This window comes from Gadus macrocephalus, chromosome 8 (genome assembly GCF_031168955.1).
Source record: "Gadus macrocephalus chromosome 8, ASM3116895v1".
Taxonomy (NCBI): Eukaryota; Metazoa; Chordata; class Actinopteri; order Gadiformes; family Gadidae; genus Gadus; species Gadus macrocephalus.
Window position 1 is genome coordinate 5,565,742 of NC_082389.1, and position 139,663 is coordinate 5,705,404.

Sequence of the window (139,663 nt, forward strand, 5' to 3'; positions counted from 1 at the left end):
CAATGCACTTCTTTTTAATTTCGCCTCTTCTGGTTGTGTTTTATATCTCCACCAACAGGGGGCAGTGGAGAGCCCGCTAACCTCCTCCTGTGTTCCTCGAAGCAGCCCGAGTCTGAGCACAGTGCTGTGGGCGTACAGCCGCCTGATCACCGGCAAACTGGAGTGGCTGGTGGTGACTCTGGAGGACAGGTGCACCCCTTCGGTATGAAAGAAGACCACCTTGGAAGTGTGAATTATACGAACCAATTAGCATAAGGAACAACGTTTTCATAGGCTACTGCTAGACATGCACAGTATACACAGACTGCGTGCAATTTTAAAGCACATAAAAGCTATTCTGAAGGGCAGATTTGGGCATCTTTGTCAAGCGTCGAAGTATGTTCCTCCCCCCTGCTAGTATAGCAAACTGCAGCTTCCCTCGTGTCAAGGTGTCACATCAGTTGGTTGACGTCGACCTAAGTATTTCCGTTGTGAAAGGAAATATGTCCCAGTTGTAGGCCTCTTTATCAGACACTTAAATCCATACACTGTATGGAAGGGTTACATAGGTTTAGAAACATGCTTAAATCACCAATAACTGTATTAGCCATGACTAGATTAGACCTAAGACCGTATTGATTGTGAGAACTCCCATTAAGTCACCCTGTCCCCTTAAAAAGCAAGGTTTGGGGCGTTTATTCATTTTGCACAATTTTTTGTATCTGTTTACATTTATATATAATATTACTCGCCCGAATGGTTGTTAAACAAGGGCATTCTTGTTTGCTGTGTGAGGTATCATTATTATATTATTTTATATTATTATATGTTATTTACTTATATAACACTTTGCTTGTGCCTAGAGGCAACCAAATCCTTCTAACTTTTTGTATTAAGGTCCCTTCTGCAAATTATAATAAACATGTCAAAAGCATGCAATAAGATTGAACTATATTTCTCATGTTTTTTCTGACACCTAATAATATTTTGGTCAAAATCGTCTATTTATTTGGCATAACCACAATTACATTGCAATTTTATTATATCCAATTTCCTCCGACTGACTACATTATTCATTTTTGCTTGTCAGGAGAAACAGGAATCAAACAGACAGTCACGTAATAGTTTTTCCAAAAGGTTGTACGTTCTTAATAAGGCCTATAGAGGGCGACATAGGCTAAATTACTTAGTGCCCATTGAAAAAAGAACCGTAGTTGTTAATTGATGGAACAGCAATAGGACTACATACAGGACTACAATATAAAGACATGTAAATATAAATTATCTAAAGCTCCATGGTTAGCTGTACAAGCCCAAGTAACCAAATTGATAATCACACAATAAAGGTCTATGACACCTCGGACCTTAACCCCTTTAAGGTCCGAGGTGTCATAGACCTTTATTGTGTGATGCTTTTTGGACTTTTATGACCTATAAACGTTGTTATAATGATTGATAGTCATGTTTAACCATGCACAAAAAGCGATGTAGATTTTCGGGAAACTCTTCCTCTCATCTGGGCGCTTTCAGCATTCTGTCATTCTCGGTTTCGTCCTTCTCCGCCCCCTCGCCCCCCTCCTGCAAACCCAACTCCGTTGTGATTGGTTACCTTCCTTGATGCGCGCGCGCGGGCAGATTTGACCAGGCATATGGGGGCGCGGCAGGAGTGCCTCTGTCTACGTAGATGATTTCCCGGAAATGTGAACAAGTGAATCGCAAACGTTGTCCCGTGTGTTTAGCGCTCTGCACAGCCACCCTAGACTGTCAGCAGGGAATACGTCGAAATGCATGTAGGCCTACGTCATTATTTGACACTTTAGTATGGTTAAACATGACTATCAATCATTATAACAACGTTTATAGGTCATAAAAGTCGAAAAAGCATAATAGGTCCCCTTTAATTCTTACCTCCATTTACAAGAAACGTTCACACGCCTTTTCATGAAGGATAGGCTACTGTATGACAAGGCTTTCTGAAATAAATAGAGAAAAGAACAGAAAACTGTGGTCTAAATAAACAAATGTATGAATGATTGACCATTTTTCTACATTTTAGATATATAGCGGATCAGTTCAGACGCTCATAACTACAACCAGACGATGTGGTCAAGAGATAACGTCACCGCGGAGAAGAAACGCAATATGCGACCATGCAATATGCGTCAGACTGCTTTAACTCATGGCGATGAATATTGGAGTGATATCACAGCTACCTCGACGTCACTGGCGACTACCGTTCTGTGAGTAGCGTTGGTCACAGGGACTTCAACAAGGGATCCCACGTACTGAGCTGTGTCTGAACAACACCAGGAATAGAAACGAGGAACAGTTGCCTCAGTTCTAAGATAAGATACAGGATTTCACCCCCCTTCTGTAAAGTCAATAATGATCCCTCCTAAAGCTGCCAACACATAGACGGAGGGTCTGAATCACTTCCGATCCACACTACACTGACTACCACTGATAGAGCCATGAGAAGGAGCCCAGGTGATTGAAACATGCAGAGCTAGGCCTATGTGGTCGAGCCATGCAATAGAGCCCGGCCACATTCCCATCATCTGTGATATTAGTAGGCAAAAAATATATTTAATGTTAGGACTTACGCTAAACCTTATTTATTGATGTGCAATTAATTAAGCATCTATTTCACCGCGTCTATTTTAGTTGATGAAGAAATGTCTAGTAACTCCTATCATTTCTAAATGCAGTGAAAGATAATCGGAATCACAAAAATCAGCACATTCATCTGTTTGTTCTGAGGGGTGGCTGCTAGGAAACTGGATGGAATGGAAATTGTAACCTGGCAGTAAAACGACATCCCATAATTGAATGCACTCCACTGTCCTCGTTTCCGGTCTGTGAGAGTGTGTTAACCTACGCTGTTTTATCAGCTGCCACTGTGGAGCAGGTAAACGGACATGGTCCAAAATCATACAACTGTGGAAAATGACAATGCCCTAAAAACTAGGCCACTATGAATCATTTCTGTCCTTCCCCGTAACCCAGTTTGTAAGTAGGCTGGAATTATATAACTAAGCAAAGTGCAGCCTTTCCGTGATGTCCCCCCTGCTGGGTACACACTACAGGAGAGAGAGCCCTATTGTGCAGCATTTTCCCCTTCCAGTTCCGGTCAGCAAAGCCAAGATGTGATGGTTCTATCGGGAGTGGTTTTGCAAGGTGATCCTGTTTTTTGGTGTACCTACGTTAAGAAGGTTTTGGTAAGATCGGGCCGTCACCGATTCGAAATCGCAAATATTAAACATGTTCATTATTTACGATCATAAATTGTAAACATGTACAATATAAACAATCTATTTATTTATTTCCCACCTGCAGGGTGGGAGAACCGCAAAGACAACCGAGAACGCAGTGATTGTCACATGGGTACGAGGATGGCCTTTTGAAATCGTAATTAATACCAACAATTTGCTGAGTTCTTCAAGGGAAGTGATCGAATCCAAAGGAATAGCTTTAAAGAGACTTTATTTGTATAAAGTATTTTCGGTATGGTAAACTGATACTCTGAAGCAAAGAGAGATTGAAGATGTATTCTAAACACGTGCTGAGCGACTCCTAGCTGATCAAAAACATAAACCCATCTATGTCTATAGCTGCCGAGAAGTTTCTGAAGACAATACTCGATCTGTAGGCTGTTATGGTCTGAACAGCGCGGTCCGGAAGTAGTGGGGGGAGCCGATGTGGGGTAATCCTCGGTTTTCTCGCCTGGTCTGTGGTGCTGCCTTCTGTGGCTAAAGTATTTATTGCAGCCTTCAGTATAAGGTCTTGCTCCCCTTGTGGCTATGTATGGTATTTACGGCTTATATGTTTGGTCCTACTTCATTGGGTCTATGTGTGGGTAGCTTAGATTCTTAAAATACGTAAAAAATTCATAATAATAATAATAATAATAGAAGCCATGATGGCAAAAACAAAAGAGTTTAAAATGATCAGATACAACTTAACAAACGCTAGCTTAGCTAGTTCTTCCTGATCGTTGTCCGCCGTGTTTGTTAACACTAAAGTCACAATGTTGATCGCGAGAGATTGGCGAAATTTTCAGTGATGAAAATCGGAACTGGTTTTCTGTGAAATCGGAATCGGTAGTGTGTGTGCTGTGCTCTTTTGGCAAAATCGTTTCCTTCAGCACACAAAACCAACATGTATATTAACTATCATTAGGTAGGCCTATGTGGTCTCCCACGTTTTCTAAATTTGAAAAATCATCTCGATGTGTACCCAGCATAAACAACAGAATACGTAGTTTTTCAATGACTCGAAACAACCTATTTGACCGTTCGCTGGTCCAGCGTCCCCAAAGAAACAGCAAAACGTCTAGTATGCGGACAATGGCTGTCTGCCAAAACGAAGATGGATGACATTTGTTTCTCATTCATATTCCCTTTTAATATTTTAAGATAGTTTCGACATTCAAATGCGCTTTCTTATAATTTCTAGTGATAAATGTGAATTTTATTTCAGTAAAATACAATCCATGAATGTATTTGAGGTTTAGTGTGTTAGTTAATCAGCAACGTTTCTCTGGTTGCCGCGGTGATTCGTATGATATGGATGCTGGCATTCCTGAAACTACGCAGCTTGCATGTTGTTTTACTGTATTGTGTGTAGTCAACTGAGCTGTGATATAAAGTCACTTTATACAACAGATATAACATAGTAACAAAAATAACACTTAATTAAAGTTTTATTTTATGTAACTGAGGATATTCTTGACAAAATGAATAATTGGCTTGAGTTTTCCCACAAGGGCGGCCGACAGAAAGGGGAGACACTTTCAAAAAGGGCAGGCCTATTTATCAAGATGACAAAGCTCGCATTGTAAAGTACGACTAACGCACAAATATTTGATCAATGTTCTGGAACTACTTTCAAGAGACTGTAAGCCAGTGTGAGGCACAGATACTCTAAAACTCTAAATCTTGCTTTTTTCTTCCACTATTTTCAGATTCTTCCATTAGTTATGGGGTTCCGCACCTCAATAAGATGTGAAAAGTGCAGTACAATGATGTAGGCCTGCACATTTGAAACACATGCAAACATAACGTTTCACTTTAAATGTGGCTCAATGCTTTTAAAAACAACGTGACAACGTGGGTGCATGGCGTGTTCAGGCATGTGCAGAGCATAACGCCCATCACATTGCACACATGCTTGGCATGGGACAGACCTTCCCTTTCACCTTGCTTCATCACATTGGCATAGGTGCTCTTCCATCTGCTCACCCACAGCGACTGGGAAAATGTGGGTTTATCTGGAAGTCAGCCGACCACACCGCCCAGACCTGACCCTCGCCCATCTGTGGTTTCACACCATAGGAAATTATTTGAAAAGCCATTATCTCACCTCATCTCATCTTCAAACCGCTTAGGTAATGCAGGGTCGCGGGGGCAGCTCCAGCAGCTGCTCTTATACTAATAAATATAAAATAATAATAATTATTACTATTATCGTTAATTGTCATTTGCCACAAGGGGTAACAAATACAATACTTACTTTGCACACACACACACACACACACACACACACACACACACACACACACACACACACACACACACACACACACACACACACACACACACACACACACACACACACACACACACACACAAATACATACACACACACACTCACCACACGCAAACATGCACACAGTCCCACAATTTCCCACAGACCCGTACAATTTACACAGACACAGACACAAACACACAATTATTGTGTGTTTTTGGTATGTTGTGTTGTTGTATGTTAAAGCAAAACAGTCCAACTCTTAATAATGATTAATAATGATAGTGAAATAAAGTGTAAAATAATGCAATGATTTCCCTATACACTGTTTTATCCTTGAAGACTGCAGCAGATAAGTTAGGTGTGTCACAGGTGTTTGTGTGAATGGATACACACGCACACACACTTGTGTAACCGTTTAGGTAACGCTCGTCGTATTCGGGCTGAGAGCCGACCACCAACCACCAACCACCAGCATGGCTGTATTCACTTCCAGCTGTCTTGTGGATTAGTTCTCTGAACCATTCCCCGCTCTGAATGGCTTACGTAACCAATGAATGTCAGCTTAAGGCGGGGCTAAAGGAGGAGATATAAGTGAGGTCATTGTCGGGGCTATAATTCAGAAACTAGGGAGAACGAAGGGGTTTCAAACCCTTAACGCAGTCCAGCCAACCAAAGCAATTGGTTGCCATTAAACAGCCACGAAGACTCTGAAGACTCGAAAGAAACACATTTTCATAAACTTTCAAAAACCCGCTGGGAATTTTCTTTTTGACGGGTGAGTGAAACGTCTTCTTTTAGTTCGATTTTATTGTGTGATGCGTCAATCTGATGAGTTATTTCATTGCTGTATTAATGCATACATTTTTAAAACAAAGACTTAAGAATGTACTTAAATGATTTTGATGAATATTGATGAATGATGAATGTCCTTGTATGTTGTTGTACGCAGTATGCGCTTCTCTACGTGAACTGTGTCAGTGTGCGGGTCATACGCGGTCAGTGAAGTAGACAGTAGTAGCGCGTCCAACCCCCGTGCTGCTGCAGTCGGTGCATGCTCGATTAACACCGCTTCATATGATCCATCCAGTTCCATTGTAATTAGCCTATAGTTGTGTTATTATAAATTATTATCTAATATTATTCCAATTAGGCTGCTACTGAAATACCTACTTTGGGTTCACGTAAGGTCGATTGGAGCCCTTTAACAACATCTGGTTTTATTTGATATTATATTGGTTTTATTGCATACACATAACATAAAGAAGGCTGCGAACCTGCATACCCTTATAAATGGATGGGGGCTTTACCGTTGTCATTAACTCATATGTGAATCAACAGGTAAAGTTAAATGACTTGGGGCTTCCCCTTTTTCTTTGTTAGGCAGTGTTTATCACGTCCCTAAAATATTTCCAAATCATTCAAATAATCGTAGGGAATTTGTATGCATTACCCATACATTTCCAATAGATACACTTTGTTCCAAATGTATTTATCGTGAGGAACTTCTAATCTGTAGGCCCGCTCTTGTACTCAGTAAAGGTCTCTGGCGTGACCTCTTCTTTAGCTCCATTATGAAGGTGAAGGATGCAGATTCATCTTCATCGAAGCACATTTGTATTGGACTTTACAGGCTCCACTGCAAACTGCTTTATCCTTAATCAGAGTAGGTGATTTGCAAAAAACGAAAGAAGTATGCAGATATTTTATGCAGGGCTCTATTATGTGTGTTTGATTCATTTGCCTGTGTCCTTGCGTTCCTCAACACGTTGAATAATGCAGTGGGGCCTGGGGACTCGCGTATAGTGCCTGGAGGTAGCACATGCTTGCGTACTGCATACTGTTACGCCTGACAGCCCACATGGCGGTGTGTGAATGTGATGCAGGTCTACAGGGAGAGCAGGTTGCCTCCCGCGTGCTGTTTTCAACAAACACTGTGAGGAGGGGCAGGGAGCGTTTAGGAGTGTTGTTCGGAAAAGCACATCCCTCATCTCTTTTTTTTTTTTTTTTTTTTTTTTGTGTGTTTCTGGGATTTAGCTTTCCCTCATGTCGTCTTACAGACTTCACTCAGCGGCCCGGTGAAGTCCTTGAAGTCCTGAAGAGAATTGTCAGGGAAAGTTTGTTTAGGTCAGCGTGGAGTCTTGCCATGTTGTATCCAGGGAGAGGACACAAATGGTGTGCCTGGCATGGGATCACGTAGTGCTTTCTGAGAGCTGGGAATTAACGTGGGATTTTCTATTAGGATCAAATTGATGTTGAACTTGAGCTACATCAATCTGAAACCTTCAGACCATTATTTCTGATTCCAGTCTCTCATCAGTGACAGATGATGCCACCAACCCCTAGATGTCAGTGGTTATGTAAATTGAGCCGGTTGCACAAGACTGTAAGGCAATGCTACGAGGAGATGCTGGGTTATAGAACGCTAGCACCTGCATGTTTATGTAAGGTGGTCTGTGGTGGCACAGTAGAAGATGTAACAGCTGAGCTGGGGAAGTGCTTGGTGAGGGGAGGAGGGGGGGTTGGGCCAATTGGATGCCATGACGATGATGCAACCTTTTCCTTCTAGAGCAGAGCCTCTATGTACATAACTAAGGCTGGGAGACACTGTCAATGTATTGTGTTTACAGTGTGACAGCCCTGCCTTGATGGGCCATATAAAAAATAAAAAATAAATAAAAGTGAACATGTTTGATTGGCCATGTTGTGTTCACAGGGGCAGGAATAAAGGACCAGCCTACTTAATTATTGTAATATCCCCTCTATAACCCATAGGCATTGTATTATATAAAAAATATATAATCATTACATTGTATATACAATATATAATCATTTCATTATATGTACAATACATAATCATTGCATTATAAGTACAATATAGAACCATAAAATAACATAGATAATACACAATCATTAAATTACATATACAATATATAAAATCTGTATATTATCATTACATGAAGATATACATAATACATAATCATTACATTGAAATACATCATCAATATATAATCATTACATAAAAATATATATAATCAATATCATTATTTTCAATATTCAATATTAAATATGCCATCAATATCAGTGGCTGTTCATACTGTTGCACTTGAAATGCCATTGGAGCATAGCTTACTCTGGTAATATGACATATATCCAAATGAAAAGAGTATTGGTGCGGGACATATTGCAGGAGGAATGTTATGAGGTCCTTGATCTGATTGATTTGACGTGACACTAGCCAGCTTTGGCTGGCACTGGAGCCAAACATAACATAAGTGGTTAAAATGCCTGCCAGCACAGACTTGCCTCATCACTTTTACTCGTTGAACAAACGTCTTTGTTGTGAGCGAATACACATTTTAAACGGCGGCAATACTAATGGTGGCGTCAAATCCAAATGCATCGTTTTCCAAGCGTGTGTTTGATTTGAATCCTTCCCATACAGCATCCTTCTATCTCATAGTCCACTCCATGTCACGATCCAAAAGGTGGACGTGTCTGACATGGTTCTGTGTGTCCTCCTCCCTCGACAGGTCCCCCACCTCAGCCGCCCCTTCCTCCCGGCAAACACCTGGAAATGGAGTAACTGTGTGCTCCAGCTCCACCAGCACCACCAGCACACTCCGACCCAAACAGCCTCCACCCGCACCGCCCTCTCAGAATCATGTCTCAGGACTCGGACCCCAAGCTGTACCACTTCCCCGGTCTGGAGGACCAGGACGGGGCCCGTGGCTGCAGAAGGGCCTCCCTGTGTGTCCCCACACCCCGAGGGCCCACCCGGCGAGGCTCCAACGCCCAGCTCCGCCGCATGGGGAGCTACGGCCAGACGGGCCCCGACCTGGGGCGGGCCTCCGAGGGCAGCGACAGCAGCGGGTCCCTTCGGGGACCCCCGGCGGCGGCCCCCCCCTCCCCCCCGCGGGGACACCGCTCCCGCCAGCTGCCCGAGGAAGACGTGGAGATGAAGAGCAGCGGGTCGAGCGGGAGCGGGACGGAGTCCCATGGAGACGAGAGCCGTGGCAACCAGAGCCACGGCAACGGGTCGACAGGCAGCTCCAACGGCAACAGCAAGGACTCTGCTCTGTTGACGTCTTCCGGGAGCAACAAGAGGTCAGTGGCCCCTGTGGGAGGGGAGGGTTTAGCCTGTTCGTTCTTAGGCCTGTTAGAATCCAGCATGAGCTGAGCTTAAGTTTTTTTTTATTGTTCTATCAAAATGTATATTGAGCCATTGATCCATGTAGGTATTTATCAACTCAATTAAGTTTCACCCCTTTTTTCAAATAAGGGGGCTTTGATTAAGTTGAACAGCAATGACTGTTTAACATTGTTTTGACCCTAACCAGGGGTTCATCGACGCAAGTCACTCACACTCTTTGTAACATTTGAGAAGCCTGCCGTTATGTAAACTCTGATAATCTCATAAGATTATAATTCATAAAAAAAACAATTGACATCTACATCCAGCTCTTATTCTGCTCTTATCTGTGCTGTTCATATAGGAGTCTAGGTTAGAACGTGTGGTGTTGTTGGGGGCACTATATCTGGATCTGAGAGTGTACCGTGAAATCAGTTAGAAGTTTTAATCATGCCCGTCAGAGCAGACAACTCGACGAGAGGAAGCAACGGCAAACAAAGCGCTGATTCCTGCTCTGAGAAGTCGTAGGCACGCTGATGTCTGACCGGCAGGGATGCATTTAGCAGGCTTGTACAGCAGAAGGGACGTGTTTCACACTCTCTTCCTCCTCCGTTCCTGTTCCTATGACGACACAGCGTTGCGGCCTCCTCCGTTGGGCAGACTCATCATTCCGCCTCCCCCCCCCCCTCTCCCCCCCACTTCCCTGCCCCCCCAAAAATTCAGAAGTAGTTCCAAACTGCTATATATGGTCCTTGGCCACAATGTTTGAAGATAATTAGCTAATCATTCTTATAGTGTGGTTTCATGAATGCCAAATCGGAACCATTGACTGAAATAGTTTAAGCAAGAGTAAATTATCAACGCCTTCGTTTTCTTTCATATAATTCTCCATACGCCTACTAAATATATGATAGTGAAAATCTGTAAAATTCTTTGAACATTAACCCTCAAAACTATTTCTCAATTCGCCTCTCTTTTGAATGAGTATAGAGTATATAACAGAGTATGTAGCATAGGCTGAAAGTTGGCACCCTAGATGCCCTGCACCACTGACTGTGATGTCAAATGCACCTCATGGAAGCTCCCTCTCTGTCTCTCTCTCTCTCTCTCTCTCTCTCTCTCTCTCTCTCTCTCTCTCTCTCTCTCTCTCTCTCTCTCTCTCTGTGACTCTGTCTCTCTGTCTCTCTGTCTCTCTGTCTCTCTGTCTCTCTCTCTCTCTCTCTCTCTCTCTCTCTCTCTCTCTCTCTGTGACTCTGTCTCTCTGTCTCTTTCTCTCTGTCTCTCTCTGTCTCTCTGTGACTCTGACTCTCTCTCTCTCTCTCTCTCTCTCTCTCTCTCTCTCTCTCTGTCTCTCTGTGACTCTGACTCTCTCTCTCTCTCTCTCTCTCTCTCTCTCTCTCTCTCTCTCTCTCTCTCTCTCTCTCTCTCTCTCTCTCTCTCTCTCTCTCTCTGTCTCTCTCTCTCTCTGTCTCTCTGTGACTCTGACTCTGTCTCTCTGTCTCTCTGTGACTCTGACTCTGTCTCTCTGTCTCTCTCACTCTCTCTCCCTCCCTTTCTCTCTATATATAATATTCTTTTAATTCATTCATCCATGATCTTGAATCAAGAGGATGTGTGAATCTCCTGTGTATCCTCTCTTTGCCTTTCCTTCTCTTTTTCTCTCTGTTTTTAATGAGCTATTTATTGTGAGAGGAGAGAAGAGATGAGTGGGCTGAAAACAACCAGTAGTACTCAGTTCTGCTTCCTTCTACAGAGCCCACTCACTAAACGTGGCGGACACAAAATATATTTTTAGCATGGACTGATGGCAGGGAGTGATTGGTTGTTTCTAGTATGTGTCACTCTGGCTCAGTTTCTACTTTATTCGATGCTCGGTCATTTATTTTTGTCTGTTATGTGACAAAGAAATATCCCCAATGTCAGTTGGCTGTGGAAAATGCATCGACTGCCATTCAATTAAAGTGTTCGACTTGAGGTGCTCCTGACCAATGGGAAGACTCTAAATCTGACTCTTTCTTCCTGGTGTATCCCTCCTCAGTCGCTTTCTCATATCAATAATCACGTATCTAGCACGATTCTGTTTGGGGTTATAATGTAGTTCTGTGGATCCATATTTTCATTTACTAACACAGTAATCCTCTCTCCTCCTCCCCCAGCTCTACCTCTCACAGCCCGTCCATTCCCAGCAGCTCCAACGCCTTCAGCCTGCTCAGCTCTGAGCAGGACAACCCCTCCACCAGTGGCTGCAGGTCAGTACACACACACACACACACACACACACACACACACACACACACACACACACACACACACACACACACACACACACACACACACACACACACACACACACACACACACACACACACACACACACATACATACAAATACATATACACATACACAGCGGCACCACAACCACCGACACCACAAGGCCTGCACTGGATTTAGATAGAGCATGATACATGCACTGGTTGCCTTCCATTGTGTTGTTGTTATTAACATAAATTATTCTGCTGTAATGGTAACAGCTTTAAAAATATGTTTTTGTTCAATGTTATCTACCAGAAACTGACATGCTTTTTGTTTTTGTGTGTGCACGTATGTGTGTTCGTGCTTGTGTGTGTGTGTGTGTGTGTGTGTGTGTGTGTGTGTGTGTGTGTGTGTGTGTGTGTGTGTGTGATGTGTTCACCACCACAGCAGTGAGGAGTCTGCCAAGGCCAAGACCCAGAAGGAGCTGCTGAAGACGCTGAAGGAGCTGAAGCTCCTGCTGCCGGCGGAGAAGAGGAGCAAGGGCAGCACCTCGTCCACCCTCAACACGCTCAAGTACGCCCTCCGCTGCGTCAAGCAGGTGGAAGGTGAGCGCTCTCTCCGTCGATGATGTCCGTCTGTCTGGGGCTTCAAAGCATAACAGAATACAGCAGACTAACATCATGGCGGATGACGTGCTGAGCGTGTCGCGTTCTCCCTCTGGTCCGCAGCCAACGAGGAGTACTACCAGCTGCTGAGGACCAACGACGGCCAGCCCTCGGGTGTGGACGTGCCCTCCTACACCATCGAGGAGATCGACAGCATCACATCCGAGTACACTCTCAAGAACAACGTGAGTCCCCCCCCCCTCGGGCTGCTTATGTATATAGTGCTTTTTTTTTTTATAACATTAAGGGCTTTACGATATTGCCTACCATTCACACCCAAACAAACATTCCTACACCGGCATACATAACAATCTTCTTAAAGACACACACGATGCAGACGAGTACCTTGCATTTTGTGTGGTTGTCAGCTCTCAAAGTAGATCCGCCACTCTTAATTTCATTGCATCCTCTTCTTCCCCCCCCCCCCCCCCCCCCCCGCTGTGCCCAACAGGACATCTTTGCGGCGGCGGTGTCTCTGAACACGGGCCGCATCGTCTACATCTCGGACCAGGCGGCCTCCATCCTCAACTGCAAGCGGGAGGTGTTCCAGAACGCCAAGTTTGTGGAGTTCCTGTCGCCGCAGGACGTCAGCGTGTTCCACAGCTTCACCACGCCCTACCGCCTGCCCTCCTGGAGCATGTGCACTGGAGCAGGTAGACACACACACACACACGCACACACATACGTACGTGCGTGCACGCACGGGCGCACACATACGCACACACGTGCACTTCATCGCTCACACACACGTTCACATGTACACATGCAAACAAACGCCCAAATGCATACGCAATCACACACACGCACACGTACACGTGCACAAACAATACATGCGCTCGCACACATACACATACATACACACACACGCGCGCACACACATACACATACACATACACATACCCATAAGACACACCACCAAACATCAACAGATTAGTTTTCATAGTCTTTATAATGTGCACCAATTCGTTTTGATATTTCTAAAGCGGTACCCATTGCATTAGCAAAATAATGAATCACCTGGATCCTGGTGCTAAGAGAAAGAAGGAGCAATAAAATCAATGGTCTATGGAAACTAAATAATAGAGTCCAGCTTGCCAGCAACCACAATGCTTAGACATGGAGTCCAAACATTGTGGTTGCTGGCAAGCTGTGCCTCTCTTGTGTTGCTCTTACCAAGGTCGACTCGCAGACGTCTCATCTATATTTAAACATGGATAGAATATACTGGGGTCAGCCCCGCTGAGGCCAAACACACACCTGGTGTGATTTCCCATGTCAGCTCTTCACCCTGTTTCACTGAATTGTTTTCATGAGCAGCGCCTTGCCTTTAGATGATTTGTTTGTGTTTCGATCCGTGAAAATACGCGTCAGTGGCTGATGAGGTGGTGGTGAGGTCAGGTGTCCATGTTGTTGTTGCTCATGTGAATTAAACCAAGGCGCTCTGCCCTTTCAGAGTCCTCGCCTCCCGACTGCATGCAGGAGAAGTCCTTCTTCTGCCGTATCAGGTGGGTGGCCAGCTGCTTCCTGGCTCTATTGCTACATTATTTATGCATGGTTTCCTCTGGGTGGACGGAATCAGAACCCATCTCCCTCATACACACACACGCACCCAAACGCACACACACAAACCACAAACACAAACAGGCACACTCATCCACCTAGACACCTAAACACTTGCATGCATGAACTCATTTATGCAAATGCAGTGGGTCTAAATTGGCCCCTAGTTTAACATATAGACGCTGCCCAATGTCGTATACACTCCTAAACACCCACTGCTTTCCTCGTGTCCTTTTGCATCATAAGCTGTTGGTACACGACCACCGGGCTTTCACTGAAGCCGTGTTGTACCGGGGAATGACCGTGTGCCCCCTCTCTCTCTCTCTCTCTCTCTCCGTAGCGGGGGTAAGGAGCGTGCGGGGGACCTCCAGTACCTGCCCTTCCGCATGACGCCGTACCTGATGAAGGTCCAGGACAGCGGGCACCCGGAGGACCACCTCTGCTGCCTCCTGCTGGCCGAGCGCGTCCACTCCGGCTACGACGGTATTTATCCAAAGCGACTCACGCAGAAGTGCATTGGTCAGAAGAAGTTGAAACAATGTATCACTGTCAGAACAGTTAAGATATTGCTAGTGTAACCCATTCCCAGTATACAACAAAGATGGCTAGGATAAGATGCTACACGTTGCTAAGTTCTATTTTTCAAAGTGCCAGGATGTACAACATACAAGAAGTGAATACATTAAATAATCGTACATGCATACATACATGCATACATATGTACATGCATTCAATGAGTGGTCCTAATTATTGCCTCACAGCCTGCTTGTGTGTGTGTCTCCGTCCCGGGACTACAGGGCTGGCTCCAAGAGGAGGACAATAGTTTCCAACAGTGAGGCCGAGTTCTGTTGCAGATAAGGGTGTCAATGAATAACAAAGGCCGCTGCTTTGTGTTTTCTCTGCAGCTCCCAGAATCCCCACAGACAAGCGCGTGTTCACCACCACACACACTCCGACCTGCGTGTTCCAGGACGTGGACGAGAGGTCAGTTGTCCTCCGTAAAACGTTAATTTATATATTGCATTAGCCCGAATGTGTGCTGACGCGCGAACGCTTCCGCTGTGTGTTATCCAGGGCAGTGCCTCTCCTGGGGTACCTCCCCCAGGACCTCATCGGCACCGCGGTCCTGCTGCACCTCCACCCCGACGACCGGCAGGTCATGCTGGGCATCCACAGGAAAAGTGAGCCTGCGTCCTACGTGTGTGTCTATGTAGGAGGTTTCGAGTCTGAGCAGGGAAAAAGGTGTTTATTCCCCCTGCAGTTTACTGATGTCTGGTCTCTCTCTCTCTCTCTCTCTCTCTCTCTCTCTCTCTCTCTCTCTCTCTCTCTCTCTCTCTCTCTCTCTCTCTCTCTCTCTCTCTCTCTCTCTCTCTCTCTCTCTCTCTGTAGTCCTGCAGTTTGGGGGCCAGCCCTTTGACCACTCTTCCATCCGGTTCTGCGCCCATAACGGGGAGTACATCATCCTGGACACCAGCTGGTCCAGCTTCGTCAACCCCTGGAGCCGCAAAGTGTCCTTCGTTATCGGGAGGCACAAGGTCCGCATGTGAGTGGACAACAAAGTCGTTTTGGAATGATCCCATGGGCACGAGATTATCCCGCCGCCCTAGGGTCTTCACTCTCCCCCTCTTACGTGTTGTTAAATTGCACACTTATTTTTGCAACCTTCAGTATTAATCATATGAATCCATACACCTTCTGTTATATATATATATATATATATATATATATATATATATATATATATGTGTGTTAATGTGTGTGTGTCTGTGTGCATTCTCAGTGGCCCTGTCAATGAAGATGTCTTCGTGGCTCCAGCCCCCAAGCCTGGAGAGACCAAGGCCATAGACCCGGACGTCCCGGAGATCACAGAGCAGATCCATCGGCTCCTCTTGCAGGTGAGGGACGAACCAGACGCTCTGGCAGAAAATAGAAATATTCGGTTTTGTTTGGGATGTTAATTATTCCCCTTTTGCTTTGTACGTCTGCCCTCCCCCAGCCGGTTCACAACACTGGCACTACGGGCTACAGTAGCGTGAGCAGCGACGACCTCCACATCAGCATGTCCTCCCCAGGAGAGAGCGTGGGCCACAAGGTCCAGCCCGAGGCAGAGAGGGAGAGCAGCATGGCCAAACCGGTGAGTTGGCCGCGGTCTCTGTAGCCTGGGGGGTTGGAATACACCTCCCGTCCTACCTGCATTGGTCCGAAACACAATCACACACACACACACACACACTGTCGTCGGCTGACTCTTGACAAATACGCCAACCGGGGCGATTGCCTCTCCACAGCGTACCTTCCAGGAGATCTGCAAGGGGCTTCACCGCAGGAAGAGCCAGGAGCAGCAGCTCTGCCTGGCTACCTCCACCGAGCCAGACGCCAGGAGACCCACCCCCACCGCCGCCACAGGCAGCAGCCGTAAGTCCACCCCAAACCCTGAGAGACACACAGAGAGATTGATACAGCATCTGTGCACCGGCTCTCTGTCTTTGGATGTACCCTGTGTTGGTGTAATTCACTGTGTTTTTGTGAGTTTGGACGTTTTTGTGTCCGAAGGTGTGTGGCCATCAATGTGTGCACATGTTTGCGTGTGCATGTTTGTGTGTGTGTGTGTGTGTGTGTGTGTGTTTGTATGTGTGTGTGGATAATTATCTGTGTGTCTGTGTGCGGATCTCTGTGTTTGGGTTCACACTGTATTGGTATACATCCATGAGCTATTCCTGAGTCTCTCTCTCTCTCTCTCTCTCTCTCTCTCTCTCTCTCTCTCCCTCCCCAGTAGATGGGCTCCAGAAGGCCGTGGCTGTGGTGCAGCCGAAGGACTCCACAGCCCCCCTCAGTTGGAGGGATGCGGGTGCCGTCATGGAGGTGAACCGGGCCTCCATCCAGGAGGTGCCGGCCGTCAACGACCAGACTGTGTACTCCTACCAGCAGATCAACTGTCTGGACAGCGTCATCAGGTACACATGCGTGGAGTTTTTTTTTGCTGAGACATTCACTTTGGATGCCTAGGCTCGGACCGGTTGAAACCACGCTGAGACAATAATGTTGTCTATTTGGCTGGTCCCTAAGGCGATAGTTTGTGTTTCAATTTTCCGCCACCTAGTGGTTCAAATCATCCTAGGCCTGCCTGCCCTAAACCTGCCTGTTCTTACGACTCAAAGCAGAGCGATGCTCATAAAATAACGACAAAAAGGCGACGTTTTCGACCAGTCTGTGGTAACTTCTTTAAGACACCCTTCATGGCGCCAGTACCGGTTGTCTGTTACCAGTGGCCATGCAGAGCTGGCGCTCAATGTGTCGTGGTGTTTCAGGTACTTGGACAGCTGCACCAGCCCCGTCACCATGAAGAGGAAGTGTGAGTCCACCTCCCTCACCCTGTCCTCCAACTCAGAGGAGGACGATCAGCAGAAGGACCACGTCTCCTGCCGGGCGTCTGGAGGTACGCATCTCCTCCTCTGCTCACACGCTACCAGTCGGGAGTCGCAAGCAGCCCTCGGGCTCTCCGTCTCCTGTTGTTCCTTTTGCCATCTGACTCTGTAAAAAGTCAATGTCTCTGGTTGTCTGTTCTCTTTGCCAGAACCGGCCGTGTTAAAGGATCAGCCTGTTCATCGTCCCTTGGGCGATGCAGACAAAAAACCCAGTGAATCGGCCCCAACCGTAGTGGGTGCCCCCCTCCCTTTGCCTGTGCCTGATAAACCCGAGAGTGTGGTGTCCCTGACCAGCCAGTGTAGCTACAGTAGCACCATTGTACATGTAGGGGACAAGAAGCCCCAGCCAGAGTCGGGTAAGCACACATAAAACGGGATCCTTTATCTTCCTGTGTGTGTGTGTCTGTGTCTGTCTGTGTGCGCATGTGTTTTACTATGCTTTGCTATGTTTTTTTTGTGGTCATGCACTGCTGCTGGTGTCGTACTTGTGTGTCTGTCTTTGGTGCGCTTGTGGGTTTCCTGTTGAAGGTTTTCGTTGTAGGTTTGTTGTGTGTGAAAACGTTGGCAGGAGTTTGTTTTACTTAACGCCGCGTAGAGTGATAAATCGATCAGGTGCAAATGACCCTGAAAGATAGGGAGGGAAACATGAAGAGGTGCTGTTTCTCTGTCCGATACAGAGATATCCTCCAACGAATACTGCTTCATTTTATTAAACATCCCCCACACTCGCACTCTTTCTTTGACACAGACATGAAGCATCGCGGAAACTTGCTATTCGTGTAAGACAAGGCACGCGCTATAAGCTCATTAAATCAGCTGGATGTGTCTGTCTTAAGCTAGTGCTGTGGATGTTTCCTGGGCCTTGGAGCTAAGGAGGGGTTGACACAGGCCCAGGAACGATGCAATGTTGTTCCCTCCTCTGTAGTGCCGGAGGCCGCTGCCATCTTGATTTTCGTTTACAGGGTGTTCAGCATTCTGAACACCCTGGCTTGGAAAAGAGGGTCTCACTCCTCCTGATTCCCAATTCTAGGTCCACCAGTATCATCATTCTTCCAAGGGCAGCACCAGTTTCATAACCATAACCATTATCATAATCACAGGGAATGTTTAGGTCTAGGCTGTTGGCAAATGCTTAATCTTGGTTACGACACGCATCATATCCAAGCTGTTGGACGGCCTACGTTAAAAGTGTTCCTAGTTGAGCTTGCTGTTACCTCAGTGTTTGCTAAGTGCTTTGTCTCGTGTTACGACTCCATGCGCAATAATGTCAATGTTAGTCGTTACTACAAATACGTATTAACTTTGCTTTTGTGTGAACGTCTCAGTGTCCTACTGTGTGTGTGGTGTGACGTACACAACAAACATTACTGTCCCGCTGTGCATCCCCTGAGTGCTAAGTAGTGCTCCCCCTGGTGTCCCTGCAGAGATCATAGAGGAGATGACCGACGGGCCCCAGACCCCGGGGCCACACACCAGCGCCGTGGGCGCCCCTCTCCAGGAGAGGGAGTCTTCCTACAAGAAGCTGGGGCTGACCAAGCAGGTGCTGGCGGCCCACACGCAGAAGGAGGAGCAGGCCTTCCTCTGCCGCATCCGGGAGCTCCGCGGGGTCACCTCCTTCAAGGCCGACTGCTCGCACTACCTGGAGCGCCAGCGGGGGCACGTCGTCAGTGATGGTACTGAGAGGCACACACACGCACGTGCCCGCGCACGCACGCACACACACACAGACATGCATTCACACATGTGACATACACGCACGTAAACACACACGCATGCATTCACACATGTGACATACATTCACACACAGACACACGCTCCCAAACAAACACACGGGCACGCGCACACACACGCATGCATATACACACGTGCATATCAGTGTTTCCCCCAGCACTGTATGGTTAAGGGGCCGCCTAAACAACAATAGGGCCCCGCCTTGACTACCAATGTTTAAAAATATATATATTATTAGAAAAAAATAATGTTTTTTTTTGTTTTTTTTATAAATATTTTTTAATAATTATGCATTAACAAAGTATAAAACTCTCGTAGGGAAAGAAAACATACTTCCATCAGGTATAAAAAATAAAGATGCAATGGTCGTGCACCCCCCCCCCCCTGTATATACACACATACACACTCACGCAAATATCATATTATATTCAACTACAAAACGGTGCCCAACCCCTGATACTGTATCTAACCCCCCTGTGCCCCCCCGTGTCTCCCCCCGCCGCCCTCAGCTGCGCCCGCCGCCCGGACCTCCCAGCAGCCCGGGGCCGCGCCGGGGGCCCGCCGCTACAAGAAGACCAAGTCCAAGCGCGTGAAGCAGAACGCGTCGTCGGACAGCACCGTGTCCCGCCACCGCCGGCAGCCGCGACGCGGCCCCCTGCTGCTCCCCCAGGGCCTGAACCAGACGTCCTGGTCGGCCTCCGAGACCTCCTTCTCCACGGCGTACCCGGCCGTGATGCCCGGCGGCTACCCCGTGCAGGTCGGCCCCGGCGTGGACCCCTCGCTGGCGGGCTACGCCCTGGCCCCGTCCTACGCGCCCGCCCTCCGCCCCGCCCCGTACGAGGACCCCGTGGTGGCGCCCGTCCTGGCGCTCATCCTCCCCAACTACCTCTTCCCTCAGATGGGCGCGGCGGGCCCGCCCCCTCAGCAGCAGGCCTACTACCCGACGGGCCCCGCCGTCTACCCCCCCCCCCACCAGCCCCCCTTCCACCCCGGGGCCTTCGGGGAGCCGCGCCCCTACGGCGGGCCGCCCCCCTACGCGGTGCAGCCTCAGTACCCCCCGGGTCGCCCCTTCGCCCCGCGCGCGCCGGTGCACCAGCCCACCGCGTTCCCCTTCCCCCCGCCCGCCGCGCCGGACGCCTCCAGGGGCTCCTCCACGCCGGGGTCCCCCGGTTGGGGCCAGGAGCCGCCGCCGTCGCCGCTGATCCAGTCCAGCTGCAGCTCCCCCCTGCAGCTCAACCTGCTGCAGCTGGAGGAGTGGCACCGGCCGCTGGAGTGGCAGGACGGAGCGGCGCTGCCCCCCTGTGGCCTGGGGGGCAACGGCAGCGAGCGGGAGAAAGGAAGGGGGGCAGAGAGGAAGGAGGAGCTTCAGCAGGTAAGGCCGGCCTCTTCGAGACGACTGTCCTGCACCGGTTTTTGCACAATGTCGAAAGCTATTTTTTGAATAGCTGAGCAGAGGGATTTTAGGAGGTGAGGGCTGAGTTCTGTTCATGGCTCGAAGGGAACCTGAAAACAGGGTGATTCACTTTCCCGCAGTGACAGCTGTCCAGCTATTTTGAATCCCCGGTAGATAGAGAGAGAGTAAGAAAAGAGTCTCTCTCTCTCTCTCTCTCTCTCTCTCTTCAATCGCTCTCTTTTCTTTTCCTCTTTTCTGTCGGTTAGCTTTGGTTGCGTGTATCAGTGGTTCCAGTGTCCATGGCACCACCAGATAGGCCTTTAGGGTCACAACAAATTAACAAATATTTCCCAATATCTTAGTCAGACAACACATGTATAAAATACATGGAAAGATTGGTTTACTAAAGAACGATCAACGTTTGATGTCAGAGTTCATTGTGCTTAAAGTCAAGTGACGGGTTAAAGCTTGCTGCGCTACTTCTTCGCCTTCTTACACCTTCTTTCCGCTCTCTCCGTCCCGTTTGTCCCAAGGCGAGTTCCCCTGGCGACGGTAACAACAGCGACGCCACCTCCTCGTCCAGCGACATGATGGACATCTTCCTCCAGGAGGACTCCTGCTCGGCCACCTCGGGGTCCATGGGCTCCGGCTCCAACGGCTGTGACACGTCCAACAGCGGAACGTCCAAGAGCCGGACCTCCATGAGCAGGACGTCCCGGAGCCAGACGTCCGCCAGCGGGACCTCCGGCAGCGGCATAGGTAGAGTAACGTGAGCTCTACATGTCCATGTTGTAGAGGGCTGCAGTGAAGGATGCATGATGCGTTGGGATCGTTTTAACTAGAACAACATATCGTTTTAAATACTGTAATTCTTTCTATAAGGCATCTGCATCATGATATTTATTGGACAGCCGGGGGTTAGGATGTAAGGCATCTATCATGGTGTGTTTCGGTTCTTGATTTGATCTTTTTACGTTTTGTGGATAGTTTTCATGGTCACTTTTCTTTCCATTGGATGTGGATAGGGTTTTTACTGTACTTTAATGTTGTAAGATCCATCATTCATTCATGCCGTCATGATATTGAATACTTTTTTTATAATATATCACCATATTTATTTATTAGTCGGGGATAGGATGCGTCAAATGCATCCTGAATCAGGATTTGATTCTCAATGAAATTCAAACGCTTTCTAACCTTTGGAAGTATCTATCTGCATCTTGTGTGTAGATACATAAACATACAAATGTCTTTAACTATTACTGATTATGTTTTCTGTTGTGTTCCTGCAGGGAGCAACGACAGCAGCCAATACTTTGGCAGCGTGGACTCGTCTCAGACCAGCCAGAAAGCCAACGGCCAATCAAACGACGGCGAGACCAGGGCCATGGAGGGGGTACAGAGTGAGCACTTCAACAAGTACGTACCTCACAGAGTCTTTACACACAGTGCTATAATCCTAAACCTCGTGTGTCTGCTGCCCTCATCGTCGCTGGGTAGAGAGAGAAGGGAATACCAGTATTTATTTAATCCATGCTAGATAAAAAAGACGTTAGATTAAATGCCCATTAACATTGCCATACGTGTCGAGTGGAGTTGTGAAAGCAATAGTTGTTGTGCTGTAGTGTGTATGGGGCCCCCTTGCGTAATCCAAAGCACCAGCCCTGCAGTGACTCGGTTTAACCACTAGATGGTGCTCGTGGATATCACGTCCCAAAGTCAATCACAAAGCACAGCGCAGAGCCTGAAAGGGAGCGTAAAGAAAGATGAACGAGACCACACAAACAGCATTCTAAACGGGAGTTTGTTGTGCTGTGTCTCCAGCGATGTGCAGCGTGTGCTGAGGCAGGACCGGGACAAGCTCCGCCAGCTGCAGAAGAGCCAGCCCCACTTCAGTCAGGAGCAGCGGAGAGAGCTGATGGAGGTCCACCCCTGGTTGAGAAGAGGCTGTCTGCCCAAGGCCGTAGACATCAAGGTAGACCTCTCTTCTCTGCCTGTCACTCTCTCTCCCTTACTTTTTCTCTTACTCTCTCTTTTTCGTACTCTCTCCCCCTTACTCTATCTCCCTTCTATCGCTCTTCTTTCTTTTCTTTTCCTCTATTCTGTCGATTTTTTTGTTTGGTTGTATGTATCAGGGGTTCCCAACAGCTGGCTCGGGGAGGGGAGTCAGGGGACCTGCCCTTGCACCACCATGTTTGCTTTTAAGGCCACGAGACGATGATTCGGGAAATTAACAAATATTAGCCAATATTCAATATGGCGAGAACAAATGGATAAATACATGGAAAGTTGTTGGTTTATTAAGAATAAGAAACATTGGATGTCCGAGTTCATTGTGCTTCACCCGCACTCTGAGGGCTGTGGGGTGTAACTCCCAGTGGTACGTTTCATCGGTTGCTAAACACACACAGTAAGTGTGTGGCTACATGTGCTCATGTGATGATGAAGTCGTTTCTCTCCCCCCCCCCCCCCCCCCCCCCAGCTGTGCTCCTGCTGTAAGGACCCAGAGGAGGCCTCGACCCCCGCAGGACCGCCGTGCTCCGACGGCGTCAACACCCAGACCGAGATAAGGGAGCTCAGCTACGTGAGGAAGCCCAGTGAGGGGTCCCAGTGCTCCGCGGGGCCTTCCTGCTCCCGCCTCTCTCCCGGCCCCCTGGCTCCTCCCACTGCCAGCTAGCCCCTCCCCACAGACCCTGAGACTCCGCCTTTTGGCTTTTGCCGCATTCCGATAACCCCGTTCCGATTCCGAAGTTCGAAGGCTTACACAGCAGCACATTGCATCCTCAGACCAGGAAGTGCTTTAGAAGAAATGTTTTTATATTTTCTTCACCATGGACTGTCACTGTTGCGTCAGTGTTATTTGAGCATGTACACTGACACACTTTACTTATTTGACGTCTCTGAATATGTCAATCTATATTTTTATACCGAAACGACTTCCTGCCTCAAAAGTAGATTTATATCTGCCAACAGATAGCACAAGAGGGACCAGTGTATGATGTTTTTATAGAGCTGTATATGCCTCAGCACTGCTGCTGGCCTTCACACTGGACGACATACTAAAGAGTATTTAGTCCAGAGTGGGAATGGCCTCGGATGAGATGCATACAAAATGCCTTCATAGAAAACAGCTTGAATTAAAAGAATAATAAATAATGGAACGCAGCAGCCATTATAAGCTAAGTGGTTTCCTTTGAGGTCCAACTGTTGCAGCGGAAGCTCTTTTTACCCTCCATGTCAAGTGTGTGGCCACTTTTGAAGTGGAACTTTTAGGGTTATTGCATGGCATAAAGCAATTTAACCAGTTATCAAAGGTCTTTTTTTTCTAGGCATTGGCGACTGTGAATCTTTGCACTGCCCATTAGCCTGCACACATGAGCCACAATATGCTGCTATATTGCAAATTGTTCTGGTTTCTCTATCTTTTTTTATATTTAATAAATTGCTGTTGTCGGAGAGGCACTTTAAATAGCTAGTCTGTTTTTGTCGTTTCTTTCTACTGCAAAGAGCTAGGCCACAAAAGATTTATCAGTACGGCTGACTTATTGGGAGCTCTCATTAGTTCTCATTAAAAATGTATCAGGAAACTCTTTACATGGGCTACAAATCGACTTGATCATCTATTTACTTTCTCCTCTAAAGACCCATTAGGCCTATCATTTGGCAGTTGACAATGCTCCCACTGTTTAACTGCGAACTGGTTTGATAGGGGATGTTAGTCCAATGAACTCCAACCGTCCCAATATTATAAGTGGATCATTCTTTCAGAGCCATGAGCATTTAATGGGTGTTAACGACTTTAACGCTGCTGCCAAACACATAATGCCCCTGCCTGGTCGCCTATTTCATCAACAAACGGTACTAATAGTTAGATTAATGATTCCAAGTAAGTAATAATACAATTTCATGATTTATTCTCCGATACGAACCCCCAGATAGGTTATTTCTAAAATATGTTGGCTAGTCCTTAGATCTCCTATCGAGCCCAGCAGTCTGCAGACAGTGGAGCAGCGTGTCTGGGCCCTATAGACTAGCCCACGTCTAGTCAGATCAAAGAGGCCACGGTCACAATCCGGTTGACGCCTCGGCTTCTTGAAGGCGAGGTGTGAAATGCTCATATCGCACCCTCAACGGGAACCATTCACACCTTTGGGGGTGGGGGCAAGCAGGGTCCCCCCACAAATCCGGTCCCTCTGCTTGACATGAAATCATAAATTGACCACGATATCCTGGATGGATGATCTTGAGTTTAGTTTCTACATCCGCAGTATTATAGGTCTGCAGGTCTCTGCCTGGTGGAACCTTAAACGCATTAATTCCAACGTAAGGTTCAATAGCAATGATGGGTTCTTCGGGAAATGTATATAGGCTACTGGTGGGGCGGGGTGGGTGCTGGACATCTGAGAGCCTACCTGGCGATGCAGGACAAGGAGAGCGTCTGCAGCTCTTGCTGTGCCTTCATTGAGGAAGTCTGAGAACCGTGCCAGTGAATACGCTGGTCTTAAAGGGCACAAAATGCATGCTGTTCACCAAGATGCATCACTGAATATTATATATATTTAATCTAATAAAGCGATTATAAGAATGAAGTAAACTGCCTTTGCTGAGCCGTTATCAAACCAAAGCTATTCTCTGTTACCTCTTGCGGTGTTTAAATAAGTTAACACGAAGCCTAAAAGCGATTGAAACATCTTACTTATACTTTCGTAAGATGTAATTCAGCATTTAGCTTGCAAAGGACTGAAGGGTGATTACATATAGGCCTAGTTTTATATTTTAGGGCTAGGTTCTGCATGGTGGAAAGAATGTTTGAAACGGTGGGCAAGATCGGCTGTTAAAATCAAATCAAAACCAATAATAAATAATAGTAAGATACACAAGGCTGGTAACAAATCATGAATAAGAGAAAGAGATAGAAACACATGAATTTAAAAGGATTTTGTATTTATTCAAAGACAGACATCACTAAGACAACATGGGTTACTCAGCTAATTGGACCAACAGTAATTTCATGTATTCATATGAAATTAAATTCTATGGGAGGAAAGTAATTCACACATAACTAATCCTGCTTCTCTGGTGGGACAAGCAAGCTCGCCATGCTATAAACACAACATGTAAATATGTACATTTCCCCCTTTCAAAAGGCCCGGCCAACAACTATCTTCACCGATGAAAAATAAACAGGTCAGCATTGACCAAATCAACCACTTTAAATAGCCAAACATTTAAATACGTTTACAAATTAAATTCAAAATTAGTTTCTTTTTTTTTCTTTTAAATCACACAAAGAGCTTATCAGATGGCACTCAGAAACATGTCAAAGTTATCCTAGCTGTCTTCATCCTAGTGGTCCGCGAAAGTTATCACCAAATCTAATTAAAGCGTGCAGGAAGATGATCTACCAAGGTCTCCACATAGATTTTGGATACGATAAATATTGCAGACAGGACACATCCTGGATTTCCCCTTCGTGTATAGATAAGTTGCTTTGCTCGGAGTCCGTCTCCTCTAGATCTGAGCAGAGGTCGTCGGTAGAGGAGGACGGGTCCAGTGACAGGGCGGGGGAGCCCGGGCTGCAGGGGCTGGACCGGCCGCTCTCGGACCAAGTGCTGCTGCTACTGTTGCTGCTGTTGTTGTGGTGAGGGGGGCAGTCGGAGAATATGTCCGACATCCTCACTTGGCGTCGATCCTCGTCGTTCAACGGCATGCTCTCCAGGAGATGGTTGAGTAGATCTGCGGCGATTGCGGGGTCGATGCCCGGACAGTTGGACACGAAGCTGTGCACTTCGTGCATGCACTGGATGTAGCCCGCAGCGAACCTCTCTCGCGCCTCTCGGTTCACCACGTCCAGTTCTGAGGAGGATTGGAGAGAGACTTTAAGTTATTTCAAACCCCCCAAAACAAACAGGGACGGTTGTGACATTATGATAGCAGTAGCCTATAATAACATTGAAACACGAGTCGTACCCTGGGCTTGACTCTGCAGAATATTCTCCACCCGTCTCACTGTCAGCTCCAACACCTCGGCGTTCTCCATCTTCGACTGCAACTGGGATGAATGAATGAATGAATTAATAAAAAACCAAACAAGGGAAATAATTAAAACCGATGAGGTTATGGTTACAACCCAACGTTTTGACTCCACGTTCATTCGTTTTGATGGTGAAATAAAGGTCTATAACTATTTTGCCGGTTCTTACATCCGAGTCTGCCAGAGCTCTGAGTTCCTGCAAACTTTCATTGATGCGGGCCCGCCTCTGCCTCTCCACCAGAGGCTTCCGGATCTGGAACACAGGAAAAGTCAGCACACAAGCATAACGTTGTAGCACTGGTAACAAGTTCTGTGCAGGGCTACCACTGAATACACACACAAAGACAGACCCACAGACCCCCCCCCACACACACACACACAGCGACATACCTTCCGGTCCACTTTGAACTCTTTGGGCTTCTCGTCGCTCTCCGCTCCGTGTGCGTGTTGGGGAAAGGGGGCCATGTTGTCGCGAACACCCCGGCAAGGAACAACCACTGAACGGATCGTAAGGACACACAACCGTTAAAGTGTGTCAGTGGGGGCCGAGCAGATGGCCGGGGGTCCCAGCTGCCAGAGAAAAACGGTTTGCAGAGGAGGGAGGGTGGGTGGATGAGGGGGGGGGGGGGGGCTGCTCGCCTTATCTCTCAGCTGAGAGCCGGGGTCGACAACACGCAGGCTAGCTGGTAGCCTATATATATGTATGGCCCCTGATTTACATATGAATGGAGGAGCAAGGCTCCAGGGGAAGAGCGATGGCGCGGACTGGTCACAGAGCTTCCAGCCAATCACAGGTTGATACTTTTGTCTCGAGTGGAGCGCTGCTCCGCGGTTTGAAATGCAGAGAAGAGAGCTGAACGTTCATCAGGACGTGTAAAGAGAAAGCTTTGCATATTTTATGTGTGTCTGATACCCCCCAAAAGAGAATTTGAAAAGATAAAGGGGAATATTTAAGGGGGGGGGGGGGGGGGGGTATTTTTACTTTATATCATTAGTTATACACCAGTTTGTGAACTGTTTCAAACCAACCATAATCTCGAATGAAATCAATGATTAAATAATGTAATAATCAATGTGGACGACTGGACTTTCATCAGGTGAATTAGTAAGGATATTAAATTGCAGTTCTCACGTTGCATCATTAGTCACCTTTCTGTAAGGCCTGTTTGGAAAGCAATCACCCTTTAACAATTAGGCGATTGCTCAGCTACTTGGGTTTATATGGCTGGTGGTTTGCACATATCCTTGAGCAAATAGGATTTACCGTCCGTCTCTACAGTGATTAATGATTCATATTGTGAGTCGGCCCCATTGACAAATATCACAGCTATTTATCTCATACAAAACACTGCATGTACAAGATCGGAGTTACATAAACGAGTGAAGGGAACCCGGTCTTCCTCCTCGTTATTCTAGTAGTATTCTGAGTATTTGTCTTATAGCCCAACGCCTCCACCACATCTTTATAGTAGGCTAGATTTCTGGAGGCTCAATAAGGTCGATTATTTCGAATCATTATAACATTTCCGGATGATGGAAGTGTTAAGGAGCGAGGCAGACACATTAGGTTTCTTGATTTAAAAAAAGGCACGGAACGCACTACCATATCTGGAGATAACCTTCAAAATAAGAGACGTGATCAGCATCCATATCGATAATGCTCGTTTTTATACAGTAAGGATGAAACTTTAAAGGAATAATATAAGTTAAATAGCTCAGTGAACCAAATTATAATAAAATAGTAAGATAAAATTACATATCATTCACATTTTAATAGAAAGTAACCTGGACGCGGGATTTTATTTTGACAGGAGGATTCTCCAAGGAGCCCACACGCAGCTTGTTCGTCAGAGCGGACGCGGTGCTGAGGTCACACGGCGAGTGTAACATCGGCGGGGGCGAGATAGTGACACTGGTATATATTCATCCCGCCTGGGCCGATACGATCCACTGTACCAAACCCAGACACAATTATACAGATATCATGGTGAAGATCACGTTCCAAGCTGTGTCCGCACAGAAGCCAGAGAAGGAGAGCGATGAAGACAAGATACAGATTCCTCGGGCTCATGTGAGTTGACTAAATCTCCGTTGTTTTTATTTGTTGAAGATGTATTTTTTTGTAAATAAATATCATATTTAATTGGGGGAGAAATACATTTGTTTAGTTTAGTCTAGTGCATTAATTGATCAATTATAGGTCTAACGATAGGCTACTGCATGAGCGATTGGTTAAATGCAAAAACAGAATCCTGCAGATATTTACACAATTTTTTTATTTTTTTTCCCCTAAATCACCTTGGATTGATTTAACCTTTATTGTTTTGAATGTCAGTATTCATTAGGCTTCAGGCTGCCATTTTAAATGTAGCTGTTAGACATTCGGTAAAAGACTATTCTCAAGAAATTCTACACTGATAACCTTGCAGAGATATCATTACAAACTTGCCAGCCGACACCGCCTGGGGTTGTTGTCATTACATCACCGTGTTTGGGTTTGCAGGGAACACTGCAGATGGGACGAACGCAACGTCTTTGTCTGCTGCGGGTCAAAAATAAAACGTGAACCGTTTAAACTTTAAGAATCGAGATAACGAATGCGGACATATATAAAAATGTGTCTCCGTTGTTATTTTGGTAGGCCTATTCATTATTTTATTGTTATAGTAGGCTAATCAGGTGTTATAAAATTCCTGCTGTTGAATCCCATTGCAGGAATTGTCCAATATTATGAAGCTTAAAGCCATCGACAAGGCTAAGATTGTGTTGTAGTATATTTAAATCAATGTGTCTTGCTAATACTCTACGTATGGTTTATGGAGGTGTTCCTAATTGGATTGCGGGTTAATTAAAGACATGCAATGGGATGTGTGCAATTATCATCTCACTAAGTCCACACTGTTCCTGACACACACGCGCACACACAGTTGTCAAGCGCACACCCACGCAATAGATTTCAAGTGACGTATCCATCCGTGTGATTGGCAGGTGGTGGGCTAGGCGTCAGACACTGCTGTGAGTGTGTGTGTGTGTGTGTGTGTGTGTGTGTGAAGGTGTATTAATACACCCTCCCACGCGGCGGTGGTTCTCCTCGTACGCAATCGCTCTCATTTCTCAGCTCCCCCCCCCCCCCCCCCAAGGCGCCGGCGAGCATCGACAAATATGGAATGAGGAAGTAGGCGTCCCAGAATAGCCCGGCTGCCAGACAGACGCTCCAGCATCTTCGTCATCTTAGTCCCTGTTGTCGATTGCTTCAGAAGCTTTTAATAAAGCCGACACTCAAAACCACACAAATAAATCTGTGCGGGTTCAATCGCGTTCCTCTCCCGTCGACTTTCATTCCCGTTGTGAACCACCTTCTGATGATAGGCTGCTTGACGTTGTGACATGGGTGTGTCTAAACGGCGGTGTGTCTAAATGTCTGATGCGTCTCTTGTTCGGTCCGCAGGAGGAACTGGTCCTTGCTCTCGGAGAGAAACCCAAGAGGTCCTACCTCAACGGGCTGTGCTGCCTCACCTTCGGCCTGGTGGTCTTCATGGCCGGCCTGGTGATGGCATCCATCTACGCCTACCGCTACTACTACGTGACGCAGGTGAGCGCACCACCGTGTCCCCCCCCCCGCCCCGCCCTCAGCGTTCTGAAGGAGGGCTTGCTCTGAAACTACAAGAAATGAATGATGAGGGATGAATGAATCGCCGGCAGCAGCAGCAGCAGCAAAAAAAAAAAATCAATCAATAGAAAGCGAAAGGAGGTCAGTGTCAGGTAGTGGGCGAGGGAGATGATGACTCACGGCGGTTCTCCCGGCTGTGCCCTCTCAGCAGATGCCCGAGGACAGCCTGTTCCACTGCCGGGTGGTGTACGAGGACGCCGTGTTCTCCCCCGTGCGGGGCCGCCAGGAGCTGGAGGAGAACCTGGGCATCTACCTGGACGACAACTACGAGCAGATCAGCGTGCCCAGCCCCCGCTTCGGCGGCAGCGACCCCGCTGACATCATCCACGACTTCCACCGGGTAAGGTCCTGGACAGAACGGACGGAAGGAAGGACAGACAGATAGACGGAGAGACGGATAGATGGACAGAAGGACAGACAGCTGGATGGATAGATGATATGTAAATATAGAGACGGACCGACAGCTGGATAGATAGACATACAGACAGACGGATAGATAGATCGATTGATAAATAGATGGATGGATAGATAAATAGATAGAGATAGAGCGCTAGAAAGAGAGAAAGGGAGATACATGGATAGTTAGAAAGCAAGAGCGATAGAGGCTTTCTTCATCCCACTGAGAATAAAGGCGCCACAGCAGCTGGGATAAAAAAAGTGTTAAAAGGAAAATATTAATACAGCAAGTGACATCAGACTGAAACAACCAGTGGGACCGAGGTATCAGAACTAGGTAGAACTGCAGCAGCGCTCGCTTTCAAGACTCATGCGTGCGTGTGTGTGTGTGTGTGTGTTTCTCCTCAGGGTCTGACGGCGTACCACGACCTCGCCCTGGACAAGTGTTACATCATCGAGCTCAACACCACACTGGTCATGCCCCCTCGGAGCCTCTGGGAGCTGCTCGTCAACGTCAAGGTGAGGCCGGCCCCCGGAGAGAGAGAGGGGAGGGGAGGGGGGAGGAGAGAGGGAGAGAGCCCAGGGTAGGGTGAGAGAGGGAGGGGAGAGGGAGGGAGAGAGAGAGAGAGAGAGAGAGAGAGAGAGAGAGAGAGAGAGAGAGTCAAGGGTAGGATGAGAGAGGGAGGGAGAGAGAGAGAGGGGGGGGGGGATAGCAGTGAGGATGAGGGGAGGAGGAGGCAGATGGAGATTCAAGGGTAGGATGAGAGAGGGAGAGAGAGAGAGGAGAGAGAGAGAGAGAGAGAGAGAGAGAGAGAGAGAGAGAGAGAGAGAGAGGATGAGGACGACAGAGGGAGGACGCGGGGGAGAGGTGAAGAGAGTCCAGGGTAGGATGAGCGAGGGTGAGAAAAAGAAACAGAAAGAGAATGAGAGGGACAAAAGAGAGAGATGATGAGGATGACAGTGGGAAGAGGGGCGGGGTCGAGAAAGGGAGATGAACAGAGAGAAAGAAAGGGGGAGAGAATGTACTCCTTGCTAGAATACCTCGGGGGGGGGGGGGGGGGGGGGGGGGGGGGGGGGGGGGGGGGGGGGACCTCCTGTTTAGTAGAGCACCTTTGCCCGCGAGTCCAGTCAGTAACCCTGGACGTGTGTGTGTGTGTGTGTGTGTGTGTGTGTGTGTGTGTGTGTGTGTGTGTGTGTGTGTGTGTGTGTGTGTGTGTGTGTGTGTGTGTGTGTGTGTGTGTGTGTGTGTGTGTGTGTGTGTGCAGAGAGGGACGTACCTCCCCCAGACCTACATCATCCAGGAGGAGATGGTGGTGGCGGGGCGGGTGAGGAACATGAGGCAGCTGGGGCCCTTCATCCACCGGCTCTGCTACGGCAAAGAGACCTACCGCCTGAGACGCCGCAGCCAGCACAAACGTGAGTCAAACACACACACACGCACACACACACACACACACACACACACACACACACACACATGCACACAGGAAACCAGACACACATGAACACGCAATGCCCTCATTTTATTTGTTCGCTTGCCGACAGTTGGTCACAAATCGCTCTACGTGAGGTGGTGTCCCCTCGTTAAAATGCGGCGCCAAAGGCCACCGCATCACGCTCCCCCCCCCCCCCCCCCCCCCCACTCTCTCTCTGCTAACATTAGTCAGTCTCTCGACATCGAGTCAAACGCTGCGTGACATCCCCCCCCCCCCCCCCCCCCCCCCCCTTCTTCTGGGGGTGCCAACTTATTAGTTGAGAATCCCAGGAAGTCCGTGGGTTTGGGGGGGCATCTGCTGTGTGTGTGTGTGTGTGTGTGTGTGTGTGTGTTGGGGAGGGAGGGAGGGAGGGAGGGAGGGAGGGAGGGAGGGAGGGAGGGAGGGGAGGAGGGAGGGGAGGAGGTATGACAGTGTGCGAATAAATTATACAACCACCACCAATGAATAGGGGCTTCCTGCCTCGTGTGTGAAATGTGTGTGTGCTTGACACGTGAGCCGCCCACAGAGTAGAATCCTCTTCTAACAGCGTTAACAGTGTGTGTGTGTGTGTGTGTGTGTGTGTGTGTGTGTGTGTGTGTGTGTGTGTGTGTGTGTGTGTGTGTGTGTGTGTGTGTGTGTGTGTGTGTGTGTGTGTGTGTGTGTGTGTGCGTGTGTGCGCGTGTGTGGGCGCAAGCTGGGAGCTTCTTGCTCTGTGACACCATGATTCACTCAACACACGCAACGTGGGTCCACACAGCTTAGAGGAGGTAGTGTTGCGTAGTAGCAAGGATCTGGCAGGCTCCTTGAGTTGTGTGACGAACAAGACCCACTTCCTTGGCGGTGCATATATGGGCGTATCGCTCTAATCGTCGATAAAAGGAGGGAACGTGACAACCTAGTGCGATATCATAACTAACATGTGACACACACGTGTGTCACATGTCACACACGTATATCAACTGTTATGTATGTCATTTATTATAGAGAATGATGTATTGTTTCTTTTTTAATTCCAGGCATTGACCGGCGCGAGACTAAGCGATGCCACAGCATTCGTCACTTTGAGAACACGTTTGTGGTGGAGACGGTCATCTGCGACCGCTTTTAAACGGGAAGCCATCATGGAGTCCTCGACTGTCCAACTCTCAAGCCAATTGTTAAACCTTACCTCTTGAATTGTTTTGGCTTTCACTGCACTTTAAGGGCAACAATTTTTCCAACAGTCACAGGGTTATTACTTGTGTTTTTCTATTCTTATGATTTTTTTTCTATTTTTTGTTTCTGAAGTTGGATTTTTAATGCTCTCTCGTTGTTTGTGTTGGACGTTCATGTCTCGTGAATCCATCTGTATCTTTGAATTGTGTTAATGTATTGGGATATATCTGTAGCCTGGTCGGTCGTTCACAATGTTTTTCGTCTCCTGTTGGTGAAGTTCATTCTTTTATTTTACTAGTTATTGACTTGATTTGATTCAGAATTATTAACTAATGTCGTGAGCTCAGAGTTTGCTGCTTTGCACTGTGCACTCACGTGTGCAAACTGTATTGTTGAACAAAATAGCAAAGCATACCTCATGTCGTTGAAATGTAGTTCTCGTCCAAATGTATGTACATTTAATTGTTCCTAAGCAATATCTACTGTAAATGGAATTTCTCCCGGTTTTCATATCGTTAAAAGCTTCGATTTTTTCAGAAATCGGTTTGTTTCGTTGTGTGATCCTTTCATTACCGGCCATTTATGTTCCTTTGGTATCTTCCACTTTCGTACTCGAGATATCTCATGGCTTTAGACTGTATCTAGAAGCAGTGCTTTTATTTGACAGGGCAAAGTACCAAAGTATGCAGGCAACGATGCTATGGAAAAGACTGAGACAAGAATGCTCTGTAGCTTAGAATGCTAGGTCGGAACAAAGGGTCTTTAGCTTCCTTCATGTCTCTCTTCTCCTGCTCGTAACTCAAGTTAGTTCCTATAGCTGTGTCCAGTGTCTCCATCTTTAACTCGATCCATTCGTCCCACCTTTGAGAAGGTTTATTTCTACTGTAATATATGAGACCAGTCGTTGGTCTCTAGGGAAGAAGACCTGTGTGCTTCGTTTATTACCACAGCACACTTTCTTTGCCCTGCTGTATATCTACTTGTAATATCTCTAACCTTAAGAATAAATGATCTAACATAACCATTTTGTGTCTGTCATTTGATATATAAGTGTTTATTATCACCTCTCCTTCATAGACACATCCGATTTGATGTTTAACGGAAAGTGTTCAACCGTTATGAATAGTTGTGATGTAATCAAATGGGATGTTTAACTGAAGTGTTAAACGTATGACCAGTTCAAGTTGTGTTAAATCTGACCACGGGGTGGCACTGTTACACCAGAGAAATAAAGACTCATTAACATAATGTTTTTGTTCGGTACGTTTAATACACGCATTATATATCCGATATATTTATTTACAATTTGTCATAGTCATATTGCACAATGCTTGGTCTTCCATTCAAAATCTATCAAACCATCATTTAAATTAGTCCCCTTGGAGTTTATTCAAGGACAACCAAGCAGGATATCGGCCCATAATAAAACAAACAAATATTTCCAAGACATGTAAACTATTTTTCTTCTTCTTAAACCATACAAATGTATATTTTTAATGTAATGTTGTAGAATATTATAATATCTCGAAACTAGGTCTTCCTACTTTCAACATTAGTAGTAGTAGTCTGATTATTACACACACACCTACCATCCACTTTCAGGTCTCTTCCTCTGATCGATCGGCCCTGTCCCATCTTCTAAACGACAAGAGAAGCTTTAAGGAAGACTGTCGACGGAAATTCATGATACTCCTCACTTCTTTTGCGGCAAAGTAGTAGCAGGGGGCATCCAGACAGCAGGTGACGTTGGCCAGACACAGGGCCACCTGAAGGAACAGACTGACCTTAGTCTTGGTCCAGCAGTCCTGGATCACACCTTGATGCACCTGAAACAGCGAGTCCTGTTATCTTCAAGTGTGATGACCGTATAAACTGTCTAACCCTAACCCTTAGCCTAAAACCAAACCCGAAAATGTAACTTTAAACCCGAAAACAAACCCCGAACCATATAACCCTAACCCCAGGAAGTTACCCTACTCAAGTGGATGTGTAGCAGCAGCGAAGAACAGCTACATGCCTTCATCTTCCTAGATGTATTTTGTTCCTTTCTATATGATATAATAGTCACCTTTTCCCCCCTGCCCCTGCCAATCCTCTCTAGGCCCAATGTTTCTTCCAAAGCTATGCTTAAATTCAGTCCATCTAACAGGATTATCTTCAGAAATGGATCATTGGATCTTTGGATGTTTTATTTCCAGACCACATTGCGAATCGTGAAGTAATTGATGTGAGCGATGTGAGTGATGGGACAGATGTTTGCGTTGTGATTGACGTCAGTGATTGTGAGAGATATGAATGATACGAGCGAGGTGGGTGATGCGCCCCTCACCAGGAACTGCAGCAATATGGCAAGGTGGCTGGGGGTGAAGGGGACCAGGAAGGCCCACATGTTGCTGTAGATGACCCGAATGGAGAGCAGTTTCTTGGCACTCAGCTCGTCAGACTGCTTTCTCAGCTCGTCGGACAGCTCTCTCAGCTCGTCGGACAGCTCTCTCAGCTCGTCGTTCAGGCTCCCCGCGGACCGCACGGAGCAGAAGACGATCACCAGTGCCGGGAGGACGTAGCCGAGCACCTCCAGGCACACGATGATAGCAGGGCGCCACACCTTCGGCGAGAAACCGTGGAAGCAGTGGAAGTCTTCGTGGCCGTGATCGCGGAAGCCGTAGATCAGGGCGGGGGGGGCCAGCACGGCCAACCAGACCGCCACGCAGGCGAAGACCGCGTGACGTCTGGACTTGTCTCTAATCACGGGCGAGGGAGGCTTCCTGAATTTGAAAAGGTGGCAGATGCCAAGCCAGCGGTCCACGGCGATGCAGGCGATGGTGTATACGCTGCCGTACATCCCCATGAAATAAAGGCTCTCCAGGAAGGAGCAGAGATCCTTGCTCTGCGCGGTCCACCTGTGGTTGGTGGCGTGCATCTTGAAGGGCAACGGGACAAGCAGAATCAGGTCCATGAGGACCAGGTTGGTGAAGTAGATGGTGGACACCCTCCACTCGATTTTGAAGCAAAACACGAACAGGGCCCACCCGTTGACCGCCACCCCGCAGAGGAAGATGGGGACGTAGAAAACTAACTCCAGGGTCTTCATCAGGTGGTCCACCTCTTCGAAGGAACAGTTGGATGTTGCCATTGTGCTGTTCGACACATAACACAAAACGGGTATGAGTTGATTTGATCAGCAGAGGCATGATTTTATCTACTTTCTTTCATGGTAACCCAAACACACACACACACACACACACACACACACACACACACACACACACACACACACACACACACACACACACACACACACACACACACACACACACCCATCTTTAGTGTACCCATCCTTTAGTAGTTTATCTTTCGCTTCACCGTCACCCAGAAACTCTCTGATAGGGTACATTTGCAGTGAATTTTTTATTTGTGAGGGATGGAATGATGTTATTGTCACTCACAACTATAGAAAAACGTCTGGATTTATTGGTATTGGGTTCATTTAGCTGTCACCCCATGTGAGTCATCTCACCTCATGCAGGCAACCCGTGAGCATCAGGCTTTGTTTTGTCTGGGTGTCAAAGCCTCTCTTCTGTTTCTTTTCAACCACAACATCCTGAGCATGGCAGGCTGTCGCGCATGGCCTGCCATGCCTGCCGATTTTTTTCATTTTACTTTGAGAGTCCTGAGATAGACATTGATCAATTGTGTTGGGTGTCATTTACAACACCATGGCATATTTTAATAATGGGCTCACAGTCACATGTCACATCATTGGATGTTAGCTCAAAACAATGATATTATGACTATTATGCAAAGTCTTACGTTTGTACCATAAGTTCCTTATTTTGACCAGATGACGCAGCACAGCTTGAGTGTGCCAGATCTGCACTCAAATAATCACGCAATCAGTAGTTTTCTTGGTTGCTGTTGGCTATATCCCAGACGGCCTCAAAGCACTTGGTCAGTTTAATGAGGCCAGTGCAATGGAAAACAAAATCCTCATCATCTCCTATTGTTGCAAACGGTGTCTTAATGTTGATGGGTGATATAGAGGGCGACTAAACCGTTTCTACAAACACAATCTTGCCTGTGCTCAGGGCTCTGCACATCAAGAACATTACCCCACGCAACCTGGCAAAATATTCCAACATTATTGATTCACTTATATACATGATAGACATTTGTGTGAATAGATCTTGAAACTCTGGCATACAAACAAGCAGGAAAATAGTTTGGGGAATGATTTATTGGGATATTCCACATGGATGTTAAACAATTTAAGCAACATTGTTATCACTATGGGTGATAGTGTTGTTCAGGGCCAATGAGGAACATAGCACTATTAAAAACAGCAAACATACAGACCACAAGTAGACGGGAAGAAAATAAATCATAAAAGGTGCAGACTTATATTACTCTACCTTTCCTACCATCCCCTTTTTACATCCCATGAATAAAGAAGAGTTGTTTGTCTTATTGCGTTGAGGTTGGAGAATTGACTCCGGCTAAGTAAGAAGCAGAAACAGACTAAGAACATGGTTGATATGTCTCCACTAGGCCAACAAAGTCCCACACTTTCTATGGTGCAGCTAACTGAAACAAGCGCACAAAAACACGACACACTGCGCTATGATATAAATGTACAGCTTCTACACACATTAAAAAAACGTAAACAAAGCTAAATTCACTTTTAAGAGGCGTTGCATCACCAACAGCAACAAAAAACAACAAAGCTCAACCAAAAGAGAAAGAGAAGCAATAACATGTTGAATTACACTGGAAGACCCCGCCAGTATTTCATATGGTATCAGCATACTACCCTCTACTGATATGCCTTTACCAATACCTATTCAATGTACCATTTACATTTGACTGCCTACACACTATTCTCCCATTTGATATATGTTTATTGTACACTTAACATTAAACCTTAAATAGTTCCATTTACTAATTTAAAGCGGACAGAATTGTTATGGAGTGTGAAAAGTAGTTGATATTTTAAATCTTACTTGTTCATGGTAAAGGTGCCAGCCACTATTTAGTATTTTACATCCAGAGTGAGACAAAACAAACTTTCGGGGAAGAGAGTGAAGACCGAGAGACAGAGAGAGAGAGAGACAAAGACAGAGAGAGAGAGAGAGAGAGAGAGAGAGAGAGAGAGAGGGAATCACAGACACGCACCACCAACACAGACACACAGACAGAGAGAGAGGAAGTTGTCAAAAGAAGAAGCTAAGAGAATGTGATGGAGTCACAGCTGTACATTGGAGACACACTAACAGAAACGCATTGATGCTCTGAAACCCACAGCCACAACCAAGTTCACAGACGCGTGCGCGCACACACACACACACACACTCACACACACACACACACAAACAAACACACTATGATGCGGTGAACTTTCGGAGGGTGATGACAATGAGTGCCAGGAGGACCGAAGCTCCGAGGAAGACGGCGATCACGATGGCTGTGATGGCCCCTAGCCCGAGGACCCCTGCAGAGACACACACACAAAAGAAAGAACACACGCACGCACACAAACACACACGCAGGCAGGCAAACACACACACACACACACAGGAATGAAACGTGAGAGATATGTATACTGCAGCAAATCTTCTGCAGAACACACTGCAAATGCATTCATAGATCAACCAGATAATTTGTCTTTCATACAGCAACAGAGAGTCATCATGTTTTCTGATCAAGTAATGAAAAGAGTGATGCGTCCGTTAGAAACTAACAACAACCGTTAGAAACTAATAACAACAATCGATGAGCATGGTTCATCGTGGCTGGTGTCCACTCGCTGTTTCACCTTCCACCTGATCCACGGCCTGGGAGTGGGTGGAGTCCTCGTGGTCGTAGGTGAAGCAGCAGTCCGTCACTTCCTGGATGGGCTCCTTCGTGGTGACGTCATAGGACACGTCCCCTGACATGGTGTCCTGGTTCTCCCCCTGCAGGGTGGGCAGCGAGTCTCCGATCGTCTCTGCAGGGGGGGGGGGGGGGGGGGTTGTGTGCTCCAAATTCAGGCTATACTTCTTTAAGTCACCTAGCCTATCAGGCAAGAGAATAAGTCTATTTTGAGGCGGCACAGCTAGAGGAAAACCAAACCACATGCCTTTGCAGAACACGTGGTGAAAGGTTGAGGACGATTAATAACCAGAGGTGACTCGATGTGTTAACGCAAAAGCAGCAGTTTCTTTCTAACTGTTTTTTTTTTTTAGATCTGTGGCCATATATATATATATATATATATATATATATATATATATAAACCCAGGTACACACACACACACACACACACACACACACACACACACACACACACACACACACACACACACACACACACACACACACACACACACACACACCCAGGGCCTAGCCATCCATGTTAGACAGCCCCTCTCTGTCCGGCCGGCCTGACGGCCCAGGACGGCGTATAAGGACGTCTTTGTGGACAGATGGACATTCTGTCCTCAGATGATGTGGTCAAGGGTCCCGCGCTGCTCTCGGTTCTCTGATCGGGTTTGACTAGATCGAGGAACTATTATATCTATCGTCGTTATTATTAAGGCATATCGGGTTCAGAGTTCACAACTCTTAAACGGCAAATGTAGAATTTCTCTCTTCTCAGCAATGAACACTATTCCTATATTATCTCTATAAAGGGGTCTTTAAAAATCCAATAGGCCTACCTGTGGAAAAACCTGTCCTTCGACAAGTGTATAAATAATACTCGGCCTGGATAAATATTGAAGTACTGCACAAGTTTAGTAAGGTACAAAACAAGACCAAGGCACGTTTTGACTGCGTAAATAGACAGCTGCATCGGAAAGTCAGCAGCGAGAACACAACTTGCGTGTGTACAAGAGAACATTTAAAAGGTCACAAAGGAGGTTGAGGTTGTGAGCAGACGTGTCAGAGTCACGTAACAAATAGGACCACAGGAGTACGTTTGAAAGCGTGTGCTGCAGTTGTTGCAGTGCTTGTCCTTCCCTTGGCTGCTGGAAGCAGAGCCGTTTCAACCCTCAGCATGATAACGATATAATGGTAACCTTAAATCCTATCGCTTGTTTTAAAAAAAACATATTTTTTTGAAGACCGTCGAATGTCAATGGGTCAATGGGCTTTTTTTTTTTTTTGCGTGAAAAATGCAAAGGAAAATCTTCGTTGGGAAAAAAAGTAAATCAACAAACTATTAACTCACACATATACACAGACATACACACACAAGCCCACCCATTCACACACACTGATTCGCTCAATGGGGCTCGACCAATCCCATACCAACATACCTTACAAACATATTTACCCCTACTAATTCATACACCCCCACCCCCGCATATTTACTCACGGTGAACTCCATCACAGTCGATCTGTTTCTCTTCTCTTGAAATCCCTTTTTAAATAGTGCTAGTGATCTAATAATCATACAAACCCTTGTGTAGCACAAACAAAGATTTTTTTTAAATAATCTCATCATGGGCCTTCATAAAGTGACATTGTCGTTCTAATTTCAGAATGGGTTTCGTTAGTTTAAATTCCCCTTCAAACCACTTCTTAAGCCGATAGAAACGGCATGAAGATGATCCTAGAGATTAGCCGAAGCTCCGACATGTTGTTGCACAGCCAGTGTGACTGCCTTGTTGTATTTATTTATTGTACTTAATTGTGTAGCATCTGCAGTAGCTAGCCATCACTGATGTATACAGGGAAGTGGTTAGCCTAGTTATTGTTAGCACTGTGAACTTCTTTACTGTACCGACAGCGATATATTGTTTCACGTCTCATGAAAAATGTACTTCGGATAAAAGGGTCTGCTAAATGCCCCAAGTGTAAATGTAAATGTTGTTGTTTCAATACAGGACAACTGCAAATTTATTCTCCTTTAAACCATTTTTGGGGGGGGGTTTTAGTGGAACATGCTGATATTTGTTGTGCAGCTGTGTTGATCCTGCGCTGGGGTTTGCTGAAGGTGGGCCCTGCTCGCTGGGCCCCTGGCCAGCAGGGCCATCAATGAGGCCTTCAGCAGCGGGCACAAAAGGCAGCCTTATGTGCGTCAGCAGAGAGAGGACGTCAACACTGCTGCGACGAGCAACAACTGGCCGGGATCGAAGCAGGCCGCGAATGGAGGTAGTGGACATCCAGCGACTTTAGTTGATTAAATAGCTTTTAGTTCAAAAGCAAGCTTTCAACTACTGGCTGGGCTCGAAGCAGGCTCCAAGTGGACGTCAAGCGAACCTAGTTGATCAAATAGTATGTCGTTTAAATGCAAGGCTTCAACAACTGGCTGGGCTCGAAGCAGGCCACGAGTGGAACTAGTGGAAGCCTACCGAATTTAGTGAAATAGTTTGTAATTTAAGGGCGAGGCTTATCTCTCAACCTTGTGTCAGTGGCACCTTGTCAAAGATAGATTTCGCTTTAGAAGGGGGCTGAATATCGAAACCTTTTTCTTTCCGGGCCTTGGATGTTTCGGAGAGGAAGTTTGACTGTCGCCTCTTACATTTTCGCCAGTATGCTCACACACGAGCGGCACTTTGATCACATCACAAATAACGCGGGTATGTCAGAACCTCTCCCGGTATTGTTGTTGAGACACGGGGAAGATACCCGACAGAAAGCCCAGAGTAGGGTCTTGTTTTGAGCTGGAGCTCTCCTTACCGTTGAGGATTTCACATGGGCCCGAGATGGGAACAAGCATGCAAACAGGTGTGTGTGAACACCCCACCCCACTAAGAAGACGGCTGGCCTCTGTGGCGTCCTTGCATAACCCACCCAGACTTGGAGAATGCACTGGTTCTCCTTTTGCCTCTCGGACCTTAACCAATCACAATCTTTAAGAGAGTGGTTTTCAGTATTTCGAGTTCACCTCTTGATGAGGAGTCTCTTCAAAGTTGTGGTCATCCCCTGTGACTCGGCCAAACATTAAGGTTTCTATTTGAAGGAACGGCCCATGTTTCTAAATATAGATTTTGTGACCTTTATGCATCAATAGTTTATTAAATAACTCCAATGTGTGGCCAAATGTAACATTGGATAGGCATTTGTTCGTGTCTTTCTCAGGCATTCACAGATCGTTTTTGTTTTCACCAAGGGGGTGGAGGGTAAAAGTATTCTCCCTTCGTTGGTGAAGTATTCTCCACATTTTGACCAAAACAGATTTAGTGTGATATTATGTGGGGAATGCTCATTCAACCACTGTGTGTGCATGCCCAAACACATTGTCATTTAATGTCTGTTTAAGCGTTTCACATTCTTCCTCTTAAATGAACGTTGCTAAACAGCGGCAGTATACATTAGAGTCTCTCCCAGTTTCAGCATAGCACCTCAGTGCAAGAGACCCGCCAGGACATTGGGGCTGAGAGTCCGTTGTGCTGCAACAATAGCTCAGTGTCCAAGGGTCAAGGTGACAGCTCGACGCTACTTGCTTCATTGTGGTCCCACTTCTTCTATCTGAATACTGTGGCTCCCTTACACATCCCCCCTCTACCCAGCCCAGCCACTAGGCTGACCTCTTTGCACCTAGGATGACCTTTGACCTTTGACCTTTGAGCATGGGAGATGGTGCAGAAGACCCAAGTGGTTCCACACATTTGAATAATCCACAGTCTGGGTCTTTGTTCAAAATTAAATAAAACTTTGTACAAAGTACTCTGCTCCCAGAGTATTTTGGAGTAAAACTACTATAGGAAGAGATAGTAGAAATACAGGGAAGATCTATTATTGGAGGATATTCTGTTCTGCTTATTCTGCAGACGGAAGGCTAGTGTAGCGCATCTTCAGCAGGGCCTGGAGAACACCAAAAAACGGAAATGGCCCCATTAAGTGGCAAAAAGGAAACTGGCAGCAAATTTTGTTTAACTCATTGAGCTTAGATTTTTTTTACTTACTGCATCCGACAGTCTGTCTATTTTGGCATTTATTTGTAACTTTTTTACAAACGACCACAAATCGTATTTGTCGTGTGGGTGAAAAGGGCAAGAAGATTCCACTTTCAATTAAAAAGTGAAGAGAGACAGATACACAGGAAAGGTAGGAGTCATTGTAAAGATACATCAGGTCACCCATCAGACCAACACAACGAAGTAACTATTAAATTAAATCAAATGACGAACAATAAGCCGAAGGAGCAACCTGTGTGGTTGGTTCGCACTTGGGTAAACACAAGTCTGCAGACGAGCCCGGAACATTATGAAAGCAGTGGGGTTGACGTATGTCAAAGAGCGGTTTTCATCATCAGCTACTGGCTGCAACGTCCATGTCATTTAGTTCAGCGGATGACTGATTCAAGGCCTGCATGTGGTTGAGCAGGAAACACGTAGGCACGCCACATACGGTGTGAGGTTTAATACGTAATTATTCACTTTCTGATGTTAAGCTTCTATCAAGTTGATGAAATAATATATTAAATAAAAAAAATACATATATATATTCGAGTATGAAGAGCGACTGGTCTTGGAATGTTAACTTATTTTCCCATGGGGATAACAACTGACCGAATCTGCCGTTCGAGCAAATATCTTAGTCGAAGCCTGTACCCCATCATTCCCCCCGATCTCCAAGGATTTCACGATACAAACCAAACAGTGCTAGCCTTCTTTCCTACCTTGGTGGAGGGGAGAATCTCCCTTCCGCAACCCCAGGTCTCTGAAATGCATCCCCCACTCCCCCAGTATGTCGACCAGCACAACTCAGTACGAACCAGGGCGCCAGTAAGGCGATCGAGGGGGGCCTTACCTGCGCGTGTGGCCACCACCGAGAGGCCGAGAAGCACCAGGAGGAATCTGCAGAGGCCGCTGCCGTGAGCCATGGTGCCTGGAAGAGGAGAGCGCTAAGTGGGGCAGAAAAGGTCTCTAACTCCTGGAGCTTCAAACAGGGGTGTGGGGCTGGCAGACGGGGGAAGAGAGAGCAGTATGGAGGAGAGGGAGGGAGGGAGGAAGGCCTGCTGGGAGAGGTGTGGAGAGTGTCTGGACACTGAGGACTTTGTGAGCTCATCTCAGAGGGCGGGCCGTGCTTCACACCCGCTCAGACCACAGGTTGAGGATCTTGGAGCACTGGTTTCAAACGGGCCATGACTGAATCACTGTCCTTCACAGGACTGCAGCTGAACGCTCTTTCTCCGTTGTTCTAGCGCTCATTCGTTGACTCCTAGTTTAGTTTTGGTTTAATCTGAATAATTGTTTCCTTGTCTGACTTATGCAAAGTTCAAATTATTTTATAACAAAACTAGATACTGGCAATTCTGTAGCTATAAGCGGTAATGTTATTTTTCGATAGTTCATTGTATAGTCAAACAGTACAATTACCATTAGTTATTTGATTAACAGATTCAGCACTAGTCAGTGGAATTCACCTATAATGAAAGGGCCATACTCAAATTCATACTTCTGCACACTGAGAATGGGGAGAAGTTTAACTTCCACTGCAAATCTAATACAACCTTTTGCAAATGAACTGTGAGTGACTCAGCATCCTACACAATGAAGTTAACAAGTCCAGTACAGTAATTAGAGCCCACATTTATGTTTGCTTGTCTGTTTACAAGGCTACAACAATTTAGGTTTAGCCCATTGCCAATCTTCCTGAAAACAGAAAACAAATACCGAATGATAATCCCAGCATTGCATAGAAAACCAGAGTTGAATCCCAGCCTGCCCCCCCATCCCCAAGCACGTTAGACAAGAGGGGAGTCGACAGCCCGCATTAAGAGTCTGTTTATTTCATACCGTAATAAAAAAAATGACTCCCGCGCTCCATCCTTTCGATATATTATAATACAGATGCAGAATTGAAAGTTTATTATTTTAAACAGCCTAGTAATATACAAGAAATAGATAACTACTTGGAAACTTTCAAAGCATGTCCTTAAAACAGGACATGTCGCGGGGCCCCGCCCCTCCGGTCCTGTACTGAGGTGCCCGGCGCAGGGGGCGGGGCTTCAGCTGTACGGGACGAGGGAGGGGGTGAATGGGGAGGGGGGGTTCAATAAATAAACAAAACAAAACTGAATGGATAGAATGGGTTTAAGCAGTAGGGAACTAAACCTCGACAAAGACAAATCAGAACTTCTCCATGAATATTTGGTTGGGTTGGGTTGGGCGCCGTGAGGAGTGGGGCTGGGCAGGTGTGGGGGGGGGGGGGGGGGAGGGGGGCGTCAACAGCCGACGAAAGAAATCCCAACTCCATCGTTCTTCGGAGTTCATTTGTGGAGTCTTGTTAGCGTGGATCTTCTAGTTTGAATCTTGGGTCCTTCAGGGCACTTCCTGTGCCCCCCCGTCGGGGAACGCTGGTTTGGGAAACGCGCGGGGGGAGGAGGGGGCAGAAAATGGTTGGAGTACTTTGCGGGGGGGGGGTTGTAAAACGGTTTGCTGCTCAAAACACAAACAGTCCGGGGGGTCGGTTGGCAGCAGGACGTTACTCGTCCACAGTCTCAATCTCGCCCATGTTCAGTCTCTCTGACGCAGCGTTCACGGAGAAACCTGCGGCGGGGACACAAGAAGACGAGGATGGTGAAGTTAATGCTTCCCAGTTGGACTGGGTAGCCCCGCCCATTCTGCCGGCGATTGGAGTTCGCCCAGCACAAGGGTCTGGAGAAGAGTAATACATTTCTTTCTGCTTCCGATACGTTTTTGCGGGAGCCAATCAGCCAATTTCCCCCTTGGCGGGCTATTGGCTGGTTTAACACAATGACGACAGGGAAGTGACTGCAAGCAGAAAAATCGCGTACAGAGTCAGTTGAAATGGGCCCGTTGATCACGTCTCTTGTGCTGAAGAAAATGACAGCAGCTTCCTCAGACCACTTCTCAGTGCTACCACTCTGGGCACCACAGATTGTGTTTATAGACATAGCTCCGGTTGTCTTCATTCTTACTTTAAAAACATACCCTCTAATTTACACATTGACATTTCATCCATTTTAATCTCCTACGTGACAAAACTCAGTTCAAAATGGATAAAACAGAATATCTATTTGGTCAAGATTCGCGAGTCGATAAAGGATGTGGAAACAAGTGTCAAAGCCACAGGGACAGGATTGTACAATAAAAATAACATCTAGACACTAGACACCACGGAAGGATGTGTGGTTAAGACCCTGGTCTTCAACCCCAACTAAAAAAAAGCGGGTTTCAAGTTGAAATACCAAGGCAACAGCGTCGTGCCGAGCCTGCTTTCATGTTGCTACGAGTCTTGCAGCTTGCAAGTTAACCTGATTGGCACGGTGGTCATGTGGTCACCTGAAACCTCTTTGGGAAACAGCCCCTACGTGTAAACAGGCATGACACCTGTGCAATAAATCAATTCTTTGCATTTTGTGTATGTTTTTAAGGGGAATTGTCAATAGTTCACGGTTACAAAGTGGTTTTTTTCGGAGAGAACTTCTGAATAAATGCATCATGTTTTCAAACTCAAAATAATTGTTTGAATAATCGCGATTATGATTTTTCCGATAATCTAGCAACCCTGGCTGAATCAGAATGCTTCCGTTGTGTAACCTGCGCCACACAAACATTATCTCAAAGCATCGGTTATCACTTTGCAATGCTACACTGTGATTCCATTTCAGAGTTGCACAGCGCAGTGCTGCAAAGTGATCACTTTGAAGCACTGCGCTCCTTCGCGTCGGTGAGGGCCAACACATCGAGGCCCCTCGGCGGGTTGGCGGCCCCAGGCCAGGTGTGCGCTACGGGGGCCGGGGCCCCGGGGGAGGGCCGTCTGCGGGGGGGGGGCTCACCTAGGAGGCTGGGGTCGGCACGGACCATCTTCTGCTTTTTCTTCTTCTTCCCTGAGGTGACGGTCTCGAAGCGCGGCTGGTGGGCACCGGTGTGGTTGGACTGGTACGACGGGGAGGAGTCCGTCCCGCCCCACAGAGACTCCACCTGCTGGGGAACCAGAGCCAGGGTGAGGGGACCGACACGCATACTGGTGTCCTGACTTATGCCGGTGGTGGGCTGTCTTAACAGTGTGTTTCAGAGCGGCAAAGTGAGACAAATACATTGTGGACAATTAAAAGAAGAACGACAACATCCCTTCATGGATTAGTCTCTCGAAGAAAAAATAAATGTTACAATCGAATTAACTAAAAACCAAATTACAAAAAACATGTTTAATCCATGTCAGAACAGAGAGGTTACATTCATTCGTTCCTAGTCATTTTGTCTCATCGACGCTGAAACATCTGTATTGACCCCCAATGCATCGCACCAAGGTCATAAACACAACTAACCTACCCTAGCAACTTTAGTTAGTAAGAAAGTAAAATAAAAAAACAAATATGTTTATCAATCAAATGTTCACCTTCTTCTGCGACTCCTTGGCCTCGCGGGCCTGCTGCTGCTTGAGTGCCTGCTGCTGGTTCTGTGCTGCCTGCTTCTGCTGGTTCTGTGCTGCCTGCTTCTGCTGGTTCTGGGCCGGCTGCTGCGGCTGCTGTTGCTGTGCTTGATTGCTGTTCTGTTTGGCACGGCGCTCCAGGAACTGCCTGGCAAACTCCTTGGCCTCGGGGGTGTCGCCCAGGTAGGCCCGCACGTAGTCGTGCACCTCGTACGTGGAGTCTACCTCCTTCAGGAAGGACGCGAACGTGGGGACTGGTGGAGGGAGAGGAGGGGAGAGGTTAGCTGGGGTGTTGTTTCGGACAAAGCTAGGGTAACACCGCGCACAAGGATCCTCTTACACGTTAACTTAGCCCTGCACGCTCACTTTTCTACTGAAGCCATCAGAAGAAAATATTTGAACTAGACCTTTTCCAAAAAAGAAAAAGAAAAAAAAAGGGCCTTTTTTTTTTACATTTTTGAAGTTTTGCTCTGATCCAACACTTCGAAAATATCAGACCTTAAAATGAAACAGCTACCACTGTAGCTCCGACTTAAGCCACTAGAGGCTGCTGCTGGCAGAACACACAAAAGGCAAGTTTAACAGTAGAGGCAATTCCGCACACAACTCTCAAAACACAACCGCCATTTTGAAGTTCCTTCGCCGAGCAGGGCTGTAGCCCCACACGTTACGAAAACATCAACGCTCTCAAGTGAAACAACCCGGGTTGGGACGCCTTCCCCGCCCCCTGCCTCCCCCCCCCCCCCCCCCCCCCCCCGCACCGTGCGCTCACCGTCGAGGTTGTTGGCCGTGTTGAGCGTGTGCAGGCTCTGCTCGCACCACTGCGTGAAGCCGTCCTGCTGGCTCTTGTTGACCGTCTGGAACAGCTTCAGGAGCTTCTCCTCCTCCTCCGCCGCCTTCTTGTTGGCCCGGCTGCTGCTCACAGAGTTGCTGTGTGGGGGGGGGGGGGGGGGAGAAGAAGGGCCACGCGGGACGAGAACCTTTGGTGAATGAACCTTTTCATGTGGTCATTTTTTGTACTGAGGGTTTAGTCAAATAAGGGAAATGAGAAACGTCTAATTGCAGAAGTAGATAAATATTTTAGGGCTCGTGATTATGGTTCCGGTTTTCCCAATTACTTCCTGATGTGGACACACACACACACACACACACACACACACACACACACACACACACACACACACACACACACACACACACACACACACACACACACACACACACACACACACACACACACACACACACACACACACACACACACACACACACACACACACACAACCTGAGGTTGGCGTTGCTCTTGTTGTTCTTGGGAGTGTTGCCCTTCTTGGACTGCTGCTGGGTCTGAGGGGGCGTCGGCTGCGGCTGGGGAGGGGGCAGCGGCTGGGGAGGCTGGGGAAGCTGGGGGGCGTGCTGGACCTCCTTCACCGCCTCGTCCCAGAAGCCCATGTTGGCGTTCTGGGCGTCGCCCCAGATGCTGCTGGGGTCAGAGCCCCAGTTGGCGCCGGAGCCCGGGCTGACGGCGCCCCACACGGAGGAGCTCAGCGAGGGCTGTAGGGAGGGGGGGGAGACACCCAGCGGTCAGCTCAACCCGAGGGACGATACCACACCGTAGCAGAAGAACATGTTTTCAAGAAGCAAGAAAAAAAAAAAAAAAAAAAACATGCCCACAGAACGTTTCCTTCCACTTTCACAGAATGTTACAGAAAGAATTCGGTAACGTTCTGTTTGATCAGAAACGACACTACTTGGAACGGATGATCTGACACAGCGCATTAAAAACGGCTGTACTTTATCCATTAGGGCTTTCAGCGTTCCACAAACAAATCCCAAAGGACTCTGAGTGAGGGAGCGGCTCCACTGGGACAACGCCGGGCTAGGAGCAGCGAGCAGGGGGGATAGAGGGGAGACACGCGGGGTGGAGGTGCACGTACAGCTCTGTTCTGGGCCCGGCTGGGCTGCGTGATGGTGGGGTGAGACTGCGGCTGGTGGTCCTTGCGCTGCTTCATCTGCTGCGCCTCCTCCCGCTGGATCTCCAGCAGGGACTTGGTGCCGGTGGGCGGCTTGGACACGCTGCCCCAGCTGGAGGCCTTGGCCGTGGGCTGCTGCGCCTGCTGCAGGGCCTGCTGCTGCTGGAGCTTCTGGAGCTCCTGCTGCTGGCGCCGTTGCTGAGGGGGAGGAGGGAGAGGGAAGGGATCAAGCTCTGGTTGGAGGGGGTCGGGGGATGCTTCTGCAGGTCGTTTCATTTACATTTACATTTAGCAGACGCTTTTATCCAAAGCGACTTACAATATGTACATTTGTCATATGGAGTGCAACAATATATCGCTGTCGGTACAGAAAGGATGTTCATAGAACCAAGTGCAAGTACAACAATCGCTAGGCTAACCAATTCCTCCTGTTACAGCAATGATAGCAGTTACTGCAGTTGCTACACAGTTAAGTACTATAATACAATACAATACAGTGTACAATGGTGGCCAGAAGGGGGAGGGTGGCTATGCAGAGTCGAGGTGGACTCTGAACAGGGGAAAACTCAATGGATACGATTCGATTGAAGGATAAAAAAAAAAAAAACCTGGCTAGCTAACAGTTTGTTGACCCTGGACTTGAGGAGGCTGCGATGGAGGTTGATGATATCAGTTCACACTCATTAGTTCACATTGTTTTTTAGCTTTGTCAGAAAGTAACCTCGACTAGGCCTAAAGGAGTAATAAACTGTTTAGTGAGTAGGTGAACGACACAGCTCAGAGAAAATCCATTCGGAGCTCCCTACACTAAAATGTGCACCATCATCTCACGGGGGTGTTTTTTTTTTTCACGTCACGCATCGCAATCGTACTCCGGGGCGAATCCACCGTGTCACGCCTGATAGTACTGTGATTCAGCGGCACAAATTAGGTGACCGCCAAACGACGAGGAGTTAAGCGGCATTACTCATAACCATCTCCCGGCGAGATGGAGAAACAATGGTTGGTTAGATGGTGTCGGGTACAAACCTCCTCCCTGGACAGCTTCTCGCGCTCCTCCTCCAGCTTCTGGATCTCCGAGAGCGACTGGGCGCTCTGGCTCTGGCTGACGGCCGGGCTGGCGGTGGACTGCTGACCCCACTTTGAGGAGGAGGGAAGCTGGGGAAGGGATGCAGCACAGTGTGAGTGGGATGGGCGCGAGCGGCACACAGCGTTTCTCTCACACTCTCTGCTCTTTATCGAGGCAGATGGAGCTCGGGGGAACCTCTTCCGAAACGCGTCATCTTTTCTAAAACTTCATTCGACAAAGTTACACATTTACACCGAGGGCGTTTAGCAGACGCTTATCATCCAAAGTGACGAAAGAGAAACAACCATATATTGCTGTCGTTACATTTCGGATGTTCATAGAACCAAATGCCAAGCACTGACAATTGCTAGGTTAACCCCTTTTACAACAAAGATAGCTAGGATAAGATGTTACACAATGCCGAGCACTATCCATCAAGTGCAAGGACCTGAGTTCCTGTTGTCCGGTAATTACGGGTCTTTGACCGGAAAAGAATGAGGACCGAAAATTCTAAATGTCTCCGATCAGAATGACCGATTGGAAACAAGGCCCGTCCACACGGAGCCGAAACGAGCGAAAACGATCCGGTTTCGTTTTATGCGGAATATTGAAGGCGCTGGTTCTCCACAGAAAAAAGTGGAGTGCATCAACCCTGCACCGCTGCGCGCATACAGCATGCGCGATGTATACAAACATCGAGTCACGAGGAGATTCAACCTTTTAAATTGGGCAGGAATACTTTTGAATGTGTTCAGACATTTGAATTGTGTTTAAATATGCTACATTAGTCATTTGTTTAGCCAATTCATGTAAAACAATGAGGGTTTTGATTGTAGCGTAGCCTGTGTGATAAAATAAATAAGTTGTTACATTTCGTGCACTCGCTCAAATTGATCGCTATAGACTACCGTAGGTTTATGAACTAAACGGCGGCAAGCTAGCGAAAGCCAGCGGCAAGCTTTGTACCGGTATTTAACAACCATGGCGAATCAAAATATGATCACACACTTCTTCTTCTTTATATAGCCTGCCTATCAATTTTTTTAAGTGCAATAAACACGGACAATATCCGAAAATGAAACCTTCCCGGTCACATGACCGGCACCAATTTCTTCTAGCGGAAACACTGGTACACCATACAATAAGTGTGCACGTCAAGTGCGTACATCGACGCCTAATATGGGCAGGCGTTTTCAGTTACACTTGAAGGTGGGAGGGTCCACAACACAAGCCCAGAGGACTGGACCGTGGGCTTGGGGGTGGGGGCTCACCTTCATATGAGCCAGCTGCTGCTGTTGCTGCTGCTGCTGCAGCCGCCGCAGCGCCTCCTGCTGCTGCTGCCGCTGCCTCAGCAGCTCCTGCTGCTTCAGGGCCTCCTGCTGCTTCAGCGACTCCTGCTGCTTCAGCGACTCCTGCTGCTGCTGCTGCTGCTTCAGGGCCTCCTGCTGCCGCTGCGCCTCCTGCTCCCTCTTCTTCAGCTCCTCCTGCTGCTGCTGCTGCAGCCGCACCAGGCCGGCCGCCGCCTCTGCCTCCGCCTCGGCGCGCTTCTCCTCCTCGTGCCGGAGCAGGGCCTCAAGCTCCTCCCGTTTCCGCTTCTCCTCCTCCTGGGTCGGGTGGAGAAGATTTAAAAAAGGCATCACTTTTTGGCGTACAGGCACTTGCGACGATTCAGACACATGTCGTTAAGAGGGTGATTGGGGCTAGGCCCAGGCGCCAAGCTATTTGGACCCCCTACATCAGGGGTCCTCAACCTTTTAATTACTGAAGCCCTGTATGCATATTTGAAATGTTTGAGGTCCGGTATGTGGGGGGGAGGGTGCCCCGACCTTCCAGTAGGAGGCGCTAAAGCCGCGACCAGGACACCGTTAAAAGACCGCATCCAAATAACGGATGCGGTACTGCCCCGGTGAGACACCACTGCTGCCGAGGGACCAGAGCCCGGGCAGAGCTCTCCGGCGCTCACCTGTTTGCGGAGGAGCTCGTCCCGCTGCTTCCGCTCCTCGTCCTCCCGCCGCCTCTCCTCCCCCCTACGCAGAGCCTCCTCCTGGGCCTGCCGCTCCTCCTCCTCCCGTCTGTGCTGGGCCTCCTCCCGCTGCCTCCGTAGCGCCTCCTCCTGGAGGACCACACACTGCGCGGGTTAGCTCTCGGCCCCGCGTTCCCTCAACAGACGCCTTCGTCCGAAAGCGCCGGGGTCGGACGGGGTCGTACGTTCACACCGCGCAGGCGCCAGCGGGCGTGCCTTGCTCAGGGACACCTCAACACACGCGCTCGGAGGGGCCTGGGATTCGAACTATCAACCTCCCGGTTACAAGTAAAATCCGCTCTACCTCCTGCGGTGGAGTCAACCCCGACCCCGGGTCGGTCACTGCTAGCGCTGCGCCAGGAAGCGTCAGTCTAGCCTAGCCGCGCTACACGCTACAGGGGGGAGGAAGCGGGCTGCGGTCTCACCTGTTTGTGTCGAACCCGCTCCTCTTCCTCCAGGCGGCTGCGCTCCGCCTGCTGGCAGGCCCGCATGGCCTCTTCCAGCCGCTTCCGGTCCTCCTCCTCGCGTTTGGCCCGGAGCTCCGCCTCACGCCGCTCCAGCTCCGACTGACCGGGGGAGAAGAAGACGGGTGTCGGTATGTCTTTATAGCGTGGCTAACCATTAGGATAGAGTTCTGCATGCTAATAACAACAAAAACCACAACACTGCGTTTTTCGTGACGACAAGGTGTTTGATTGAATGAAATAACCTTATATTAACAACAGATAAAAAAAAAAAAAAAAAAGACTTCTAGAGAAGAGCCATTGAGGAACACGGGAACACACACAGCACTTACCTTTGCAGCCTTGGCCTTCTCTATCTGCTGCATCTGTTCGATGGTGGGCGCCTGAGCCATGGAGTCGATTGGCAAGTCCCATACACTGCTGCCGTCCCACGCTGCAGGGGCAACACGGAGGGTTTGATACATCAGATGGTCACCGCATCCGCCAACACTTCAATCCTGTGCCTACGACTGAGCGGAGCGAGCTTAAATAAAACCGATACGATCGCGCAGAGTCCCCTCACGTCTCCCAGGCCCCAGAGATGACATGGTGACTCACAGCACGGTACATTCTGTTGGAGGTTGGGTGTGCACGAGGCCTGAGACGAGGGGCTCTGCATCTCCCAAACGGAGCCCGGTAACGTGTCCGGTACCGACACCGGTATCGCCATAGACCGGGTGACAGGAGGTAGGAGGCTTTCAGACGCTCTGTGCAAACAAAACAACAATAAAACCAAATCAGTAACCGACAGCTGCAACAGAAAAACACAAGCAAGCATTGCCAGCGAGTAAAAGACTGCAACACACGCCGTTACACGTGTGCCTGCGTGTATGCAGTGCAGTTTATCCCACCTTAACTTGAGGGCCTGGTATTGTTGTAGCAGGACGTTGATCTGCTGCTGCTGTTGCTGCTGCTGCTGAATAGGGGCCGAGCTGAGGGCTGCAGCCTTCTGCTGGGCAAGAGCCTGGGCATACTGCTGCCTGGAGGGGCACAGCAACAGGGGACCGTCAAGGAACACCACGTCTAAAGCCCAACGACTTGACAGCGGAATAGGGGGTTCCCCTTGGCAAGCAAACGGATCACGGTGGACCAAGGCCATGAAGGGATGACGACGTTCACTGCGTCTACATTGCAAAGATTTGGCTGGCACATTACCAAGAGCGAAGCCAAATCAATTGTGTTCTTCTAAACTGTCAAATGGAAATATTGTCGAGCTATGCCAAAATGACAGGCAACGCTTAACCGCCATGAATATTACAATTGTACTTTACAGGTAGTGTGATGATTAGGGATAATGATTCAGCGGTCGAATAGGTACCTGATGATGTACTGATACTGTAGCTGTTGCAGTTGATAGAGGTTGAGCGCTGTGAGCTCCTGGTGTCTCTTTAGCCTCTCCTGGTCACCGTCTGCCTGCTTCGCAAAAGCACAAACAACACTGAGTTAACAAGCTGTACAAAAGTTCACTGGTGATGGATTTTACCTCGGTCAAGAGATGCTGACTGCTGATATTTTTACATTGTGCAGTGCAGACAAAAAAGGTTACACCACCAATATACCTTCAATACTTCCTTCTAGTTTGACCTCAACATTTCCCGTATACTTTTGAAACAGCTAATCCCTCGACAGAAACCAACTTGAATGCCTAGTCCGAACCACAGAGAAAGGGTTCCAACAGCTCCAGAACACCCAAAGTGTAACCTATGTGTAATTTAGCTAGCGCTTTACGCCCACTAGTGGCCATTGCTAGCACTGCAGCGAAGCTGGCTAACGTATCCACACCCAAAAAAAAAAGAAGGTAAAGATTGGCTCATTATGAGACAGGCAGACGATGGACGAGCTACGGCGCGGTGCGGCAGGGCCAGTCACCTGCAGAGGTGGCGGAGCTGCGCCCGAGGCGAAGGGCACCCGGCCCCACATCTTCATGATCTCCCCCAGGGGCTGGAAGACGTCATCACAGCCCCTCTTCACCAGCAGGCTCATGGTGAAGTAGCCCGCCTGGAACCACTCCGTCATCTCGTGGTTACTGAACGGACCTGGGGGAGACGGATGGACGGACGGCAGGGGGAGAGAGAGAGGAACGGGGTTACACATACGGATCGAATGCTGTGCACCGCGTTAGAAGTACAAATTATCCATGGCTGATATTGCATGGTACAAAAACAAAGCAGGTACTATTCTTTTATTGAGCCTGAACTGTTTTGATCTTGGATCGAGCCGTCTTACGGTTATAGCCAAACTTTGAACAAAGTGCTGATTTGAAACCTTTCCAGACACTTTTCTAAGAAGGTCTTCTCCAGACAGGCTGTTTTAGCTTGCATCCCAGCAGGGAAAAGTTTACAAGCGGATGTCAAGTTTGCGTTCAACGTAAGACGATTACAAGCCGACAGAGCGCAGCCTTCAGCAACATGATTGGTTGAAACAGACATGAAACAAAATAAAGTGACAGGTCCCGTCCACCCAGATTGGCCCGCCGTTTCAGACACTGGTCCCACAAACCAACCATCGAACCATTTAACCTCTAATCATCATGGGATTACGGTACCGTGGCACTGATATGGTTCAGTCCCATCATTTGCTCCCTGGCCCCCGGCCTTGGTGATGTCTCACCTTGCATCTCCCCCTGGGGGTCCTTGTAGAACCACTTTAGGGCGGCCTCGTGGGTGAGGGGGAAGCCGGGGTGCTTGGCCTTCTCCTTAGCAGCCAGCCTCTCGTCCTCCACACCTCCTTCCTGTAGATAGGCCACCATTTTTTCAGCCTCCTGGATGATGACAAATTGTGAGCAGGTCATTAAAACATTCAACTTCCGCCTCGCACAACGTGTGGTAGAAAGAACGCACGTCAGACGATTCGATTTGAATAGAATAGGCTGTTCGTGGCTAAAAGGTTTCTGGAAGTTATGTTGTGGCTGTGTGGCAGCTTTCTCAGTGGAAATACGACCCAGCGAAAGTTCCAGTGAAGGCACATGATTTAGTAGCCTACTTTAATGATCATGAAACTAAAACAGTGGTTTGTACATTGGGCAAAGTTCAGATGAAATCAGAGCACACCGTTATAGCTTGCTAACGCTGTGCAAGAGCATGCAAGAGCATAAAAAGGTTGTTTGCACATTGGGAAGAGTTTCACTTAAATCAGAGCACGCTGTTATAGCTTGATAGCGCTGGTTAAGAGCATGCAAAGAAAAAATAATGTTATGGATGACCAATCACCAGAACAAAACAAAAAAGGAAGATATGTTAAAAATTGTTTAAAAAAACACTTGATGCCTTTTTGAGGACGAGCTGCATGCATACCCAGGCCCTAAGACAACATCTTTAATTAACTATTAATGGTTTCTTTATTTTCAAGACATTACAGAGTCTATAATAGTTATTTATTCAGAGCAGCTATTGTTCAGCTATTGTAACTGAAGAAAGTGAGCATATTATGAGAAAAACTAAAACAATGTCTTGTTCTTAATTTAGTATATTTTCTTATAAAAGAACCGATAAGAGTACCATTAAACTACAGGATCGATAACCAGTAAAGTTAAGATAAGTAGCATCGTTAAAATCCTAACTGCGTTCACACCAAACGCGACAAGATCCCATACTAAGTGAACGTAGAGACGCGTATCGGGCGAATGTATCGCGAGAGAAAACCAGTGACAAGTTTTGATTTTGCCGCGCCACACTATCGCCGTGCACAGGCGAGCGCGTTCACGAGGATTTGTGGCACGACAAATTCGCTCGAATTAAAATATTTAAACTTCGGCAGATTATAATTTGTGGCGCGACAAAACTTCGGCGACAACGCAAACGGGCGACAAGTGTCGCGTTTGGTGGGAACGCACAGTAACGATGCCCATCCATACTGCAATCACAGATTGCCAGTCAGCTCACCTGCTCGAAGTGTTTGAGTCCCTCGTCTTCGTCGACGACGTGAGGCACGATGATGGGCCGGCCGATGGCCGCCATCATGCTGGCGAAGGGAAGGGGGTTGGCCATTGCCATGGGAACCTCCATGGGCTTGGGGTGCCTCCGCTGGACAGAGGGCGAGGGGATGGAGACGTCCGCTACAAAGCACAGGTCGGGGGTAACGGTTATTTATTTGGTAGGGAAATGTGACACGACCACGACAAAAGACAAAAGTCAAACAGCGGGGGTGAAGGGAACCCAAACCCACCTGCGAGGGTGGTGGCGATGTGGGACATGGGCCGGGGGTCTAGCATGCTGTTGGACAGGGGGACATGCAGGGGGGCTTTGCTGGGCTCCTGTCGCGGGCCCGGAGGAGATCGCCTCTCGCCAGCCCGTGCCGCACCCCTCTCCGTCTCCTCGGCCCGGACCGGCTGGCTGAGGGCAGGCCCCTGGGGCCGAGGGGCCGCGGGAGCGGGAACCGGAGGCTCCTCCGCCAGCCTGGCCCGCTCTGAAAGGAAAGTCACAGCCGGGAGAAGAAAAGTTGTGCTTGGTTAGAGGGCAGTTGAGTGGCAGGCGGGGGGGGGGGGGGGCACACCAAAATGAGAGTTTGAGGAAGTTTGAGGAAAGTTACAGAACAATGTGTGAGGAGGCAGAAAATGCCTGTGGGTGTGCATTGCCAAATGGGATTTGAATGCCTCCAGGGAAAGGCTTAAAAACAAATACACAAAAATGACTCCACTACAGAACCAATCTTCAACAATTGCCTCTTGATCGAAGAGGTTGGCCTGTTGGTAGTCACTTCTAAAAAGGTTATAACCGGGGGTAGAGACCAATGGATCTGACCTTCTTTCCTGTCCGCCTCTCTTTTGGCCCCGTTTTGTGTTTCTTTGGTCTCCGGCGGCTGACTGTCCTCTTCCTCCAGACCCTCGTCACACTCCTCAAGGGGCCTGAAGTCCAGCTCCGCTTCCTCCAGGATGGGCTCCTTGGAGGCTTTCTGACAACACAAGCAGACCGGAAGTAAAGCTTCTGAACCAAGAAGGCAAGTAAAGCCTCTGTGAAACCATGGATACGAATACGATCCAACATTTCTTTTAAATACCTAATCTGTTAAAATCCAGCGATTTCAAAGTTTCGTCAAGTGACAGCTATGGTTATGGGAAGCGTCAATAACTAAAACTAATGATACCAGCTTTGAAAGCATGTGGTAACGCTTAGCATGTAACAGGCTCACAGGAGTTAGTTTAAAATGCGACCAGTGACAGGAAAACTTGAAACCGCCGTTTTCATTTACTAATCCCCCTCCTGTCCACTCAGAATTCCAGCAGGCCTGGGTCGGGCCAATGACAACCGTTTATATAATATGGGGCGGGTTAAAGCTGATGACAGAGCAGAGAAGCACCCAATGGGAGAACCGGGTTAGCTTTTACATAAACAACCATGGTCCCTGCTCTATCTAATAGGGTCCAGAAGCATTTTTGTACATTTTGTCTGTTCCCGTTGACAACACCCCTCTTCTCAAATGAACAGAGCTGCCGGATAGGGTTTGAAAGTGATGTTATGTTTGAATACCAAGCAAATTTAGGATTGTCCCAAATATTCAAATATTTAGGTAAAGTCCTTGATATTTACATGTGCTGTGGCAGCAAATCAAAAACAGAAGTGAGGATCAGGGGGATAACGTTTTCTTTTTCTTTTTTTTTAACTGCCACGTGTTAATCAGTCCAAAAACATATTGCCGGTTTCTTCTTTGAGGTTACTATCTGATCTTGGCCATGATCTCATCCAGAACATGGCGCCGGTGTCGACTTCTCGACACCCTGACGCGTGGGACCGGGTTAGGGTTAGAGTCAAGCGTACCCGAGTCCCCACCTTGAGTGAGAGGAAGGCCCCCGACGAGTCGAAGGTGCCCGTCTCCTCCTCGGCGTCCTCTAGGCACCACTCGGGCAGGCTGTCCCTCTCATCCTCCAGGCTCCCGCTGCCCGACCGCGGCCGGCGGTAGCCGCGCTCGTCCTCCCTGGCGTCGAACGGGAAGCGGCGCCGCTGCTGTTGCGGAGGGGCCTGCTGCTGCTGATCCGGGTGTTCCCGCCACGCGGCCGCCCTCGCGATGTCTGGGGAGGAGGTCATGCCAAAAAGTCACGCGACGGTTCAAACAATGGCTACCTGAAAGGACTTAACCGGAATGCAAACATAACAAGCTAATTCTCATGTTTTAAACATGAGTCACTCCAATTCCTCGAACTCCAATTCCCCTTCAGTTTCTCTTTGCGGTCGCTCCCTCAACGTGTGCAACGTTAACACTAGTGCCAAGATCAGGTTCTCATAGCGATCAATCATTAAGAACCAACTATCCCATTGGACAATCCCAATCAATGTTATTTACTGGGTTCAATACCATGCATACTTGTGCTGTAGGGACCATCCTCACAAGGGCTGGGTAAAATAATCGATTTAATCGATTCATCGGGCATGAGATCGATTTTATTTATTTCTTTAGTTTTGTTACCATTATTATTATTTTTGCACTTTAATAAACTGCCTTAATGAGATATGCAGCGATGGAATATTGTAGTTCAAGTACACTTTCTCTTGCGATTTCTTTCTAATTTCAAAATTGCACTGTTGAGACTTGACAGTTTTGTTTACAGCTCAAGGACAAACTGTCAAATTTATAAGTTTGCACTTAAAACCTGTTGTTTAAGATGAAGAGAAAAAATAAAGTACGGTTGCATTTCTTAACATAGTTGAGCCCTTTTCATTCTTTAAGAGCAGATTGAATCGAATCGTGATTAATCGATTCAGAACCTTCGATTTAGGAAATTGGCCACGATACCCAGCCCTTATCCTCACCATTCTGATCATCGCGAGAGCACCGCCAGTTCTCACTCTCCGAGCGCGTGAAGTCGTGCTTCCTTGGCAGGACGGGGCCCACCTCCTCGTAGTTTGCACGGACTGCAGGGGACACAGATGAGACGTTAGAACCTCGGCGTGGCATCTCTCTGGGCCTGGTCGGCTGTGTAGTCCAACCCATGTGAAGCTTGAAAAGGGTTCCAGTTTCTATTTGAGCTACCCTTGAGTTCGAGAACTTTCTTACTACAAGGGAAATGTCTGCAAGGCCACACTTACTATGATTCATTGGAAAATGCGCTGGAGGGGCTTCTGCAAAGTCAACAAGTGAAAAACAAATACTTTCATTGTTATATATCCTGCTAATAAAACATAATAAAAATATGGTGCAACACTAAGTATACTGGTTATTCAAACAAAGTAAAAACCAACCTGGGTCTTTCCTTCCTGGCTTTTCAAACCTTCGGTCTCCCCTAAAATGGAAAATAAAAATTTATAAAAAAAAAAGGGTTTTAGGAGGTGAACTTCATTCATACCAGAGAAAATGACTATCAACGAAAGATAGAATACAAATAAAGCAACTACACATATTTCTTATAGCACCAACAAATTCTCAAGAAAAGTTATGAAGGAACCCCGCAGAGATCCAAGACTTGCCTCTCTTCCCAGCTCTGGGAACGGTGCATCTCACGGGCACCCCGGCCGAAGCCTCCCTCCACGTCGTCAAAACTTCTTTGGTAAAAGCCTCCATCGCCCCGACCCCGACCTGACAACCAAGCCCCACGTTGAACAACTCACACAAGGACTCGGGGCCGGAAAGGTACAAGATCCTAATCGCATATGGACGTTCACAGTCCAACATTAGTTCATTTATGCTTATAAATTGTGTTGTTCCAACTCCAATATCAGGTCAACGGCACGCTAACGCATGGCGTAATGCGGTTTGTCCATGTAGCACCCCAACAGGAGCTCACCTCTACCCCTCGAGGTGCTCCGACCCCGTGGTGCTCCTACTATCGGACCCCCTCCTCTCCCCGTCAGCCGGAGGACAGCCGAACTGTTTACAGACATGGAAAAATTTCTCTGCATAGGAAAAAAAAAAAAGAGAAAGCCGGGCGTCAGTGCGTACTTTAGCCACGTCGTAAACACGCGTTTACAATGTGACAGTGGGGAACCTCCTGCTGAAGGACTTCCCTAAACAAAAAACATTTTACCTGTTCTTCCTCCGTAAAGGACACGAGGGCCAGTGGGGGTAAAGGTTCCTCTTGTAAGATAGGCAAAAGCTCCTTATCATGTAGTTCTATAGGGATCTAGAAGGCAAAACAACAATAATGACATCAGTGCACTAAACCTTTTGAATGCACACACGTTTCTCTAGTTCAACTCCTATTCCTCACCTCTTTATCCTTTACATAAAGTGCTAACATTTCTTCTCTCCCGTAGCGGTAGTCTGCGAGTTTATACTTTGGCAATGCAGGCGAGAGGGGTGGGGAGGATGCAAGGATATTGCTGTTCCCACCGCCTCCACTGCCACCACCACCACCTCCGGACAGGGCACGGAGCCTGTGGAGAGGAAGGAGACGTCATATCCAGAACACAAGCAAGGTAGTAGGGAGGGACACGCCATGGTGAAGGCCTTCTGTAAGCTAACCGTTTATGAAACCGAAAGTGTAAAACATTTGTGAGCACCAGTTTTACTTGTATTAATCATTTTAGGTTTAGTTTATGTATTATAGCAAAATAAGAAATCCAAACAATAACAAAACATTTATCCAAATCTTGAAATGGTCACTTACCATTCTGGTCCAAAGTTAAGTGTCTGGGTTTCAGCCATTCTTCCCTTAAGTTCTAAAAACATGAAAGAAAAAATACATAATATAATCAATGTTTACATATATACACATTAATTCTCACTGCACATGAAATTCTAAAACTCCTGCTTACCTAGAGCAGTTTTATAGTTGTAGTGAACTTTCAAAAAACCTAGAGAGAATATCCATACAGAAAACCTATACTTCTTAATTTAATTTCAAATGTTACGATTGAATGACAAAAAAGGGAATTAGAATATTTTAGATATGGTTACAGCTAACTCCATAAGATCCCTGCCCTCTTCAATACAAAGATACAAATGCAATCCTCCGATGCTATTTTTGGATGCTTCCTACTCAAAGAGGAGGGTTTGCCGGAGACACCTGTAATTGACCACACGGGTTCCTACCAGTGTGTACTTCAGAGTATTACGTAAAAAAACGAAGCTTTAGTATTTGACGACCGAAAGATTCGGATTTGGGTAACTTACTTTAATGTAGCTCAATGTATTATTCCTACCGTCACAACGATGCAAAAGGCAAAGCCGATTGTACAGGCTGTCTACTTGTCACAAACAAAGGGCGACGGAAACATTCCTCGACACTGTTTTTGCGTGAGGGTACGTCCTGACCGTCAAGTCGGAGAGCCACGTGTAGCTCACCAATACACCCCACAGGTCATCCCACTGACTCGGTCTAAAGCACATTCTCTCTCTGAAATCCAAACTTCCACTTTGGTCTCACCAAACAAAACATCCACACCAAACTATTAGATAACTGCATACTTTCGGGTGTCAGGATCAACACTGACGACTGCGACGTCCACTTTCCTTTACTGTGCCAAATAAGGAAATACTTGCGCCAGCTTTATTTATGTTCTAGAGACAAAACGTCGGCCACTAAAGGTCAAGTCGGAACTGGCTATTCAGAAACACTAAGATAATGTCAGCTTGATGTGGGGCTACGAAGCAGACTTAGTTACTACATAAAACGCATGTCATACATTATGCCAAGAATAGCTACCTTAGCGTTAGCCCTTTGGATAACGTTGGTATACTGGAAATATAACGGATGAAAGGCTATCAACAGGACAATATTGGATAACCTGTATTCCCTAACGTTACTCCAACGCAGTAATTAATGCATTGAGATTTAATATACAGATCAGCATAGCTGGTACTCGCAGTAAACCGGTTACATAGTCTTAGGTAGCATGCAGTAACGTTACAACCATTGAATGTCAACCCACTTGGCATTAGTTCACGACAAAAGGTGATTTATCACCATTAATAGTGGTCGAGCCAAGAGGTTGTGAGGGTATTAAATGAACGGAACGATTTGATTTAAGTTACTTTGCAGCATGCTTGCGATCCAGTGCTCAGTGTGCTAGTCGAGGCAGGCTAGGCTAAAGGTTAGCTCCAATCTAGGAAAACGAGCAAGAAATGCGACGCTGAGCCCACCTAAACACCGTATGTCGTTAAACACACAGCGAAGTGTAAAGATTTGGGTGATTATAGAAATGCTATGCCGTGATTAAACATGCAAATCACGGTGACATGATGTAATCCTCCACCTCGGCACTTGTAGTCAACGAGTTACCATAACTTGCTAAAGTGTTAGCCTTCTACATGCGGCCTTCGGCCAGCCGAAGTCCGCACCCCTCTTCCTGGCCACCACACCCCGCACGCCGCACAACGCAACGCGGCCTCGGAGAAACTCGAGGCCGGTGCTTGAAGGCCAGGTTAAGCATAGTGTTATAACAACATTCGTAAACGTCCCGGATTCGTAAAGTAGTGGCTGTGCAGTAATATAGTTTACTTTATTGTACAGATAAACTCCGCACGGGCAACGGATAGTATAATTAACTTCCACTATCTTACCTCTGCTTGTTCTGACAGCACAGGGTTTGTATTCAAGCTGTGTGGCTCTCTCTCGGTTTTCCACAAGATGGCTGAGTCTAGGTCACATGACACATAAAGCCCGTATGCCATGGAAAGATTTGCTGACTGCTACCTTTCGCACGGTGTTGAAAAACTTAATTAGGTGAGTGCTGCGTGCAGCGCTCAACTATTGTTCTTCTTAGGTATTATTAGACGAGTGCTGCATGCAGCGCTCAACTATTGTTCTTCATACCTTTTATTCTTTCTTTCTTTAATATTCTCTACAAACTTTGGGACCAATCTCCTTCCTCAATTTTTCACCTAGAGACTCCATTCAAATTTTTAAATATTCAGAATAGCTTGGAATCCAGCGCTTCTTTCCAGATTTTTTAAATATTTTATAGGCTACTTTTTAAGATATTCTACTATTAGAATATTATCGGGTTTTTTTTTTTTAACATTGGAGTCAATGGGAATACGGCAGAGCCGTCCTCTAGTACTTCAACTGTTTAAGACTTAACTTAACTAAATCAATTTTCAAACGTTTATCTTCGTTCAAACCATTTAACTAATCTACATACTTGTATTTTCAATAATATCGAAACGGAATTTCGATATCATTTAAACTTTCTTCAGAATCACAGTTTTAGTTTCAAACCGTCATATTCTACAGTTGCTCCCATTGAAGCCGACGCCGTCAGCCCATTCTGACACTAAAATTACTTAATACATCGTTCGTAACTCGGTCAAATTTCCACCGTTTACCATCGTTCAAACCATTAAACAAATCTACACCCTTGTATCTTCAATAATTTCCAAACGGAATTTCGATATCATTTAAACTTTATTCAGAATAACAGTTTTAGTTTAATTGCGGCTTCGTTTTCAGTTGGTCTCAGACAGTGATTTACGTTGACGCTGGAGCGCGAGGACGTTCAGCAGTGTTGTCAGATTGGGCGTTTTTTCCCGCTGGATGGGACCTTTGGAGGACGTTCAGGCAGTGTTGCCAGATAGGGCTGTTTTTCCCGCTCTATTGGGCTTCCTTTTTTATCACACACCGGCTCTTAAGGTACGGCCACACCAAACGCGTCACCTGCGTACCACGCGTATAAAATCGGCAATTTTTCCATAGGGAAGCATTGGTGTACGCGCGTATGAGGTGCGTACAGCGTATCATGCGTACCAAGCAACATTTTACTCGCTGTAGGGGCGTATGAGGCGCGTACATATACGCGCGTGTATATACGCGCGCACATATACGCGCGTACATATACGCGCGTACATGTACGCGAGGAGTTCAAAAAATTGAACTTTTTATGCTCATACGCGCCGCAATAGCCAATCAGCGTTGAGCTTGACCCGACGTCACTGGCAGAGAGTAGTGAGCTTGGACAGAAGCATACGGCCGACATCTTTCTTTATTCTGTGTGGAAATAGTAACATAGTTACGCCATTAAATGCTTTTATGGAAACATTTTTAGCGAGAAATGTGCATTTTACTTTCATAATCTTCGCTCGGTGAATGTGAAGGATGTTTGGTTTGATAGTTATGACGAAGAGGGAACGCTCCGTTCACTTGCATGGACAGAGTCTCTGGTTACTAAAGCAACCTCAACGTCTTGGCGGACTATATATCTGCTGATCAACACTACGAATGCTGGAAACACACCAGACACACCATGTGAAGTTATTTAACCCGATTATTGTTATTTATATCCGAGATTACTTAATCTAACCCGATCTAAACTCTATCACCCAAACACGGCGACGTTTGGGTTTCCTACCTCGGACTCCAGAGCAGCCATGTCCATGGCAGCCACGGCCGGCAACTTTCTTTATTCTGAGTGGAAATAGTAACATAGTTACGCCATTAAATGCGTTTATGGAAACATTTCTAGCGAGAAATGTGCATTTTACTCTCATAATGTTCGCTCGGTGAATGTGAAGGATGTTTGGTTTGATAGTTATGACGAAGAGTGAACGCTCCGTTCACTTGCATGGACAGAGTCTCTGATTGCTAAGCAACCTCAACGTCTTGGCGGACTATTTCTCTGCTGATCAACACTACGAATGCTGGAAACACACCAGACACACCATGTGAAGTTATTTAACCCGATTATTGTTATTTATATCCGAGATTATTTAATCTAACCCGATCCAAGCTCTATCATCCATCCAAACACGGCGGCGTTTGGGTTTCCTTCCTCGGACTCCTTAATCCTCGGACTCCTTAAATGGTCAGATACGCGCGTATCTGACAATTTTTGACACAAAATGGTCAAGCAACATTTTCGCTGCGTTACGCACGTACATGGTACGCGAGGTACGCGCTTGGTGTGTTCGCACCTTTAAAGACACACGCACGCACGCACGCACACACACGCACACGCACACACACACACACACACACACACACACACACACACACACACACACACACACACCAGCAGTGCAGGGTAATACATTTGACCTTTTACATTTCTGCATTTTTAGCAATGCTTTGCGCTTTTCATTCAGCTGTCACTTTATTTGTTTCCAACCATTTACTTTTTCTTAAATGGTGTGCATGTTTACATTGTTTACTCCATTTAGACTTTTTAACTTTTGTTCAAATCCCTTCACTTGATATAAGCCATTTAATGTTTCTTTATGTCTTAATCTGGTTTCATTAAAAAATATTTTCAACCTCACTTTGTAGGCTACTACAGCACTCACCGCATTTTCTGTAGAAAATGCATTTGGGTGAGTGCTGGCATGCACCGCTCAACTATTGTTCTTCTTAGGTTATATTCTACATTTCTAAATTTCTAAATTTATTATTCTCTTCAAACTTTGGGACCTATCTCCTTCCTCATTTTTTCACCTAGAGACTCCATTCAAATTTTAAAATATTCAGAATAGCTTGGAATCGCGCGCTTCTTTTTTTTAGAAAATATTTTATGCTTTTTAAGATATTATACTTTTAAGATATTACCTTTTTTTAACATGGGAGTCAATGGGAGGAGAGCAGAGCCTTCCTCTGGTACTTCAAACTGTTTAAGCCATCCGGAGGCGCAGAGCTTTTGGCCGTGATATATATACAATTATATTATATTATCACCCACCCACACACACACACACACACACACACACACACACACACACACACACACACACACACACACACACACACACACACATGCATGCATACATGCACATAGTCATTAATTCCTGCTTTGCACCTTCATGCCATGTAATACAAAATACAGTTCATATTGGATTCTGAGCATTAGACAATGTAGTGTCATTTGTTTATTTAATATATATTTGTGTACCAAGCATGATTTACAAGGAAAGGACATATTTTAATTCCTTCTGTATTCATCATTCATATTCACATAAACTCGTACTAATACAACATTTTAATACAAACCAGTGTCGGGGATCCCCTGTCCAGCCTGGCCGTACCACCTGGTCAGGCTGCCCCTTTGTTAAGAGGGCAGGGAGGGAGGAAGGAATGGACAGATCCCCCCACACCTCTTGGTATGACAGCCGCACAAGGCAGCAAACCAAGCCTATACGTCTGACTGCAGGACGATGGGCATCAAGCTACACTGCTGCCATGGTCTCTCCTGGCTCCGGTGAACCTCACCACCACCACCACCAGCTACCAGTAAGTTGCCTTGTTTTGTATTTCTCATTTGCCAGTTGATGGGAACATATTTAAATTAGCATTACAGTTTCTACAGAAAAGCAGGCAGAATGTGCCCTCTTATATTTAGCTATTGGTAATTATCTCACAACAAAACTAACATATTGCTTGTGTCTTTCTTTGACAGATATGACACACTAACCATCCCAAAACCTCATCTGTCCTCTGAGCCAACAACATCCAACTCCTCAGTTCAATAACAAGATTCATTCCTGCACAAAGCTCCCTGCTGCTAAGCTGGCCAAGCCAAATCTATCCAGAGGGGTAACTCATGAGCCACTTCTGCAGCTGCTTCACCAGCCGTATGGAAACATGAACTGATCTTCTAAAGGTGTATGCTGAGGTGGCTTCATCAAGAACACTTGGCTCTCATATCACTAAATCCTACTGGAGGGATAAAGGCAGATGCTGTATACTGTGAGGACAGTTGCTTGGTTAAGCAGAAGACTCCACTCATTGGTACACATGTAGACAAATCTAGGAAAATAACAGAAAATTCTTCTATTTCCTCACTGCACATGGCAGCCTTTGCAACCTGTAATAGGCGAGTATTGAAGGCTGGTTAGTCAATGACGGGTAAGATCCCACCTTAAACATTGGGACAACCTAAGGCAGGCACAGTCACGATTACTCTGCTTCGCTCAAGTCACTTAAAGAATGACAAATGGTTACATGATAACGGTTGCCATGTGAAAAATATGTGCTTTTACGATATATGCCTTGTTATTAAAGAACAGCAGTATACTAAACTGTGATAAAATGGGAACCCACACTTTGTTGATCGACTTTAATGGGTTGATAGGTAGGTAGGACAAGTAAGGAGAGATTACAATGGAGAGGAAATGTCAAAAGAAGACACAATAAAATACTTTTCTTTGACCAGCTCAACAAGAGTATTTGTTTTTTTCTTAAACCAACAGTAGTGATATCTTAGTTGGGCAGTCATTGTTCAATTGTGAGTAAATGGAACATAGACAATGAGTGACCAGGGTGTTGAGGTTGATGTGCTGGTGAGTGAGCTAGTCGCTGTCCGGTGGTGTGGCCGCAGGCGTCCAGTCATGATCACAGGCTCACAGCAACTAAACCAAAGACGGCATTATGGTTAGATCGGGCTAGGATTTACACTTCAGTAGCATTTGTTTTTTTTAGTTCAGCTATTCATTTTTCTTCTTTAACTTCTTATACATCATTACACTTATTGTATCAACAGTTGTAGTTTGTATATTATATTTTATATTTTCAGTTGGTCTCATTGACTTCCATACAGGTAACAGTGTTTCTTGTTTCACTGGTGCTAAAATGATGAATCTATTGGAAATATGATTGTTATCTATCTCAAATGTATTCAAACTTGATCGCTAACTCTTCACTTTATTTGTTTACAACCATTTTATAATTTTTAAATGGTGTGCATGTTTACATTGTTTACTTCATTTAGAATCGAATTCAAAGTTAAAATCCCATCACTTGATCACTTCACTTGCCATTTAACATCTCTTTACGTCTTAAACTCTTGATTAAAACATATTTTCAACCTCACTTTGCACTACCGCACTCACCGCATTTTCTTTTTTATTATTATTATTATTATTTGTCTTACCTTACGTTACCTACACCAGAGCTGAATAAAATTATGCAAAATCAAAGTAACCTAAGGTAGATGGCTCTGATGGTGTGCGATATTTTTTTAGATCATGTCAAACAAATCAATAGTCGCATAACTTGACGGCATCACCGTTGATGGCATTAGCCGCGTTTACATGGACACATCTGATCCGCATAGATTTCTATGCGGAATAGAAAATGATCATATATACGCCTCATTCGGAATACAATTATCTGTTCGGCATAGAATTCTATGCCGAATAGAAGAGGTAGTGTAGTCCGTTTTAATCGACATGTAGGCCTATACACTTATTCCGAATAGATTGGGGTTTAATTTAGAGCAGCCGAGTGGCGAAGTCACGCCCTTTCCGGTAGGGCTCATGGGACCTATGAGATTGAAAAATATGAATGGGTGTCAATGGAGAGAAAATAATTATTTTCTGGTCCCGGTCTTTATATGCCCTGGATTACACATATGTTGTTTGTGGATTTAAATGATAATTTTTCATGCAAAGAAAACTAAAAATGTTCGTGAAGAAGTTTGATAATTTTAGGTTTTATGTGAGGCCGCTTTGTGAACTACAGCTCTTCGCTGCTCTCGACGCATATGATATACGTCACCACACCCGCCCTTGGAACTCGGCACAGAGATGGCGATCTCTCTGCCCCACTTCAATGTTTTCAGGTCAAATGTTTTCAACCAAATGTTTTCAGGTCATTTGTCGTCCTTATATCTGTATTTACGTTGTGGTGGTTAACTTTCTGATAACGGTTGTCAATCTGTTTATATGTCACGGAATTCAAATTGGATGACTTACATGATGAAGCAGGTAGGTTAAGTGACCCATCGTGGATTGCGACCTGCTGCTTGTGGACTCTGTGATGATCGCAGACATTAATAATTGTGTGCACATACAGATATGAGGACGACAAATGACCTGAAAACATTTGGTTGGGGTTTAACTAATTTTCCCCGCATTTACAGTGTGGTCGCAGATTTCGACGGTCTGCTAGTCTTGTGACCCATCGTGGATTGCGACCTGCTGCTTGTGGACTCTGTGATGATCGCAGACATTAATAATTGTGTGCACATACAGATATGAGGACGACAAATGACCTGAAAACATTTGGTTGGGGTTTAACTCATTTTCCCCGCATTTACAGTGTGGTCGCAGATTTCGACTGTCTGCTGTCATGAATTGTGACCCATCGTGGATTGCGACCTGCTGCGTGTGGACTCTGTGATGATCGCAGACATGAATAATTGTGTGCACATACAGATATGAGGACGACAATGACCTGAAAACATTTGGTTGGGGTTTGACTCATTTTCCCCGCATTTACATTGTGGTCGCAGATTTCGACGGTCTGCTGTCATGAATTGTGACCCATCGGGGATTGCGACCTGCTGCTTGTGGACTCTGTGATCGCAGACATGAATAAATGTGTGTACATACAGATATGAGGACGACAAATTACCTGAAAACATTTGGCTGGGGTTTGCGTCATTTTCCCTGCATTTACAGTGTGGGCGCAGAATTCGACGGTGCGCTAGATTGATTGTCTGTGATGATCGCAGTTCGCAGACATGAATAATTGTGGCATTAGTTCATATTTATTTCATAAACGGCAGTAAAAAAATAATAATAACGGTGGGCATATAAATAAAAACGGTGGATATTATAACAAAAACATAAATAAATAATTGCACACCGTATTAAATGTGCTTAATAAATACATTTGATTTCACTAGCATTTCACAGACCCATAGTATGGATAAGGTGTTTAGTACGATCAATCACCGTTGCTTCTTTCCCCATAAGACGCTACAGTCAGTAAGACGCTTTTAAGAAAGAAAGTATTGCCCGGTGTCACAAAACGAATGTACCCATTCCGAGTCTAGCTTCAAACTCGTGCATGTTGCAGAAAATGTGCAACAGCGCCCTCTGGGGTCACATATTTCGACGGGTCGCAGAATTCGGTGTAACACCGTCCCTCGTCTCGAGCTTCTCGCTCACAACCAATCACGTTCTTCTGGAGGTCACTAGTTCTTAATTGATTTCAGCTGCGTCTCCCCCGCCTCTCCTCATAAAGCGCCCCCACCGTGACGGCTGTTAATAATTTATTTTGTGTTGGATTGCGTGGGCTGAACAATCCGGACATCGTGGCCACCGACGTGGACCCCCGCCACCGGGACCCACGCAGTGAGTAATGCGGGGTACTTCCTTCATGAGCACTGCACATGTACACTCTCCCCATCTCTTCCTGTCGTCTGTTCTCGCCCCTCTATTGTACATGTTTTACCGCTGGAGGTTAATGTGGATTTGCTGATGGAAGTGGTAGTTTGTGTTGAGTGGTTTATCTATGGGATCGACTGACTAACTAACGCTGCGGACCGCTACAGCACCGACCACCACACTGGGGAGTGTCCTCTGCTCACTGTGGAAGCAGCATGGAAGAACTGCAGCAACTCTGATGGAAACGAGGACCTCCACGCTGTTGAACACAAACTGTTCTAGGCCTACTACAAACCGAGGCGGTCCCACTCGGTTAAAGATCTCGTGGTCAATGCGGCAGACCGCTGCACCTGGACGTCACCTTCTGCAGATACTTCACTGCCCTCAGGAATCCACGGATAACTTGAAACATGTCCGACTCCACATGTCCTAAAAATCCAGGATGGAAACTTGTGGAAGGAAGAAAGGGGTCTGTTTTTGCTCAACCCATTGCCCCACTGAGCCCTTCTGTGGAAACCTGTCTGACTGACCCTACTGACTGGGGGCCTGTTGATGTGTGTTTGGTTGGTCTGGTAGAAGGTTTGCTGCTTGTGATCTGCAAGGTGGTCCTGGGTTAGATGCGGTGTCTGACTTGCACACCACTCTCCCAATTCTATTCTTCTCTTTACTACTTTTCTACTTTCAATACACTTGCTGCTGCTGCTGTTGACCGCTGGTGGTGCAATGTGGTTTTTATTCGCGTATGTTCTGTGGACTTTGCATTTGTATTTTAATGAACATGTTTACTGCCTGTTCGACCTCGGATTGGCAAACCTAAACTCCTTCACTGGCAAAATGTAGATGCAAATTAAATGCCAAAATTAACATTTCAATATTCGTTTTGCGTATTTCACCAATGGCTTCGGAACTAGACGGACCTTGTATATAATTTGCTCTTCAAAGATGCGGTCAGGCGCCCCTCCGTTATATAACGTTTTCTGCCCGGTACGAAATAGACCGACCAATAGCAACCCTTTAGGCTATCTAATGTGAGGTTGGATATACGCAACATGTAGAGGTGTTTCAACAACAAAGATGGAAGTTAGTGAACTAAAGACTGTATATGCTCACTAAAAGAACGAACGACTACTACTCAAAGATTTTGAGGAATATGTATTTCTGCATCACCCATTCCAATGCTATGATTAGTCGAGGCCTATCCAATAGCATAGCATCGACCCATTTTAGATCGCGCCCTTTAGACACGCCCCTTGGAAATTGAACAACGCACTTCAACGCAGAGGATCCAGAAGGATTTCACGAGTCCATTGGAAGATATCGAGGAACATGAACATCACCAATGAAGGAGAGTAACGTTGCCACTTGCTATAGGAATTTAGTGAAGCACTAAATAGTTAATAATAATAATAATGATAAAATGTGGTCACCATTTATTGACTTTTTGGGTAAGACTTGCTTTACTAATATAACCACGTTAAAACCGCATTCATTTACTTGTGTAGTTTCCCACTATTCATTAAATGTTTTATAGAAGTAAAAAAGTAATCAATAGAACTATACACATTTGTACAACAATTAATCATTATACAGGATTTGAACATTTTCTATTCTAACTCATGCTTCATAATATTTCCAAGGATTGCAGAGTACCAAATGATTTATGAACAGTTGTTTTTGTTCAGGAGCGGATTGTACTCCCAGAGGCTTCAACAGAGCGGGTCTGGAGCTGGGAGCTGCAGGTGGATGTTGGCCAGGAGCCGTTCAGTCCTACAGGAACAGACGGGTGAGCCGTGGAACTGCACATCCTATAAACTCCTTGGCGTGGTCAAACGGTTCGGAATAAAACTGGAATTCAGTCATTGGTTGTGATTGGCTTGTTAGCCAAGCGTTCTCAGCCACAAGGACCTTATGAAGATTAGATGTGTGGCTGGGTTTGGGAGTTTATAGGAAATGATACTTCTCAAGAACGTACAGAATGGGAGAAGATAAGCTATTGACATCAGAGTGAGCGAGGAGAAAAATCTCCAGTGTTTAAATAGATTTTGTCTTGTTTCAGTAGAGGTGATGGAGGCGGTTGTCTGGAGGTGCTCGTCTGGAGGTCCGTGGCGGTCGTCTGGAGGTGCTCGCCGTGAGGTCCATGGCGGTCGTCTGGAGGCGCTCGCTGCAGGTGGAGGGAAGGCCGGGAGCCGTGCAGCCCAACGGATGCAGAACGGTGAGACACGGAACTGCACAGCTGCACATTTTTTCTAGGCTTGGTGAATTGTTTAGAATTAAAACTTTGACATGCAGCCACAGCAACTCTGAGGTGTTCTGAAAAATGTCAGATGCATTCTCAGCCACTAGGACCAGCTCCAGGATGTAGGCTAGGTCTGTGTGGCTGGCTGTTGGGTTAAATAATACCTCACTCAAGACTGCACAGTAGGGCATCAGTGAGATCTGTGGGAGCTAAAGCAGAGGAGGAGTTGATTATCTGCATCATGTACGGGGAGAAATGTGCAGTGTGCAAATGGAACGTGTCATTCGCCTTTCAGAAGGACTGAGGCGGAGGTCCTGGAGGCAGAGGCCAGCCTGGAGGCAGAGGCCAGCCTGGAGGCGTCCAACCTGGAAGGGGCGGCATGGAGGGCCAGGTGGCGGCTCCTCATCCAGTAAAGTTAAACTCATCTTCAGTGCATCCATGATGAAAGGGGAGAAATGTTCCAGTGTGCAACTGGAACTTGTGTCTCACATTTCAGAAGGGCCTGGAGGCGGCCAACCTGGAAGGCCTGGAGACGGCCGAGGTCCTGGAGGCAACGGCGGTCCTGGAGGCAACGGCGGGCCTGGAGGTGGAAGCCAACCTGGAGGTCCTGGAGTCGGTGGGCCTGGAGGCGGCGGTTGGGGTCCAACCTGGAAGGCCTGGAGGCGGTGGTTGGGACCAACCTGGAGGCGGTGGTTGGGACCAACCTGGAGGTCCCGGCGGTGGCGTCCACCTGGCGGCGGCGGCGTCCTGGAGGGCCCGGCGGTGGCGGCGTCCTGGAGGGCCCGGCGGTGGCGGCGTCCTGGAGGGCCCGGCGGTGGCGGCGTCCTGGAGGGCCCGGCGGCGGCGGCTTCCTGGAGAGCCCGGCGGCGGCGGCGTCCTGGAGGGCCCGGAGGCGGCGGCTCCTCATCCAGTAAAGCTAAACTCTTCTCCAGTGCATCATGAACGGGGAGGAATGTCCGGGTTGCAAATAGAACGTGTGTCACATTTCAGAAGAAATTAGGCGACGTTGCGGAGGTCCAGGCGGTTGGCCCGGTGGAGGTCCTGGAGGAGACGGTCCCGGCGGTGGAGGACGGCTGGGGGATCCGGCGGTGGAGGACGGCTGGGGGATCCGGCGGTGGAGGTCCGAAGGCGGCTCGTGATTAGACCAACCAGCTCCTCATCCATGGAAGGTAAGCTCTTTCTCCAGGTCAATCTGATCAACGAGAAAATCAAAGAGCGCAGCCATGAACTGGTGGTATCGCCATTTGGCGACTAAACTCTAATGTTTAACTCGAGTAACTGCAGTGTTTCCCCCAGCACTGTATGGTTAAGGCCGTTTTAACAGCAGGGCCCCGCCTTGACTACCAATGTAGAAAAATTATATATAAAAAATAATTATGCAATAACAAAGTGCAAAACTCGTAGGGAAAGAAAACATACTTTCCTCAAGTACAAAAAATATAGATAAATAATTCGTCGGTAATACTGTATACTGTTCAAAACAATAGTCGTGCCATAAAGCATTTTGAATGCAATTGAAAAGGCGGTTGTATGTATTATTGCGAACTGAAACCCTCACCGAAGACCCCCCCCCCCCCCCCCCCACCTTGACTAAGACATTGTCTGGGGGAAACACTGAACCGGTTTGTATCACTTGGTAGTGAGTACACTAGGGTAGCTGGGTCATCTCCAAATGGTAACTGAGTGTTTGCTCCAGCAGGATTGAAGGAGTCACTGGGGATGAAGATCACTGCTCAGGGGCTGACGACCACTCATCTTTCCGGAGAAGGTACATAAATCTACAGCTGATGTGATTAAAGTTCTGCAGTTCAGATCCGCTGATAAATGGTCCCATACCGTATCCACAGCGTCCTCATGGTGCAGGCGGTCAAACCTCCACCTCTTTGAAGAGACCAAGCAGCTTGATGACTGACTGGTTCTTTATACTCAAGACCTCGTCCCGGAGCAGAGGACGGACCTAAGGCCCGCAGCGCAGCAGACTAGAGACTCCATGTGGAACCGGTAAAATACTGGATTGACCATCTTGAAGACATTTTCATTTATTCAACAAGGTTAGTTTTGTTTGGCGGGTATGTTGCTTTGATACTCACGCCCCTTCCGGTAGGGCTCATGGGACCTATGAGATCGAAAAATATGAATGGGTGTCAATGGAGAGAAAATAATTATTTCCTGGTCCCGGTCTTTATATGCCCTGGATTACACATATGTTGTTTGTGGATTTAAAGGATAATTTTTCATGCAAAGAGTTTGACCGTTTATTGTGCAATTGTTCAGATAAAGGCTGTAGAGAAAACACAACGAGAAAGACTACACGGCTCGTATGTGACTTAACCCTCCCTGCGACTGGCGTGGAGAAGACCGACAATCTTCCCATCGGCATAACTGAAACTCTGCACATGCCCCGACTTATAATGGTTTTCACCTCTTTTCTTTTATCCTCCCCTTGGAAAAAGCGGTGAAGTGGGGCAGAGAGATCGCCATCTCTGTGCCGAGTTCCAAGGGCGGGTGTGGTGACGTGGTTGGCTTTCAATGGTTGGCTTATATTTTTATTTGGGCAGAACTTTTGATGTTTGACTATCCAGTGGCTATCCCTTTTCTATCATTAATGTGAATAAATCAAAAAAAAATCTGCATTCATTATTAATCATATGAATTACTGTTATTCGTTCAAAGGCAAACTATTCTGTCAGTTTGCATTAAAAATGTGAAAATGGTGGGGGAATTTTGCTACATCAAACTTATGGAATGATGTTACACAATTTGAAATGTAAATCAACCTAAACGTCCTAGCGTTGATGACAATATGCATACATAATATTTAAGTAAGCGATTTAGTCGTGCCTTTTTCGGTCCTTGTGCATGGCTCGTTGGTCTAGGGGTATGATTCTCGCTTAGGGTGCGAGAGGTCCCGGGTTCAAATCCCGGACGAGCCCATCTCTTTTTGTGGTCATTGGATTATCTTCATTTTTGGAAAAAAAAAGCACATTTTCCAAAAATAGGTGCCGGGGATGTGTTCTGTGTGTAGACTAGACTATGGATTACGTGTTTCCCATTGAATGAAGAACTAAAGAGTGGCGTGCACGAAAAAAACGATTGTGGTTTTCGGAAAGAAATACCAATTGGGGCCAGTGCGGGTATCAAAATATCGACCTGGCCGTTATCAGCTTTATGGACTTTTTTTATAGAAACAATTCCCATTGATAGTGAAACGGACCTCGTGGCGCAACGGTAGCGCGTCTGACTCCAGATCAGAAGGTTGCGTGTTCAAATCACGTCGGGGTCAGAATTTTGTCAAATTTTGATGAGATTTGTAGATCCTATGCGTCGTCCAAGAAATTACATTCCATGAATTAAGACCAATATGGACCAATATGACATTACTAATATTTGTTATTAGGAAAGAGATGGTTAAGCTTGATTATAATGTTAGCTATGGATCGTTTAGGTAAGAGGATAAGCAGGTTAAGGTTGGTTTTTATTGTGGTTAGAGATGGTCAAGTTAAGATATAAGGTAAGAAATTATCAAGTTTAGGTATTGGGTTGAAAATTGTTATTTTAGCTGTTATTAGAGATGGTGTAACACTATTTTAGCAGCAGTGCAGCACACAGGGATTTTCTTTATAAAACAAATAGGCCTACTGGTGTTTGGTAAGCCCTGTGTAACATATTGTCTAAGAAATGGCTATTTACATCAATATCTATTAGCTTTCTCATTAGCCATGCAATAATAGATCTTTGTTTGTATTTATGTATTCTTTTTGTGACTAAAGTATTTTGGAGAAATCACAACAATGTTATTTTTGTCCGCGGAATATACCTATTTCCGAATTCTTTTTTCTATATGTATTAGCTCTGTGCTAACTATAAAGCGTTGGTGGTATAGTGGTGAGCATAGCTGCCTTCCAAGCAGTTGACCCGGGTTCGATTCCCGGCCAACGCATTGCTTTTTTGTATTTCTCCAGTACAAAATTATTGACCTCCCATTACGCAGTGTTTTACGCAAGATAAATGATCTACTATGAACAAAATAAAAAACCCTAAGGAAGTACAGTCTATAAGGTTCATTCATATTTAGTGATATTATACAGTCACATTCTCATACCAAAATAAGAACTATTACCATTTCGAGCCACAAGAAGGCAATGTTTTTCAGATCTTTCCTTGCACTTACGGTGTGTAATATATATATTTTATATTTAAATATTTATTAAGTTTGATTCAGTCATTCAGTGTATTTACTATTGCTGTTCTGGAGCTTTTTGATCTGCGTTTTCATTTTTTGATGCCTCAACTATGTGTCTTTAAAAGGTTGAAGCAATTACAATTGTTAACCAAAAGGAAAGCAACATATTCATCGAAGCATAAAACAATATATGTATTCTAAGGTTTTAACACAAAGTTAAAATGCAGGAGTGACCTAGCAGCCTGTATCAAAATCAAAATGTTATACTATACTATCATAGGTACAATCTAACACATGGTCATTCTGAACGGTGCAATTTCTTGTGACAAGCAAGCAACAAATAAGTAGACAAATTGAGGTCACAAAAAAGAGACGAAATATGGCTAGCCTAGCAACAAATATACATAATTGAAATCAAACTCTGACCAAAATCCAGAGAATGTTAATGAGAATACAGCATATGTATCCTGGTGGTTATAGATGAAGGGAGAGTATGAAGCATGAATGAAGAATACAAATATTCAATATCATAAATATATAGTGGAGGTGGACCGATCAATATGCACTGTCAAAATAAGGGAATGTACATTGAATGTACAGGTGACACGATCAGCTGTTATATATTCATGTGATCAATATGATCAATTTGTCTTGCTGGTTTAGAAGCCTGTTTGTCGGGGAGAGACAACTGTCAGTGAGTCAGGTTGTCCCTGTTGAACGTAGGGACAACCTGACAACCGGTTTTAGGATTTTCTGTACTTGTCTCAGTCTTCGCTTGTGGAAAATTACTTCACAGAGGGTAGAGGTGATGGGATATCAACACCTGCTGTTCATGTTTGAATGGAAAAGTTTTTGCAGATAGCGAGCGAAACCAGCACACCCGCCGACATGTATTTGGAAAGATCCTCAAAAGTTCACAAGTTGAAAAGGCAACCTGTCTACAGTCGCCTACTAACTTCATATGTTCCTCTACAACCAGGAGTTAACCCCGCGTATCTCCTCTGTTGCCATGGATATGCTATTCCTAGGCAACCACAGGCCTTTGTGGATGGCCTCCAGCCCCCACCGCTGAAGACTCTGTGAACCTTTCATTACACATTCCCTTCACACAGACGCATCACACAAGTAGTGCACACTTTCTAGCTCATACACTTGCATCCTCATTTGCTCTCTCGCTCCATCTTTCTCTCTCCTTTCGCGATGTCAATCTATCCCCATCTCCCCCCTACTCCCTCACCTCTCTCTCCCTTCTCTCTCGTCTCCCTCTCTCCTCGCTCCTCATTTCTCACGTCACTCTCTATCGCTCCTCCATCTCTCTCAACCTCCCCTCTCGCTCTCTCTCTCTCTCTCTCTCTCTCTCTCTCTCTCTCTCTCTCTCTCTCTCCCCCTCTCTCTCTCCCTCTCTCTCTCTCCCCCCCCCCCTCTGTCTCCCCCCTCTCTCTCTCTCTCTCTCCCATGTGTTTTTTATTAAAGCAATTCAAACATCGTAATGTTGAGTCCATTAACAGAGAGCAGCAGGTTTCGCAGACCAGCAGGACAGCAGGGTCACAGAGCAGCGGAGCGGCAGGTTCACAGAGTACCATTCCGGCTCTATCCGTGAGCATCCATCGTTCCCCGATGCAGCCAGCGCACCTTGTTCGTGACCATGTGCGCCACCATACTGGTCGTGACCATGTAGGCCACCATACTGGTCACGACCATGTAGGGCACCCTACTCGTCGTGGCCATGTAGGCCAGGCCGCCACACCGGTCGTGGCCGGCGCGGCCATGATGCCACGTACCCCAGCGCCACAGCTCGGCCCCCTGTGTCCGGTACAGTGGGACGAGGGCCAGTCAACTGTGATCAGATTCACCACACCATGTATCGCTGTCATGAGAGTGTGGGACAGAGCGAGAGAGCAGGACAGCGGCACCAGCTTTTTAATCTCGTCGCGCGATGGAAACCAGAGCGCCGCCTTTTTAAAGATGCATGAGAAGTGTGGCGCCGCGGAGAAATGCAAAGCGCCACCGGAGAAAGTGTTCCTCCATCAGTGAGAGTCTTATGAGGAGAGAGGGAGGAGCTGGGGGGGGGGCGCCAGTCAGTCACACGAAAGCCGCCGGTGGACGCTAGCCTAGGGCCCTTCTGTAAGACAGAGTCTGTCGAGTCTCCGGTGGCGTGGTGGTGGTGGATTCTGCTTGCGTGCGTGTGTGCATGTCTCTCGTTCTTTTCCACCCGCGTGTGCCTTCTGTGCGCGTCTGAGGTGGCAGGTGGAGGCTCTCCTCCGCCTGCGTTGATGACCCCCGTCAGCGTGGGAGAGTACCACGGGCTGAGGGTGGGCTCGGCCCTTCTCTGCATCGTGGCCGGCTGCATCATCATCGGCGTGTCCCGGGAGTGTGACGCCGACGCGGTGGGAGGAATCTTCCTGGGAGCGGGGGGCCTGGGTGAGTGTCCCGGCTCGGGAGGCAGGGTGAGGGGGATGGAGGGGGTGAAACCTTAGAGCCGCCTTGGCTCCTTGGTTAGGCTGTGTGACCGACTTGATGCCTCGTCTTTCCTGGATGTATCCTCATCCCCAATTGTTGTCTACCTCGTGCGGGACAGTTGTCAGTGCTGTCTGGATGGGGAACTCTTCCTGATAATAAGAATGTTACACTTAATTTAAATTCAGCTACAAAATGCTTAACAGAAAAAGATCAAATAGTACACACAGTCAGGTTAATGTTACATATTTTAAGAACACAAGCTATATTTCCCTCACTTAACCACTAGGGAGTAGGACCATACATATAAGCCGTAAATACTATACATAGCCACAAGGGGAGCAAGACCTTACTGAAGGCTGCAATAAATACTTTAGCCACAGAAGGCAGCACCACAGACCAGGCGAGAAAGCCGAGGGTTACCTCACATCGGCTCCTCCCACTACTTCCGGACCGCGCTGTTTCAGACCATAACAGCCTACAGATCGAGCATGTCTTCAGAATCTTCTTGGCAGCTATTAGACATACATGGGTTCATGTTTTTGATCAGCTAGGAGACACTCGCACGTGCTTAGATACATCTTCAATCTCTCTTTGCTTCAGAGTATCAGTTTACCATACCGAAAATACTTTATACCAAATAAAGTCTCTTTAAAGCTATTCCTTTGGATTCGATCACTTTCCTTGAAGAACTCAGCAAAATTAATAACTAATTCAAACACAGAACATAATACCTGATATTTCTTTATGATGGCCATTGCATTGGTCACTGTTACATATATTAAATATGGACTGGTAAATATTCTCATTAACATTAAAAGGTGGCTTTACCTGTACTCATCTATGGGACCAATCAACAGATGCAATATCATGGGGGAACGATAAGCAGATCGAAATATTGGATGAGACCTAATTGAATACACACACACACTTGCACACAGACAAACACACACACACACACACACACACACACACAAATACACACACACACCTTGCGTAACCGAAGCTGATGGTTTAATGGCATGCGGAGTAGAATGTTGAGCTCGGTGCCAATAAGGATAGATTACCTTCAGCGCTGTTCCGGGCTACGGCTACGCCTCAGATTTTGTATCTTGTGAAAGAACAAAGTAGTATGACTTCATGTACCACGAGGAACGCTGCATTTGGAGTTTCGGGTTTTGTCCAGCATGTGTCGGGCATAAATGCATAATCCGACACGTCGATTGACTAATGTGCACGTGGACGGCATGTTCTCGTGAAAATATCTTCACTCAGTCTGTGGATTTGTGACATTTTAAGGCACAGACATGCGTCATAGCCGACCTCGGGACCTGACACTTTTTAATGCCAGCTCTTTTGGCTCCAAAGGGAAATCAATAACTGAATTGGAGGGAAAGCCTTACACACAAGAGTTATAGTTTAGGGGGGATTGGACTGTTCTCTTGGTATAATGAGAGTTTCAACATTTAACCCTCTAGAAATGTGTTTCATTTACTGGATGAGCACAGATGTGTATGTAAAAGCCTATTGATAGAAACACACAAGGATAAACATACATCTGTGTGTAATGAAGACCAAAAGAAACAAACTAGGAACTCTAACACACCGCTAAACACCTACAGGCGATAACTCGCCGTGTTCCTCATGAGTACTGGAGAGTTGACATCGGTATCTTTCTTCTAAGGCGCTCCAGGGAAATTAAGCGGTGGTTTATTAAGAATGGTCTAGAATCCTCCCAGCTGTTGATTCTCCCTCCTTTGAGAAGCCAGAGGACTGGCTTCCTTTTCTTTACGGGGGCAAATCTGAAACCAGCAGTACATGCCGTTGATGATCTTGTCCATCAAAAGAGACTGCCAGCAGCTATTGATAATGCATACTACCAAACAGATCTGCTTATATAAGGCCTCAATGGGATTCCTAATAGGGACATTACCTCATTTGATGAAGAGTGCCCCACAGGAATACAAAACAATATTGTTCAACAGATTGACCGCTCTTTGTGCATTCTAGGTTTGGTGATATCCATCTTTCCCTTGGTAAAGGCGTGGGTTAACATCAACCCTGTGCTCCCAACTCTTGGTGAATGTCTTCACTTACATCTTTTTCAGTTAGAGAATTCCTAATTGTATCATCTGCTGCCAAATGTCTCGTTAAACCGTTGTGTCGTTTGGCACTCATCTAGTTCCATGTGTGAGTGATTAGGAGCATTATGTTTGGACTGACTCTTAAGTACATTCATTGGTTTCTTGTTTCCCAGGCAACTTCCGAGTTCACCCTATCCCCTCAAATCCCACACCGGAGCAACCCGCAGATACAATGAGACGGGAAGGTGAGTGACACACACACACACACACACACACACACACACACACACACACACACACACACACACACACACACACACACACACACACACACACACACACACACACACACACACACACACACACACACACACACATTAATAATATGATTTATTTGAGGTTATGTGTGTGGCTGTTTGCTGTTTGTCTGCTACCTTGACCACTATGTGCTCTCACTGGAAAGGGACCCAGAGCCAGCTGAATCCGGAACCTTCCAAGAGCCGGATGGGGACCTTTGTGGAAGGTGGAGCAGCAGGAGAAAGCAACCCAGAGGAGGGGTAACATCTGAGTGACGCAGGCATGCACACACACACACACACACACATGCATGCATGCACACACACACACACACACACACACGCATGCACGTACACGTGCCCGACACACACAAATGCACACGCACACACACACACACGCATGCACGTGCACACGCACATACACAGATAGACAAACACACAGCGGTCGAGAATACATTAACCTACAAAGTCATGTGACTTCCGAGGCAGATTTTCTCCAAATAAAAGAAGCAATAAGTCTTAGTTTACTTCCTTTCCTGTCGATGCCAGCTGGTGTTTAATAGGATACCCAGTGTCACAACGCCCTGCCGCGCCAAGCACTGGATACTCAAGTGTAACTGCCTGTTAGTGTTACTGACTGCAGACTGTATCTAATGGCGTCTTGCTTGTTAAGGGGACTATGTTTGGTTTTGTAACTGTCAACAGAGATTCCTTACATTTGGGGGAGTAGATGATGAGGCAGGGACAGCTGGAAGCCACAGTTCTGGTGATGGGCAAATGAATGAACAAATAAAATAGATGATCTTAAATTAAGTTAATTGAGGCGGTTGTACTGCAATGTGCATGCATGCTAGTCAAACTTGAAAAAAGCGAGAGCCGCGACATTCTCACAGACCAAACATATGCCGCCGTCACAAAGGACAACAGTCGCCAATTCCTCTTCATAATTAAACAATCAGATCCACACAGCGATGGTGTTGCTATGGCAACCCGGATCCCAGAGCGACTTCACTCATGGGTAGTTTGATCATTTGCAGGATGATTTGGTCGGCGCACAATTAGCCCATCACATCTACACCCTTTTCGAGTATAGTAGAATAGTAGAGTAGAGTAGAGTAGGGTAGTATAATAGAGTGTAGCCCACACACTGTACACAGCATTCACCGAAAAATAAAAATGTAATGATGAAAGTAAGAGAAATATAGACACAATTATGTCCAGATGTAGGCTATATGAAAATCTAGTGCCATATGTAGCAGCATCACTGCCTCTAAATACCTGATTTTGTGAGGTGAAAGCAAAGACAAAATATTTTGTGGGTTACAGGCAGCAGAAGAAATTACATTTGTGCTTTGGCCCAGAGTCTCAGCCCTCTGGCTGGTACTTACTTTCGTGTCTGTATCCTCTGACTAGTACTTTGGTTCATGGGAGACCCAGATCGAAGCATTTGTTAACGACCTGCGGAAAAAATAATGCCTTTGTCTGGATGCTGTATGTGAACACGAACACATACAGCACCTTATTATCTGTGTTCTCCTCAGCGTGTTTTCCCTTGCCTTTGCGTGGCTGGTGTGCACAACGTGTGCTTAACTTTAAAAACATATTCAAAAGAGTCTACAGCGGCAGCATGTTCGACTTCCTTACTCTAAGTGTACAGCCTGTTCCCACAGCCTCACTTCTCCAAGAATAAAACCAAGCCGACAGGAGGCATCTAAATATACATGTATGCACGTTTCCTATAACCACCAACTGTCACTCTCACACTAATTGTAATCTTGTGCATCTGAATGTACTCTTCATGTAAATTGTACAGCAGAGTTCCGATTGCAGAGAAGAAGTGTTAATAAATACTGTATCTACCGTGTCAGGGTTTTTATAGACCTGACGACATTATTTTCTGCAGTTATCAAGCAGATATAATTAATGTAACCTTGCACTATTAGGCAGTTACTCTGTTCGAACAAGTTTACTATTATTGTCTTAGTAATACGATGAAATAATGGGATATCGTTAATACTTTTTGTCAAATGAAATTGAATAATTTGAATTACATAATAACACTTTCCAAAGCTACATTTCAAGATCACCTGAGGAACACCAAAGACACACACACACACCCACACACAGACACACACACAGACACACACACACACACACACACACACACACACACACACACACACACACACACACTCACACACACACACACAGACACACACACACACACACACACACACACACACACACACACACAGACACACACACACACACACACACACACACACACACACACACACACACACACACACACACACACACACACAAACACTACACTTCACACTTAGGGACATGGCTAACACACGTTGTCCTGTGTTTCAGGATGTCCTCTGATGGGCCAGACATCTTGTCAAGGAGGATATTCAAGCAGTCTGTTACCGAACAGGAACTGCCATGATGTCACTCCCCCCCCCCCCCCCCCCCCCCCTTCTACTCACATATGGATACTATGACAACCATAATTAACCTTCCCTGGGCGGTATCAATCCGTGCATAGTTGTTCTTAGTGTTGATGTCCACACAGTGTATTCAGGTGGACTAATAGAATCATAAATCAGGAAATCCATTCATAGATTGGAACACGTTCAGTGGTTTTACACTTTCTATTGACCCTTGGCACTTGGATAAAGCAAGTGCCTGTGCCTTGAGCCCATTTCCGTCCACCGTTTCTCATCACAACCGGCATTTGGACACCAATTAGGAGATGATTATGGTCATTAAGTGAGGAATGGACTCTTTACAATATTCATCATTCTAAGTTGTTATGGACAGAGCCTAGCACACACACACACACACACACACACACACACACACACACACACACACACACACACACACACACACACACACACACACACACACACACACACACACACACACACTTATATGCACACACACACACACACACACACACACACACACACACACACACACACACACACACACACACACACACACACACACAAAAAAGATGGTCAAAAGCACACACATACACACGCACACACACTCAAATGACACACGATCACTGAAATATGCAAAAACTGACTAATTGCAATGTGTTAACATGGATGCAAAACATTTTCTGGACTCTTATTTTGTCGCTGTAAAGTTACAACTTTTGGAATTAAAACAAAGATTGAATGAACACAATTGTTGGATTCTGTCATAAATTGAATATGCCAGACAGCGATGTCGTTTTGTGGGTCGAGAGCGAGAGAGCGAGAGAGCGAGAGATGTGAAGCATCGATACAGCTGTGAAGTTTGACCCTGCAACAGATGTGTCCACTAGGGGGTCCTAGGAGTATCACCTTCATAATCCCCCCCCCCGATCTTTGCATGGAGCGTACGTAGACAGCTCTTTTGATTAGGCTTCCACGCGCGACTTCGGAGGGATGAGCGGTGGACAGCTCGAGCAGGAGGAGCGTCTCGCGGTTTACTCATTGAAGGCGGGAGGGGAGCAGACGATTGCCCTCGTTGCATTTTTAACGACCGTAGCACAACAGATGTAGCAGACACCACAGTTCGGTCTTCCGTTTCTGTAGCCAACCTTCCGCGCCGCGTGCGTGTGGCGGGTTATTCGGTCCGAATCAGCGCGCAGTTTCAGCCAATTACGTATATCAGATTTCAGGAGAATTGTCCGGATGTCATCTCTAGTAGTAGTATTTTTTTCTCCCGGTAAAGGGGGTTTAAGTCGCGCCGTATTGCCTCGCGTTCTCTGTGGATGTGCAACCGATGGGGTTCCCGATGCTCGTCATTTACCACGAAGGACCGAGCGTGATGCACACCGCCTGTTTGGGATCGAACCCCCACGTGAACCTCTCCATTAAGCCGGGATTTTAATTTAAAATCCTGTAACACACATTGAACTGTACCTGCTGATGAGTAGGAGACATCGCGAGGAAAAAGGGTATGTGTTTTTTTGTTCTTCGTATTAGCAAATACACATGTCTTTGTGCCATCGTAGATCTTTAGCATTTGTCTGCTCGGTTTGAACTAATTAAAAAAATTGGAATACACTGGTAATGATATACAGGTGTTTTCCGTTGGCGTTTTCCACCTATTCAGTAATTGTAGTAGCCATAGTAGCTACAGGTGGATGTTATTCAACTGTGGCCATCCGTTAATGAAAGGCTTATACGCTCTTGTATCACATACCATTTTATGTCCCTGTTGATTTAAATTGTTCGACTTTATCAAATCTATATGAAATGTGTATCATGTTTGTAATACTGAAGTAATGTCTAGCATAAGTAAATCGTTTTACTCAAGCATGTGATAGAAGGCTACGGCCAGATCTGTACACACTTCACATCTGGATCTGTTATATCACATGTTTGAGTAGAGTGATATAACATTCCACATGAACATTAAAAATCATGATAGAAGTACCTGTAGCAGAAGGAGATGAGCAGTCTGTGAGAGATGTTCAGAGGGAATGTAGGCCAACAATGAAGAGGTTGGGAGTAGGATGTATGAGCATCTGCTTTCAGACGATATTTCAATTGACTAGAGCCCCAATGTCATATTCAAATGTGTTTTTACATGCATTTGCTTCCAATGCATGGCCATTTCATCACTCAGGCGTCATGTGGGACCATGCAAGCTGAGATCAAGTTAGAAGAACACGCCAGACTAGAATAGAGACCCAGAGAGAACAACAACAGTGACCAGACAGGACAGCACTAGAGAACAGAGAGGAGAACACTAGAGACCCAGCCAGTAAAACACTAGAGACCCAGAGAGGACAACACTAGAGACCCAGAGAGGACAACACTAGAGACCCAGAGAGGACAACAATAGAGACCCAGAGAGGACAACACTAGAGACCCAGAGAGGACAACACTAGAGACCCAGAGAGGACAACACTAGAGACCCAGAGAGGACAACACTAGAGACCCAGAGAGGACAACACTAGAGACCCAGAGAGGACAACAATAGAGCCAGTAAAACACTCAAGACCCAGAGAGGACAGCACTAGAGACCAGAGAGGACAGCACTAGAGACACAGCCAGTAAAACACTAGAGACCCAGGGAGGACCACATTAGAGACTAGAAAGGACAACAATAGACCAGAGAGGACCACACTAGAGACTAGAGAGGACAACAATAGAGACTAAGAGAGGACAACAATAGAGACTAAGAGAGGACAGCACTAGAGACCCAGAGAGGAAAACATTAGAGACACAGAGAGGACAACACTAGAGACACAGAGAGGACAACACTAGAGAGGGCAGCACTAGAGACACAGAGAGGACAACACTAGAGACACAGAGAGGACAACACTAGAGACACAGAGAGGACAGCACTAGAGAGGGCAGCACTAGAGACACAGAGAGGACAGCACTAGAGACCAGAGAGGACAGCACTAGAGACACAGAGAGGACAACACTAGAGAGGACACCACTAGAGACCAGAGAGGACAACACTAGAGACCTAGGGGGATAACAGTAGAGAGACAACACTAGAGACTAGAGAGAACAACACTAGAGACCCAGAGAGAACAACACCCAGAGACCCAGGAAGGGCATCCCAAGGAGGTGGCTGTTGGGCGTGGAGCACCACCATGGTGATCACCCCGGTCCCCAAGAAGGGCTCGACCCCGACGGAGGCCAGGAGGCGGCGGACGTCCCGCCCCCAAGGCCTGCCCTCTCCGGCGCTGTGCTGCGCCTGCGGCCTGTGCATCATGCTGGCGGGCATGAACATCACCCTGGTGGGGGCCTTCGCCTTCAGCACCCTGCTGCCGTCCGGGAACCCGCCCATCATCATCGGCCCCATCCTGCTGCTGGTGGCCTTCTCCTTCTTCGGGGCGTGCTGCGTGTGCAGCCGCCTGCCCCCCGCCCAGGGCTCGCTGCGGGCCAAGGTGGGCGGGGGCCGGGGGGCCGGGCTGATGGGGGCCGGCGGGCTGGCCGGCGGCGCCACCTTCGAGATCGAGACAAGCGAGCACACGCTGCAGGACACCACGGCGGTGCAGCTCAGCCCCACCTCCTCGCCGGGCTCCTCCCCCCGCGCCTCCAGCCCCGCGGAGGGGGAGGGCCCGGCCGACTGTAAGGTGTTCACCACCGAGGCGGACGGAGGGGGGGTGTCGTCCGACGCCGTCGCCGCCGCCTTCTACTCGGCGGCGGCGTCGTCGTCGTCGGGGGGGGGGGAGGTGAGGCTCAACCTGCCGCGGGAGGAGGCGTCGTAGAGGACGGACGCGGGCCGCCTCAAGGGGGAGGAGCCGGGGGAGGCTTGGAAATCAACGGGTCGCTGGTGGAGGGACGGTCTCTGTAGGACAACACAGGTGTTAACAGCATCAGCGTTCTTACTTATGGGATTTGTATTTATTTATTCTTCCTTTATGTCACAGTGTAGCACTAGCGTCAAGCTATCTCAATGAAACATCCGAGTGTTTTGATCTCTCTTGGTGTTGTTTTCTTTGAGCACTGTCCCCACATGTCTAAGTAAGCCCTTCCAGCAGCATGCAATTGCAGAACGTGTCTTAAACCATGCCATGCATTTCCCATCAATTGGCAAAAGAAACAAAACAAAGTCCCCAAGGGGAGTTCCAGGAGAACTGCTAGACGTATGGCCTCGGACTACCCCGTTAAGTCACATCGCCACTGATTGGTTCAAAGATTAGCTGCCAAGCCGCCGGTGATGAAGACCTGAGCTGAAAGGCGTAGTGGTGACATTTAGCTTTTTAGATTTAGGAGGGAAGGGAGGGCGGGGGTGGGAGTCGCAGACAGTGAAAATAACAGAATAGGGTCACTGGGATCTCAAAGCAATATTATCCAACCAGACGTGAGCATCGACAGAGAAGCTCGGAGCTGAAACCGATGACATTTAAAAGTTATTCTTTTTATGAACTCATGCCATGTGTCGTTCGATGGGGTACATTCGATGTGTGTCCGAATTCCTACATATAAAATAGATTGTGAAGCACGTTGTGGTGTGTGTAGGCTTACTATGTTTTTGTTGTCACTGTGTCCAGGTTGGTCATTGTGGATTCCACTGTATTTTCACTCATGAAAGGCACACATTTGAATGTCACATAACTAACTATATGTGCCACTTTTTGGAATATATATATTTGATGAAGACATTGTAGCAGTTGGTGCCACAGCCCATGTGTTATTCTGACCGACAGAGAAACAGATTCCCCATCTATAGCTCACTGTGTGTTCTACCATTGCCAATCTATGAAGTACATCCCTTTGTCACGTGTGCATGGTGTGTATCTCGCTAATGCCCCCGGTGTAGTCGGGAAAAAACAATGTTAAAGCCTTGGGACACTGGGAAATGGGCACAGCCATCCACCCATCCGTCCATCCATCAATACATATCGTGAGGAAGCAGAGCTTGATTTGAGGGGCTGAGGGGGAGTGACAAGCAGGAGCTAAGTCCAAGACTATACAGCATGTGCGTGCCAAGCCATGACATCCAATGTAGCGATAGGAAGCCAGATTCTGTGACTGATGGCATATGCAGTATCTGGACGCCTTTCTCTCGGATGTTTCCTTATCAGCTCATAAGCCTGATTGGCTAAGAAAATAGACATCCTATGCCTGATTTGCCTGTGAAATGAAAATTGCCTTAGAACTGAGAGATCAGGATATCGAGGGCTATATTACCGGGTGTAATGACATTTTCACTCTCTGGCTCTGGTGTTTTCAGTCTTGCTGGGATAATGGCAGATATCGGAAGATTAATATAATGATGGAGAAACAATGCGAAAAGCATGCATTTTTTAAGCTCAGTAATTGGACCATTAGCTTTTGCCCAGCACCAGTGTCCTACTTCTCCAGTGTAGGAGTGGGAAATATACAATGAAACTGTGCAATTTATGACTTTGTATGTCGTCCTGCTATGCTTAATGATTTACTGTGTATTTTGTGTATATTGTATATTTTATTACGTACATCAAAGTGTCTGAAGAAACGACTGAAAGTTTCCATATTTTTGTGCAAATTTCAATTTGAAAAAAAATAAGAAAATATTTCAAACAGTGTTAACCTTTTAAAAGATCAATAAAGCCTCTTACAGATCAGCTGATCATTTGTGTCTGCATGCATACATAAACACATGCTATTTTTCCATCACAAACATGGAATGTAATGTTAGGTTCATAATACTGGGCCGGATATTAAAAAGTGCCTCCATGAGCACTAAACACAAAACAATAAGAAAAATAAAGACTGATCTGTAATGGACCAAACAGTTAGACACAGGGCCACAGGTAAAAAAATAAAATGCATATTTTCCTCAAGAGGTAGTAAAACCCGGGTTTCCCCGCAGAAAATGTGTTAGTTAAGGTGGTGTGGGTTGCAGTTTGACCGGGGGTGGGGGGGGGGGGGGGTTTCATTCGTTTACAAGTGGACCATTAATACTTATTTTCATGCATGCTGTCAGAATGTTAGCCTGCAGCCTGATCTATACACAGAGAGTGAATGAACTTTAGATCATTTTTATTATTTTTTAGATTAATATTATTTCCTTTCCTTTTTCCTCGTTTCACCTCTGACTTTTAGTTATTTCTCTTTGATCACCTCCAACCTTTCCTTCCTCACTCCACCTCTTACGTTTCATTCTTCCTCAGTTTCCAACTCTTACCTCCCTTTCTGATACTACTCTCCCTCTCCACCTCTCCTTACTCGCAGTTACAAATGCATTAACTCAGATTCTGGACATTAACCAGCCTATGTCCTTCACATTGGTGTTAATATCCAAGTGCAAGTGGTTATAAACAGGATAAGGAATGAGGAAAGATATGAATACCTAATTTAGAACCCTATGGGCAAGAGGATATGTAATAGTAGTATACATATTTACACTATCGTTGAGGTATGTGCAGAATGGACACTGCTATTGGGGAGACTCCAGGTATCCTCAACAGTTGACATTGAGAGATCCAATGAGGAGCTATCACTCTCCTGCAACATAGTATTCACATGTCAACAGAATCTCTTACAAAATTCTTGAGATGCAGATGACATGATCAGCTGCCAATATTTATGTGGCTCCGTTGAAAGAGCTGTCATGTGTTGTCGCTAACAAGCACTTTTACTTATTAATGTTAGATGCCTCAAACATGCAGCAATATATTTGTTTAGTTAGTCTTAATTCTGCAAAAAAGAATTGCATTCTTTGTGTGTCACTATACATACTATGTTTTATTACAATGCTTTTATACTTATGCACAAACTAAACAGAGTATGCGTAGGTACGCGTACCACAGTTTGAGAAATGCATGCACACATCATTAGCAGGTGAGCCTGTTGCATCAGCTGTGCATCATTTCAAACTGAGCTTTCCAAAACAGTGATCTGTACTGTTGCAGAAGGCTGCATGCCTTATAGTGTTGTGACATTTTAAGTAGAAACTGTGCCGTTGCACTGTTCAGTCCAAGGGTGTACAGGAATAAAAGGTGGGATTCACTGCTTGCCAGTCAATGACTTCAAAAATCACTACACTGATTAAATGACGGCGGCCAGATCAAAGACCATGCTCAAAGAGAACGCAATCCCGTCCGTCTTTCCATGGACCTTTAACAGTCCGAGGGATTCATCCAGGGAGACATCACTGCCACAGAACAAGCGCCCGGTGGAGATAAGCTAGCCTAGCTAACTAATGTAAAACTCAAACACGTTATCAAGTACAATCATGCTTTAAAAGTAGACATTCGTTGCTGGATTCGGCCCGAAAAATGTAAAAGGTACGAAAACTTGATACTTTATTACTAGGCGCTGTAAGGGTACTACAAAATGGTAAATACGGTAGGTTCTGTTAAAGGAGCAGTGGAAACGGGAATCTGTATTGAAAGTGGGTCATATATGTAGACGAATAGTAACAAAAATTCTAATTTGGTGCCTTCTTGACCCAGAAAAGGCACACAGTGGCTGTTTCCCAAAGTAAGCATACTCAAAGGCCGCCCTTTTAAGGATGCTACATAATAAAATGCCGACAAGCACTGTTCCAATGTTGAGAACACTCAGAAACTCGCGCCCTTTTCACGTCCTTTATTTTTGAGAATTTCGAGATTTTTCAAGGATGCATAGATGGATCCTCAACGAGCCAAAATGCCCACAATCCTTTGTGTTCACACGCTGCGCTGGGTATTTACAAATTAGGTCTGCAAAGCAATACACATTGCTTTACATAAGTGAAGTTTTTGAACGTTTTTCAGAAATATTTTGTGCCGTATTGCTTTTTATAGATTAGTCAGGTAATTGCAAAAAAATTACCTGTATGATTTTTTTCAAACGTTTTTGCAACGTAATGATAGGCTATATTTTGCATGGATTGATTTGTTTTAATATGTAGTTAGCTGGTGTTTAAACAAACTACTATTACAATATTTACCACTGGAGCAGTATTAAAGATCGGAAGCAGAAGCGCTTCCACACTAGCAAGTCGTTCCAAACTCTGAACGCAAAACGCTAGGCAGCACTCTAGCCAGCACTCTAGCCTCATCTCGCGACTAGCAAGGAAGTGTTCTAGCCATGGACCTATTAAAGAATGGACAGCGGATTCCAAAATGGCGCCCATTCATTCCTATGAAAACTGCTCAATGGCGCAGGGGAACATCAAGGAGAGATTTGGTTCCGCATCATGGGCGCCTATACACACCCTAGTCCGTGACGTACCGGATGCAGAAATATTCGCGTTTTCTAGCATTGTTAGCATTGTAGCATCCCTAACGAGCACACTCGCATTGCTTACCGAAGGAAGTTTAAGTTACTAACCCCCCCGATGATTCTCTATCTTTAAATTACACTCCTCCTGCCATCTGGGCAACAATTATTATTTAACAATAATAAAAAATATATGTGATTTATCTTATTATTTTGGATTAGTTTGTCCATTTTTGACTTTATAAAGAAGAACACCTTGTATTTAAATTTTCATTTTTGATTTTAAAACAAAAATCTTAATTATAACTCGTTTTTTAATATATTTGTCTGTTTCTCTGTTTCTGAAAACGAGAATCAAATGACCACATATATACACAGACCCATCAGATCTGAACGACCTCAATTATGACCATCTTTTTATTTCAATATTCAGAACAAATCAGGCCTACTAGATTAAAGATGTCTAGTATAACTGATAACCCTAACCATTTAACACTATAATCAAGAGGACATACAGGCAGTTCAAATAAAAGGAGATAGAACATTATTGATCTGGGAACTTCATAAATATGCAAGATTGCTCCATATAACATAACACCAACAACGTAGTAAACGTAAGTAGGCCTAGAAAATATGAAGGTATTATTGTAGCATAAGTCTTTAGCACCTGTAACTGCATATTTTGAATGCGTACACTAAAGTCACAGTAAATTTGAAATCGTATATATTTATTTTGCATGTGTACTCTAAAGTCACAAATGTGTAACAGTACATTTGAAGTCGTAAATATTTTATCTACCCTTGTAAACACAAAATAGGGTCTACGAGTACGCAAGTCTGTGTTACAGGTGCACAAATAATCATTTTGCTACAATCATTGCAGCGTAGTTGGTGCAAAACACATTTGCACACCGGTGCTTCATAATCTGAGAACATGCCCAAAATGTGTGCATTCGTAAACCCAAATTTTGAACTAATGCATCAGAAGTTGCTCATCTGTGCAAAATTTCCTCACAAATAAAATGATATAGAACGCTATGTTGATTCAGCATTTTAAAGGTTGGGTATGGGATTTGCGAAACGCCAGCAGATTTTGAAAATACACAACTCGAATGGTCCTACCCCTTCTCCTTCAACGCTGACTCTGACTCCACCCATTTCGAGTACATGGACGCGCAATCATGCACGAGCGCGAACACAGATGCGCGAGAGCGAGCCAGGCTAGCTAGGTTGGAGTTTAGGGTTGCCTTCTAGTGCTAGGTCGAAATGTGGATTAGCTAGTTAGCTAGCTCCAGTAGCTACCACAGGATAATAACAAACAGAAGCTTGCTCTGGATCACGAGCTTTGAGTAGTGCACGAAGGGGTCACGCGCGAGGAGCGGGGGAGGGGGAGTGCAGTACGACCGTTTGATTGACGTACTTACTGTCCAATGCCACTCGGTGGTTCTGGAAATCATTGGCTGGAGTTTTTCGAGCCCTGCCCGTTCCACAGATGATTCACTTGTTTCATTTTCATGTCAGTACTACTAACTCAGTGGCTGTAAGTGGGTTATGATAAGGATTTCAAGTAATTTTGCAAAAATGGCCAAAAAAGAGAATTCCATACCCCACCTTTAATGAGCGAGCACAAGTCCATCGTTACAACTGCTCGAATCTGCTCCTGCAAGTCTCAGCTGTGGGTTTTTTTGCAGTTAGTTTTGCAACACGTCTAGGTGGTACATGTGTAGCAAAAGTGATTTGTATCCGTATGAGGCATCCGTGGGCGGGACAAAATTGCAGCAGTGTCGTTTGAAAAATGCACCCCCTGCCGGCGACTTTCATTGGTTAGTGCTGCAATTTTGTCTTGCAGGACGCAGGCAGACCCTACTCAGACGGAGGCGTAACTTGTAGTGGGCGTAACTTGTAGTAGGAGGCGTAACTTGTACTAGGAGGCGTAACTTGTACTTTTCTAAATCGCGGTCCACGCGAGATCTTCCCTTTTCGCGGTAAAAAAAAAAGCCTTGTAAATCACGGTTAACACAAGATCTTCCTTGAGGTCGGATCTTCAGATATTTATGTCGGTAAGTAAAAAGAAGTGGATTAACAAGTATGATTTTTTTTTGTTTTTACAAGCTTAATGAACTCTAGAACTAGGACAGACTACTTGTGGTTGTGATACTGTTTAACATTCTTTACGAAATGTTCGAACGCTTAGGCCTACTGTTTTAACGTTGGAAGAAACCCCAGCTTTCGCCACCTTGGTGAAGTTAGTTCGCACTGAACAGTCACAAAATACTCTATACTGTACAGGCTAGTAGATGTTGCTTGCTTCTTTCTGCCCCGAGTTTGCACAGTGTAATAGTGATGACGTACCTGAGAAATCCATGTATTGAAGACTGGCAAATATATATAAAATGAGGGCTTGTAATGTGAACGCTGTAATATGAAGGCTTTCTCATAACTGTCCTCATGTCAGTGACATTGTTCTTGTCTTGTTTCTATCAGAATATTTATTTTAATTCATTGTTTTCTATCTCATGCAGGACCTTGAAAAGTATATATAAAATGAGGGCTTGTAATGTGAACGCTATAATATGAAGGCTTTCTCATAACTATCCTCATGTTAGTGACATTGTTCTTGTCTTGTTTCTATCAGAATATTTATTTTAATTAATTGTTCTCTATCTCATGCAGGACCTTGAAAACATGCAGCATGCGATCAATAACAATATGTATTCAATAAAATTATTTGAATTATTAATCTGCTGTCTTTAATTCTTTGAATTGCAGTCTTTTTGTTAAAGGTATAAAGGGATTAAGTAGGCTAAACTTAAGCAGGTTCCCCACGTTAAACGGCTATGCATTACATGTCATTGTAAAATTGTAATAGGCTACTTTTCTTAAATACATATGACTCAGGGATGTCAGTTTCAAGTAAGGCTATGATTAAGCTAATCAAGAGCATATCAAGATTAAGCTAATGAAGAGCATATTTTTAAATGAGCGGGTCGGGTGCATTTTTTTTACATAAGGCCTAATATTTGAGGTCCGAGTTGTGGTTTTACGCCTCCGACTACAAGTTACGCCTCCTACTACAAATTACGCCTCCTCCGACTACAAGTTACGCCTCCTACTACAAGTTACGCCTCCGTCTTGCACGACGCAGACAGATACTATTGCTCCGTCTTGCAGGACGCAGACAGACCCTACTCGCAATACCAGGCTTGGCCGCTGGGCACTGGTGGATTGCGGAAGTATGCACTTTTCCCGGGGGCCTGGGGAACATCATGTTCCTGGGGGGTTGGTTCTAGCAAGGTTGCAGCCTTCACTTTTGGAAACAGCCCGAGAGACCTTTAGGCGCTTGTGGATTAAACACAACAACTCCCACAATGCACCGCTCCGCCGGCCAATCCCACTGATCTAGGTGTCCGCGTATCAGAGACATCGCTCTTCCATCTACCTCATTTGTATTTCTTTCAAAATGGTGAACTATTGCATGGTGCCGAGATGTACAAACAAGACAAGGAAAGGACGAGCAGTAAGTTTTCACAACCTACCTAGAGATTCGGAGCGATGCAAACAGTGGCTCCGGATGATCAATCACCCGAAAATTGGAGAAGACATAGAAGCTATTAAACAACAGAAGGTTTGCAGTATCCATTTCAAGCCGGAAGACTTCGAATTCAATGCCCTAGGAATGAAGAGAGCCGCTCTTTTGAATACCGCCATTCCATCGATATTTACCTTTCCAGATCAAGATGAACAGCCTGGGACGTCTGGAACTAGCGGCGGTAAACGCATTTGCCTGAAGGTAAGACTAACTCGACTCTATTAATGATAACGCACAAGGGTGCAGTCGTCTGCAGTTAAGCAGCACATCTCATGAGTTGTATATAAGTTGGCTGTTTACAAAGTAAATCTCCAGTCTTTCGCATTTGTTTTGTCGCATGTTGTTCTAATGGTGTATTCCTGAATCCTCGGACGCCAGCCTTCCGAGTTGAACGTTTGCACGTCACTTCCATTCATAGCGTTCCCGTTCGTCTTTGTGATTGTGGCATGATATTGGCTAGTCGTTGTTTATCGTTAACTACATTAGCCTCTTTAGCAAACCAGCCCGAAAACAAACAACACAACTTTACATTGTATTGCACGCACAGCAAGACCTTGCAATGTATAAATTGGTGACCGGAATAAAGTAGCAATGTAATCAAGTGTGTAAGAGCATTTAAAATACATTAAAATCACCTACGTGGTACAAATACAAAAAAATTAAAATCTTCATGGGCGCAGCCATTTTGTTGAGAGCGTCATCACCGCTCTCACGGACCTAGGATGTTACGTCACGCCCACCCCACCCTTCAAGGCAGAGATACGAACGCAGTAAGGTGCATTAATACGAGTGATTGAAATTGCCATTTAAACCACCAAAGCGGTACAAGCACAATGAAAACAGTTCATACTTCAAGTCACACAGGGCGCAGCCATCTTGAATTCTGTCTCGGAATTTTGCGCGGCCGTTCAACCGAGTCCGCCATCCGAGGAAAAGGGGCGTGTTCATGCGTGTCGCTAGGCAACGTCCTCGGACCTCCGAGACGGATGGATAATAAAACGCACAATAAGATTTTCAAAAGATGAAAACATAAAGGGGGCGTGCCTTCGAGAAATGCCGCAAGAAAGATGGGAGATCTTCGACTTTCGACTCTGAATTCTGGCGTTCGAGGTTTCAGGAACACACGATAATGTGTCTGCGTCGCTAAAACTACTCGTCAGCAGTGAAGAAGCAAAGTTAGCAATATAACGTTAGATATACACTTACAATGCTATGTTCTATATACTTTGCTGTTATTGATGTAAATCCACCTTGTTTCACTTGTGCTAGTTTGATGATATTCGAATGTTTTTAATGTTATTGAGCATATGTCATTTCAGACTAGAAGGACGTCTGCTGCTGCTTTATTGTCGTCATCGGAAGACGATGTGGAACTTCAGTCAGCACCAATGTTGTCAACACCAGGCATGAATCTTCCCGCTGTCCAAGCACAGTTTGTAAGTTTGTACAGCATATTGTCTCTAATAGAATTCTAAAACTTCTGTATGTGAAATATATGTAAAATTAGTGGAATTTAACATTGAAAATAAGCCTCGTTTGTTTTATAGTCACCATGCCCAAGTGCCCCTGGCCTCAATACCAGTGCAAGCATCCTTGAAGTTGGTGAAACCGTCAAAAGCCCCAAATTGTCGTCATCAGAAGATAAAGGTGTTTGCCAGATGTGCGGGCAACCGACCTCTTCAGAGATCATCTTTGATTCTGGGAGGAGGACGGTGAAATGGATGTGTCTTGGGGGACATTCTGGAACTTGTGCAACTTCACCTGACCTAACAGAAGAACCAGAGGTAAATCTCCTTTCAGCTGCAGCTGTTCTGTTCAGGGGCGGCACATACACAGAACTCTCAGACTGGTTTCAAACCATTCAGAAGCCGTACTTGCACCATGCTATTGAGAACGTGCATATGGAGAAAAGAACAGAACTCTTGGCAAGAGTTTATTAGGAACAGGAAGATGGGAAGAGGTCATACTTAGGATGAGAGTCGCTATATTGCAGCTTGTAAAAGTAGCCACTTACATCTGTATCGAGCATCAGATCTTTGAAATCTCCATCTTCCATATCAGATTCCAAGAAGTCTAATGGCAGTTGTTAGTTTCTGCAGGTTTCAAGTGAAGTCCCACCCACTGGCACTGATCTTTAATAGGTCTGTAGCGTCAGTTGGTCCCACCCCCTATAGACGGGTTTGTAAATGAGGAAACTCTTACACTTCCTGCTTTAAATGACACAATAACCGTAATTTTGCATCATCTAAAGCAGGAAGTGTTAGAGGTAGATGCGGATAAGATCTCTCCTGTCTCAGGGGGAAATGAGGGAATGATGCACGACCAATCCCAAATATCACTGGGTTTCTAACGATACAATGCTTAATGCAAATGGATGAAGTTCCTTTTAATAGCTAAGGGCTTTCGAGCCGTGTGGGGGATTGCGGCTCATCTAAACATGTGTGGCCACCAGGGGCGTTGCTACACATACATAAATCTCTTCTGGGCCCCCCTATATTAACCCCCCTTCCTTATAAACACTATTAAAGCCAGATTATGTTACACTTTTAATTATAATGTATGTATTGTCTTGTATATCGTTTTCTATATATTTGTATGCGTCTTTAAAGAATTAAATTCCATTTACCAACTGGAGTACCCTCGTGCACCACCATTGGTATACTTGGCGCAAGTTGAAAAAACACTGATCTAAAGCCTGTTGAGGCCCATTGGCGCTTACACTTTAGGAGCATCCGCTCTGTTGTTAAATAAGTTTTCTGTCTTTGTTGTTTTTTTTTCCAGTTTTTGTAATATCATTAATATTACAAAAACGGTGATATTTTTTTATATCATTAATTTACGTGTATGCTTGGCATTGATCGATCACTACCATTTCTCTTGCAGACTGCACCATGTGTGGAGAGCTGCCCTGAGCTAACCTTTGACCTATCAGAGTTTAACTTTGATGAGGAAAACAATGGTTCAAATGAAGAAGGAGAGGAAGCTGAAGTAGAGAACAACTCTCCAAGTGAAGAAGAAGAGGAAGAAGAAGATGAAGAGGAGAAGGATGACTGCGATTCAGACTGGCAAAGCCACGATTCGGATCGATTGAGTGAAGACTCGGGTGAAAGCGGCTCGGGTGAAAGCGGCTCGGGTGAAAGCGGCTCGGGTGAAAGCGGCTCAGATTCGGAATCTGAATTGCCTAAAAACAAAAAGACCCGTGAACTTTGTCCAGAATGCGGTGCCTTTTTCTATACCAGCAAGGCGCATACATGCGAGTATAAAATCAAACCGTTTTCCTGCAACGATTGTGGCAAGAGATGCGTGGACGCAAACTCCCTCAAACTCCATAGCGCGATCCACAAGGAAAGCTATAAGCACCTCTGCAAGTTCTGTTTGGCCCCCTTTAAAACAAAACTTGACAAACATGCCCATGAGGAAGCCCACGCCCCCTGTTATAAACCATACAAATGCCCTGACTGTTCCGAGGCGTTTACCAAAATCCTTGCCCGCAACCAACACTTGAAAGGACACCGGGGCCCCAAAAGATATACATGTCCCCATTGTCCGATGGAGTTCCGCAATGAGAACCACATGGAACGACACATCGTGGTGCACACTGGTATGAGGCAGCACGTGTGTGAGTTCTGCAGTCGCTCCTTCAACCAGCCGGGCCACCTTAAATCCCACCTGCGTGTGCACACCGGGGAGAAGCCCTTCCAGTGCCAGCACTGTGACAAGAGCTTCAATCACAACGTGAGCCTGAAGAGTCACGTTGTGAGGTACCATAAAGAGGGAGCTTCCGATCCCAGTGGACCCGCGCCGCGGAGCAATAGGACGCTGCGGGAAACCTTGGGTCGACCCAAAGGAAGGCCCAAAAGAAACGCAGCTACAAGCGCTGTTCCCGTCGTGCAAGGGGAGGCCCCGGACCCAACCACCACCACCACCACCGCCGCAGCCGAGGCGTCGGGGAAGGGCTGGTTCAGGAGAGACTCTTCCGAGGACATTGACGGTGATAGTGATTGGAGTGACGGGGATCCATCCCCTGAACTGACAGAAGAGGACAAGAGGGAGGGGAGCAAGGAAGTGAGTAAGAGCAAACGGAAAGCCAGCCAGAGATCCAAGACCGATTATATTGTAGAGAAGGATTCTGAGAGCGACGCCGACAGTGACCATGAGGAGGAGGCTAAGAAGAGGAAATGTGTCAAAAGTCAGGAAACATAGGAGGACGTCGTAGAGGAAGGCCTTGGAATGAACGTCCAAATCAACACTAAGATCCATTTAATTGTTTAAATGTCACATATCTAACATCCAAACTGATTTTACCAGAGCTGAATGGATATAATAAAGTAGGTATTGGGGTACATTTTGAAAATGGTGTATTAATAATTTTTTCCAATTGGGTTTATTAACTGGGCCCATCATGTAAAATATTCAGTCTATCATACAAGTTGCCATTTATGTTTTAGTTTTAATGGATACCATCCTGTTATGTTTTACCATTTCCGTAATCAGACATGCATGACACTAAAATGTATATAAAGAACCATATCATACCTATTATATAATACATCAAATAGCTCTAAACTAACTTTGAAGTTTCTGCCACCATGTCCAGCTGACGCAAGCAATCAAGACCATTGGTGACCTGCTGAATGTCATTTAGGATAAAGTATACTAAATTAAGTCTGGTGACTGGTGTCAATTGAAAGATCTAACCGGACTAGGAATTTCTATTCTTGTTTATCGTTATTTCAATCCATAACAATACGTGGGAAATTATATTGTTACTTTTCATCGTCTCATCATTGGTAGTTTGAAATGAATTATGTTCAGAATTGGATTTTGTTGCTATGCAAATATCAAGAGCTCTTCATTTGAAATAAATTGTTGATAATACTGACCCGAATTGTGGTCGTCTTTGACCTCTGTGGAAACCGTACTGGTTTACATTCGATAACTATATACTAAATATGCTACTATTCCTTGTTTTGTCCTTTTAATAATAATAATAATACATAGGTTTTATATAGCGCTTTTCTCGGTACCCAAAGACGCTTTACAAAAAACACAAAACAAAAAGGATACAAATGAACAGTACAGTACATACATGCATACATACATACAAATACTCCAAAAACAACAATACAGAGAAAGATAGGACAGTGAGAAAGAGAGAGGGTGGACATTTTTTGTCAGGTGTTGTAAGTGATGTTGAAGAGATGTGTTTTGAGATGACTTTTGAAAGACTGTCACTGCAGTGAATCAGAGTTACGGATGGCCAGGGGGATGGAGTTCCAGAGGGTAGGGGCGGCGATGGCAAAGGCTCTGTCCCCTATGGTGCGGTATTTGGTCCTGGTGATGGGGATGAGGGTGTTGGCAACAGTGGAGCGTGTTCGGCTTTGTAGGTGGTGAGGAGGATCTTGAAATGTATGCGTTGTTTTACTGGAAGCCAATGAAGTTGACGTAGGACGGGCGTGATGTGTTCAAATGCAACCAAATGCCAATGCACGCAATAGGCCTACATAGTTTTATATGAGAAAAATATATAGTCTGAAGGTATTAATTTAGGTACTTTGGTATTGAAATGTCAATTTGTGTCCAAACATGACGAGCCTACCTATTTCAGATTTGTTGAATCTTTTGTTGTTCAGATAATGGCCAATACGCATGATGTATGCGAATGGTAGGCTACTGTTTGGACAGTAGGCTAGGCAGCCTAAAACCCTCTTGAACGTACCCCATGACCAATGGGTGGATTTTTATAATAAGTAGGCCTACTCAAGTCTTAGAATTAGGTTCGACCAAGGGACAACTCTACCTATTTTCTCTATCCAAATGATAAAAAACAACATTACATCGAAAGGTTAATCTCTCAGAATGACGGACAACCTCAGAGAACCATTTCCAGACTAGCTGTCAGCTGATCTAGGAGCAGTAGGCTCCTAATTATTATTTCACTTCTTTGTAAATAAATTGCAGTGAAATGACATTGCATGGTACTTCTCAAAGTAATTGAGCTTTAAATACGGTATTTGTCGTAACGCATCCATTACTGCCATAATCCACTAGGTGTCCCCCTTGCCCTACCAATAAAAAGAGTTCCCCGGTTTTTTAAATATTCGACGAGTCTTAAACCCCTTCCTTTCTTTCATTCCTTCCCTAATTATCTCGACCTAAAGCACATCGTGTTCTACTGCTACTAGAGAATCCGGCCTCATATAGTCCACCTAGCTCGTCATTCCCTCCAATATACAGGCCACATCAAAGAAATAGACGGTGTGATCTCTCCACATATGTTTTATCTGTGTTCCATAAATGTAATTTTAGGTATGTCTATGTGTCATGATTTAAAACAGCGTTAGGGTCTGTATTTCCAAACACCATATCCACCTTCTTTTCAGGTCTGTGTTACAGAGTACACTATTCGGTATAGCTTTCTCCTGTTAGTTGCTTTGTATACTGCAACTACACTGTACATGAGATCGATATTTAGCTTTACAATGGGAGGAGGAAGTTCACCACAATCACTAATAATTTACACCAAGTGGTACTTGAACTATTGCAGTGTATAGAATAGGATGGTACTCTGTGACAATGTGATGGGTTCCAGCAAATGTGTGGGTGGTCAGGGGGAAAAGGGAAATAAACTGATTCGCAAAGATAGCACCAAGGTCAAGGAAACGTCAGTGAATCTGAAGGGGAAGGAGCAATAACATTTTATAGTGAATAAATGATAAAGTATGCAGTGCAGAAAGCAAGGGGCAGCGGTGGTTAGATTAATGATTGTGCATAGTTGGTGAGTTAGCAAATTCCTCATGAATCCCTGAATCCCTGTTCATGGTTTAATGATGTCTTGATTAACAGTCTGAGGGCTCTGCGAACACGTGCAGGTGTATCTGGGATTCTGGGGCCCCAGCTGGGTGAAGCCAACCAGGGACCCTGGCCAAGACGAGATAATGGGATTTTCTACAGCTCACTTGTACTAGAACAGTTAACAATGACAGGAGGAAACACAAGAGGAGCCCTGAACTCTCTCACTCTCACAGATACACACACACACACACACACACACACACACACACACACACACACACACACACACACACACACACACACACACACACACACACACACACACACACACACACACACACACACACACAACTACCTCTCTCTCTATATCACATTCTCCCTCAAGCACACACAAACAGACACACACACACACACTTTGTCTCTCTACACACTTCCACTGTCCTCTCTCTCACGCTCGCTATCACTCACACACGCATACACACACACCTTCTCTCCGACTCTCTCTCTCACACACACACACACACTCACCTCTCTCTATCTCACTTTCTATCTTACTCACACGCACTCCACCTCTCTCTCTTTCACTCTCACTCTTAATCTCACACGCATGCCCTGCTATGTCGCTCCACGGGATGCCAGGTCAGAAATAAAGAGTCAGACGTCTGTTGCCAATGATTGACTGTCCGGTGGCACGGGGTTACCAGGTTCACAAGTTTATGCTCCTTTTGAATCACTGGGCGAAGGTCAGCGTTTAGGACCCTGCTTCGCCTTACTCATCCTGAATGAAACGCTGACACGGTGAGTGGAGCGGGCCTTCACGCTACATCCCCAATCAGAACAGGCGCGCCATGAGAATCATGAGACTCATGAGACTGTGTTGTCAAAGTCCATGGTTTCCACTGTTTTCTTTCTCTTTGACTCTGTGATGCGCTTTCCTGGAATACCAATTTGGTATTTCAACCAAAATGTTAGTGTTTTGCGCTTGATGTACGAAAAAAATGAATCTGGAACGTAATGAATTCCCGATGATGTAATCCAAGTGGCGATGTAATCTTGAGGCCTTGGTTGTGATTGTGGTGCTCTGTGTGAGTGTGTGTGTCTGGAGAGGGGGGATTAGGATGGAAGTGCTTGAAGGGGTCCTTGACGAAAATGGCAGAATGAGGTGGCAGACAATGTGAACGCATCACACTTGTGACGTACAAACCTTAACTGTGGCTACATGCTGTAAAGGGCTATTTTATGAGAGCAGTCATAAACAATGACCCCTTCCCCCCCATCCCAGCATGGTCACACATTGGCTCTTTCTTAATACCCAGGCATCCGTATGTAGGCCTTCATGTCGCAGTGCCTGGATGGTCAGGCAGTATCATTCCTGTGATAGAATGTGTGCTTCATACTACCAACAAGAATCATGGATACATGAGGTTTGTGCCTATAGACTGTATTTGATTGTCCATCGGGTGGAGGCTACATTACAGGAGATTGCAGCGTGCAACGTGATGACGGCATTGGGGAGATAGGCCTTGGATAAGCCTAGATAAGAGCAATCATTTTACTTTTCTGGTATCGGTCGCAGAGTGATAGCTTGCACTGACGAGACACTGACAGGGCAAAGCTGAGCACTGTCACAGGCACACACAAGAGAATAACCAAATAAACATGCATATATTATTGACACAAGCATGTACCCATGCATGAACGCACACACACTCAAAAACAAATATGTGTGCAATATTTGATGCACACCTGCAATCACAAGCGCTCGCCTACAAACTTAACATGCTGGGAAGGACAACAACCCTTCTGGTCTCAACCGGATCCCGGCAGATTCCCATGCCTGCAGTGTGTGTGTGTGTGTGTGTGTGTGTGTGTGTGTGTGTGTGTGTGTGTGTGTGTGTGTGTGTGTGTGTGTGTGTGTGTGTGTGTGTGTGTGTGTGTGTGTGTGTGTGTGTGTGTGTGTGTGTGTGTGTGTGTGTGTGTGTGTGTGTGTGTGTGTGTGTGTGTGTGTGTGCATTTCAGCGTGAGTAAGTGTTCACGTGTGTGTTCATGAATGGGTGTGTATCTGTATTTGCCCATGTATATGCATGTGTATTTGCATGCATGGATATGTCTCTTTGAGCATGTGGCATGCGTGGGTGTGGAAGTGTGTGTGTGTGTGTGTGTGTGTGTGTGTGTTTGTGTGCACATTCGTAAATATGTGTGTTTGTTCATGAATGTGCCTTGTTCGTGTGCGTGTGTGTGTGTGTGTGTGTGCATCCATGTATGTGTTTTTCCATGTATATATATATATATATGCATGGATGTGTATCTTTGTGCATGAATTCCTGCAATTTTGTATAGTGTGTTAGTGTCTGCAGTGTAAATGCATTTGTTGTAAGTGTAAATGTAAGTGTGCATGTGTGTGTTAGTGCATCTGTGTGTGCGTGCAAGAAAGCTGGAGGTTGACTGAGGCTCAGAGAGGGGTGGGGCTGGGGAGGGGGGTGGGGAGGGGGAGGGGGCTGAGGGAGCAGAGAGAATAATCAAGCCGAAGGGACGAGGGGGAAGACGACTCGCTGAGGATGGATGAGAGCAGACAGCATGTTACGTAACGCAGTAACCCACTTCACCATCCCTAACAAAGGGCTAGGCCGAATGGAGAAACCGATCAGAGTCCCCCGGTGTTGGCATGCACTGTGACTGCACGCTGTTGGTCTCCTGGCTGGTCCAGGACGAATGATGAAGGAGTGAACGAGTACAAATCGTCTCACTACCGGGGCTGTTGGGGAATTCCGAAGAGCGTGGGCTTGAAGGAGCAATGCAGTCTAAGCTCAAAATTGTTGTTTCATGGTTATAGCTATAGGTGTTCTTTAGATTGGTGACGTTCCTAATACACACACACACACACACACACACACACACACACACACACACACACACACACACACACACACACACACACACACACACACACACACACACACACACACACACACACACATACGCATACAGACGCACACAGAGAAAAAACACACTCAAACTCATCAGAACCCATACACCCATCAGAACGAATGGGCCCATCAGGACTTGTTGATGAGATGTTTTCCGAAACCAGTTCAATTGAAATGTGCGACTGCCCCCAGGCACAGGCAGGCTGTGTTGGACTACCGGGGCCCTGCTGTCAGCTCTTCAGCCAGACAGGGGCCCCAGGACTGAGGAAGACGGACAGAGGAAAAGATCCTGCAAGGTTTGAGGGGAGCATGATGGAAAACACCAAGTCTCTTTAATCGTAATCCCACAGCTCGCCGAATACCAATGAGTAGACCCGACGGCTGGCTGGGCCCACGCGACCCCCTCGCTATTCACAGCCATTATAGGTCAATTTATTCGAATGAGCCGGCTGTTGCATAACCCCCCCCCCCCCCCCCCCATTGAACAAGTCTATAGGGGCGATGGGATAAGAAAACATAAACAGTTGTGTAGGGGGGGGGGGGGGGGGGGGACACTGGAGCCCAAGGGAAGTTCTGGCTGAATACAATCTCCTGGCTCTTGCTGTTTGCTCTCTGACTGATCAGAGAAGCAAGGGCTCCATGGACCCTAGCAGCCTGTCTGGGTCTGGTTGTTGTTGTGTGAAAAGCGTTGATACAGCTGGATCAATCAAGTACTTCCCATAGCAAAGCATCAGCCAAGCTTGATTTCGCATGAATCAGGGATAAGTGGTTGCCATGACTCTTTTCTGACTATCGATTATGCAACTGTTGACTGTTTTTGACCTTATTCTGTTATGTTCTGTTATCTGTGCTGTGTTGTTTACGCCACACACGCGACTGGGGTTTATTCACACAAATCGATACCACACACATACTAAAAATAGCCTACTAGGTTTCAGACTCCCTACCAGGTAAATATGAATCGCAAAAGGACAGGAAAGCCTGCACGTTTCAACAACAACATAAAAAACGTGATCTCTTGCGAGCCACAAAAACAGTTTACCCCCACCTCATAAACCAGGTCGGGGTCCCAAACGGACCCCAAACCCCCAGACACACGATCCATTAGTCAGGTCCCCACATCTGTCCCCAGGCATCACTTTAATGCACAGTTCTCTGCAGCGTATTCCTCGCACATTGGCCATACGGTAGACTTGAGACTTGAACTTCTTATGCACATTTTATGGTCTGTATTTGGCACATTTTTGCACAAACTGTACATCTCTTTTGTTTGGTTCTTATGGAAAATGTTTATATTTTATATCAGTGTTTATTGACCTGTGTTACTTTCTGTATGCTTTCTTTCTTTCTGTTTGAGATGGTTTTTTATCATGTTTATCTAACCCTGACTTGTACTTGTTCAACTTAATTAACACGGCAGTACAGTCAATACAGATTCAGTTTCTGACATGATTTACAGAGACTGTTACCCTTACAAGTCACTGTTTGGAAATAATAAACTACATGCATGCATTGAAAAATGTGGTCATGATTGTTTTGAGGAGTTAACGTCCAAACTTTAAATCATAATTGAACATTATGTACTAATGTCAAGCAGGGAATTTGTGGGGTGCAAGAACGGGTTGTCAACAACATGCAGTACTGCCTTATGCCAACAGAGGGCTCTGGCTCTGCAAAGAAGCACGGACAATGGATGAAAAACATTTTGTTCTAGGATGTGCAGCAGACCGCTTCAGACCAGTTATTTTTTCTGTGCCACAAATAAAGTTGCCATAATTCCAAGATCCGCAATGCATTGGTAATTAATCATTTATCAGAAAATGTCATCGCAACATTGCCCTATACTCCCTCCCTGAACATCCCGGTTCAGGGATGTTCAGGAAACAGACCAGTATTGTTTTATGATCCAATATAAGCAAATAAGGTCTCGTACAATAAAAGTTGTTATTTTTCCGATGAGCATGGCGAAAAAAATGGACTGTCATAAAGGCCTGTCTTCCCTGTTCCGACTTCGGCGTAAACAGCGATTTGGCCACCTGTCCCTTTATTACTGTTAAGTCTGTTGTTTGTGGCTTAGGGTGATGCTATACAGTTAGTGATGCTCTATGGTTTCTATCCAGGACTGACTTGAAGGGTTCACACCGCCTGGTCTCCGTCTAGCCTTTCTCCCGCACAGTGTGACCACGGCGTGTAAAGTGAGATGAGCTGAAACAGGAGAATTCCTCTGATTAAATGGGACACCGTATCCCTCCCGTGTCCCCTAGTGGCTTTGAGCGTCTTCTGATGCCTAACACGTGTCTGCTACCTCTCCTTTTACAGTGTGCCACCATGACAGTAAAAAACACATAAACCCAACGACATTCCAAACTTCCCACTTCCCTCCCCCTCCGTCCCCCCACCGCAACAACCACAAAAAAAAAACCCACCCATCACAGCCCTGAAGCCTTAAGGAGAAGGCTGCTTCCAGTTGAGAGAAAAGGGGCTGATTTAGTGGGCGACTGGTGGGCAGCAGCCACCTGTAAGACAGGGAAGGAGGGGAAGAGGAAGCCCTTCATCCAAACGAAGCTCACGGGCTCCCCATGGCAGCAGCTAGTGCCGCACATGGCACTGGCTGGGGGAGGGGGGGGGGGGGGGGGGTGGCCGGTCGGTGTTACCTCTCATTACCATCCACCATCCCCCCCCTTGTCCCTGAAGAACCAAACGGGAGATCCTTTACACTTTAATGACTTTCCCACAGTGGCTCTCCAAAACGGCCGGTCCTTCCCCTAAATGAACCAGGCGGGGGGTGGGGGGGGGGAGGGGGACTGGAGGGGAAGCCTGCAGCTCTGTGGGCACAGGGGGGAGAGAGGCTATATACTGGGTCCAGTGTGTCTGTCCACTCTGCTGGCCCAACCGGGTGTAATAATCAGGCCTTTATGTGGCGATAGAGGGGCAAGGGAGGGGGGGGGGGGTATGTGGGGGGTACAATACTAAGGTTGTCCTCCATGGACCCCCCCCCCCCCCCCCCCCCTCTCCCTGTCTCTCTACTCCGTCACCCCCCATCCTCCTCTTCCTCACGCTGCCTTGATTGTCCTTCTGTAAACACGTGGTCATGCTGTGATATCCCCCCTCCCCCCCCCCCCCCCCCCCCCCCACACTCCCCCCCCCCACTGGTTGTTTATGTGACGGCCTCCTTCGAAACACTCCAGACCCCAGCTGATGAACTGTCTCGGAGTGGGCCGCGGTCCGAAGGAGAACAAAGGTCTTCCGACGCGTCCAGCACTTGGTGATGGCCATCTTTGTTTGCATGGATTTGCATGCTTTGCTCCTCAGGCAAAACAGTGGCCGATTTGCCACCAGGCCAACAACATGTTTGAGAGTGTCATTTTAAAACTGGGGAGTCACAGGTGACAGACATGCCATGGGAGTTATAGATTATTGAAGTTGTACAGGGAGTCCCCGGTTAATTCCGCAGGGCTTATTTCAGGTGTTGAGTCACTGGATTACTGTGACAACGGCAATGGATTTAACTCGGCGTCTTTTGCCATGACATCATTCATTTAATTTCATCACTTGATATCCAATTCAAAGATGACAAACAACGAAAGGCGGTTAGGTATTTCATAAAAAAATAAATCGAATGAAGGTCCGAGCCAATTCTTTGTTTAAATATCAACTGTCAGGCATTGCGTTGGAGTGATTCCACCACGTTAGACTTTGCCACAGCCATCAGTGTGTAAACAAGAGGTTGGACTAAGCCACCCTGTTTTTCAAAGCACCAGGATTTGTTGCTAGGCACTAATAGCAATTTGGTCACATTGCGAGACACAGAAGACGCCTGACGTAAAAGCCGCTCCCTAACCTTGTTCCCCTTTATGCCCTTGTGGTAAAAAACGAGACGCGAGATGTGTGTGGCGCATTTCGATGATTCAGCATTCAGACCTATAAATCATACGTCGTTCTCCCCGCTTGATCGACGGTACCCACGTCACGCCATGGCACGAGGGCGACTGTTCCCCAAGTGTGGCCTGCTAATTTTGTGCTTCCCTCAAAGTATTTGTAGCTTAGAGTAATGCTGCATTACTGTGTTGTACGGTACGATGTGGGCTAATAGCGTGCTGTTAAAGTGGATTACAGCTAGTGATGGTGTACGTTAGAAAACATAATCCCAACGCAAATCCTTACTTAGCTCTTGAATATACTGTGTGTGTGTGTGTGTGTGCGTATGTGTGTGAGAAAGTGTGTGGGTGTCTTTGTCCAAGCGAGATGTGTGTCTGTGAAACTGTACGTAAGGGCATGTGTTTGTGTGTGTGTGTGTGTGTGTGTGTGTGCGTGTGTGTGTGTGTGTGTGTGTGTGTGTGTGTGTGTGTGTGCGTGTGTGTGTGCGTGTGTGTGTGCGTGTGTGTGCGTGTGTGTGTGTGTGTGTGTGTGTGTGCAGCAGGTGGATGCCCAGCACCTAATATAATAAATACTTGTTTAATTTGGGTGTCTCATTTTCCCAACCAGTCATGCCTTTTGTATCTATGTTATCACCAATATTAATTGAAAAGTGTAGACACAGAAATAATTTAAATGATTATATGGACATAATCACTTTGAATAACAGAGTTAAGGCTGCGTTCAAAATCGCATACTTTTTCTTTACACTTGTAGTACATACAGCAGCTACCCTTACAAAGTACACACTGTTGCACACAGTTTGCATACAGTTGGGACATACTACAGTTGATGTCACTAAAGAGGATTCTGGGGCAGGACAGCCAAAAAGCATCCTGGTATTTCTGGCATACTGCCTTTTTCCATTATATGTATTGGGGAAAGTATTTTTCTGTCATACTAAATAGAATGGTAGTATGGGTGTTCGAACAAAGGGCAATTAAACACTGAGATCAGAAGAGGGTACAACACCTCCTCTGTTGAGAAATGGTACTGCAACTGCTACTGTTTCTGACCCGGCCCTAATTGGTGCCAGGTGACATCATTGTTCTGGCAGGTGACCGCCCCCGCTCATCTTAGTCATTCATAAATAGCCTGGCAAAATGTCTTTCTCGAGTGCTGTGCATTAAGAGTATTTAAACACTTTATCTGGCTAATCGATTGACTAACCTGTTTCGATTTATGTATTGATTGCTGCAGTGGATTTGATCATTGTGTTTGGTGAACTTTTGGAGAACACCTGATCATTGATTAAAATCGTACAGGTATATTACATTAAAGGTCCCATGGCATGCCACCAGGTGGGGTGTTATGAGCCGGTACAAGCCGTTTTGGAAATCTATCCCTTATGACATCACAGGTGGGCGTGTCCACCTAGATGTGTGACACACCACACCTGGTGGCATGCCATGGGACCTTTACTAACATTATATTATATTATGGCCTATTATATTATACCACATTATTTAACATTATACCAGAATATCAGAATGAAGAAATATTTATTTATTTATTTGTATTATGGTTATTATTTTACGTATTATTGGTATTATCAAAACTATAACATTTACACCAATGTGTATTTTTTGGCATTTTCTGTGAGAACGTAATTTTGCAACATTTGAGACTATAATACACAAAATCATCTTATCTAGTACAGCTAACCCTGTTCCCACACCCACAAAACCCAACTGAGAATCCCTGTGTGTGATCAGCTGTTCTACCAGACCGAGTCCCTTTTTGTTCAGATACCGTCTGATAGGTCTCGGAAGGGATTTGATACGTCTACTACCACCGAACAAAAGCCTGTGAACTCTAGAACCTGAAATGTATCTTCAATAGATAGTGTCATGGCAACTGTCTATATCATGTTGAGGACAACCTAAACTTGAAGCCATTACCTACTCCTCCTTCTCCTCTTTCTGATTATTGATAGAATGTATTGAAATGACAGCCAAGAAGCAGAGAGGGTAAAATAACACGTGTGAAACGGGACACCGGATATGTGAGAGAAAAAAAACACCAAGCTCTTTATACACATCAGCTGGGAACCTTGTTTCTCAAGGACCATCCCGGTGTGTTTCACCTGTAAACTCTCTCGCACTGTCAACAGAGAGCAATCTATTCCAAATCCAGAACTGGTTCACGCAAATTGCCACGACACCATTTCTGTGCTATGATGGCACAGAGCAGCCGACACAAGGAAACAGCTGTTTCCCCTGCGTACTATCGGGGCTTTGTCAAGACTGACAAGAAAGTGGCCACCCCACCCCCAACAGACACAGACACTCCCACCAGAAACCCCCACCCTGCCTAGATGCATGTCTGGACATGACATTGCACATTCTGAGAGCTGTCATAGGTTAAACAGCAAGCACTTCCCTTAATAAGACAGCCAAAAAATAATTTTCCCCTAGCATGCACAAAGTGTGCACGCATGCATGCAACGGGAAACACATAACGCTCCTATGGCACATTTACAGCGTCTGGGTCAGTTCCTTTTACAACATCAGAACCATCTACGGCCTGATGACACTGGGAAAATGACACTTGCATAATGTGAGTCCTCAAGATGAGCAATCTCGCGATCAATGTGTGTGTCTGTGTGTGTGTCTATCTGCGTATGTGTGTGTGTGTGTGTGTGTGTGTGTGTGTGTGTGTGTGTGTGTGTGTGTGTGTGTGTGTGTGTGTGTGTGTGTGTGTGTGTGTGTGTGTGTGTCTGTGTGTGTGTATGGGTGCGTCTGTGTCTGTGTGTGTGTGTGTGTGTGTGTGTGTGTGTGTGTGTGTGTGTGTGTGTGTGTGTGTGTGTCTGTGTGTGTGTGTGTGTGTGTGTGTATGGGTGTGTCTGTGTCTGTGTGTGTCTGTGTGTGTGTGTGTGTGTGTGTGCGTGTGTGGGTGTGTGTGACCTCTTTGTGGAACACTGCCCACTCTCCTCGCGGGAGTTCAAAGGTTTCGTCGGAGACTGGGCAAACCGCTCACCGTGTGGATGTCGCTGGCGTCGACGATAGGCGTGGAGCCCGGTCTTGTGACACAGCGACAGTGGCAGTGAGGTCAGCGCAGTGAAGATGCCATGAAGAGATACCATTCACTCGCAGTGACAATGGGTGGCTCCTTCCCTCACACACACAGTTGACCATGAGATAGGCTCTGGATAGAAAACAAAACCATTCTGGACTGAAGGCTGCATCTTTCGGCGCAGATTATGCTTCCAATATTGGTCCTAGGATGTCTAGGACCAATAGACACCCCCACCCCCCCCCCCCCCCATCTGTGATAAGGTTTTCTGGGATTTGACGACCAACACGGCTTAGCTGCTCGCCGGAGAGACTTTCACCTCCCCGATATTAAACCAATGCTTCCCAAATGGACCGCCAGGAGCGCCGTCAGGACTGTGTGGGTCAGACTCGCAGCGGAAGAGGATGGAGCGATTTTCATCTTTCTAAAAAATGTGTTTTAGGGTTTGAACCCAAAATGCTTTGAAGGCCATCGCCGGCCTTGCGGATCAAACGATTGGGACTGCCTTTCTCTCCTGGCTTCCCTACACTTCACATCTTTTACTAATACAACACGGCAAAATAATTTGGGAATGCCGATTCTGCCTAAGAGTACTGTGAAGAAGACTTTGCAGTACTGCGAAGAGTACATGGCCTGTACAAATGTTAAAAATAGCAATATAGCTCTTTAGTCTTTGTGCAAATACATTTGTACTACTACATGGTAATTCCATGTTACTTTGTCCATAAACTGCCATTGTACACATTCGTGGCAGGAACCGAATATGTACAATCCATGCAGTGCCCTTTTGACAAACGATAATGCTAACGAATGTTTGAGTGCATTCAGGAAAAGTGGCTACGATGGTTTAATCACCCAGTATTGCCCTGCAACTGAAATTGAATGCACGCCATCGTTCTTAACACTGAAGGAGACCCATCTCCCTGGATGGTTGCCTCAACACAACAGCAGCAGCTCTCCCCCAGAGGGAAGCCTGTTTTCCAGCAGCAGTGATGCAGCTTTATTCAAACATGAAGGAGTTTAGTTTATCCCTCTGTGACACACGTCCTCTACCTGCTATGAGCAATAAATAAGAGGCTTAAGGAGGTTTTGCTCACTCCCGGTCCCCCCCCCCCGCCGCCTCCCCCCCCCCCCTCCTCTCCACCTCCACCATGTTGAAACAATGACCCAGCAGTTTTTGGCCCCTGGCCCCGTAAAGCGCCAGTTTACGAGCTCATACCGGATAGAAGGCGCTGAAGAGATGATTAGCAGCTTGCTGGTATGGCTTGGGGGGCGCTAGGTGTTACCGCTACCGCTAACGTACCGCTAACGTACCGGGAACACCTGCCTGCACGGCATGTAAGGAAGGCTGGGACTCTTTCTCATGTTGCCCCACTGGTAAGAGGTCCCTGTAATCAACACTACAGAATCCCTCTAGATTTAAGCTGGAGAGTTATTGTGTGTGTGTGTGTGTGTGTGTGTGTGTGTGTGTGTGTGTGTGTGTGTGTGTGTGTGTGTGTGTGTGTGTGTGTGTGTGTGTGTGTGTGTGTGTGTGTGTGTGTGTGTGTGTGTCTGTGTGTGTGTGTGTGTGACTGTGTGTGTGTGTGTGTGTGTGACTGATTGGTGTGTGTGTGTGTGTGTGTATTTATGTGTGTGTGTGCGCATTTGTGCACATGTGTGCGTGTTTGTGTATGTGCGCATGCGGCGTATTTGTGTGTGTGCATGCGTTCCCATGTGTGCGCGTATTTGTGCGTGTGTGTGTGCCAGTGCATGTAAAGCGTTTCAAAGGAGCTTTAACTAGCCGCCATGATAATGAAGCCATTGAGATCCGATTGGGCTTTTAACAATCTAAACACACCATGAATGAACAAACCCATCTTACATAACAGCAAAAAGGGCCGCCTTCTAACGGCCATGAAGCTATGGACAATTAGGCCTCCATCAACAGTCGATGCCAGACGTCAGATTTGATTCACTAATTTCAAATGAAATATAACCTTTTTCTCCGTTCTGCAATGTATCACTAAAAGGGACTTTCCGGACCAGCCGATCTTTATCTTGTACTGTTGTCCTAAACATTAGGTCACGGCCTGTCCTTGAGTCTGCTTGATACATTGAGTTAGGAGCAATGTTATTTGCAGAAAAAAAAATTGAAGCTATCTCAACATGGAACAAATCACCGATAGCACTCGCAAGCTGGACGGTTAATCGCCGAAGATACAACAGATGATACCTGTTGTGTCTAGAGTGAGGGCAAAAACAAAGTCTGTCCATAAATATGTGCATCTAACTATCTTAAAACGGCAACAATGACTGATGATCGGCACAACACACTGTTTCAATTGTTTAAACTGTAGTCCCTTTTTAAAGGAATTGCAGTTCGTTCTACCCGACTGCTCGTGCCTACAGTAACACTTTGCTGGAACTTCAGGTTCAGCTCTTCCCTCCACCGGTTCTTCCTCCGCTCAAAGGCCGGCTGTTGGCCGTGACTCAGAGCTTTAATGGAGATGGCTCAGCCAAAAGTCTTTTGTCGGTGCATGTGTGTGTGTGTGTGTGTGTGTGTGTGTTTGTTTGGTGTGTGTGTGTGTTTTTATGTGCGTTTGTATGTTTGTGTTGGTGTGTGTGTGTCTATGATTGTGTTGGTGTGTGTGTGTGTGTGTGTGTGTGTGTTTGTTTGGTGTGTGTGTGTGTGTGTGTTTTTATGTGCGTTTGTATGTTTGTGTTGGTGTGTGTGTGTCTATGATTGTGTTGGTGTGTGTGTGTGTGTGTGTGTGTGTGTGTGTGTGTGTGTGTGTGTGTGTGTGTGCGTGTGTGTGTGTGTGTTTGTTTGGTGTGTGTGTGTGTGTGTTTTTATGTGCGTTTGTTTGTTTGTGTTGGTGTGTGTGTGTGTGTCTATGATTGTGTTGGTGTGTGTGTGTGTGTGTACACGGCCCCGGTGCATCCTAGCGGTTATTGTGCTCCCAGTGTCGTTCCCATCTCAGTTCTCCCCCCTGAGGAGGGTCGGGCAGGTCCCGGGCCTGGCTCTACTTCGGGGCCGGGTTACGTTTCACAGAACGCGGCGCTGCTTGCCAGCCTAATGAATTGGCTTCACAATGAGGGACAATTCCCGTTTTATCCTGCTAACCCTCTGAACTGCTCCTTTACCACAATGCACTGCTCTCAGCGGACATCGTTCCCACGGTATCGTGTGCAACCTGGGACAAGCCGCGGCACGGTGTCTTCGTGTGTGTCTGTGTGCATGTGTGCATGTTTTTGTAGATGAGTATGCGTTTGACTGTATGTTTGGGCTGATCTATTAGGGATCGAAGGACATTAAAACGTAAAAACATAACAAACTCCCTTCATTTAAACAGGCCCTCAAAACCCACCTTTTTAAGATTGATTTCACCACATAACCTCTTTCCCTTCTCTCCCCTTCCTCCTTTTTTAAAGATTGTTTAACCTATTTATGTTCTTATTCAAGCATTTTATTTTGTGTTCACTTTGTAAAGCGTCTTCGGGTATTTAGAAAAGCGCTTTATAAGTCTAATGTATCATTATCATAATTATAAAACAAAGGCTGAATCCATTCGAGTCTATGAAAAAGCAGCTTTTCATCCCAGGTCCTTTTGGTTTACATAAATGTTTGCAACCCACGGGATGTAGCAGCCCCTGACCAAAACCGTACAATATATCCACTGCCAGATCCTTTTTCCTACCCGAAAAGTACAGACATATGGTTCTTATGAAAGCAGGCAGCCAATAGTATTTTGGTTCTATTGGACACGGTCAGTAGTGGTCCCCGCTGGGCATGGCACTGAAATACCAAACCGAAACACTTTGTTGTCCCAAGAAGGAATGAATAGATTCAGACTTGATATGTCATAGATAGCGGTACTTGAATCGCTTCCCAATTTCATGAAATTAAATTAAGTGTACCCACAGTCCTTCAAAACTGTCATGGTCTGTCGGTTTCCTTGTCTTCTTTTGGTGTGTTACCTGTTTTACTTTGGTATCGGTCTTGTCTCTCCCTATGTCAGGTTTCCCTTCTGTGTGATTACTGCTCCCTCCCCTAATGAGTTTCAGCTGTTACTCGTTGCGTGCCCTGTGTGTGTTTGGTATTTAAGCCCTTGTCTTTCATTTGTTCCTGGTCGGATCATTTTAGTTTGTGCTGAGGTATGTCCTGTGTGTTCCCTGTGTTCCCTGTGTTCCCTGTGTTCCCTGTGTTCCCTGTGTTCCCTGTGTTCCCGGTGTAACTTGCCTTTGAGTTAATAAATGATCATTTAACCTGAACTGTCTGCGATTGGGTCCTACCTGCCTGCCTGCCACCCGCTAACCGAGAAAAAAACTCACATTTAAATAATCCTGCCTTGATTTTTTTAAAGATGGCATGTGTATGGAGAAGAATGTGAATAGAGTTGCAATATCAGGTACGGTAATTCAATTTTAAACATACTAAACACATTAACATGTCAAGGCGGGGCTTCAACTTTTTTCCTATACATCCTCAAAGTCAACTTACGCTGAAAAACATTCTTGTTGTTCCCCCCACTCCCAGTGAAAGGAGTACCCGATCCCGACTGTTATTTCATCATGTTCTTCGACAAATTAGTACGTGAAAGGTCGATCCTCGAGTACTTTAACTTTTGGTTTGTGTTGTCTTCCATCCTGATATAACGAGTGTATACAGAGAAATGGTTTATGGAAAGGGTTACTTTAATTGCATAGGATTTGAGTACTTTCTGCCACTGCCAAGATCCCAATCGAACTGATGACCCTACACTTTCCCTTTAAACCTGTCATTATTTGACAGCCATATTGATCGACCTTTGACCTGTCGAGTGAACCCTGAGCGAAATTTCCCTATAAACTTTAAGACTATATCATGAAAAAGCAATAAACTGACGAAATGTTTAGAATTGTAAAGGCTGAGCTATAGGGCTGTATCTCCTTCAGACGTTGTTTGAGCTTGTGAAAGTGTGCAGTGATTACGACTTGTTTGTGAACACATAATCTCTGCTGTTTCACCCTGCTGTGGACCCGTTGTACCAGCTACTCTCTTGTGGCATGATATAAGACACGTTGTTTTTTTTACCTTGATTTTGACTGTGAATCCTTACTGTGGTAAGGGGAAAAAGTGAAGTGAAACACGTCATTCTGTCCATAGCAAACAGATATCCGAGCATGGCGTGCTAAAGCACAAACAGCATAATACCAAAAAATGTCTGCCACGGTTACCGTGCATGGTTCTGTTCATGAGCCATTAAAACAAACCAGAGGGTGACCAAGGCAAACAACAAACCCTAATACGGAAACGACGAGGACGAGGACAGCGAAGAAGAACATTCCTGTGGCGAAATTAACAAAAAAATAACGTCAAAGATAAATAAACCTTTCCCGACCCACCGGTACGTTTTGTCGCGCACATGCCGCGGCGTGTTTTCCTCTGCGCCGAGCTCCAAAGGCGGCCACACGCATCTGGTCTGATCACGGGTCACATGGGGGTTTTAATGTCAAAGGCCTGTTTATACCCTGCTGCGGCTCCACTGTTTGATGACCGGCTAACACCTTTGGCCTCCACACCAGTGATCCTATTACTTTGAACAGCGCCCCAGACGGACTCCGAGCTCGGAGCCGTATGGGAAAATGCGTCACTCGTCTCTCCAGTGCATCATTGTGTTTTGATTACTGGCCAGGGGATTACGGCGACGTTTATTCACTCTAATGACAGTGCCTCAGCCAAGATGGCGGCTGTCTCGGTTTATATTCTACCACTTCTACTACTACTACTAGTTCCTGGTTCGCTGTGGGGTTGGCCTGGACGTGCGTGGGAGGGATGAGGAATAGATCCGACCACTCCGCCGAAGGAAAATAAAGGATTTAGTCGGATTAGGGCCTCGAAGCAGACGAGCGACTGGACTTGCTGGGGCAACATTAGATACATGATCAGAACGTTAATCCGTACAGGGGCTCAGCCGGGTGGGGTGAGCTGCTGGGGAATACACACATTCCTGTTGTTTAATCCTTAGATAGATGGATGGATGAATCTTGGAGAGATTTATCTCTCGTCTTCTGTTGCGATCTCAAGTTTCAGAGTATGCTGACCTCTTTTTATGGGAGCAACACTGACGTATCAGGCCTACCGTTCTTTAGAACCTGCAGAACGTTTTCCAGGGAAGTGTGTTTGACGATGTTTAAAATTCGTTGTGACACAATGCTGGCCGCTGTCTGAGGTTGCAATTGTGCGACACAAACAGACATGCATGCACAGCGCACATTAACACACGCACGTACAGACCGTTTATCCTGTACATTACACCAGCCCAGTGCAGGGTCAGGATCCCCTCAGGTCATAATGAGCTTAAAGGGGGCATATCATACCACCAGGTGTGAGTGTGATTGGCCATTACAGGCAGGTTTGAAAATGTGCAGCATTGTGACATCACAGGTGGGCGTGTCCACCTAGATGTGTGCTGGATAGATCAGTCTACCAGCCTACCCAGTGGACTGAAGTAAACGCTGCTCATCTATCCAGCAAAGATCTAGGTGGACACGCCCACCTGTGATGTCACAATGCTGCACATTTTGAAAACGGCCTGTAATGGCTAATCACACTCACACCTGGTGGTATGATAGGTCCCCTTTAAAGCTACCATTAGCGGTTGCTAAATAACTCATGACTTATAATAATGATCAAAGGTTTAGCGACATTTCGCCACATGTGTCTATTGGTTGGCGAAGGTTAAAGCAAAACCTCAGAATTCCTCAGGGCATAGCATCGCACTGGAGAAGGGCATCAGACCTGTATTGATTTTTCTTGAGACCGTTCAGCCCTCCGTCACAGAGCAGGGAACCCTATTATAGTGATGTACAGTCGACACAGAAGGGCAGAAGGTTGGGCAGGGCGACAGCTTCACTACGGACCGCCATTAGCGCAGAAACGTCTTAGAGATATGTTGTTAACATGTCGATATTGGTCACGTTAACGTAACCAAAGTAGACGGCTTAATGAACCAAACTTGACACCTTAGCGTAACAAAAGATGATGCATTGTTGATTGTGGCCAATGAGGGGGCTTTAAAATAGGCCATTAAGGCAAAAACGTCTACAAATATTGTGATTGTGGTCACGTTAACCTAACTAATGTTGACACATTAACTTAACCAAAATTGACCCGGTAACGTAACCAAAGATGACATGTAGTTGGTTGTGGCCAATGAGGGACCATGAATCAAGGCAGTCATACACATTAATGAGGACGGCTTCATCATGAGGATGAACAACAACACAAGGGAGAATGTTAAGCATGCTATGCAAAAATTACTGTTGTGGTCGTCTACGAATATGCTACAAACTTGTTACGATGGCCTTCCATGTCCACATAGTGACAGTCACACTGTACGCATAGTGCGCACGTGTTATGTAAATCTTGCGAATGGCAACACCAACTCTGAGGCCTTCCGCACACTGAAGCACACCCAAACTGTTCCTTTTGTATGTGTGCCTTGGCTCGCCCAGGCTTGATTACAATTCAATTCAGCTGTTGGCTCTTGTCCCACCTGGAATAATTAGGAGGCTTGAGTCACCTTCCACAAGTCATGCCATTCAATTCAATTATTCATAAGCATATATTTTGGCTTGCAAAAGAAAATGAACAAACAGAGTCAAACCTCCCTTTGACTTAACCCTGCCTGTAGGAGAACACATAAGGATAGTTGCAAGTGAAATGTCTATTAATTAACTGTCCTTGGTTGAACAATTTATGGTTCTGCGAGTGACATAAAATGTACTTATTAAGATAATCTCACTGTTCCCTCTCTCTCTCTCAACATTTTGCCAATTTATTTTCATAACTGTTCACCTTATAGGAACAGTCCCCTGTAAATCCATCCTCCATAATTGAATGGGTAGCAAAGTAGGGTTGATCTTTTGTGGTCTCGTGGTTTAGGGCCTGGTGTGACTCGGAGAGTGGTGTATGTTAAACATTTATTCAGAGACACAAGGTAAAAAACGTATGCGTGTCTTCATGATACAAAAGCAACACTGATAAACTACACAGACATTGTTACTATCACATATTATTTATGATAGAAGAAGAATATGATGTACTATAAAATAAGATAATATAGGATTGTACTTAATTATTCCCAAGGGAAGTTAGTGATATGGGAGAGCGGCTGCCTGTTGTGGATGGAAATAATGATGTATTCTTTATAAAAGATGTAGAATATGATGTAGGCTAAACAATATGGTGTGTATATCAGTTCACACCTCAAAGCTGCAACATTTGAGAGTAATTATAAGATAAATATTATGCATACGTACTGTATGTGAAATATCAATGCATAGGCTATAGTATGTATGCATTCATATTGTTCATAGTTATTTATACATTCATATATAACTGTTCACGTTATGGAAACAGTCCCCCAGATGATCCCTCTCAAGTTAAACACAGAAAAACGGATTAAAGCTGAATAAACATTCAGCACCCCCAACAAATCATGTTATACATATTGAATATAAGTGTCGTCAACTTAGTGAAATGGCATGCGCCTCAGACTTTGTTTTTAACACCCCTATTAGACACTTCTATGTTTTGACGCGTTTTGTTATGTTGTTATGTATGCATTTTTTGGTCACATTAACGCGCCTATAATCGACGCTGTAACCCGACAATCTCCTAGACGTTTTAGCACCGCAACGCGTCCCTTCGCCTTCACAACTCTCAGACCATGGACTCTACTGCTCTACAGAAAGGTGTGTCCTGGCCTCTGCCAGTGAAGCGTGTCTGAAGACGGTCTGGGCCCGTTTTATTGCGTCATGCAGCTCTGTATGACTCAAGTCAGTCACTTCAGAAGGGAAGGTTGGATCTCCGCTGCAGTGAACAGTCGCCACGTCACGTCGCTGCCTCTCTCCGTGTCTTCCAGCCGGACATCCTGCTGACGCGTCAGGCAGTACCTGCACCCTCTGGCGTGGTGCCGAAGGCTATAGCTCAGGGAACGTGGCGATGGCGTGGAGGAGTGTGTTTCCTGATAAGAAACATGCGTATCAAGATGCCGTCTCAGCCGATTTGTGTGTAATGTTCTAGATTGTACGTGGTCACTTGACCTTTTGTTTTTCTCGCTGAAGGTGCAGATAGGGGCGAGACTCATACTGTAGTATGACCCCTAGTAACTGCGGTATCGCTAAACATATATCCCCAGGGGTTTTGTCAAGAAAATACTAATACGCGTGTGCTTATGTTTTTGCTTAGAGAGAGGCGATGGACAGGTGTGGTGACTGGCGTCACATGACAAATAAAATCGGAGAAATAAGCATTCCCTTTGTTGTGTCGATGGACAACAGCTCCCCCCGTGTCAATAGGTAAAATAACAAACAGGCTTCTCATGTCTTAGCTGGTGACCACTAGAAATGCTGGACGTACAAAGAAACACAATGCAGATTATTCTCTGTCCCTCTCTCTCTGTTGCCTGGGAATCGGAAGATGTCTATTCAACGCACACACAAAACAGGCAGTGTTTTCTAGGTTGTCCTCATATGCCCGTAAGATCATATGAGGACTGATAAAGATAGCTGATTGCCTCTATCTTTGTCCGGCGGAACAGTCCCAGTGTAAACCATATCCTTGTAACCCTAGGTGGTGTGTTTTACCATAAATAAGAATACGGCATATTGTTGTCCAACTTCGACGGATTGTTCCGTGCGCGTGGCGATAGCTCTCTTTGCTCACGGAGCATACCTTCAAAATCATCGGTCAAACGCGCCACAGCTGATTAGATTGTGCATAAAGGTCATGGGGACGAGGCAAACACACACACACTACCTGTGTAGAATACAGCAGAGGGAAATATCAGCAGATATAGCAGAGGGACATGGACAGAGGCGGCCTCTTGCTGGGAAACAGAGTGGGGGGTGGAAATGAGAGGCCCCTTACATTGTTTGTGTGTGTGTGTGTGTGTGTGTGTGTGTGTGTGTGTGTGTGTGTGTGTGTGTGTGTGTGTGTGTGTGCGTGCGCGTGTGCGTGTGCAACAAAGCACAACCCCCCCCAGTCTGCGAAATTCAGCTGGACACCCATCGGGGTAGGAGTGCTCTTCAGTGACTTGCAGCTCTTGAGTAGAATTGTTTGGATCCCGTTCTTGACGATAGGCAGCGTTCTGGCTCACAAACATCCCAGCTATGGAAGAGCTGGAACAGTTTCCACTTAGCTTGAACTGCTATGAAGCAAAAACAAAGGCTGGTCTACAGAAATGGATCCACCGATCTCTTCTTGTGAATGACTTGGCCCTGTGGGTTGTTTGAGACATGCTCATGCAAGGTTTAACTGCTGCCTGAACCGCCCTTCTGTTGGGGGGGTTGTGGTTTGGGTCATGTGACATACCCCCTACCAAACCCTGCTGTTTTGTTGGGGGGGCGGGGGGGGGGGGGAGGGGTGACAGATGCAGGTCAACCCCCTTCCTACTTCCTGGTAAACAGAATTCTATTCTTTCTTTCATTTTGTTTTACAATGCAATGAAAAGCAACAAGGTTTTATGTAAGGGGACTGCAAACTGACCCGGTAAACGCTTGCACTTTTAGTGCAAAACACATGCTTTCCCGTAACCAAACTTTGAGTGCGAATGCATCAAACATGGAACCCAGTGGCCCTTTCTTGTGAGTTGAAAATTAGTATGAAGCAGGCCCTGTTTAAGTCCAAATGCTCATCTGTTCTGGTGCTTTCTTCCTTGAGAAGAAATCCTTGAAAAAAACTAAGTAGGATGGTGTGGCTTACTCCTCCCGGCAACCACAGAATCAGTTCGGGCCCGGCGACGTCCACTGGGATGATCTACTGGTCATGCACCATATTAAAACATGTATCATATTCATATTCATACATGTATCCAATCAACATCATGTCCTATGGACCTCCATTAGATCCCAAAGACACAATCTCCACACATAAAAACATTACATTGGTGTGTCATTAATGTAATGCTCTGCATAACATACGGAGGCCCAGACATGACTAACAATAGATTCAAGACCATTAATATTAACATCGTCCCGACAACGAAGAGGCTCACGGACCACAGCCTGCGTGTCCCGTTCCACGCTAGAAGGATGGTCTTGGCCCTCTCAGGTTGCTCGTCGGCAGCGTAGGCAGTACTGTGTCACTGTGTCACACTACATCAGTGAGTCCAATCACAGGCCAGGTAGGCATGACTACATGTAGAGGGTTTAGCTCCAGGCCAATCAGACGGCCTCCCACCGTCGACAGAGATTCGACTTCTTGTTAAAAAGCCGCGTGAGGCGCGAGCATCAATGCATGATGCCTCTGAGGTGAATGTGCAGCCCTGCCAGTCACTCTGTGTGTATATGTATCCCCCCATGCACGTGCTTCTCAATGTGAGAGATGATATCTCCGTCCGTCTGCTTTCACTTACATGTAGGCACCATGTACATGTGAATTTGAACGTGTGTGGGTGTGTGGCTGTTTGTGCATGCGTCGGCATGCATGTGTGTGTGTGTGTGGTAGACTTCCATAACTTGCCCTAAAAATCACCTAATTTGATTAATCATAACGGGCATTGAAACTAATTGCAAAGACGCAGGCTGCAAGCCTTCTGTGTGCAGGAATGTCCTTATGCGTATAGTATATGTGTGTCACTTCTAGCCTTTTCCTTACTTTTCATGCTGCAGTGCCTTTAATCTAATAAGTACTGGTTCAAACTGGTTTGGCGTTGCACAACGAAAGCCAGTGGCAGGAGAATCTTACATGTGGTGGATGGAGAACCCTCAAAGCTCTGACTCCATGTGTGTTTCATGGGAGCAACATCCGTCTCCTGGCTGCTAAAAGCCAACACCGCGGTGGTGGTGGGGGGGATGTGCATTGATTTACCCCCATATGGGTGCAGGGTTGGCTGCCCGGCGTCTTGGAGATGTCTTTCGCCGAAGGGCCACTGTGCTGTTCCATTTATGAGACCCAATTTCATATTTCTCGTTGCATAACATCCATGTTTTTTTGCCCATTGCACCCGTTTCATGCTGGAGCCAACTGGGTTGAGCCTGTACATTCCGGCGGTCGCTATAGCAACAGAGCAGCATCCCTCCCAGTCCTTTGTACAACCACCCCCCCCCCCCCCCCCCTCTCCTCCATCGCTTTGGCTTCTGAAGAAGCTGATTGGGATTCCGCGTGATGGCTCTGTCGGCTGCTTGATAATCTGCACCACAGAGACGGAGAGAAAACAGTTAACACACACACACAAACACATCTACATACATATAAATCGATATAATATCAAATAGCATTCATTTGCTTACATGCATATATCCTAATGAGCAGTAAACAAAGGACAAGTCAACCATTGGCAAGAAACACATTTATCCCCCTTCTAAATGAAAAACACTTTAAATTATTGATCCCCGAAAAATAGTAAAATAGTACGATTTCAGAGATTTTTACAAGAACTAATACGATGAACAATCAGAAACATGTTCTACTGCTTGCTTGCTAATTCTGATTCTCTGTGGAGCACAGAAATAATACACAAAATAAGCAGCTATAAGTACTCGCTACGACACTGAGTTAAGCTATCGGACCAAAGACGGATTGCTTTGTACACTCTGTCACCCTGCCATGGATTCCATCGAACTGTGGAGTCATCTTAATACCAGGGTGAGTGCAGGCTGGCCTTCCTGGTCTCTCCCCTCAGTGGTGGTGAACTGGAGAGGAGTTGATCCCTCTTCTGTATCCCCTCCAGTGCTTTGGGGCAGATCTTTCTCTGTTGACTCGGTTCTTAGATGTGGTTCTATTTTGTGTTGTTTTCAGAGTCGGCGGGGACAGTATAACACGGTATATTGTCCTGTCTTGCTTAAACTGTTTGTCAGGTCATGCTTGCCAAAGAAGTCCCTAACCTCAATGAGACCTCCTGAATAAACAAAGGTGAAATAAATAAATACAAACGCATGCACCTTTCTGTGAAAACCATTTCACCAAAAACGTATTTCAACCTTTTTCAAACAGAACTTGGCAAAACAAAGTTACGTCACTTTTTTCAGTTGAAAGTATGACTACAGCTTCTGCAAAGCCCTTCCCTAGCAGTTAAACCTGCCCTCCCCTGTCTGATTGGCCGTTGTGATCCCCATGGAGCCAATCAGAGCAAGGTCAGTCTCTGTTGTGAGAACATTTGGATGTAGGTAAAAGGTCGTGGCAAACTTCAGACCCAATGCCCTTCCCCCTGAAGTGCAAGGAAGAAAACCAAAGATAAATACTTATTTTGCTGAGGTAGGATCTTCTGTACTTACGGAATGTGCTTTATATAACGGCAAGGTGGCAACAGCTTAAATGCCTGAGGTAAACTGTAAAACCTTATCCGCCTTCTCTTTAAGAGACCAAAAATTGGTCCCTATGAGACAACATTTACAAAATAGGAAGTCAGATATACAGCTTTTGAAAAGCTTATTTCCTTCAAACAAAAAAACAATGGGAGAATATCCCTTGTTTTCAGTGAAGAGCAGAGTTCACCTCCTGAAATGTGTTGAGATTGCTCATCAAGTAGTGGGGGAAAACCCATGTTCAATAAAGTTGTCTACCTACACTTCTGGCCAAAAAGTTTTTTTCTCTCATGCATGACTGCTGTGCATTGTCAGAATGTAGAAGTATGCCCTTTGGTCACAGGGTAGTGTTATTTTGGGCAATCTAGTATTGACCCATTTCTTTTTTGCCTGCTCATCATAATGAGAACTGGTTGCAGGCCTCAGGTCAGATTCACATCAAGAGTCTAGAGGAAATCGAATAAAGTCGTCTGCTGCAACGCTGCCAAATGAAAAGTCACAGCATTCGTGTCATAAAATAAGTTTTAAATGTTTCAAGGAAAACAGAAAGGTCCAGTAAAAATCACGCTTTTACCAAATCAGGTGAATTACAATATAGCAGTAGACAAAGGATAAAACTCCTTCATGAGTTGAACAGAAACTCTACAAATGGCAAGGGAACGATGTTAAGACAAAAAGGTCTGATGAGTACAAACATCTACAAAGTGTACCGTACGAACTTACAAACCCAGCATGTCCAAAAATCTGGAGACCTCCAATGGTGCCATTTAAAAATAAAAACAGTTCTCAAAAGTATTAGTAACATTTAAGATTGGATAGTTGGAAACGGCAGGTCACGATATAACAGTTAAACTAGTCAAGACTCATTTTAGAAATTACACATGATGTTCGGCCAATAGCAGCTCTACTCTTCAGTGTCCATGTGCTTTAGTCGTTTAGAAAAGACTACGTTACATCATTAAGCAAGTTTTTAAAAAAACGTTACGAAATCCTTCCCACCCCTCCCTAACACACGGGGGGGGGGGGGGAAGGTGTACCCTGCCCACCGCTACCAACCAGACACCCCCCCCCCACCCCACCCTCTTCACTTGGCAAGTCGACCATATTCAAAAAAAACTAGCAGGTTACATTTTTATCATTTCAAGGGAAGAAAAAGAATACAGTACTAGTTCGCCTTTCAGCCGTTAAAAATAAAATACAAAGTAAACTCAGATAAAACACAGGTGGGCGGTGGGGTTTGTGTGCGTGCGTGTGTGTGTGTGTGTGTGTGAGTTTTCAGTGGGTCTAGTACTCCGTGGGCTCCTCGCCCTCCTCCGCCAGCAGGCAGGTGCGGATCAGGGCCTCCGTCACGGCGTACGGGTCGCAGTTGGCGGACGGGCGGCGGTCCTCGAAGTAGCCCTTCTGCTCCTGGCCCACGCTGCGCGGGATGCGGATGCTGGCTCCGCGGTTGGCCACGCCCGCCGAGAACTCGTGGATGTTGGAGGTCTCGTGGCGGCCCGTGAGCCGCCGGGCGTTGTCCAGACCCCCCTTGGGGTCGTAGGCGCGGATGTGGTAGTGGTGCCTCTTGCCCAGCCGCTCGATGGACTCCTCAATGGCCCTGGGGGGAGGGGGGGAGAAGACGAGGAAGGTACAGGTTAGGGCCCCGGCGTGGTCGAGCGGCGATGCGATGGCTGGAAGCAGTACCCCCCCCCCCCCCCCCAGTACTCCCAGCGGGAAAGGGACTCACTTCAGCCCACCCTCCTCCCTCATCTCCTTGGTGCTGAAGTTGGTGTGGCAGCCGGCGCCGTTCCAGTTGCCCTGGATTGGCTTGGGGTCGAAGGACGCCACCACGCCAAAGTCCTCGCACACGCGGTGCAGGATGAAGCGGGCCACCCACAGGTGGTCGCCCATCTTGATCCCCTCCGTCGGCCCCACCTGGAACTCCCACTGGAGACGCAGAGGCAAAACCAGTAAGCATCTCTCTCCCCCCCCCAAACGACACATCCACATCGTCTGGGCAAGCCGACCCACCAACCAAACAGCGGTTCACTACACCAGATGTTGGGTTACCTGTGCAGGCATCACTTCAGCATTGGTTCCACAGATGTCCACTCCGGCGTACAGGCAGGCTTTGTAATGAGCCTCCACGATGTCTCTGCCATAGGCCTTGTCGGCCCCCACGCCACAGTAGTATGGACCTGTGTGACGGCACGACTATAGTTAGGACCTCGTCACTTCATGGACACCTTTCAGAAGGCAGTCGTGTCATAAGTAGGCCCTTGCCTTGGGGTCCGGGGAACCCATTGGACGGCCAGCCAAAGGGATGCCCGTCGGTGCCCAGAATGGTGTACTCCTGCTCCATGCCGAACCAGGGGTGCTGGTCCTTCACCATGTCCATCACCTTGTTGCACGCCAGTCGCAGGTTTGTTTCTGCGTGCGCACAATTATTATAGTTATTAACAGATCCCTTCGCTTTCAATTTGCATACACGCGTCTTGATTGGCTATGACTAATCAATGTCAAAGCCACCGTCGAGTTACCTGTAGGTTTGTGGTTGTACTTCATCACCTCGCACAGCACTAGTTTATTGGGGTCTCTACGGAACGGGTCACGGAACATCGCGGCGGGAATGAGATACATGTCGCTGTTGGAGCCCTCCGACTGGTAGGTGCTCGAGCCATCGAAGTTCCACTCTGGGAGATCTACCGACCAACATGAAATGACAGGTTAATAAAGGCAGTACATCCACCAACAAAGATTGACTTAAGCGTTTCCTCAAAGCTAATATACAGCGTTGAGGAAACGCTGTATATTAAACGCATGGAGGATGGGAACAATGAGCATATTACGTAACCCTTGTGCCTTTACCTTCGATGCTCTTGGGCTCGGAGTCGAGCGTTCGGGTTTTGCACCGAAGACCCTCTCCGGTGCCGTCGATCCAGATGTACATGGCCTGGACCTTGTCTCCCTGGGGGAGCTCCATGTACCGTTGTTTTACAACTTTACTCAAGCAGGCGCTGGCGGACGTAGCCATCTTATCGTCTGTTATAACACACCTGGAGACGGGAGGAGAGAGGCGGCGTGAGACGAGGGTTTCCCCGGGCACGTTAAGGCGCACATGTTTGTGCAACACACAGCACGTGTTGCACACCATTGTTCTATATTCTAGAAGGGATAAGAGCATGCAAACGCAGGTCTCGCAGCCTCACTTTAGCATGTTCACTGCGGTCCAAAGCCAAAACAAAGGAAGCGTTCATACATGCGTTCATACATACGTCCACATTGGACTAAACTGCTTAAATCGCGGCGTAAATCTCTCCCTCCCGACGGTCCACAGTGGACGAAGATTGCGCTCTTAAGTTACTACATCAAACATGGTATTAGGGAATGCAACTATGTATATACACCGTACGATGTGCCTCCATGCTGCCGTACACAGCCACGCATTGTAGTCATGGTTACACTTATGCCAGACCGAAGCGCCATTACATAATTGCCCCCCCTCCCCCTCCCCCTCCCCCCCACACAAAAACACTGTCCCTATGCAATTACATATGGCAGCAAAAAACAATCAACGTCAATGATACGAGATGAAAGGCATTAAATATGAATCTTACAAAATCACCCAAACAATAAAGAGAAAACAATTACCTTTAAAAAGAATAGGTTGGAAGAAAAAAAAGCTAAAGGACAGAAAGGTCCCAGGAGTTGTTCTTGAAACTCTTAGTAGTTGTTGTCTCATTCTCTGATACCTCAAAATCCCAGATCCAGTCAAATTTATAACAAGATGGATAGGGACGTCCGCGTTTCGGATTGGTCAGAGAAATCTCGACATGTTTACTCCGCGGTGACGAGCGGACGTCATTGGTCGGGAGCGAAGCGCAACGCCCTCAACTTGGAGGAGAGTTTCTTATGCAGCACATGCCCAAAAAAAATCTGAAATCTGCAGCGTTTGCCCTCAATTTCACGCAAAGAAAGGAAAACAACTTTGTTTGTCTGATTGGCAGATGAAATATTTTTTATTTGGGTTTCATAACGTTTGTACCTAATACGTGATGACGAAGAAAAAACACGTCTGCCCCTCTTTCCTTGTTTATCATCCACCCCAAACGGCGGTAATTAATGTCCCCAAACGCCCCCAAGCGGTTGAACTACAGAATTACAGCTAGTTTATTGGAGGTTACATAAACAAAAAAATGTATGCAGACAAGAGTACCGATTGGGTGAAGGTGCAATGGTGCATACACCCGAACATATTCAAATCATCATTATGTATTGATCCAAGATTCACTGCTAAGGTATTTTGCCAACATCTTCTTACCATAGAAAAAGCGCTAATTCCTAAAAGAGAGAAGGCAAACGCTTGCCTGCACCAAAAGTGCACAGACAAGAACGTTGGCCTGTTGTTCTAACTGAAGGATTTAAAACGAATGTTTCTGTTTAAAACATCACAACGTTATTTATTTTTTTATTTTTTTATTATTTTATTTATAGAATGACCGGTTTCATCTATAGTTGGAGGATAGTTTAAATTTAACCATTTCAAATGTTGTTGGGACATTTAAAATATGTGTGTGTGTGTGTGGGGGGGGGGGGGACATTTGATATGTCCCTGCACCACCTGGGGCTCTGGCAGGGGCTTGACCACTTCCACTGGTAGAAGCCATCTGGTAACAGGTGTTTTTGTGTCCGGAGATCCCTGCAGGAAAGGTAAGTGTTCTACTCATAATGCTGTAAAAACAACAGTATTCGTTGACATTACGATAGTCCCGGTCTCATCCCCGGAGTCTGTACAGGCACCACAGAATGATGGATTTTACCAGTGGATTCAAAACCAGCACTTCTCATACTTCAAACAGACTGAGCTCTTCCACCACTTCTCCCTCTGCAGAGAGCTGCCCCAGGTACCCTCCTCATGTCAGCTCAAAGGTACTCATCCCCATATAGGTATCCAGCATGTGTGTGCGTGTGTGTGTGCGTGTGTGTGTGTGTGTGTGTGTGTGTGTGTGTGTGTGTGTGTGTGTGTGTGTGTGTGTGTGTGTGTGTGTGTGTGAGTGTGTGTTAATATGTGTGTGTGTGTATGTACTGTATGTTGCCACGTTCAAGTTGCAGCACAATTGTGTCTAAAGTTTATCCCCTGTCTGTGTGTGCGTCCATGGGTGTATGCTTGTGTGCGTTTGTGTGTCTGTGTACGTCAGGACATTAAGGAGAAGACTTGGGGACCTTCTGCGTGAGAGTGGACCACTTGCTTCACATGGCCCTTCGGAGGGACCCAGGCCAGAGGGCTCGCTACCAGGCCCACTACGCCTTCATCAAGGCCTTCCCACTCCCGGTAGGCTCCAGCTTCATGGCCGCCTGTCGCCTCACCTATGGTAAAAGTCTTTCGATGCACTTACTTATTTTTTCAAGATTTATCTGTGAAAGTTTGATCCTTTTTATTGTAGAGTAAGTCAGGAAGGTATGGGAGAGAGAGGGGGAGACGTGCAGCAAAGGGCAGCGAGCAGGAATAGAGCCCCGGTCCTATGGGCTGCCTCGGTGTCTCTGGGTCTGCAACAAGGCGATAACACGGGCGACTGCTCCTCCATCGCATACGCAGACCTGGGCTCTGACGGAGGTCTGGAGCCCAGGAGGGCGCCTCTCTTCAGGGGTCACCGAAGGCCCGGTTCAGGTTCGCGGCTCGGGGATGAAGAGGGACCCGACAGCCCCAGACTGCTGATGTGGTCGCCATTTAGAAGTCGCAGAGTGTCAGTGCCACCATGTAGCACACCGGTCCGAACGAGGGCGAGACGGTTCACCGGGACGTCCGCACCGGAGTAGGAGCGTCCCGGGAACGAAGGGGAGGCAAGCTAGGGTTGAGTGCCGGCTCTGTCGCTATGGCGAACCGGGCACCCCTCCCCTCCATCTTCAAACACCCAGGGACGGACACAGCCCCTTACTCCTTCATCAATGCGCCCATATTTCATTTGCCGTCCGTTATGACCACCGGTCGTGCGCCCAGACCACCACCACCACCACCACCAGGGCCCCCGTCTGCGGCATGTCCCTCAGCACTGCGATGACCACCTGTCTGTGGGCATATCTGCCGACGCGGTAGCAGGGCGGCCTAATAAACACTCCCTGAGGGTTCAAGGAGAGGACAGCAGGGAAGCTGACCCTGGCTGAGAACACAGCCACGCACCTTGTGAAGTGTTTGCCCTGCGGAAACGCAACGACCTTGATTCACGCTGCCAAGCAAGAACTAGGTGTGACTCTGTATCAATTGTAGAACGTTGAATGTACATAAGGTGGCGGCCGTGAGACATGACTCATTTTTTCAAATTAAATATCAAAGCGTTTTATCCATGACTGTGCATCTGCATCACATTCCTAGTGTACAATTTAGTTCAAGGATTTTATTCTCATTTTGTTTTATTTGTTTTCAGATTCTGGCTCGTACGTTCTACAGATTCTTGGAAGAAGAGGACAAATGTCTTCCCACACATCTGGTTGGTATCTCAATGGGAATGTCCCATTGAAATTAAAAAACAATTTTTCAAGGTAGTCCAGGCCAAGAGGCAGCAAAAAAGACAGCAAAAAGCAAAAGAGTTGTCAGTTGTTGGTGCACAGCGCCCCCCGGGGGACGGGATGCGCCGAGGCAGAAGGTGTGGCGGATAAGGGTGTTGCAGGAACCTGGGTCAGCGATCTTCTGCTACACTGCAGTGGTACCTCTGAACGAGGGCTCCCCCTGGGGGACGTCAGGCGAGGGGCGTCCATCCATCTGGACCACAAGAAGCATGAGAAAGGTACGTAACACAGTCAATTGAAAATTGTTTATTCGAACCAAATCAACACTTCAAGTGGGATATGTCAAGAGAAACTTAATATACTAAATGATCATGTCGAAACAACGTATGTTGCATCAAACCCAATGTGTGAATGGGTATTGCTGAACCCATTCTATGGAAGGCTGACTCCTATTTTATCTAATTTATAAGACCTGCGTGACCTCGCTCTTGCAAACCAGGCCAGGGCCCGGGAGCGTGGCCTCTGGCTGCAAAAACATCTGCAGGGTAAAGCTGCCGTGTACCTATCATATCTGAGACAGTATGGACTGAAGCAGTTTCATGTATTGACTCCATTAGCTTTTCTTTTGTTTGTTTTGGTTGGTTTGTGTTTGTTCATTGCAACTACCCCTTAATAGCATAGCTTCTACATAATCGCATTGCATCAGTTTGAATTATTTTTTTTTAATATTATTAATGGAATGAGAAACATTGGTGGAGTTGGTTTGTGAATTGAAGTGCGGAGTCGTGTATAACAGAATCCTTAAACGATATGTTGTCATGACAATGGGGAAGCATATTTTGAAGAGTTATCACAGAATAAAAATTGGTTACAGAACAGGTCATTGAGATATTAAGATGTCCTTCGTCCCCTCTTGATGTTCCCCGGATGGAGGAAGGTTGGGGCTGCATTAAAAACCCTTAATTTAAACATCAGATTTGCTCAGAATAAACACAAGTAGAATTGATCAGAACACCTTCCCTGAGAGACATCAGAGCGCAGACGCTTTTAAACGGGTGAGTTGTCAACACTTACTCATTGTATCGTTGGGCCCACGGCTTGCCATGCAAGCTGCCTCCCCAATCTGTTATGTTCTCTCACTGCCTCTCAGAGCATCAAACAAAAGCTGTCTCTCTCTCTCTCTCACCCTCTCTCTACCTCACGTTTCTTCTCTCTCTCGCTCTCGCTCTCTCTCTCTCTCTCTCGTCTCTACCTCCAGAAACGTTCTTGGAAAGCCGTCAGCAGGCTCATCCGAAGCATCTGTCCATTCCGACGTCGCACCATGAGCAACTCTGAAACGTGGATCCCGGTTTTGAGGCCTACCTCGTACACCGGCGGGCTGTTTACTCCACAAGCACGCGGTTTTATAAATGGACACTATTCATCGCCCTTTGCTCTTACTGACCCACTTTCTAACGATCCGTCTCTGTGTCGTTAGGGAGTCCGTCCTGTATTCGTGGACAGGCCTACATGGCCTCCATTTTAAAGGGGTGATATTATGCCACCAGGTATGAGTGAGACTAGCCATTACAGGCCTTTCCCTGTGCCCTGGTGACCTCAGTAGTGTATTTTGGATAGACAAGCAACATTTGCCACAGTCCACTAGGTAGGCTGGTGGAATGATCTATCCAGCACAAATCTAGGTTGACATACCCACTAATGAAGTCAATAGGCCACAGGGAAAGGCAGATTTTCAAACGGCTTGTAACGGCCAATCACACTCACACCTGGTGGAATGATATCGCCCCTTTAAATCGCATGTCGTGTTGTATCTGACCACCGTACTGCATGCACCTTCAGGAGGCCGGCGTGCCCTGCTGACAGAGATGAGCCCTCAGAAGAGGGAGACTACAGCTCGCTCAAACTGAAGGCTGACGTCGTCGTTGATTCTATCACCTGCGCTGAAATGTTCGACCGGCTCAGGGTGAGAAACTGATCCGATACAGGGTATATCCAGGTGTTGTTGTTGATGATGATGATGATGATGATGATGATGATGATGTCAGAATCTTTGGCAAAGGTTAAGCCAGACACTATAATATCTGTATGTCAGATAGTATTGATTCTTCGCAAATGGGATCTTCAGGATATATTCTCAGTCTTCAGGAGTATCTTGTCATTGTTGGTCGCCATTGAAGACATATGTGGATGTGTTCTCAATAGGCAGATCAACATTTCAATGGATATGTCGCTGTCCATCAGGCAGCTTGGCGGGCAGAGTGGACAGGAGTCTATTTCCTGAGGCCATGTTCTCTGTGTTTCCTACTCCGCTCTACTGCTGGAAAAAGTGAGTTTTGTGGTGCTTGCAAGGATACAGACGAGACCAGGTCCACATCACATCAATAGTACAGGAACAGGTTAAATAAGATACATTTAGATGCATTGAGAACATTGTGTTACAAATGTTGTTGTTTTTGTCTTATCATTTATGAGCAAAAGTCTGAACCGAGATGGACCAAACAGCGTTACTTCTCCTTTAGAACGAAAATATAGCATAAGCATACCGCAAATGCTGTCAGTACTCTTTGCATACAATGTAGAGCCAGCATACCCCAGCAGGGGGCAGCACCTACCAGATTAACGTCTGGCATAAAGGGTTTTCACGTCCGATGTCAATGCAAAGCCAGGGTAGCATTTTATAAATCGAGTTGACCTATGAAAACAATAGAATTATGCCTATGAATAGTTTTATCCAACTGATGATGTGTTTAGTAAGATTATTAAAAAAACGAATTATGCATACAAATTAAGAATTCTCTTACTCATTTATTTTATTTTATGTGCCTTGCACCAAACCTTCTTTGTCAATGTAAATGAGGGCATTGATGAAAATAAGGATATTCCTAGATAATGAGGCAAAACGAATTTCAATAATGAAAACAGTTCAAGACAGGGGTCTCTCCCCGAGTGTTAAATGAAAGACGAGCAGCCGATTGATAGAGCACCTGAGCCAAGGCGAAAAACACCCCTTATTATATTTATTATTTCATATTTAGAAATCGCACGCGTCACTTTCCTCCTTTACCCGACGCATCTTTGTACCGCCACAACCGTCTCATCCAATCTCCAGCCTCCTCATAAATCAGCGTGTCCTCTGGTTTCAGCCCGGCCAGCGTATACAACTGTCTACCTTCAGATATTAATAAGGCTGACAATATGTTGGTCAGTCTGCCAGCGATGCCCTGTGCTGTGCGTGTGACTCATCAGTCCGGCTGATAATCAGACCGGGAGGAGCCCTAAGAGACGCCCTTCCCGACAAAGCTTCCTCCAAAAACACTTTATTTAGACCATCAATGACAAGGGGGGGCCGAAACCTCACACTGAGTGTGTGTGTGTGTGTGTGTTTGCGCCCTTAATGTGTGTGTTTGTGTTTTCCCCCTGTGTGTGTGTGTGTGTGTGTGTGTGTGTGTGTGTGTGTGTGTGTGTGTGTGTGTGTGTTTCTACCCTTAAGTGTGTGTGTGTGTGTCTGTTTCCCCCCGTGTGAGTCTGTGTTCTCCCCTGTGTGTGTGTGTGTGTGTGTGTGTGTGTGTGTGTGTGTGTGTGTGTGTGCGCGCGTGGTGGCGTGCGTCAGTGCCCCAGATGAAAAACGGACAGATCATCAGGTTGTTATTTTTTGCGTGCTGTGCTTTCATCTCCCCCTCCTCCCTCCCTCCCTCCCTCCCTCCCCCTCCCTCCCCCTCCCAACTCAAGCCCATTTCCTATACATGAACCAGCGGACGGTGTCCCCCGTGCACTGGAAGGCGTGGGGGTGCCTCATGATGGTGGGGGTGGTGGTGTGTGTGTATCTGTCCGCCGCCGCCGCCACCACCACCACCGCCAACACCGCCTGAATGGGGTTCCACAGCTTCTATTTAATCCAACCATCGCCGCGGCTCCTCTTTGGGATAATAACTTTTATTTTTTTCCCCACCCTCCATTCCAGGACTTGTCTGTCATCTTGACATGGTAATATCTTCCAACTTCACCGCGTTCCGTAGTCTGTTTCATTTATTTCCAAACACCATTTCACACCCTGCTGGCTTTAACTAGGTATTATACAGCGTGTTGGAGAGTGGGCTGTAGATTGAATTGTGACAGAGACAACAACGATTCTGGAGGAAAATAAGTGAATATTGTCAATGGCAGACTGTATGAAATGATTTCTATGCTCCATTTTCCCTCCTGGCCTTTCATATTCAAGCAGGTGGATGAGGTGTGAAAAAAAAATCTTTCTCAATTGATATTCCCATTGCCTTTTTTATAGTTTGGTTTGAGTGCATCAGAGAATACGTCACTCAAAGCTTTTGCTATCAAGCTCCAATTTCAATTTCTGTTTTTTTTTTTACCAAATAAGGACATTGTAATATCCTGCTGCGATTGCATCTGGTTATTTACATGTTCGGTTTTTTGACCGTCTACTTTTTTTTTTAAATGTCATATCACACAGGCTACACTTGAGAGAGAACGAATGAGAACGAATCTTGGTTCAAACACAGCAAGAAAATGTGTTGGCGGGGAATTGGACTCCAGTCGTGGTTTGCTGTGTTCCATCGCTGGCTCAGAAGTCACAGAAAGGAAACTTCCAGAATGCCCTCTTCTATCTTTCCTTGTCCTTGACACAAATAAACAAATCTCCTGGCAGAGAGAGAGAGAGAGAGAGAGAGAGAGAGCGAGAGAGAGAGAGAGCGAGAGAGAGAGAGAGAGAGCGAGAGAGAGAGAGCGAGAGAGAGAGAGAGAGAGAGAGCGAGAGAGAGAGAGAGAGCGAGAGAGAGCGAGAGAGAGAGAGAGAGAGAGAGAGAGAGAGAGAGAGAGAGAGCGCCCTCCCCCCCCTCCCCAGGCGTCCGCTCCCTGTCCCGCCCACAGGGGGGGGGTCCCGGTGCCCTGGGGGCTCTGGGGCCACCCTCCGCGGCCCTCGCCGCGCCCCGACCCGCGCTGACACGTCCCAGCTGTTTATGAAGAGGATGACAAGTCCATCAGGGCCCATAAGCGGGCCCTGGTGCACAGGACTTCCTCGCCTGCTTTCTGTCTCCTGCTACTTTCCGCTAGACGACGAGAGGGGGGGGGGGGGGGTTGTCATCAATCTTGCCTGCCATGCAACTCTCCTGAGCCTCCAGTGGGACAGTGTTAGCACTATCTGTCTGGCCTGCGAGCCCCCCCCGAATCAGCCGCCACAGCAGGGAGAGAGAAGGGGTGGTGGTGGAGGTGGTGGTGGAGGTGGTGATGGGGTAGGAGGACATCCCTGTGAGTGGCTTCTCTTGACGGAGCGGACTGCTGGGACTTCAGGGGTGAATACTGTATATATATATATATATATATATATATATATATGGTGGCGTAATGAAAAGACACTGACAGGAGCTGCTTGCTCTGTAATGAAGGTCCTCCTGGAGCCGCCGATAGAGACAAACATCTCTCACCAGCAGCTCTTGTCTCCAAGCCTCTCCCACACAATCTATCTCATCCACTTGCGAGCGAAGGGGGGGGGGGGGGAGAAGGTGTAAGAAATTCCATTCGCACCGGCAATCTAACACCGCGTTACGAGCAGAAAGGCTTTGATTATCATGTTTGGCTTTGGCGTGAATTTGTAATGAAACGGCAGCCATCTTTTGGATTTACACACGGAGCTCGTGTCTTAATGCCTTCTGCGTTGGACCGTGAAAGTAATAATAATAATACAGTAGAATCTTACAACCTGTTTCTGTGTGCTCCAATTCGCCTACTGGCACCCGCTGTCTGGACCGGGGGGGCTCGGAGACGCTGTATCCTGCGAGGATGGACTATGATGTATGTACTCCACTTTAGCATTGGCTGAGGTCACAGGCTCCATAAATGTCTGAGACAAGTTCGATATTTGAATCTCTTTTTAGTGAGGAGATGTTGGGCCCTTGCCCAATCAATACACAGGGCAGATAGCCTTGCCGAGATATCTTATGGTAGCTTTTCATTGTTATGCCTGGAAGCTTGAAATGTCAGGCAAAACAGCAGCCCAGTGCGGAGCTGAGCTGAAATATGAACGCCGGTAGTCAACCGCGCACGTTATTGTTGTGTTTCCACGAGCGAAATGCCCTGAGAAATATTGGCCTTAAAAAATATGGACAGCATTTTCCGTGGAAGAAGAGAGCGGGAGGGTTCGAGGGAGGAGGGGGAGATGCTATTTGATTGTCAAATCAAGGCTGAGCTGCATCAGTTCACAATAGGGATGTAGTTAGTGGAGATGGGGGTGGGGGGGGGGGGGGGGGGGGGGGGGGGGTTTGATGCTGCTGGTGGTGCATACGAACGCGTTTGCGAACAGCCAAAACCTCCAGCTCGCTCCATCACATTATCATTGCTCGTTTGTTTGTCGACGGTTTCCAAGTGCCGAATCACGCGCGGTGAGATATTGTTTGTTCAGGGGTTCCGCCTGATTGAGAAACCGAACGACAATACTGTGACGGATGTTTCATTAGCATTAAAAATAATGTTGCGTTGTTGTTGT

The 139,663-nt window shown here is 46.3% G+C and overlaps 11 protein-coding genes, 2 long non-coding RNA genes and 3 other non-coding genes across 37 annotated transcripts; 10 read left to right on the forward strand and 6 right to left on the reverse strand.

Annotated features, from left to right (window-relative positions):
- The first annotated feature begins 3,867 nt into the window (after window positions 1-3,867).
- per2 (period circadian clock 2) lies at window positions 3,868-24,135 on the forward strand. 3 transcript variants are annotated; one of them, XM_060058313.1, is made up of 23 exons: window positions 3,868-6,283; window positions 9,039-9,612; window positions 11,794-11,886; window positions 12,338-12,495; window positions 12,619-12,740; window positions 13,007-13,208; window positions 14,009-14,060; window positions 14,456-14,598; window positions 15,021-15,099; window positions 15,190-15,296; window positions 15,505-15,658; window positions 15,896-16,010; window positions 16,112-16,249; window positions 16,404-16,530; window positions 16,889-17,069; window positions 17,424-17,551; window positions 17,690-17,896; window positions 18,965-19,213; window positions 19,781-20,643; window positions 21,198-21,423; window positions 21,957-22,083; window positions 22,489-22,639; window positions 23,147-24,135. In XM_060058313.1, exons 2-23 carry the CDS (start codon window positions 9,170-9,172, stop codon window positions 23,339-23,341), a joined length of 4,260 nt encoding a protein of 1,419 aa, XP_059914296.1. In that variant the 5' UTR covers window positions 3,868-6,283; window positions 9,039-9,169; the 3' UTR covers window positions 23,342-24,135. The 3 variants fall into 3 exon arrangements, with proteins under 3 accessions (XP_059914296.1, XP_059914297.1, XP_059914298.1); XM_060058314.1 differs by having other exon boundaries at window positions 16,892-17,069; XM_060058315.1 differs by lacking the exon at window positions 17,690-17,896.
- Window positions 24,136-25,589: 1,454 nt separating this feature from the next.
- On the reverse strand, window positions 25,590-27,320 carry hes6 (hes family bHLH transcription factor 6). Its single transcript, XM_060058316.1, has 4 exons — window positions 27,089-27,320; window positions 26,868-26,951; window positions 26,635-26,716; window positions 25,590-26,520 (listed from the first exon to the last, which is right to left on the reverse strand). The coding sequence occupies exons 1-4, from the start codon at window positions 27,161-27,163 to the stop codon at window positions 26,066-26,068; spliced, it is 696 nt and encodes a 231-aa protein (XP_059914299.1). The 5' UTR covers window positions 27,164-27,320; the 3' UTR covers window positions 25,590-26,065.
- A 1,214-nt stretch (window positions 27,321-28,534) lies between these two features.
- On the forward strand, window positions 28,535-34,415 carry itm2cb (integral membrane protein 2Cb). 2 transcript variants are annotated; one of them, XM_060058317.1, is made up of 6 exons: window positions 28,535-28,769; window positions 30,147-30,290; window positions 30,517-30,708; window positions 31,173-31,283; window positions 32,030-32,180; window positions 33,256-34,415. In XM_060058317.1, exons 1-6 carry the CDS (start codon window positions 28,683-28,685, stop codon window positions 33,345-33,347), a joined length of 777 nt encoding a protein of 258 aa, XP_059914300.1. In that variant the 5' UTR covers window positions 28,535-28,682; the 3' UTR covers window positions 33,348-34,415. The 2 variants fall into 2 exon arrangements, with proteins under 2 accessions (XP_059914300.1, XP_059914301.1); XM_060058318.1 differs by having other exon boundaries at window positions 28,548-28,769; window positions 30,520-30,708.
- Window positions 34,416-34,712: 297 nt separating this feature from the next.
- LOC132462666 (G-protein coupled receptor 55) lies at window positions 34,713-38,527 on the reverse strand. Of its 2 annotated transcripts, none has more exons than XM_060058326.1 (3): window positions 38,392-38,527; window positions 35,724-36,531; window positions 34,713-35,160 (listed from the first exon to the last, which is right to left on the reverse strand). In XM_060058326.1, exons 1-3 carry the CDS (start codon window positions 38,397-38,399, stop codon window positions 34,993-34,995), a joined length of 984 nt encoding a protein of 327 aa, XP_059914309.1. In that variant the 5' UTR covers window positions 38,400-38,527; the 3' UTR covers window positions 34,713-34,992. The 2 variants fall into 2 exon arrangements, with proteins under 2 accessions (XP_059914309.1, XP_059914308.1); XM_060058325.1 differs by having other exon boundaries at window positions 34,713-35,220.
- Window positions 37,615-45,415, reverse strand: snorc (secondary ossification center associated regulator of chondrocyte maturation). Its single transcript, XM_060058327.1, has 3 exons — window positions 44,129-45,415; window positions 39,204-39,374; window positions 37,615-38,879 (listed from the first exon to the last, which is right to left on the reverse strand). Exons 1-3 carry the CDS (start codon window positions 44,199-44,201, stop codon window positions 38,770-38,772), a joined length of 354 nt encoding a protein of 117 aa, XP_059914310.1. The 5' UTR covers window positions 44,202-45,415; the 3' UTR covers window positions 37,615-38,769.
- A 12-nt stretch (window positions 45,416-45,427) lies between these two features.
- gigyf2 (GRB10 interacting GYF protein 2) lies at window positions 45,428-63,851 on the reverse strand. 5 transcript variants are annotated; one of them, XM_060058321.1, is made up of 29 exons: window positions 63,719-63,851; window positions 61,824-61,875; window positions 61,425-61,590; window positions 61,242-61,337; window positions 61,002-61,110; window positions 60,685-60,793; window positions 60,460-60,500; window positions 60,307-60,348; window positions 60,031-60,132; window positions 59,041-59,291; window positions 58,027-58,177; window positions 57,452-57,691; window positions 57,169-57,341; window positions 55,898-56,048; window positions 55,157-55,323; window positions 54,606-54,703; window positions 54,139-54,267; window positions 53,846-53,994; window positions 53,581-53,681; window positions 53,210-53,350; window positions 52,725-52,874; window positions 52,033-52,365; window positions 50,722-50,850; window positions 49,657-49,890; window positions 49,005-49,273; window positions 48,492-48,649; window positions 47,687-47,973; window positions 47,124-47,271; window positions 45,428-45,870 (listed from the first exon to the last, which is right to left on the reverse strand). In XM_060058321.1, exons 2-29 carry the CDS (start codon window positions 61,859-61,861, stop codon window positions 45,806-45,808), a joined length of 4,227 nt encoding a protein of 1,408 aa, XP_059914304.1. In that variant the 5' UTR covers window positions 61,862-61,875; window positions 63,719-63,851; the 3' UTR covers window positions 45,428-45,805. The 5 variants fall into 5 exon arrangements, with proteins under 5 accessions (XP_059914304.1, XP_059914303.1, XP_059914302.1 ...); XM_060058320.1 differs by having other exon boundaries at window positions 52,033-52,362; window positions 52,725-52,889; XM_060058319.1 differs by having other exon boundaries at window positions 52,725-52,889.
- A 7,270-nt stretch (window positions 63,852-71,121) lies between these two features.
- LOC132462668 (uncharacterized) lies at window positions 71,122-75,476 on the forward strand. 5 transcript variants are annotated; one of them, XM_060058329.1, is made up of 6 exons: window positions 71,122-71,218; window positions 71,419-73,034; window positions 73,308-73,463; window positions 73,783-73,896; window positions 73,984-74,397; window positions 74,478-74,630. In XM_060058329.1, exons 4-6 carry the CDS (start codon window positions 73,867-73,869, stop codon window positions 74,628-74,630), a joined length of 597 nt encoding a protein of 198 aa, XP_059914312.1. In that variant the 5' UTR covers window positions 71,122-71,218; window positions 71,419-73,034; window positions 73,308-73,463; window positions 73,783-73,866. The 5 variants fall into 5 exon arrangements, 4 of the variants coding, with proteins under 4 accessions (XP_059914312.1, XP_059914314.1, XP_059914311.1 ...); XM_060058331.1 differs by having other exon boundaries at window positions 71,146-71,218; window positions 72,934-73,034; window positions 73,311-73,463; XM_060058328.1 differs by lacking the exon at window positions 71,122-71,218 and having other exon boundaries at window positions 71,248-73,034; window positions 73,311-73,463.
- Window positions 75,477-76,348: 872 nt separating this feature from the next.
- trnap-agg (transfer RNA proline (anticodon AGG)) lies at window positions 76,349-76,420 on the forward strand. Its single transcript has one exon. It is a non-coding gene; the product is annotated as a tRNA-Pro (tRNA).
- A 278-nt stretch (window positions 76,421-76,698) lies between these two features.
- Window positions 76,699-76,770, forward strand: trnaw-cca (transfer RNA tryptophan (anticodon CCA)). Its single transcript has one exon. It is a non-coding gene; the product is annotated as a tRNA-Trp (tRNA).
- A 585-nt stretch (window positions 76,771-77,355) lies between these two features.
- Window positions 77,356-77,427, forward strand: trnag-ucc (transfer RNA glycine (anticodon UCC)). The gene has a single exon. It is a non-coding gene; the product is annotated as a tRNA-Gly (tRNA).
- Window positions 77,428-77,861: 434 nt separating this feature from the next.
- Window positions 77,862-87,148, reverse strand: LOC132462672 (uncharacterized). 4 transcript variants are annotated; one of them, XR_009526888.1, is made up of 4 exons: window positions 86,954-87,148; window positions 83,896-83,965; window positions 82,646-83,270; window positions 77,862-80,279 (listed from the first exon to the last, which is right to left on the reverse strand). It is a non-coding gene; the product is annotated as an uncharacterized LOC132462672 (long non-coding RNA). The 4 variants fall into 4 exon arrangements; XR_009526886.1 differs by having other exon boundaries at window positions 82,646-83,965; XR_009526887.1 differs by lacking the exon at window positions 86,954-87,148 and having other exon boundaries at window positions 83,896-84,955.
- Window positions 79,944-84,962, forward strand: kncn (kinocilin). The gene is made up of 5 exons (XM_060058337.1): window positions 79,944-80,091; window positions 82,138-82,206; window positions 82,385-82,456; window positions 82,675-82,768; window positions 84,887-84,962. The coding sequence occupies exons 1-5, from the start codon at window positions 79,944-79,946 to the stop codon at window positions 84,960-84,962; spliced, it is 459 nt and encodes a 152-aa protein (XP_059914320.1).
- Window positions 87,149-88,127: 979 nt separating the features above from the next.
- Window positions 88,128-90,590, forward strand: tmem275a (transmembrane protein 275a). The gene has a single exon (XM_060058336.1). It carries the CDS (start codon window positions 88,128-88,130, stop codon window positions 88,746-88,748), a length of 621 nt encoding a protein of 206 aa, XP_059914319.1. The 3' UTR covers window positions 88,749-90,590.
- A 5,707-nt stretch (window positions 90,591-96,297) lies between these two features.
- On the forward strand, window positions 96,298-101,645 carry LOC132462669 (zinc finger protein 3 homolog). 3 transcript variants are annotated; one of them, XM_060058334.1, is made up of 5 exons: window positions 96,302-96,964; window positions 98,083-98,199; window positions 98,311-98,547; window positions 99,647-99,896; window positions 99,927-101,645. In XM_060058334.1, the coding sequence occupies exons 1-5, from the start codon at window positions 96,635-96,637 to the stop codon at window positions 100,964-100,966; spliced, it is 1,974 nt and encodes a 657-aa protein (XP_059914317.1). In that variant the 5' UTR covers window positions 96,302-96,634; the 3' UTR covers window positions 100,967-101,645. The 3 variants fall into 3 exon arrangements, with proteins under 3 accessions (XP_059914316.1, XP_059914318.1, XP_059914317.1); XM_060058333.1 differs by having other exon boundaries at window positions 96,298-96,964; window positions 99,647-101,645; XM_060058335.1 differs by having other exon boundaries at window positions 96,298-96,944; window positions 99,647-101,645.
- An 11,163-nt stretch (window positions 101,646-112,808) lies between these two features.
- Window positions 112,809-135,668, forward strand: LOC132462707 (uncharacterized). 5 transcript variants are annotated; one of them, XR_009526897.1, is made up of 7 exons: window positions 130,619-130,964; window positions 131,303-131,376; window positions 131,463-131,595; window positions 131,865-132,038; window positions 133,089-134,717; window positions 135,010-135,133; window positions 135,373-135,668. It is a non-coding gene; the product is annotated as an uncharacterized LOC132462707 (long non-coding RNA). The 5 variants fall into 5 exon arrangements; XR_009526896.1 differs by having other exon boundaries at window positions 133,089-133,448; window positions 134,429-135,133; XR_009526894.1 differs by having other exon boundaries at window positions 133,089-135,133.
- LOC132462702 (glutamine synthetase) lies at window positions 127,192-130,463 on the reverse strand. The gene is made up of 7 exons (XM_060058402.1): window positions 130,318-130,463; window positions 129,535-129,722; window positions 129,207-129,368; window positions 128,950-129,096; window positions 128,737-128,864; window positions 128,414-128,613; window positions 127,192-128,284 (listed from the first exon to the last, which is right to left on the reverse strand). Exons 2-7 carry the CDS (start codon window positions 129,698-129,700, stop codon window positions 127,972-127,974), a joined length of 1,116 nt encoding a protein of 371 aa, XP_059914385.1. The 5' UTR covers window positions 129,701-129,722; window positions 130,318-130,463; the 3' UTR covers window positions 127,192-127,971.
- Window positions 135,669-139,663: the final 3,995 nt, after the last annotated feature.

Coding starts and splice junctions, on each gene's coding strand:
- hes6 (XM_060058316.1), bottom strand. CDS start 27,163: ATGGCCCCCTTTCCCCAACACGCACACGGAGCGGAGAGCGACGAGAAG. Junction 26,952..27,088: donor AGTTCAAAGTGGACCGGAAG/GTATGTCGCTGT, acceptor CCTGTGTTCCAG/ATCCGGAAGCCTCTGGTGGA. Junction 26,717..26,867: donor GAGCTCTGGCAGACTCGGAT/GTAAGAACCGGC, acceptor CATTCATCCCAG/TTGCAGTCGAAGATGGAGAA.
- itm2cb (XM_060058317.1), top strand. CDS start 28,683: ATGGTGAAGATCACGTTCCAAGCTGTGTCCGCACAGAAGCCAGAGAAG. Junction 31,284..32,029: donor AGCTGCTCGTCAACGTCAAG/GTGAGGCCGGCC, acceptor GTGTGTGTGCAG/AGAGGGACGTACCTCCCCCA. Junction 32,181..33,255: donor ACGCCGCAGCCAGCACAAAC/GTGAGTCAAACA, acceptor TTTTAATTCCAG/GCATTGACCGGCGCGAGACT.
- LOC132462666 (XM_060058325.1), bottom strand. Junction 35,221..35,723: donor CCATATTGCTGCAGTTCCTG/GTGAGGGGCGCA, acceptor TCGCTGTTTCAG/GTGCATCAAGGTGTGATCCA.
- per2 (XM_060058313.1), top strand. CDS start 9,170: ATGTCTCAGGACTCGGACCCCAAGCTGTACCACTTCCCCGGTCTGGAG. Junction 15,297..15,504: donor GCTGGGCATCCACAGGAAAA/GTGAGCCTGCGT, acceptor CTCTCTCTGTAG/TCCTGCAGTTTGGGGGCCAG. Junction 16,531..16,888: donor CGCCGCCACAGGCAGCAGCC/GTAAGTCCACCC, acceptor CTCCCTCCCCAG/TAGATGGGCTCCAGAAGGCC.
- tmem275a (XM_060058336.1), top strand. CDS start 88,128: ATGGTGATCACCCCGGTCCCCAAGAAGGGCTCGACCCCGACGGAGGCC.
- gigyf2 (XM_060058319.1), bottom strand. CDS start 61,861: ATGGCTGAAACCCAGACACTTAACTTTGGACCAGAATG. Junction 61,591..61,823: donor CTTAACTTTGGACCAGAATG/GTAAGTGACCAT, acceptor TCCTCTCCACAG/GCTCCGTGCCCTGTCCGGAG. Junction 47,974..48,491: donor CACGGCCAACAACCTCGACG/GTGAGCGCACGG, acceptor TCCCTCCACCAG/TCCCCACGTTCGCGTCCTTC.
- kncn (XM_060058337.1), top strand. CDS start 79,944: ATGACCCCCGTCAGCGTGGGAGAGTACCACGGGCTGAGGGTGGGCTCG. Junction 82,457..82,674: donor AGATACAATGAGACGGGAAG/GTGAGTGACACA, acceptor CTCACTGGAAAG/GGACCCAGAGCCAGCTGAAT. Junction 82,769..84,886: donor GAAAGCAACCCAGAGGAGGG/GTAACATCTGAG, acceptor CCTGTGTTTCAG/GATGTCCTCTGATGGGCCAG.
- LOC132462668 (XM_060058329.1), top strand. CDS start 73,867: ATGGAGGGCCAGGTGGCGGCTCCTCATCCA. Junction 73,897..73,983: donor AGGTGGCGGCTCCTCATCCA/GTAAAGTTAAAC, acceptor CTCACATTTCAG/AAGGGCCTGGAGGCGGCCAA. Junction 74,398..74,477: donor AGGCGGCGGCTCCTCATCCA/GTAAAGCTAAAC, acceptor GTCACATTTCAG/AAGAAATTAGGCGACGTTGC.
- LOC132462702 (XM_060058402.1), bottom strand. CDS start 129,700: ATGGCTACGTCCGCCAGCGCCTGCTTGAGTAAAGTTGTAAAACAACGG. Junction 128,865..128,949: donor TGGGTTCCCCGGACCCCAAG/GCAAGGGCCTAC, acceptor GCCGTCACACAG/GTCCATACTACTGTGGCGTG. Junction 128,285..128,413: donor AGGGAGGAGGGTGGGCTGAA/GTGAGTCCCTTT, acceptor CCCTCCCCCCAG/GGCCATTGAGGAGTCCATCG.
- LOC132462669 (XM_060058333.1), top strand. CDS start 96,635: ATGGTGAACTATTGCATGGTGCCGAGATGTACAAACAAGACAAGGAAA. Junction 96,965..98,082: donor GTAAACGCATTTGCCTGAAG/GTAAGACTAACT, acceptor ATGTCATTTCAG/ACTAGAAGGACGTCTGCTGC. Junction 98,548..99,646: donor ACCTAACAGAAGAACCAGAG/GTAAATCTCCTT, acceptor TTTCTCTTGCAG/ACTGCACCATGTGTGGAGAG.
- snorc (XM_060058327.1), bottom strand. CDS start 44,201: ATGGCTCACGGCAGCGGCCTCTGCAGATTCCTCCTGGTGCTTCTCGGC. Junction 39,375..44,128: donor GGTGGTGGCCACACGCGCAG/GTAAGGCCCCCC, acceptor CCCCCCCTGCAG/AGACGATCGGAGACTCGCTG. Junction 38,880..39,203: donor GGCCGTGGATCAGGTGGAAG/GTGAAACAGCGA, acceptor GTGTCTCTGCAG/GGGTCCTCGGGCTAGGGGCC.